Source organism: Tetrao urogallus, assembly GCF_951394365.1.
Source record: "Tetrao urogallus genome assembly, chromosome: 5".
NCBI lineage: Eukaryota > Metazoa > Chordata > Aves > Galliformes > Phasianidae > Tetrao > Tetrao urogallus.
In genome coordinates, this window is record NC_136818.1 from 44,103,012 (window position 1) to 44,229,740 (window position 126,729).

Consider the following 126,729-nt stretch of genomic DNA (forward strand, 5'->3'; position numbering starts at 1 on the left):
TACTACTTGTCAAGGGATGGGTTTTCTACCTGCTGTGGTCTGGTGCTATCGGTTGCCAACCATCCTCATGAGCATAGACATCTTCCAGTGCATTAGGTGGGCAGAAAGCATGGACTGATTCACTACGCTGTAAAGGATTGTTGTCCAGGTCATCCACCTGTCACCAATGATTTGAAAACATACAGAAGAGAAGACAGACTCTACAAACAAAAGATCAATCTGTTTTTGTTGCTTGCTTGGTAGTAGGCAAAATCTACTCTTGTGGTTATGTCCTCTGTCTTCTGAAGAACAGCAGTGTTCTGCAAGTCCCTTTTTATGAAAACAAAGCATCTAAGCCATTTAATTCCTGAATACTATAATTCACCAGTTCACTTAATGTTAAATATCAACAATGAGCTATTCACAAAAATTTACAACCAAAATAATTCACCAAATCCCTTCAGATTACTTGTTGAGAATCAACAGTTTTCAGAAGAGAAATACAAACCCTGAGAAGCACAGAACTTCAAGAAGTGAAATATTGATATTTTTCCACCAAAACATTTAGGTTGCTCACAAAAATAAATAAATAAATAAATTAGAACTTCACAGAAACCCCACCCATCATCGGAAAACTATCAGGCTGCAAAAAGCCAGCAAGGAATTATTTCCTCAGCTCTGGTGACAATTGGCTGTTACTAGAGTTATTCTGACACATTGTTTTGGAGAACATCTGTTTCCACTCTGACTCCTTTAACTTTCAGATGTGAAAAACAAAAGCTCATTTTCATGCCATGTCTCCCATCTTCAGTTGGCAACAGTTGCGTGATTATGAAGTTATTGTTATGCTGGATGATCTGTTTGTCAGTTTAGATTTTCCTATCATAACTATTTTTAGCTTCTCATTAGTAATACTTGGAGCCTCTCCTATAAATCTTAAACATTTATAGCACATCTCGACAATTCATCAAATGGAGCCAACCTCCAAGGAAAGGAAACCCAAACCACTTCCCCCCTGCTCAACTGAATGAGATTCAGATCCTCGTCTTTTAAACTTCAAACCCAACATTTTCCCATCTGCTCTTTATACACAACAGCCCTTTTGCTCTACACCAATATTTTATTCTCCATTCATAACTTTTTATTTCTCTCCAGAGGTTTCTGATGCTTTTAGTCTGCTGGACTCATAGAAGACTTGGATTTTGGAGGTTTCTCCCCCCCTTCATTGAAGGGGAAAAATAATCATTCAGCAATGAATGGCCACTTTTCATTACTCATTCACAAGAGAGACACAGCAGGATCCCAGGGCTTGCCTCTAAGACATTTTTCTTAGCCATTCTCACAAGACAGAATCAGTATTTTTAATCAGAGGCTATTGGACAATTACATTTCCTTTTTACCCTCTGTTCTATTCACTGAATTGCATTTACAATCTTCTGTCCTTGCAAATACAGCTATCAACTGGCCACATCATTTCTGTAGCAGTGACATGCCCAGTCTGTGACTTGGCCACAGGAGGAACATTTCTGAAAGGTGTGGTTTATAATGGGCAATAATAAAATGATTGCAAGAAAAAATAATGTGGCCTGGCCGAGAGGTTTTCAGGAGAACCTCTTCCCTTGTGAGGAAATGTCCTCGTTGCCAGGCAGGGCTCCTGGTGACTCTCCTCTGCCTCTCCTGGGGAACCACAGCCTTGCTAGCTCTGCACATTTGAAGGCTATGCAGTGCATTCCTCAGATGGAACTGTTAATTGCCTGCATGTAATCAGCTGATACCTGACTGGAACACTCAACTGATTGTTAATCAAGCTGACCATCTTTTTCATTTCCTGCACATTTGAATGAATCAAAGAAGACAACATGTAATAAGAAATGAAAACTGCACCAAGGAAAACAGTGCTGGCATAACAGAGCAGCTCAAATTTAAAAGATCTTCTGATGAGGCAGAGTAGCTGCCTGTGGGTTTTAAAGGAGGTAGGGAGTGTTTGGCAGAAGGCAATAGCAGAAAGGCATACTAAGAGTTTTCCAACAAAAGTTGCCTTACATCAGCTGTCACAGCTCGACAATTCACCTGATGTCTTCTCCTACTGCCATTTTTCATGGGGAAAAATAAAAATAAAATAAAGCATTGTAGTTTAGACTCAGTTCTGCTTTCATATAGTTACAACCTGGTTTTAAGATCACTACAACCACTAAATCTTCAAGCTTCTAACCCATCCTCCTTCACACTACAGACACACATTGTCAATTTACCTGCATCTCTGCTATCCCAGATCCTTTTGATCAGATGTCAAGTATCAGTGCAATAACAATCCATCTGGCCAGTCATACAAAAGCTTTTCAACAGATGAATACTAATGCATCTTTATCAGTCTGGCCATGCTGATGACAGTCATCCCAGTGCTCAGGAATGTTCGCCTGCCAACAAAGATGCTGGTTTGCTAAAAAAAAAAAAAAAAAAAAAAAAAAAAAAAAAAAAAAAAAAAAAAAAAAAAAAAAAATGAGAGAGAAAAAAAAAGTGTCTGCTTGGAAAAAATCATGTCAAGCTAAAAATTTGGTATATTCTAGTAGTTCTCCTTTTTGCACTTTTGCAGTGCTTTTGTTACACCGGCCAAACAGCGCACACTGAAATAGCAACTTTTAATATATAGCAGATATTTTGAAAAGATGGCAACTGTGCAGGCACAATGATTCACAGAGATGAGAGATTACAGCAGCAAACCCAAGCAAGCTAAAGGAAGTACCATCATAACATGAAAATTTACATTAAAGCAGATCTGGAACTTTTCCCATGGAAAATCAAAATCTTTAAATTTTTTTCTAAGTAGACCTTAAGATTAAAGATTTACACAAAATGCAAGGTTGAAGCCTTATCCAGATTTCCTTTAGCACCGGACAAGTGCAGAAATGGGATCATAAAGTTTGCTATGACAATAGGCACTTGGTTTCAGAATCACAGCTAGACTCACGCACACACACACAACTCACCCCTTTATCCACCTGAGCAAGACTTGTGCCAGCAGCAGATGTTCTGAACTCATCTGTTGTACCCATCCTTCCTCATCATAGAGCTGGCTTTGTAAAGTGTGAGATCTTTTTATTGTTATCATTTACCTTATCATTCATTGTTTTCATGATTTTCTTGACAAGAGCAGTAAACTTACATTTCTCCTCTCCTCTGCCAAGGAAAGTTGAGTTTCTGTGGTAGATTTAGCAGTATGCACCACACTGGGACATGAAAAAGCTACAAGAGCTAGAGCACTGCCACCTGGTACACCATAGACACATCCTAGGGCTAAAGCAGCTGGGAGCACACACTGTTTCATTTACTTGGCTGTGTCTTAAAGTGAGCAATGCCAAGCAAAGGTGCATCTATACATATATACTACAATATTATCAAGATCCTTGACACTGGGACATTTATCAAAGGTCTTCACTCACCAGCAGCGCAAGCACTGCTTTGCCAGCTTATGGAGCAGTGCTTTGCGAGCTGTCAGCCACACTAAGGTCACTCACACTAGGGTGATTCCCACCAGGCAAGGGAATTGTGATCAGGCCCTGTGTTATCACATATAAAGTGATGGAACAAACCTGTGTCTCAATTCGAAAGAAATAATTTACTTGCAGAGCCATAACCAATTGATTTCTTTATTTTTAACATCTGGAAAGACCAAATAATAATGTTATTTATGCAAGGCTTCAGTTTTTAGACGGAAGAGTCAACTGCATTAGCCTGCATGACGATGTGTGAATCATCCAATTCTAAGCTATCCTTCAGCAGTGTGGTACATACACACTCACAGAGGAGACTTACGCTGTAAAAGCAGGGAGAACCTTTCCCATTGCCCAAAAGTAAGGACAGTGACGTTGTCTGAAGGAACACACTTGTCACAATGAATGAACACAACGGTATTCGGTTTTGCAGCTAATAGCATCAATAATCCATGGCATCAAGAGCCATAACTCAGGAAGGATTCACAACCCAGGCCTGACACTGGCAGGGTGTGAGATGAGCCCTGTCATGCAGCCCGGTACCAGCCTGCAGCTAGGGTGGTGCTTGGCCTGATGCCACCTCACCAGTCCTCCAGGCTTTCCTCCAAACCTTCCTCTGGTGCCAAGGGATGCTTCAGCCCTGACCACAACCACTGCACTGCTGGGCAACTGAAGAGAGAGGAAATGGGGCAGGACGCAGTGGGAACCGTGAGGGACAGATGCCCCAAAGTAGCCCAGAGAGCCTCAGCTCATCATATCTGAAGGCCTGAGCTCCCACTTTGCCTGTTGCTCTTGATCATGGTGATGCTTTGTTCAGGTTGTTTTTCAGAAGCATTAATAAGGGCTTGAGGTTTTCACTGCCCTGTCATGTCTGCCTGAAGGATTTAGGGTGCAAGCTGAAGACTAGCAGTAATTTCTGCCACTGCAGTGTAGCAGGGCTCTGGAGACACTGACTGTATTTATAGCAGCCTGAAAATTGTACCTCTGCTCACCAACTGAACCAGTTCCCTGAGCTGAATGCTGCAGCTAATTGAGAGAAGACTGTCATACAGCAGCAGCTAAATTTACTGCTGGGCCTCCAGATCAGGCTGTGCTGACTGCATTGTGACAGCAGCTCTAAAGGGAGGTCATGCTCATTTCTAAATTTTCCCTCTAGGAACAAGAGTTCTTCTGCATCTGCACTGCTAGGTTTCTATTTATAGCCTTGAACCCTGTGATGTAGCCTTCCTTTTTGTTTCCAAGGAAACAATATTTGATGTATTCTACTTTCAAGATTTTCCTCCTTTTGGTTTCCCCCAATCTCTTCTCTCCCTCCTTTTTTTTAAAGAGATAAGTCAATAGGTAAAGCTGGACTTATCTGTGCTGTGCAGCATAGCTCACTTTCTCTCCCTCTCAAACTAGGCTTTTCCACATCACTGAAAAAAGTCAGAAATTCAGAAATATGCTTAGCAGTAATTTTATGTACTACTTCTACATGCTACTTTTCTAACAGTAAATGAGCTACAGTTGCAATAGACAACGCCTGCCCTAATTCCTGAAAGAATCCAGTTCTGCATCTTGAACACAAGTCCTCTTTTCCAGAAAGATTTCTCAGCCTCTCTCAGTGACCGCCCACCCAGCAACCCTGCAGTTCTGCTCCTCCTGCCTTGCCCTGCCATCCCCTGCCACTGCCCTCCTTGTGGCAGGGAGTTTCCTTCCACCCCTGCACGCTCCTCTCTGGCACAGGGCTTTTGTCTCAGGGCTGCTGTCACTCTGAGTTCATTTTCATTCACATGAGATCTTCAACATGAATGTTCTTTCATAACATTTGGATGTCACTTCGCAATCTGTAAATGGTGAGATGTATGGGATAGAGGCCATAATCCATACTGAAATCAGCATCTGCAATGGCTGGAATGAAGCTTGCTGAATGGATTCCTGGAGAAATTCCTGGAGTCTAAGTGGAGAAGCAGTGGATTATGCTGAAGGCTTTCCTAAAAACTCTCATTGCTAGCATGGTAATATGGATGGGTTGAAAGGTGCGGGAGAGCCACGCTTGCCTCACAAGAATGAGTATTTTAACACTGCATGAAAACTAAGAGTAGCAATGCTCAATGTATAAATACTGATGATTAATTCTGACTGGGAGACAGATGCACTCATTTGTTACTCTCCTGCCTCAGCTATTTAAAACAATAACTAAGCTGGACTGACGGTCTTCTGCTCTGTGTACAATGAGTTACAGACAGAAACTTTTAACACTCTCCATTCAGAGCATAAAAGGGCAGGTTAAATCCCAACCTAAATGAGATGGCGTGGACTGAGAACACGCAGTAACAGTTCCTGTGCTGAGAGGGAGAAAAAGCAATAAAGAGCATGCTGGATATGCAGTCAGCAAATTGTACAAATTTTACACTATCAAAGAAAGGTCAGAAATGAGCATGCAAGTTATCTGCAGTCAGCATCTTCCATTTCACAGAATCACAGATTGTGATTTTAGGTCATAAGGCTTGCCAACTAACACCTATCAGATCCTGTGTTTGTTCCAAAAAAAGGTCAGGATCTTTTATTTAAGGTATCTTGTCTTGATCCAGAAGCTCCAAGTCATTCCATGAAATCTCTGACTTGGCAGCAGCAAGGGACACACGATGGAAGACTTACTTGACCTACGCACCTCTGCCAACATCTCTGAATGCCTTTAAAAAATTCATCTCGTTTTTTCTTTCCTTAAAACTCTGAAAAATCAAAGGTTTTTCATGCTCTGCATTTCTGCTGTGAGCTGTTTCAGGAAGTCACTTCTCTCTTCACTAGAAATCTTTACTTTCACCTCAAAAGCATTCATAGTCAGTTGTGTTCCAGAAAGATCACAGCTGTTGTCAAGCCTTCCTATCTCTCAGTCCAACCACAGCTTAATCACCAGACAATGTTGCCGCCCTCCTAGTGGTTTCGGTCTCTTGAACATCCAAAGCAAAAATCACATTTGACAGCAAGAGAAACAGTAGCAAGCTTCAAATATTTGTCACTAGGTCCTGTTCATTTACTTCTGAAGCAAAATATTTCTGGTAGCTAAAACGCAGAGCACATTTCATGGTCTGGCAATGCAGTGCTTTAGAGATTGTGGCTCTGTAAATGAAGAGCTTTATCAAGTTTGTTTGTGTCTCAAAGATACTCCTTGGCACTGGACAGGTCCAATCGGGTCTCAGTAAATCAAATGCTTATTTGATGTCAGTGAAACTAAGATGCAACCGCTGTTTTGCTCAAGGTTGTCAGAAAGCTTTCCAGTAATCACTTTCAGCCAGAATACACGCTCAATTGTTCTCTCCTGCTGCAAGGGGGAAAAATCCAGCAGCTTGCTCTTCCTCAATAATTCCCTCATATTTCATTTCTAATCTCTTAAGCAAATTACAAGTGAAGACCTTTGATGTATGCGCCAGCCAAACTCATTCATTTCTCAGTACTTGCTGGACTAGAGAGGATCTCCCGTTCTTTTGTACGTGGCTGATAATAACAACTTCAAAGCCCCCAGGCATGTGTTAGCTTTCCCTGATTTCCTTTCTAAGTATGTGTTTTGTGGGCCAACACCAGTTAAGACTCATAAACAGCTGCACTTGAATGCCATCTATTAAGGCAGCCCTGCTATCTCTCGTAGTGTAACAACTCTGTTTCTACTTCACAGAACTACGGCAGTCTGGCTTTTGTATTTTCCCTGAAATAGAGTACCTCATTTCCAACATTTATGGTGCTCTCGTCTTAAAAGAGTCTGGAATCTGATCAAACTCAGAGTAAAAAAGCCATTAAAAGGCACTTGCCCCGAGGTGGTATGGAACATTCCCGTGGATTATGAGGCATTGTTTAGTTGTTGTGGGGTTTTACAACACAAAGTGTGCTTGGTTACTTCTATGCGGACAGTAGGCTGTAGCTGCAGTGCCATGGGACCAGATGTTTCAAGTGCCTCAGAACAACTGCACCTGAGCCTGTGGTTGGGCAAACTTCCCCCAGGCTGGCTCAGAAAATATGAAAAGGGGACATATTTCAAACCAGTTCAAGTTACAAGTTGCAGTTATTCTCATTATTTATTCTGTTTAACTCATTATCACAACACTCGGAGGCAAAGAGCACAGAAGACTTAAAGAGAACATTGGATAGTTGCATAAAAAAAAGGATAACCACCACCAGAGATAATCTACATTGTAAGAAAAGAAATATTTTTGGAAAAGACATAAAACTTCATGCTTTGGGCTTCCAGCCAAGATTTATCTGAGGAGCAAAGAGATTAAACAACTCGTCTGGGGGGCAGAAAATGCATCCTAGAAATGGGGAGCACACATTTAGCTTACATTCCTTTAAGATGTTTGTTACTGACCATGGTCAGCAGCACAGACACCAGAACAACAGCGCCAGCATGGCAGTTCTCAAGTTCCTCCATCTGCAATGCCAACGAGCCTGTACCAAGAAGACAGCAAACATCAATCCATTTTCTGGCTCTCAGCTCCATTGTAAGTCTAGACTTGGCACTGAATATACCATGAGATTACTCAGACCTGAAACCCACTCTCAGCAAGTCTGGACAAAGCTGTCTCATCAGAGTTACATACCAAGAATCCACGTTTCATTTTTTGAACATGCTACGCTTAGGGAATAGGTTGCACCACGTGCACCTGGAATCTCCGCAGCAATTTGTGACTAAGGATAGAGAGAAGAACAAAACCTCCTTACCCTAATAGAGACAGAGTAGAAAAAACTGGCACATTTCCAGCCTGTCATCAAGACAATTGACGTGCAATCCTGCATGTGACACTCTGGCATGTTAAAAACAAAAATACCTTGAATTTTGGCAATGCCACTTTCTTTGAGCTATTGGAGATACCTGATTTTTGGATCTCAGGAGCACATCAGGATGCTCTGCACTGCATGTAACTTACTCACTGTTTAATACTCTCTCTCCACAGGACTTCTCAAGCAGGTGCTCTTCTCACAGGTCTCTTTGCACTGAGAAATAAGGGAATAAGTAGTTTGGAGCCCCAGACTCTTTCTGTTCTCAGCGTTCTGCAGTAAGGGGAGGCTACAGTGAATGCTCTCATCCCTTATTTTCCCATTACAGTGCTTCGGGACTTATTCTCAACTTAAGTGCAAATCACTCAGAACACTTTTTTCTGCTGATAAGGAGAGAGAAAGCAGAGAAGAGAACAAGGTTCCTGGCAAAGCCCCTGCCCCAGGCCCTCCCCATCAACCCAGGCAGTCTAGGTCAAGACTAGGATCCTTCTCTCCTGGCACCCACGAACTTTGCAGTGCCTCTAGCCTCAAATACTGTCTTCTAAACAGAGCCATGACTGCTGGGCTATCAGCCCTGCCAGAGACACAGCAAGAAAAACACCAGTCAAAAAATTTGATTTCTACCAGGTCAAATCCAAGTTACCATTTCAATAGCACTGCCTAAGAAACTCATAAACAATATTTCTACTTGCTCTACTACTTGGACAAACAATATCAACTCTTATCTACAAGTACACATTTATCGACTGAAGAAAAACAACATAAATAGTAATGTACCATAAGCCTATCATTTCTGATAGGTCTTTCATTTCATCCCCTTCTCAGAGTTTCAGAAATGCTCTTAATGTGTTGGCTTAAATCACTCAGATGCTGAAATCCTTGCCCTGTATACCGAGTCTTCCCTTCTGATTTGATTTGCAGGATGGTCTCCTGAGTCAACATAATTTCGATTCCCTGCTGATAGAAGCTAGCAAAACCGACATCTAGCTGAAATAAAGCAATGAACACAACAGACAGCACTTATTAAAGACTCAAATATAACACTGAATACATCATCAGTCAAAAATAAACCACCGATGTTTTCTGGTAATCCTTAACAAGGAGATGAGGAAAAAAGAACAAATTCATTTCAAGCAGTGGGTTATGCACCTTCTTTGTTTTATGGTCCTATAAGACCTGCCTCAGCAGAGCCCCAGCCCCTGGCAGCGGCCCTTCAGCCATACCTCAGCAAAACGAGGGAGTAAACACCACGCTCAGCCAGGCTCTCATGCAGGGAAGGTGTTGGACAACAAGTTTTATGTAGTGCTGCATAAACACCAGTTGACTTCAGCAAGAATCAGGGGCATGCGGCATTTTGTGAGGAGGGCGCACAGCCATTTAAAACATTTCTCTCTATCTGCAGTAATCAAAACAAGTTATAGCTAGGCTACAGCTACATGTCTAGTTTGAAGACTGCTCATCTGCGCAAGAGAGAACCATCTGGATTTACTTTACAGTTAACTTTAAAACATATATATATGAAGTTTCTTAAGTTTTGCCAAACAACTGGAATTGTAATGGTTTCTGCATGCTGTTCACATCTCAGTACAGCTGCAAATGTCCATTAGGACAGTCTCATAATTATACACTTATTCTTCCCATGCAATTGTTAAAAATCTTGGTTTTCCAGCATATTCTGTAGCAAAGAGGAAATCTTCCAGTCCACCAGGTTGGAGTGGGGGGAGGGAAATCTTTTAAAGAAGAACTTCACTCAAAACTTTTACTTTCAACTAACATTTAAATTTCAAACCTTAGAAAACAGAATGTCAGATTTTTCCACCGCTCTAGTGTGGTCTGGCCAGAAATCTATCATTTCTCTCCCCTCTCCTTTTCTTTAGCCAGGGTTTGTGGAAGAAATTTAGTTCTCCTAAGATTTAAGAAAAATAATAAATTAAAAAGTAGCTTTTGCTCCCTCTCTCCTTTCCTGTCTCTTGAAGGGACTTCAATTCTCACCCTTCCCACAGCTCCATACCCTGTGCTACAAGAACTGCCACCTATGAAGCTGGTCTGTGGCTCCCTTCCAGCCAAAGTAGTGCTCATTCCACTTGGGTGTCCTTCTTTTTGCTACCTAAGTCTTTTATCTAGAATATTAGCTGTGAGAGCTAGGAGCTGCCTTTTGTTATGCATCTGAGCAGTGCCTGGCACTCTTCTTGGTTGGTCCTACGACACTTTCAGAGCACTCATGAAGAATAAAGGGACAAAGAGTTTCGCTCCAGGGCAATGCTCCGACTGGTGCTGATGCAGTTGCTTTGTTCAGCTGGAAGAGTGGGACCAGTGGGTGAGCACAAGTGAGAGCCAAGCCCCACCAGCATAGACAGCCCCAGGAAGGGGAGCAAACCAGGCATTCAAAGGGCCATCAGCTTAGCCAAGACTTTCAGAACTGACCAACAGCATGGCAAACATCTGCTTCCAAGAGCCCAAGGCAGCACTTCAACTTCTCAGAGGGCAGGTGCTTACCTCTTTCAAAATAAGAGCCTGCCTGCCACGTTTCCCAAGTGTTTGGGCTCCAAAGCAATCTAACTCGTCAGCTGTTCTAAAACATTTCAGCAGCTAGTATTTTTTACCTAACAAAAGCAAAACTAATGGAAACACACACAAATGTTCCCCAAAATAGAACACTTTTCCAGGAGGTGAATGATCCCTCCCTGCACATTCTCAGGACCCTACAGTGAGGGGCACAAGGGCTCGCATTGTTTTGACAGCCAGGCAGACAAACAAATACTTCTGTTTCAGCTTAATATTCCTGGCACTCAAAATGTCAGCCTGAAAAAACAATACCACAAGACACTGCCGTGCCATCGGCCTGACATCAGAAAGACAACCTGGTGGGGCGACAGCCGGAGGGAAGCAGGAGGCCGCTGCCATCCCCACGCAGAGCTCAGATCTGCACCTCACGCGGTCTCTCCTTGCCTGCGCTGCCATATCACTTTACCCATATTCCCCGGTATTGGGTCGCCTACAGGGATAAAAATAAAGCAACCCATGTTAGTTTCTGTTATATAGGGTCTGTATCTCCTCCTCCACCCAAGTTTCGCTGTTATCAGTATAGGATTAATTTGCACAACAACCTCCTAAGGTAACTTATAAGGCACAGCAGGTTCCTAACATCTAAGCTCTCTCGCATTTTAAGAGTGACTATCTGAATAATTGGCAGGGAGGAGCTTGGCCACTCTGTAATACAGAAACTTGGCTGGAGCGCTGCCGTTAGCATAAAACAGCAGCGGGTCCAGCGCCCAGAACTTGAACTGAAGCTGTTTGTTATTCCTTCACATCTGTACTGCAGTATTAGGCACAGCCATGACTAAGACTGGGCCTGCTCCTTCTGGAATGGACTTTTAGCTTTTAACAGACGGGATAACAGAGGTGGCTGCACTCTCATTAAAAAACCCCCAAGAGACTGGAGCTAGTGTCCCTCTGAAACTTAATGGCACCTACCTTGTGCTTGGGGTAGTTTTGGAAAAGAAATGACAAAATGCATGGGTAACCTAAGCTTTGGTTACAGGCATTGGCATGCACAGCAGCCATTTCTCTCTTACAAGAGATGAGAGAAGACCCAATATGTATTCATCAACAGCTGGTTCATTGAGGGCATGAGGCCAAGGCTGGAGGCAAAGCCCCAGAACAGGTCACCCAGCCACTGTGTAGACAGTCCCAGCAAGGCACATCCCAGCACACCTTCACGCCCCAGGGGACAACCTAAGTGGAGGTGATGTCTCCCTGTGCTGGTGGTAGGAGTGTGTTGTGCTCACCTTCCACCTGTGTACCCTCCCCTCCTCTTTCTGTAAAGTTTTGCCATATCATCAGAGCTCCACGTCACTTTCTAGGTGGAAAAAAGCATTTTAGAAGTCATATTGATACCAAGAGCAGCAGCTGGAGGAAAACAAGGCAGCAGGTAGGACAAGTGCGCAAGCAGGGTATGAAGATCTCTGCACAGCATGGAGGTCACCCCACTGCTGTGCCAGTGCCAAACCACCCATGAGCAGGGTAGCAGGAAGCAGAATTGAAATTGACATTTGCTGTGGTGAACTTGGCATTGGGCTCAACAAAGGGACAAGAAGATAAAAGGATTGTTTCTGTATTATTATAGTCAACCCACAGACATCCCATTATCAGTTTCACTGAGGCTAGGTAACTAAATTGCCAGGTTTAATGTTTCAGGTGACATCAGGGAATACTTTTACCAGCAGATGAAAAGACCGTCCCTTGGAGTGGGTAGCACTAAAGGTCAGAGTCAGCAAATCCTACTCTAAAAATAGGCTCCAGATTCAAAGTTTGTAAGACTTCTTTTGCCACCCTGCCACACTCCACAGAGCCCAGCCACCTAGAGCACCTGCCCAAGCTCACAGGTAAGTCTGACCAATACTCATTTTCTGCTGTATTTCTTGAGCCCCTTCGTTTCCTTTTATAGCTTAGTCTGGCAGGTCAGTGAGAGGAGTGAGAACTGGCAACCCTTCCAAGGCAGCCGCCTAGTATTGCTGCAGAGGGAAAAAAGCTAATACAGAAACAAAAAGTTTTAGGAAACAAAATTTATGATTTAAAATAATATAAAACAAAGTGTCTCTATTACAGAAGTTACTTGATAAACTGGGAAATAGGGTACAGCAACAGGGTTTATCTTAGAGGGAGAACTGAAATTTTAAACGATGGAACATGCAGTTTTCCGAGCATTTTGTGACACACATCCCAGAATATTTTTTTTATTCTTTGATAATCGCTCCACCCTCCTGTTGAAGCTAACTTTTCCAATCCAATAACCATTCTCTCAGATGATGCTGTGTTTTAAGTTTCTTAGGGCACTCCCAAAAATATTTAACAAAATCTCAGCTTACTCTGTTTTAAATTAACCAGTTCAGGCAACAAAGAATGAGAGCAAAAATAAGTTTTTAAAAAGTCACCAGTGCCTCAGAAATTTATTGAAATAGTTGGTGAGTTTTGAATATTCACAGCGGGGAGGTTTTTGGGAAATAATTACACAGAGGCTATGATTCTTCTAGTTCTAAATCGTTTAAAGACAAATGCATTGCAAGAACTGTTTTACAGTCTGCTTCAAGCATAAAAATGCAGGGATAAAATAAAGGAACTGAAGTGAACGACTGCTTTTGGTGAACACTGGGATAGGAACAGGAATATGGGATTATGTAATTCTTCATTTAAATACACTGCATATATCCAAGGATTTCCAGTTTGTATGTACAGCACTTAGCTTAATTCTTTTGGGGCTCTTTTTATAAAAAAGATTTTTTTGTAAAGACTTGCTCCCCTTCCAAGGAATATTTGTACAAAATTAATATTTTTTTGGTCTAGTGTTAGAAAAAAAAACATCCAAGGAACCTTTGGTTTACAGTACCTCATTCCTCTGAGGTGCAGCAAGTGCCAGGTTCATGCAGGAAAGCACACAGCCCTTTGTGGCTATTGCTGGCATTGCTAGCTATTTGCTAGCAAAATGTCACGGGGGTGGCATAACAGGGAGTACCACTTTTAAATTCATCTAGTTAAATCATCCAACAAAGCAAGCTTTTGTTGCTGCAGCTTGCTAGCTCTCAGCTCAGATGATGCACTTCTATCATGAAATACATAGAAACCAAGGCACTGTTTATATTCCTCCCGAGTGTAAACACTGCACTCCAGACAGCATGCACATTAACTTCTGCAAGAACTTTCCAGTGCATAAAACAGCCCTGTGCTTAGTCATACTCAAAAAGGGTAAGTACTTTTTTGTCCTGAGGGGAAGCATGTAGCTTGCATGCCGGCTAGAAGGGAAAGAACAAAAATTTTCTTAAGATTTCGAGAGCTTACTTGATAGATCCTCTTTTGCTCTTTTTTAAGACCTGCTGTTATTAGAGCTCATTTTTGTCCCTCTAACACTGAGGAAGTGCTTATGTGGCAAGTGGTCAGTATATGGGATTCAAGCCTTTGCACATCTTTTTGAAAGTGTAAGAGAAGTGGCATTCTCCATCCTTACCTCCTCCCAGGTACTTCCCTCTCATTATGGGTGCTGTTTCTTCATAGTCTTATCTGAGGTGGTTATTAAACTGGAAAAATAAAAGTAAATAAAAATGAAAGCATTATTTTTGGAGTTGTTGGGAACACACAAAGGAGTGTTGGACCCCTGAAAAATAGCTGTCCCCTGATTTCAGTGTTTTCCAATTTCAGCAAAGCTGAATTCCTCCTGATAAAAACATTCAAATACGTTAGCTTTCCACACAACATCAAAGGAAATGGCAAACGTTCTTCAATAACAAGCATTTCATGCACAAGAAAACATTTCTTAACCATAATTACAGAACTTTTTTCCCTTACTTTGTGGTTCATCTTCCAAGTTCAATGCTCATAGCAACAAAAAAATCCTGTCCTTCAGGTGTTCTGAGGATGCTGATGACCTTCCACTCCCAGCTAAGCCAGCTGGAGCTGCTTGGTATATTCAGCAAGAAGTACCTTTTAGCTAATGCCTGTTAGATAAGAAGCACCTGAGTGCAAAACTGAAGCCGGTACACTTATGTACACCAAATTAGATTTAATAAAGCCAGCATCAAAAAAGCCTCACAAGCAAAGCTGGCCAATGTCATATGGGCTGAGAGAGCTCCCAAGAGCAGGAAACACAGGTGGTAAAGAATGTAAACTATTCTGCCATATAAGTATGTGTTGAAGTAGGCAGCAAGGCAAGGAAGTCCTGTGGCCAATATTGGGCATTCCAGAGCAACTAATAGCATTGCAGTTGTTTATTTTGAAGGAAAGAGCAAAGCAAATCACTATCTGCCTCCATTTTCCTTCCCACTTTTTATTTCTTTAGCCTCTCTCATTGCACATTTGTACAGCATGCCACTATCATTGGGCTCTGACCTTACCTGGGATCGACAGCCTCTGGCACACAGGCACAGCTGCGAATTAGCAGCCAGAGCTCATTTGCTTGGGGCAACAGCAGATATGTTATTGTGAACTCCTCCCGGGCCAGGGAGGGGTGCAGGAAAGAAGAGCAGAAGGTGCACAGTTTCTTGCAAAGGACAAAGACAAAAGCAGTCCTTTTCTCTGCATCCCTTTGTTTTGTTTGTTTGTTTGTTTGTTTGTTTGTTTGTTTCTCTTCTATAATTTCTACAGCTCACTTGGATCTTAACAGTCAAGCACTCATAAGTCTTGCCAAACTGTTTGGCATCTTTATATACAATGCTAAGGCTTGTGCAGCACAAAGAGCCAAAAATATTAAGAAATATAGTATTTTGTGATGTACATAATGACTTATGGCTTTCAGTTTCATAGTACTCAGAAACTGCCACATCTGGAAAACCAGCATTAGAAATGCACACGCTGTCACTGAAACTATGACACGCACATCCAAACATGAACCTCAGTCCCTCCACAGACTGTGGGATTACCAACCAGTACTGCTTATGGCTTGTGCCTCCCAAAACCCTTCTGCAGCTTTGGGGTGGCAGGGCACATCCTTCCAGTTGCCCAAATTTGGAACAAGGCCCCTACATTCTGCAACTTCCCAGATCTTTCCTGGAAATGTAAATTTAATCTGAGTAGCTCAAGGGACCAAGAAGAAGGGGCAGAAAGGAAACCTTTAATGGCTGTGTCTGTTTCAGCTACCAGACTGTGCTCTCTGTGAATTAACAGCAGACAGACTGGCAGATTTTCTTTCCTCCCTCCTCATTTTGTTAAAAATAAAATAAGCTAAAAAGCACTAAGCAATTCCATTTGGCAGCTGTAGAGTGGATAGTGAGCATAAAGAAGAGATTCCTTTGCTGTGCCTAATAGATGCTGCTTATCCAAATTAGCCACACAATTACTTCTATCAATGCAAAAATAGTTTAATTTTTTTTTTTCTAGTGCACAGCACTCAAGAACAACTTAAAATGCAGTGTAATTTGCCACAGTGTACATCCTGAAGTGGCTCGCTAATGAAAAGAGGATTAACTCTCCATTATTCTGAATTACCATTTTGTGAAATCACTAACAATATTTTCACTTATACACATATAAGCCAAGGAGGGGAAATATTTCAACCATCCAAATGATTAACAAATAAAATCCATTAGATAACATGCGCTTTAGTCTTATTTATGAAGAAAAAGATTGGGGTATAAAAATGCAGATGACTGAATTTTTATCATCCTTGTTCTGATTTTACACTTAAGTCCATGACAGCATAATTGGTGAGCAGCAGTGGTGCAGCATTACTTTCAGGATCGAGAAGCAGAACCTGCAAAATGAGACAGGCAAATTGCACTGGCTTAAGAAGGTGCCCTGGTCCCAGAGAGGCATCCCTGGCACACAGCTGAGGACCAGCATTGTGAGGAGGGAGCCGGGAATCCCTCACACAACAGGGCCATCCTCACCCCAAAGAGCTTTCACTCCCGAAAGTATGTCTCCAGCACCAGGTGGGGCCTTCCAGCCCACAGAGAGCACAGACTGTGGTTGGGACCTGCTTCAGGCAGCCCTGGAACCCCTTCACACCAGCTGAACACCTGTGGGGACCCAGTGCCCTGCAAAAGGCACTCGAGGCTTTGCTGCCAGGGCTTGTGTTGGGCCAGCGGTCACATTTATATCCACCACAGTGCCAGAAATCCTGACACTGCCCTTCTTTTTAGTCTAAGAGGGCTGGCCTACAGAATAGTCTCCTCTCAGCTCTGTTTGGTCTACACAGAGCAGTCAATAAGAATGAAGTGTTATAACTGATTTCTGGAAAGATGCAAACCTTTCTGTCCTCCCCAACCAAATGCTTCACAGTAATTCATTCCAGAGCTCAAGCAGCACATCAGCCCCTTTCCCCCTCTTCCCCTCCTGTGAAATTCCACTACTTTACACTTAGTCTACAGTTAGATCTGAAATATTTATTTTATCAGAGGAATTTTCAACTGATGCTCGTGCTTTAATTCAATTTAAAAATCCCTGCAGAAGATAACATTGGCAAGGAATAAAGAACATAAAATTCAGGGAGCTTATGGCTTCCCAGGACACAGAGATGAGGATTTCTCAGCAGAGCTCTAACTTGCAAAGCATTGACAGACCTATAGACTGAGTCGGTTTCACATAGTCACAAAACAAACGTTTGCAGTGTAGCTGTCACATTTTGAGGTCTGCAACGTAAGAGCAGGGCTACATACAGGGTGTAATGAACACTGGACATAATTACTAATCTCATTTATTTCTCTTCTTCCCCTTACTTTATGGAGTTCTGAATAAAATGCTCTCAGTCCCTCAGCATCAAGGCTCTCATGCTGGGATCACTTCTTACGAGACAAACAGTCTCTCTTATCATGTTCTAGATAGCAGTCCTTCCACTCTCAAAGCCCAGCATTCTGCCAGTCCATTATTACTTACTTCACTGAGTCTGCATACAGAGTCAGCATGATCTGAAGGAAGGAGGGCTTTCCTAGGGAATGGCTCCTGGAGGCACAGGAATGGGACCTCACATTGCTCGAAGGCATACAGGACCGAGTACAAGGCAATAAGCTAGGAATTAATCCTCAGAGCCCCTTATGCATCTCAGAGGACCACTTAGCTAAACATCATCACATTTTAGGAAGCTCAGCTGAAAGATAGATCCCCTTGCCAGTGAAAGTAAGCCAGTTTTTGAACAAAGGTGTACATATGCCAGACAAAAACTGACTCCACAATCTTGCCTAGCTCTGGAGTTGAAAAATGGGGATTATTTGGCTTTAGCAAGTTCTGCTGAGAAACAGAATATGACAGGCACAGAAGAGTCTAAGCCAAGGAACAAAACCCTCTGGGAATGTGGGATGTCAGTGAAAAATGGTCCTCTTGCTTGCAGAAATGCTCTACGAATAGCCAGATTGTGCCTTGTCTGGAAACAGACACAAACAGCACCAGTGAACAACACACAAAAATATGTGGGAGTCGCTACTCTCCCTGCAAATTTTTCTTCAAGATGTCAAAAACTTAGAAACAAATTACTGGAGAACCTCTTGACCTAAAGGCACCCAACACATTGTATGGGGATGCCATCTGCCTTCCCTGTCTCCTGCAGCAGCACTGCACCTGTATGGATCCAGGTTAAAAAAGGAAAAAAAAAAATGAAAGTAGTGAGCCTGGAGAAGATGAAGTCCTTGAGCCCACCCTCGTTAAGGAATCATTTGTCAATCAGTGGTTGCAGGAGAAGTGCTGCTAATAGGCAAAGCCTTGCTCCCAGAAATAGCCTACAAGGTTCACTGTGCAGGGCTGCATTAAGATCTTGAAAAAGAAGAACTGGTGTGCTGAGCAACCACCTGATACCTGCTTACAATGTGCCCCAATGCATCTGGCCAGTGCTGCTCCGAGCGCCGAGTAGAACTCACAGGCTTTGTGCTTCCTCATCTTAGCGTTCTGTTTGCATTGTGTTCCAGCCTCCTGCAGGGCCCAAGCTCCATGGAGAAGAAGTCATCAACAGGTTTGAATGCCGGGAAGAAAAATGCATACACAGCAATCAAAGTGGATCCTGATGGGGATTACTGTACCCCAGGTGCATTTGAACTGGAGCGGCTCTTCTGGAAAGGATGCCCAAAGTACACTCATGTCAACGAAGTCTGGCCCAACCTCTACATAGGAGATGAGTAAGTGTTATCGGTACCTCTGCACAGATGATGAGTAAGCTCACGAAGTACATCTCTATATAGGAGATGAGTAAGCTGCGCTAAGTGCAGTCCGTAAACAGCTGAGCAGTTTCAATTCTCCTCCTACCCTTTAGCAAGTCTTTATCAGTAATGCCTGTTTTGATGTGCTACTGACAGCTGCCAGAGTTGGCAGAGCACCCTGCTGCCACAGTCCTTCCTGAACACCGGCACACAGCTCGGGATGCTGCTGCTTCAAGGAAGCACTGGTCAGGTGCAGAGGGGCCCACAGCTAAAATGGGGCCACAGAGCTGTCCTGGAACTGGTATGGTCTTCTCAAGTTAAAGTCAGTCATAAATCATTTCAGAATCGCTCAGTAACCTGCCATTTATCTCAATATGAAAGTCTCTTCATAGTTACTCTGACTGAAGGGCACTGTCTAGACCTGCTGTACCACAGCTTCAGTTGGTTTGAGACTAAAATGTAGTTTTTGAAAAGCCACTGAAGAGTCAGCTGAACCTGCTGCAGTGTTTCTGTGCTTCCAAGCCTGTTCTTGTGTACACAGAGTGCTCTGCATCTCCAAATTGCTCCAGAGATTAAAACAGATGGTAGCCTGTGGAAGGGCAAAGCTGCAGAGTTGTGTCTCACTGATCACACCAAATACAACTTTGGGGAGAAAAAAAACAACACAAAAAACAAAAAACCCCAAACACCCAAGCCTGCAAGATGGACTTAGCACTGCAGAACACAGGACTAAGCTGAAACAGGCTATTCTGACACAGAGCCAACTGCTGCAGCAGGCAGGCCATCAAAAAAACCCCAAACCAAACCCTGAGCAGAGCAAGAGAGCTTTTCTTACCCCTTAGGCACTATTGGTACACTTCCCATTTTCCTCAACACCCTTCCCAAACATGACATCTACTTTACATCATCACCGTAAGGCACAAGCAGCAGTCCCACTGACTCCAAAGCTCTCAATAATTTTTTAAAAGTCCTAAAATTCATCTGTTGCCAGCTTATAAAACGAAAGATATACAATCTTGGAAGTTACGAGGCTCCTAATATCATCGACCAATTACTTCTGTGGCGCCAGAGGCAATAGAAAGACACACGAGATCTGGGCTTGAACCAAGTAATGGGCTGTCACTTGAAGGGAAAAAAAAAATCTTATGCTTGCTCAAGAAAAGGGAAAATGGGCTTGAGTTGTCTTCCTCCTATCCTACACTGCCACTCATTAGATGTTTCTATTCAGTGATTACAGCATTTTCTTCTGGCATTAATTCCCTACTTGGTCATTCAATCATCAGCATTATTCTGAATGAAGGGGTTAGAAGAATTTGCTTTGTACCTCTGTGATGAAGCTACAACTCTGCCCTCTGAGCAAAGAGGAACAACAGTTCTCTGCACAGTCTCCAAGTTCAGACTCTGCCCACCAACTGTCTTTCCTGCAGCTGTTCCTGTAACAGGGACTTGTTACACCTTGCAATGGCATCAACTCTAAGAGGTGTTGCTGAATAAAATACACACCTTCACTCGGTGCAAACTAACCAGAGAAAGCAAGCGTCTAGTGCCAACAGAAATGAAAAAAAAAATTGGGAAATAGATGATAAGGAGAAATAGAAGTAAGGCTTTGCAGGAAATGGGGTTTCCAGCGAGAGGATGACTATCATCAGCCAGGGCTGATGAAAATAATGCTGAGGACAAATGTGATGTCCAGTATCAGAAAATCTGAGACGAGAGCTGGTCTGCAGGCAAGATGCAGCTCTCACGACCAGAACACGCATTTGATTTTAAGCAGGCAGCATCCAGACACCATTACTATCTTTCCTCAGCTAGCTCCAGATCTTACTCCTGATCAGCAGCTTTTCCTTCAGAATGGCAGGGGTTTTGCATTATTTTTAAGATCTCATTGTAGCACTGGTCGCTGAAGAGCTGCCACGGAGACGTGAACAGATGTTGAGTGTATTTGCATCCTTAGCCATGCTAAATTAAGGTTGATCTTAAAAGAATTTAGTGGAACTCATCAACAAAATCAAGTGAATACACACAGAGTTTATCCACAGAGCCTCTACATCTGTGCTTCATTCCTGTCTCCTGCATTTACAAGGTTAACAGGACTTGCGATGCTTATGGAAATGCTAATTAATTACCCTGACTACATAACCACATCTTCCATCTAATGCAACACAGACTATCGAGGAGCCCTGTGAGGCCACTCAGTGCCTTTGTTACAAGACTTCACTGCAGATGTTGCCCAGAGGCAATGAAATCTCCACGAGCCTGTCAGGCCCAGAATAATCAAAGCCTCAAAATATAACATGCTGTGTTCAGCTCCAATTGAAATTTTCCTCCAGCAAGTTCCAAGGACTTTTAAAGACCACGCACTGGAACTTGCAGGAGACAGCCCAGTGATAGGAATAAAGCATGCTTTGCCAAGATTTTGATTTACTTGCTACCAAGATTAGTGCTTGCCTGTGTCTTCCTTGCGTCCAGACGCCTTCTGAAGAGACAGAAAAGCATCTCTTGTCTTGCTTCCTTCTCTCAGTGGTCACTAGGTTGCATGGGCAGTTTTACTGACTAATCTCAAGCCTGCTTGGTTCACCACAATCTCATGGAAAGTCTCTCCCAGAAACGCAGCTTCTAGTTTCTCCCTTGTGGCTTTTCTGCAACTGCGTTTTTGCCCAAGATGATGTTTGTGATTCCATATTTCTTAATTTGAAAGAATGTGTTAGCCAAAGGCCTCCTATGACTGTGATTTCCTCTTAGCCACCCTCTAGCTCTCATTAGGATTTTAGGTGTGATCACAATTTCAAGTCTTACTGTGCTCCCAAATTACTCCTAGGAAGCGTTCTGAAGACTAATTCCTCATAGGTTAAATATGAAAGACCAATTTTTCGTCAAATAGCTGAACTGCGCTCACACTTCAAGAGAGTGAATGTCTGTGCTTCTTTCTGGAGAGGCTTTTGATTTTGAGAAGTAATGCAGGTGAAGTTCAATAAAACACGCAGGTAGCTCACACCTACAGACTGAAGCCTATGATAACTGAAATACGTAACTAAAATTTAAATACTGGCTTCCCCCATGCTCTCCCCTCTTTCCCCAGAAAAAGAAAAGAAAGATTTCCAAGTGACTAAGTACAAAGACAATTTATGCTGATCTAGAAGAAAACAGATGGGGCTCACTCAGAGTAACAAATAGTTACCTCCCACTAGTTAGCACCATGAACTTCTAGGACTTATAAGATATTAATCATACAAAAAACAGGAGTGCATGTACATTTTATAACAATACTCACAAGGACACAGTTTCAACTCTGTTAGAATGGGAATCTGCCAATTTTACCAGCAGTTAAAATCCAAATCAGATCTGTAACACTGGACAAAAAAACCTCTTAAAGCACCATTTCCAAGACAAGTAACACTTGTCATCTACCCTTCTGGTCTTCCCAAGGCAATATCCCAGGCTGCAGATAATTTCTAGCACTTGATGTGGCACAGAAGTGACCGAAGCCAACTTCAGTCTAGGAGCTGGCTTGATGCTTTTGCTATATAGAAAGCTGAGAGGAATTTCCTTTATCTGTGTTGCATCACTTGCAAAAAAACACATATGCAATAAAAATAAAAAAATAAAAAAATCCACCATTTGGAAATAGAGGAAAATGAACTGCTAAATCTTTTCCTTTACAAGTTATGAAGATCTTGTTCAGTACTTTCAGTGGTAACAAAATTCTTCTAATTCACACTGAACAGGAGGTATCCACAGAAACAGAGCAACACCTCAGAAGGAAAAGGGGATACAACGCTCCACCATCGCTAGATTCCTTCTAGTGCTAGAGTTACCAAAGGAAATTGGGTCAGTATTATTAGAAATTCTCAACATCTCTCCTCAGCAGGGAGAACTGCCAGATTTTCTTTAAAAAAGAAAAAAAAAGTGTCAGTGTTGCCTGTATTCAGGAAGCTTCTTTCTGACACTGACCATCTGGTACGATATCATCCTGCATCAAGCATTTTAAAAACACGGGAAAGTTTGAGAAGGACGATTCCTCTTCTAGTAACGTGTTGCCTCAGATTTCCTTCTGTTTTGTCAATCTGGGTCACGTCAATCTATGGGCTTTCACAGCCTATACTGAAACATGTTTGCAATGCTCAACCTTCACATGAAGATTAAGAGACTTGGCTCTACTTGCAACTCACAAACACACACACCAGTTGTAGTCAGCCAGCACCAGCTATGAAGAGCTGACTTACCTGTGGAGTGAGCTGCTCTGCCCACTTTGCTCATGAGGAGTCTTGCAGGATTCCTTCCCTTCTTTTAGATACAGCTGGGTTTTCATCCTGAGCCACCTTCTCTTCTCTTTGTTAGCTGCTGATAAATACTTCATACTTCAGATGAAGGTGCCTGAAAGTTGTTTTTCCCTTTCTTCCAACTCTGATGGTTTGAGCATCTTCCTGATGGAAGCAGCCAGGCTCCAGCTTGTTAATGGCAGTATTTGAAAAAGACAGGAAAGGGATTTGGTACGCTGGAGACGATAAATTAAAAGGAAGAATTTTCTTTTACATTATAGCTAGTTAGGTTGTTGCTTCCAGAATGCTAAATTTACTATGGTGCTTGCTCACATGAAAAACTTGTGACAATCTTCGCTTTAAAACTGACAGTGGGCACAGTTATGCCTCGGGCAGACCTTTACCTGCCCTTGCACAGCCTAAAAGATGTAAATATTCCTTTGGGAGCCGTCTCCAAGTAGATGACATTTTTGTTTGGGCCAGTCGCTCCCTCTTGGTGACAGTCTAATATTACGAATATTTCCCCATGTGAAAGTTACTTTCTCTCTCATTTTCTTTATTTAGGTGGCGTTCCCATATTGAAGCACTCCCCCTTGCCTCAGAACTTTAAAAACATCTTTATGAGTCCATCTGTCCTACAGTAAATGCAGGGTCTGATTCAGCAAAGCACTGAGCTTTTGCTCACCCCGCTTTGCTATCCAGAGGGAGACTTATGGGTGTGTTTAACTTTTAGCATATGTTTATGTGCTCTGAATTAAAGAGCTAATGAGTTTTTATATGGGACCAATCTGCCCGGTTCATCTCTTACTAAACTGAATTATACTGAAACTTTAACTGTTATCTCTCAGTGCCACACTTCACCTCCTCTGCGTAGAAACACATTCAGGGCAAACACTGGAGACTGCAACTCCACAGTGTAAGAGGAAATCAAGTGCCAGCAGCACAGATGGTGACAATGGACAAAATGAAAGCAATTGAAAGAATATTCAAATGTTATGGCTTCACCCACACTGACAACTGTAGCAGCAAACTTCTTTGCAATGTCTACTTTAAATTCAACTACTATCACTAAAATGGAAATATTAGTTGTATTTTATTAGGAAATAGCAGCAACTAAAGTGGAGAAAAGAATAGTCTTAGCTTGACCATTGAAGTCTGGTACTGAGCAAGGGAAAAACCTCCACCATTTTCAGCTGAAAGTGAATTAGAAATCCCTCCAAAAGGTATTACAGTTCATACAACAGTCTCTGAGTGATCCCATGCTATTAGTTACCTCAGCTAACTGAACACCTGTAGATATCAAAGCTTGAGCTATTCCTTCTGTTCATCTAAAATAATGCCTCAGGCATTGTGAAATCTGCAAGGAAGATCAGAAGCATTCCTTCCCATCCATGTTGGATGTAAACAAGAGTATTAGGCAAAATGAAACAACAGCAACAATGGCTGTGGTCAGAATAAACAGGCAGTTAAGTCTACTTCCAGAATGGTACTACACAACAGATTTGGCTGAGGTTGGAAAGCAAAACCATACTACACACAAGGTCAGAGATCACTGAAGGGCTAAAGCCAGTACAATCAAACACATCAAGAGGCACAACCACATCTGCATTTACAAGTGCATGGGCCTCCCTACAACTTGCCAGCCATTTTCTAGCTCTCTGTTAAGTGGCAGTCAACATGCAGCAGACACAGCAAGACCTCAAGTTTAACAGCCTATATAATGGTTGTGTCAGCCACAGTACGTGTTTCCCCTACCCCACAGCTCTTATTTTCACTGTACCATAGCTGACTGCCTAGGCAGTTAGCAAAGGACAGTATCCCTCATTGTGAACACCTTTTAAAACAGTGGAGGATACCGAACTCTTAAAAATAAGATTCTGAGCCACAGAACAAGACTAAGTAAGCCTGTCAGAAACAAATGCATTAATTGCACTTACTATAACAAAAGGCAATCTCCAAAGAACCTAATCAAAGCAAGAAAATTGGACTCCAGATCAATGTAGTGGTGTCAAACTTAAATATGATTGCCATGCAACCTACTCTTTGACATTGCCCTTGATCAGTACCACTTCATCATTTAATTCAAATCCTACATATTAGTCTAAGAAGTGCTTGCAGAAGCCAAGTTTGGTAGTATCTACAGCCTATCAAAAACTTCATCCACTTTTTCATTGGCCTTAACTAGGATGCAATCCTACTCTACATTCAATATTTAAGATCTCACTTGCAGCTGTTCCAGTGGGGCACGGTTCTCACCTGGGAACATCAGTCTTTCACTGTTGAATTCATGCTTTCAGCTAAATATGGTCCATGGAAAGCATTTTCTCTACCCAAGTATCAGGTGGAGTCAACTTAAAGCCATTCTGAGCTGTCACCTCCAGAATTACGAAACACAACAGGTAGCACACGACATCTTGTGTGACAGAAGCCACACTTACACATTGAAATGCTCACAAAACATTCACAGAGAGAAGTATTTTTGGTTGGAAAAAGCAGTTTTTCATTATGTACTAATTCATCTATGGCAGCAGTAGTTAAGTGAAAATATATTAACAAAATAAAGCATATACCTTTTATATTTTTTATTTTTTTCAAGTTTAGTAGCCCTTCTATACGCTAATAAAACTTGACAGCTTTTACCAAAGAAAACCTTCCAAAATTAGAAGCTTTCTCTAACAGAATTTTCCAAACAAAATTAATTTTACATAAGCAATGTAATTTTTGAGAAATTCCAGGCTGCCAACAAGCATATACATTGGGTACCGAGCAAACAAAAACATTGGATTCTCTCTCCTGCCTCACATCCCTTATCCAAGGGAAGAGAGGACAAAAATAAAGTGTGATATTAAGCCAAACGTATGATGCTCAGCTTTCACTGAACACCGATGTCTGATTTCATATCTTCTTTTTGCTTTAGATCTCTGATTTAACCCAACAAGACAGTAAACGAATCTGACAGGGTGTTGTGGCCATAGGTAGGGTGTTTCTTTCTGCTGTTTGTTCTTATGTATAAATTGAGGGGAAAAAGCTTGGTAACTTCTCTTAGAAAAGAGCAACTTCTTTTTGAATCCCAGATGATCTTACTACTCACTTATTATTGACTCTTTCATTAGCTCTGCAATATCAAATGATGGGAGAGAAGGGGAAAGCAGCATTCAAGAAGTCCTATTTCAAGTTCTGCCACTGATTTGCTTTTACAACTTAAAATAATTCATTCTACTTCTTTCTGTATCTCGAGTTTCTTCTTGTATAAGATGGACAGAAGCTGGTATTGCACGCATTACAAGGGTGCCAGGAAAACATTCGTTTTTAAGGTGTTCTGAGGGTCAGGCAAAGATAAGTATGGACTACAGAGGGATCATTCTCCAGAAGTGACAATATTTGACAGCCTTTACAATGACAAATGATGCATTTTCAAACATCATGAGTTTCAATACCGTATGCCAAATCATAATTTTTGTTGTTGCTTTTCTTGTCATTTACAAGACTGCTGTTTTTTGTTGGTTTTTTTTTTTTTAAACAGGAAAACAGCGTTAGATCGCTACAGCCTTGAGAAGGCAGGCTTCACTCACATCCTCAATGCAGCTCATGGTCAGCGCAACGTGGATACGGGACCAGAATATTACCAAGACATGACTGTGGAGTACCATGGAGTGGAAGCAGACGATCTTCCCACTTTCAATCTCAGCCAGTTCTTTTATTCTGCTTCTAAATTCATTGATAATGCACTTCAGGATGAAAGAAGTAAGGAGGGTGCTGAAAATGGTTAAAAACAGGACACTGTTTGCCTCATCTAATATAAGCGTAGCTCACAGCATCCAACTCTGTGAGAATGAAACAAGTCCAATACAGGATAACAAGGAATACCAAATCAGTAGCATGGAACTAGTTGTTTAAGAGAAGATAGTGATTGTAACTGCACATGGAATGTTTCTCAGTGCAGAGCTAGCAGCAGCTGAACAACACCTACACTGATCAATTTGACAGAAGTTCACATAACAGGCTGCATTAAGGTTTCCTGTCAGAGAGGTGTTCTGTTGTTTTTCTTTTTTGTTGTTGTTGATTTTTTTTTCCCTCATAAACAGCTCAGACACAGAGATTAAATAGGTTCCTTGAATTAGCTGTCTTTTTTCTTAAATTAGTCCCCACTAAGAAAGGGGGTGTTCTGCAGAGGCTCCAAGCTGCCACTCCACTGCTTCATTTTCTACAAATACAAAACCCACCTTCCTACCTGGCCACCACATCCACCCCAAGCTGCAGCAGACTTGTCATATACGCAGCAGCTGGGGATGGAAAAAACTCTTGACAGCAGAGATGTCGAAATATTTCATTAAAGCCTTTGTAATTTCTCAGCTTGATTACCAGAATCCATTATTTGCTGACCTGCAGCAGAGCTCTATCAGAAGGTTTTATTGTGCTGAAGGGCTACAAAAGCCTAGGCCTCACTAGCTTTCAAGGTCACTTCCACCCCTTTGCCTCTTGCTCTCCCCCTGGGCCCAAAACTTTTTAAAACATTCTCAACAGGCTATTTTACCAAAAAACAGCAGAATAACTTTAGATTTCCAGCTACAAAGACCTTAATACCAGAGGGTCACATATCAAGTTTCCAGTCTCCTGTCAGCTTCTGTTCCTGGCTGTTAAGCTCAGGTGCAGCAAGCTGTTACCTGGCTCGCCTCTAAGAACCAGCCAAGACTTTACAACTTTAGCCATTCAGCAAGTACAGTCTAAAGCAACAGTCTCTTCTCTTGTTCAAGAGAAAGTCTTGAAAGCAGATGTTTTAAAATCAAAGTCCAAATAGCTGGAGAAAGTGCTTCAGGAGCTGACTTGACTTGAGAAGAAAGGTAGCTGGCATTTCAAACGGTCTGTCTAAAGCAGTGCCTTTGGGAAGGACTGGGTAACTGTATCACATCTGTGTCTAGCCATGGCCGGAGGCCAGAGGTCACCATCAGACTGCAGTAGCTGAAATAAGAAATGCAGACTTCCTCACACCTGTACCTCTCCTATTCCTGTAACATCATTGCCTGCCACACTGAGGGAAAGAAGCAAGAACGAGGCAAGGCTGCAAAACCTACAAAATACTTGAAACTCAATATGTAGGACTTGGGTTCAGTATTAGGTGCTAAACACTTCTGATCAGTAACAATTACATCCATTAAAGTCATTTGTTACTTTGCATCAGAGATCAAGAAATGCAAACAGAGAGGAAAAGGAAGAAAGATTTTCTCCAACAGGACAGAAAATCTGGTGACTTTCCTGCTGCCACAATAATTCTAATGTAATAATTCTGGCTAACTTCAAAATCTTTGTGATGGTGAAAGGCTCCTTCATCAGAGCAGTATTAGCAGACTTTGAGCATGGGCAGATGGATTTAAGATGAAAACAGGTGAGGAAGATGATTCTGCCCCTATACTCTGCTCTCATGAAAGCCCACCTGGAGTACTCCATCCAGTTCTGGGGTCATTGAACTGCTAGAATGGGTCCAGAGGAGGACCCACTCCAGGGCCATGAAGATGATCAGAAGGCTGGAGCACCTCCCCTCTGAGGATGAGCTGTTAGTGTTGGGACTCCTCAGACTGGAGAAGAGAAGGCACTGGGGGGGACTTTATAGCAGCCTTCCAGTACCTGATGGGGGCCTACAGGAAAGCTAGAGAGGGACTTTTTATAAAGGCATGTAGTGATAGGACAAGGGGAAACTGTTTTAAACTGAAAGAGGGTAGATTTAGACTAGACATTGGGAAGAAATTCTTTACAGTGGGAGTGGTGAGATACTGGAACAGATTGCTCAGTGAGGTTGTGGATGCCCCCTCCCTGGAAGCATTCAAGGCCAGGCTGGATGGGGCTTTGAGCAAACTGGCTTAGAGGGAGGTGTTCCTGCCTATAGCGGGGGGGTTGGAAATAGATGATAAACATTCCTTCCAACCATTCTATGATTCTGGATTCTATGAAAACACCTTCTGTTTGCAATCATGCAAGCTATCCTTCAGCTGTGCTTAAGGATTTACCAAAATACAGAATTCAGACCTTAGGACATCTTACAATTTTATACCAGGGAGACCTGGTTACCATAACGGAAGGCACTATTTTAAGATTTCTATAGTATTCATTCTCTTGGTGTCACAGTTTCTCAAAAAGTAAACTGGACAAGAACACCATTTTTTTTTTCTTTCTTGCAAAGAACATCATGGGAAAAACAAGAACAACACATTACACATGGAGATTTAAAAACGGCAATGGAGAAGAATTAGACATAGATAGAAAGACCCAAAGCATTTGACCACAGAAATCTCAGCATTTACTACTCCATCTGGCTCTGGAAAGTGAAAGCTGCATCTAGACAAGTTTTTGAAGAAGCACAAGCCCAAACTCCGAGCAAAGCAACCAGAGTAATTCGGAGACTTGACTCCACTCAGCAGAACTCTGGCTCCATGGGGTTCCATAACCCTCAAGGTGCCACTAAGTATAACTGGCCAAAATCAGACAGACTACAAGAGTGGATTCCCTCTTTAATAAAGAGGACTTGCGTATTTTTTTTTTTTACATCAAAACTAAAGAGACTACACAATAGCACAGAAGACACACAGCTCTGCAGAATTACATCATTTTGCTGTAAGAGGAAGTCAGATTTTGAACATACACAGGAAAGCAACATCTTAACTTTCCTACAACTAGAAGGCATTTCAGAAAATTCTATGGCCATTTGTTTGCCTTAGTTAATACATGAAAATGCACATTTTCTCCGAGATCCCATTTCCCACCCACACAAAAGCAAAGCGTCCTTGTTCTATCTCAACAACCATTTACAAGGTAGAAAGTTCTAAAGATAAGCGTGAGGAGCTGAACAAGTGATAGTTTTCATCCGTTTCAAATATTTGGAGTAATAATAGAAGGGATTATCATTTTCCAAGAGAGGGAGAGGCACTTACAGTTATCAGAGAGACAGGAACTTTGCCAAGATGCTTCTAAGACTATCTGCTGGGATTAGGATGCAGACTGTAACCATTAATCCTTTAGTGTTGGCAGTTCTTGTTGCATCCATTACACAGCAATGCTATTTGTGCCAACATGTTGTCTCGTGCCTGGAAGCAAAGGAGTTAATCGGCAGGAGTCACGGCTTTGCACCCAACACTTCTTACAAGGCAGAACTGACAGAGAAACTATTATTGGCCCTGACAAGTTTTTTGTTGCTATTTTTTGTTTGTTTGTTTGTTTTGTTTTTTAGTTCATTTTATTTTCCTGTGGCAATTCAGCTTAACAGAGTGTTAGAGACACCATTCCAAATCTACCTCCTTCAGCAGTTCAGCCCTTTGTGTGACCCCCTAAGGGCTTTGAATCATTTCTGGAAATTTTTTGAAGAGTTTCCAAGCCCGTTAATCAGATCCGAACCCACTTTCTACTTGCTTTCTCCACCTCCCTAAACATGGCAAATGAGGAAGGCTGTATCCCTGCCAGCACCTGGAAACAGACTTTTGCCACTAGAAGCCTGAAGTTAAAACCAAGCATAGTCATAAAGCTAAAACAACTCTCCACAGATAAAAGACTATTAGCAGAGACTGCATTTACAGTACAGGCCACTGCTGCAAGGACACAATTCTATAAAAGAGGGAGTTACACAGTGGGTTGACAAAAACATGACTTGAATTCCATTCAGGAGTGACTAGCCAGAGAAGATTTCTAAATAAGCTTTTCTAGAGTTTAAGAAGTGGTTTTCTTCTATCCACATGGTAGTCTAGTAATGCCTTCCACTCTCAAAATAGCACTAACCCCTGTCAGCAATGTTTTACACATCAAATACTTGGGCCAAAGTAATGCGACTCAGATCTTGAAGGAAAATGGTGTAAGACAAAAAGAATATTTTTTTGTCAGTTTCTATCTCTAGCTCATAGTAACAAGAAATGCACCTCCCTGTATTCCATTTATCCTCATGAAAGGATGGTTTGATGGCACAACAAACCCTCCCACACCTCTGTGATAAATACAAGGCACAGCTGGGCTTGCTTTGTTATTTGAAGCAAGGTCCCTAGAGCTTCTCTGCAGCAATTGTTTACAAATAAAAGCAAAGATAACTGGTTTAGGATTAAACAGGCAATTTTCCACAAAGATTGTGTTCTGTGTTGATGTACTACAGAAATACTTACCATAGAAAGACTTAAGCTCAGTTTCCCAACCTGTAAAAAAATAGATCTTACGAAAGATATCAGTAAGTGTAGTCAAGCCTCCAAATGGAGCAGGGGCACTACAGAAAACTTCACTGTAAGAAAAAGAAATCTGCCACAGTCTTCTCTGCATCATATTTCTTTATTTCCACAGACAAGGTCCTCGTGCACTGTGCTATGGGTCGCAGCCGGTCAGCCACATTGGTCTTGGCTTACCTGATGATTTACAAGAACATGACAGTGGTGGATGCCATTGAGCAAGTATCACGGCACCGATGCATTCTGCCAAACAGAGGCTTCTTGAAGCAGCTGAGAGAACTGGACATAGCGTTGGCACTGCAGAGGAGAAATACCAAAAACAGCCTACCGTCCAACGACGATGAGAACAGCACGACAATCTAGTACTGCCCCTGGCAGGGTTGTGCTACTGGAAAATAAACTCTATAAAAGGACGGGAGGAAAAGCTGTAGTTAATCACACAGTCACAAGGCTTGTTTGTTATCTAGAAGGAAGAATATTGAAATCACTTCAAATGCTGTCAGGATGGGAAAAAAAGCAGTCAAATTTAAAACCTATCACCTTAAGATATTCTAACTTTAACAGAAATCTCAACAGTAACAAATCTTCCCTCTATAAAATGTATCCAGCACAAAACCAGGCATAACTTAAATGAAAACATCTGAGTACCCCTAAAATCCTGATCCTAGTCCAAGTATATGACCTTTAAAAGAGAGAAACTAGCAATTCCTGAAGAGCTTTTGCAGGAAAAATGTTGAGATAGTTGCAACACAGACAAATTGTTTAGTCCCATAGTCCTGAAGAACTTCCCAGAAGTTTGTCTTTTATGTTCTTTCCTGGCACTGCCATTTCTTCACATAATCTAAGAGCAGCACAGTGTTTAGAGAGCCTCCAAACAAGTCTTCACAACAGACTTTGCAGCAGAATATGCATACTAGAAACAAAGCAAAATCCTTGATAAGATCAGATGCATGAACAAACACAATGGTTCAGGCAGATACACACACGTCATCTTAGCAGCTTCATTTCCAACTTGCCTTTCCTAAAACTCAGGTGGCTGAACCCTGTAAGTCCAACACACACATTACCCAACTCAATTTATTAGGTCACACACAACCCCCTCCTCTCAAAGAGAAGACCCACCACACTCACTGAGAAAATTATGTTTTGTGACTTGTTTTCTTCTGCTTCTGACAATACACAAGAAATACACCGTGTCCTTGATATTGCTACAGAGAAGTTCCCATGGAACTCCCAAAGTCCTCTAAAAAATCATCAATTATAACCAGTTCTCATTAGATTTTAGTTACGCTTAATAAGACAAAAGATACAAATGAAGCCTTTAAAAAGCTATCTCTGTGTACTAACAAGTAGAAAGCTGCTGCTGTACCTCCAGACACTACTAACAAATATTTACTTACAAGTTAGCTTCAATCATCCTAGTACATTACTGTGCTCAAAAGCAATTGCTAATGTTATTTATTGACAATAGTCCAACTATGCAAATGGAGATGCCAGATCTACTTTTCCACCTGAAGTTATTGAATTTAATACATCAGTAATTGTGTTCAGACACAATAGGCGTTTTGTCACCTCAACAATACTACACCTGAAAACATACTATAGAGAGGGATCAAAATTGAACCACATTTACCTTTCTTCCAGCCATGAAAAGATTGTTATCACTCTCCCCATTGGAATTTTGTTTAATTCAGTGTATCGGCTACAAGTTATTCTCTCTCTTCTACCCTGCATGGTAGCTTGATGACTACTGTAACTGGAAGAGAATCTGTACCTGATTTGCATGCACAACTGCACACTAACAGGGTTTTCTGGAGCCTGGAGATAGGACATTCTTCTGCAAAATTGTGAAAACAGATGAGGAAAATTTTGATTTCCTGGCGGCTCTGCTGCTTTAAGGGGAAACTAACAGATCCTTTGAAGAGCAGTCCCCATCTACTGACTGGAAACAAAATACAAGAAAGCCATAAGTAGTTCCCAGTCATTTATCCTACACACAAGATTAGGAAATAGGCAAATAGCAACACTGATGTAGCAACAGAAAAATATTGCTATAATTTCCAAAGGATGGGATTCCAAGCTACTCATAAATCAGGAGCCGTCATTCTAGCATGGAAATGAAAAGCAGCATGTGAAGGGGAAACAAAAAAAAAAAGAAGATCAATAGCACCCCATATTCCATTATTTCTACAAGTACTGTGTAAAGGTGTTAAGCGTGATTTCCCAGAATGGCTGAGGTTGGCAAGAACCTCTGGGTCCATCTGATCCAACCCCTGTTCAAGCAGGGACAGTCATCACCTCTCTGATCAACCTGCACCAATGATTAAAGTCACCCACCCACTGAAGAAGTGCTTCATGATGCTCAGAGAGACCCTCCTGTATTACAGATTGTGCACACTGCATCTTGCCGTGGCATAGGCACAACTGTAAGGACCCTGGCTCTGCCCTGTTTGCACCCTCTCTTCAGGTATTTATGGATACTGATGAGATCCCTCTGAGCCTCTTCTCCAGGCTGAACAGGCCCAGCTTTCTCAGCCTCTCCTCACAGGAGGGGTGCTCCAGGTCCTTCATCATTTTGGTGGCAGTCTGTTGAACTTTTTCCAGCATGCCCAGGTCTCTCTTGTACTGAGGGCCCCAGAACTGGACACGGCACTTCGGCTGTGGCCTTCCCAGCACTAAGCAGAGAGGACGCATCAGCTCCCAGGACCCACTGGCAATACGTCGTCCAGTGCAGACCAATGAGCTTAATACTTAAGCTCATTTAATCATAGTAAGTAGACTGGGGGAAAAAATGACTGAAGTCGTTCGCTTTGCATATTCTTATAAATCCTCTGCCATCTCACAAAGCCCAAAGCAACAACTTTTGATCATGCATATCTCAGAGTTTCACTACAGAAGAGCTAACCTGTACTACTATAAAGGACACAAACAACCCTGGGTATAGTTTTAATACAGAGAATGACGCTCAATAACTGGAAAAGAAAAACTGTCATGGCTCTTTACTCCCCTTGGTTGATTTACTTGCTCCTAAGTCTCAGTCTCCACAGAAGAGATTGTAATAGGACAATCCTAAGCAATATAGGTAGTGTCATCAGGCCCATTCTTTCTTAATTTACCTCCCTGTATGCTATTATTTGTTTCTATCAAACTACCATTAGTCTGTTTGACGGTCATAATAAGCATCCAATAAAACTGAAACACTGAAAGCAGGCTAATGCCAGAATTTTGCACTTTTACAAGTCCTCTGTTTCTGCTCACATTACACAGCTTCTTACAAAATAAGTAAAAAACTGGTTGTGTTTTGCACACTGCTATGAGAACAGGTAGCAAGAACATCACAACACTTACCACTCCTGTCTTTCCAAAAGTGCTAGAGTGCAGTTTCCAGGAATATTGTGATCCACCCGCTTCCATATGAAGTAGGTTCTGCTCCAATGGCAAGAATCTTCCTTAGAACCACGTCTTGCCTTAAGCATTCTGCTGGTATAGCTATGCCAATTACAATTCTAAAGTAAACATACTTCATTATTTACTTCTCAGGTTCTTTCCCTTCAGCTTCTGATTCTCCCAGAATCAATTAGACTACATCAGAAAAAGCAAAGTTCTGGAACATGTACCTTCCACAACGTATGCAACTCTTGCAGCTCAGCCACATCGAATCACCAGTCAACCTCACTCAACACAATCTACAGCAGTAAGTGACCACATCACAAATGTCACATAAATGTTGAGTCTGAAAGCAGGTCTGCAATGCAGAATGAGGCACATTTATTTCCTTATTTTATGACACTACGGAAATAAAGCATTTTGGTTTTAGTGTCAAACCACGACTTTTGTTTATGGGAAGACTGTGACTGCACAGGCAAGGAAACATCCTGCATTTCACAAGAATCATCTACTACAACTTTGTGAAGAATTCTTTTGAGGCACTAGAAGAAAACTAATTCTCATCTGGAATGGTGCTAAAGCACACAATTGAGATTGATACTCTGATGGGCAGACAATACATAGAACAGCTAGATCTGTCGAGGATGAGAGTTCTTATTAAGAAGAAATTTCAGTGCAGTAATGCAATTTCCAGCTGAATAGTCACTATGGGAAAAGATTCACAAAAGTCATTTGTCCCTCTGAAAGGAATTCGGTTCTCAAAAAGTAGTACTGGAAACTCGCCTGTTGTGCAACACACAATACATCATTCTCCACCCAAATTTTAATCCATGCATTGCAAATACAGAATTTCAGAAATATGCTGGAGTCATGATACTCTGTTTCAGGTTACCACATACGGAAATGGCATGAAGGTCTGTTTGCCTCTTTGCTTGGGAATCTGAAACTCCACAGCAGTAGATAAAAATCCAAGAGTCTTTCATTTACTACAAAACCATGTAAGTAAAACATTGCAAGACACAGTGCTACTTTGATATACAATAATTCAATAAAGATGAGCAGTCCTAGTTATACACAAAGGCTGCACACTGTGTTTTCACCTTTTCTTTCCCCAAGCATAACAAAATGTGACAGTGAATTCATGAAGACGAACACACACATAGTCTAAGTACTATGAATTCTCTTTGCCTTCATAAAACAAATGTGAAAAAAGTATTAGTTATATTGTTCTCTCCCATATATCTAGCATTCTAAAAAAAAAAAAAAAAAAAGTTATTCCAAATTACCATTACACAGGATACTTCATCTCTCATCCAGATCCACTTTTTAGACTACTGTGCCCACTATATAAAACTGAACAGATTATGTGCCCGGATCTGTAGAATCCATTTCTTGATTTGGAAACACCACACACTTAAAGGGTTTAACCAAATACACATTTTCTCTGATTTCTCAGTGTACAGAATCAAACCTGTAAAGCTCTTTTACAGACTAGAATAGGGAAACAGTGTTCTTGCAGTGTCAGAGTGGGGTTGACAGAGATTCAGTGCTCACCTTTTAAAAGCATTTTGAAAAGCACTTAGATTTTTTTTTTTTTAATACGTTCACACACACTTGATTTAAAAACTTATTGCATTCAGGAGCTCCTTGGGACAGATGTCCTTCTTGATTTTTATATGCACCTTCTATTGCTAGATGAGAAGTGTTCATAACTGTGTATGTTGTATGTGCAGGTATATATGTATATACGCAGAACACAGAGGTTCTACACAAGGTTTGTATTTTCTTATAATCCAGCAATGCAGAAAGGAAGAGATTAGTTCTATTACTAAGACACATCCCAAGCATCGTGTTGCCATATACCCTTTCACATATATATTAACACTGTCTATAGGGAGAAAAAAAAAAAAAATTCATACATTAAATATTGACAACCTTGTAACGTATTAAATACATATTTATTCAATATTTTAATAAGATTATTAAAAAAAATAATCTTAGATACTCTTTATTTTCACAAGGTGTATGCAATTATGATGAGTAACCTACACTTAGGCTCTAACAGCCTAATCCAAACCCCATCAACTTTAATGGGCTTTAGATCAAGCATGTGAAAGCACTGTAACAAACACTGTTTCAGGAAGTAATTCCCATGCAACATCAAACTATGACAAGACACAAGAGGCTAAAAATGGCTCATCATAATTTATTTTATGTTAAAATGTACAGCTGGGGGGTGTTTTTTGCAGTTTGTTTCTTGAGTGTTTCTTTGCAGGTTTTTTTTTTCTTGGTTTTTTTTTTTGTTTTGTTTTGTTTGTTTGTTTTCTTTTGTTGTTTTAAGTGACTGACTAAAAAGATAACAGATAAATACAAGAGTGTCACTGGGTCCTATTTTTACATGTATCAAGCCTCTTCTGTTCGGCCCTTACAGTCACTCTGTACAGGTACAAAGGCTACAAAAAAGGAAGCAATATAAACAGACACAAATAACTTTTGCCTTTTTACATGCGATCTGTAAGCTTAGTTTGAGCTATTCACACGCTACTGCTCTATTTTTTCCCTTAAAAAATAACTCCAATATTTTATAAAGATAGAAAAATCTACAGATGGAATGAAAATGTAAAGTTAGAGGCATTTCCATAAAATAGCAACTTTACACCAAATTCACTATTTTTTTTTTTTTAAATCCTGCCAAGTATTTGGACATATATGAAAGTGTTTCAAAACTTGACAAATAAACACTGAGATGTTTCAATCAACAAAAACCCAAAACAGTATTTATAAAACAGAAAGCTGCCTTTTCCCCTACCCCAGCCCCAAAGAAACCGGTCACTAAAATGGAAAAGAGTCTCAACTTTACACTAAACATACAGCAATAAAACCTTTTGAACTAACCAAAATTTGAATAGCTTTTGCAGCTTTTTTTTTATTATTATTTTTTTTACAAGTTTTATAATTAACAAAAATATAGTTCTGTGTTTTGTTTTGTTTTTGTTTTTTTTTTACCCTCAAACTAGGGTAACCTAATCAAGGCAAAAAAATTAAGAAATGGCTTACTGTTAAGCACAACACTTGTACAGTACTACAAAATGCACTGTCACTAACAAAGACATTAGCGGCATGCGGAAGTGTCACCTTCAGAAACAAAATAATACAATAAAAGAACTGCTAAAAGGCATTTACACGTGGGGAAAGGAGAAAGAAAAGCTCAAGATTCAGTACTGTCTGATAGTTTTGGAGTCTATTTATCCACATTTTTTAATGGGAGCAGGCACATAAAATGGCTCTGAACCATCAGCTGCTGTGTAATTGCAGTTCATAGAAAGAGTTCTTCCTTTCCAGAGAACTTCAAGCTCAGTGAAATAAACGGAAAAATGGAAAATCACCTAGTCCCCCCCCAAAAGAAAAGAAATCCCGAAATGATAAAGCAAAACAAACAAACAAAAAGAAGAAAAAAGAAAAAAGAAAAACTTGTATAAGGCTTTCTGCTGCATACAGCTTTTAAATGGTGCCAACAAATGTTTTTGCGTTCACACCAATTGCTGGTTTTGAAATCGTACTCTCCAAAAGATACTTGTGCAGATCAATCCAATACGCCAGTTTGGTAGTTTGCTACTCCAAAGGGCCTACCTTCTCATGTAGGAGCCATTAAGAGACTGTTTAGACATGCCTGTGTTCATGTAGCCATGATGCCCCGGAGGACTGTACATCATGTTACTGTGGGGTGCTGTCTGCATTGGCTGCTGTGCATATGGCTGGGTTCCCATCATCCCCATCTGCATCTGCATAGGGTACTGGGGAGATTGATTCATATACCCATGATTACTGTGATATCCACTATTCATCATTGGCTGGGACATACTATAACCATTCATAGCATTAAGGGTATTCATATTCATGTTCACTGAATTGACATTATAAGCTGGGGCTGGCATCAAATTTACACTCATGTTCATACCACGCTGCATTGTTAAGGTCCGTGTGGGCCCTTGCATGGCCACAGTTTGTGAAGCACGGCCGTAAATCTGGGGCTGATGGGCCGCTGCAGCAGGTGGCAGAGGTGTAGATTTGGTTCTCACAGATACATGACCTTTGCTGGCCATCTGAGTCTGCAGTCTTTGGGTGTGGGATATTCCAATATTCGATGAAGTCATGTTACGCTGCAAAAGGGGAGGTGGCAAATTCATGGGAGGAGGAGTAAGGTTGGGGGGAGGAGTCATGGTAGCCTGTGCTTGTGGTCCTCCAGGAACAGCATGTGGAGACTGAGAAAGCTGAACAAGCCCTGTATTACTTAGGGGGGTGGACAAAGAGGCACTGTTTGCATAGGAAGTTACAGCAGCTGAATGGCTGTAAGGCAAAGAATGATCCATAAGCGTGTTAGTTAACTGCTGCAGTTTGGCAAGGCTGAAGGTGGCCGATGGCTGCGAGTAGTGTCCTGGTCCGAATTCGTTCTGACCCATTCTTTCATATAAACCAATGTTGGCATTGCCAGCTTCAGGGATTTCAGTTAACTGCATAGGTGGTGTAAAATTAGCGGCCATGCTGCACTGAGATAACTGCTGGTTGCTGCTTGGAGGCCTTTCAACAACACAACCTTGGGGAGATTTCACGTTGCAAGTGGGAGGAGAACTGATGTTTGTTTGCTGCATCATACTACAGCTTCCGTTAATATTAGACATCTGCTGTGTCACTGCACAGCTACTCTGTGTTAGGTTGCTAGATGTAAGGCTACTGTACGAGCAACTATTTTGCGAAGAGTTGTTTCCGCAGATACTACTACCCATTGTAGAGTCATAACTGCTTGGGTTTTCATAGTTTTCTGTTGTGCTCTCAATGCTTCCTAAATCACTAAAGCCACTATCCACAACTTGTTGTGAATGATCAGAAACTGAGGGAACATCCATCATTGGGCTAGTCTCCATGTTCTGTAGAGATGGCACAGAAATGGCACTTTGATCTGGGCTGATCTGAGCATAGTTATTCTCTAACGGAGCAACATTTGGACTATTAACAGAACGAACTGACTGGCTGGGATGAGAGTGCACAGAGGAAACTGGGCTGCTGTGGTCAGACTGCTGACAATCATCCAATGTGGTCATTTGGGGGCTTTGGTCTGTATGGGCATAGTTTTGCAAACTTCTACAGGCCTCCTGAGTCTCTGCACAATCCTGAAAGGTATCTTCCTGTTCACTTGCTTCTTGAGTTAGAGACTGTACTGCTTGAACTGTCTCAGAATCAATCTCCATAGTCTCATTACTCTCTCCCTTGAAATCGGAATGTAATTCTTCACCAGCTTTTTGGTCCTGATTGTTTTCGGTATGATCATCATCAGATTCCGGCACTGGGTCTGAATCTGTAGCTACTTCTTTCTGGTCACTTTCACACTCATCGGCTGCAAGGTCCACACCACAATCCATCAAGTCCTCCTGATTTGAATTACCACTCTGAACATTTACGTCTAAAAAAGACTGCTGCGTTTCCAGCATTTCTTTGAAAGCTTCGGCAGGCAAATCCTCCTTCTCCACTTCCGCTGAACCCATGTGGCTATCATCTTCATCATCTGCATCATGATCTTCATTGTGAGAAGGTTCTTCATCATCTTCCTCTTCCTCATCATGATCATCCAAGTGCATGGACTCCTCTTTTTGCAGAAAAACTTCTTCTGGTTTGTCTTTTTCAGCATCTTTTGAATTTATTTCACTGTCTTCTACATTCCTTTCTTCTTCCCCAGCTTTCACTGCATCATTTTCTTGTTTTTCATAGGGTTCACCAGGTGGATGCAGAGGTTCAGGTTCTCTCTCTTTTTCCTCATCATCCAGCGGTGGTAATACTTCAACAGGCTCTTTAATCTCTTCCTCTGTAACAGCTGGAACTGGACAGGGCTTATCTTCAGCTACTTCCTTTTGTTCTTCCACCAGCATCTGATAGTCAGGCTCCATAGGAGTCTCAGGTGGAGTGTATAAATTAAGCTTAAAGCCAGGTTTTCTTTCTTTGTTTTGCCGCCATTTAGATGGACCGCGCTTAACTCCTTTGGGCCAACCTTGCTTACTCTTTAAAGGTTCAAGATTGTCTTTAGTGCCTTCTTCCAATACAGCTACGTCCTCTGTATTATCTTTGGGAGGCAATAAATAGAGACAAAACAAAAGTCTTAGCTTGCACGAAGTACTAAATCAACACTTGCAAACATAAATCCAAAGTAATTTATAAATTCAAAATGCACCAAGAAACTCTAGAACAGGAGTTACAAACAGGTGGTACAAATCCTAACACACTACAAAAAACAAAAGATAATTGAAATTAAGCAACATAAATCACATCAGAACACTAAATTAATCCTCTGACTATAAAAAAATAAACCTTCCCAAACACATTCATTCTTCTCTCTCCCCAGCTACTAGAATTCTCATTTGGGAGTGTAAAGGCTTCAGTGATATTCCTCTGCCAGTTTCTACCTCTCAGTGTAGTGTTATAACACTCTTACAGTCAATTAATGCAATGACATGGTCTGTGGACTAATACACAGTATCAGTCTTGTCTTGTTAATGGAGTACAAACCTGACCACTGGGCTGTAGCTAAAACATTGAATTTGCTTCTATCAGTTTAATTCATTTTCTATCAAGAAGAACAAAAAAGCAGTAATATTCTAATGTACCTGTGGACCGGTTTGTAACAGTATCAACACTCATAAGCATGGCTTTTCTGGTTGAACAAAAGCTGTTTTAAGACAAATCAGTGGATGGTCTCCCAACTAAGGATCACAAAGATTAAGCCTCCCAAGCAATTATTAAGTACTAAAGTACTACCAACTGGTTTCTTAAAGAAAATTTGTAAACCTGAAGATCCAGCAATGTATTCTGGAATTAGAACTTAAGAAAGTAGTTTGAAAGCCAGGAGGTCAGGGAATTAATATACATCTAGAGTAGATCATCGGCAGCTTCACCATTAGCTTTTCTGCTCCGTGAAATCAAATTAGATAAACAGCTTTGAAGGAACATAGTTAAAATTTTCTCTCTGTTCTGTGGGGAAAAACAGGTACTGCTCCCCCAGAAACTGCACACATTGAATTATCAACAATCCTGAATAGAAAGGTATGTATAATTCAAATCTTACTTTTTCTTTATATCCATAACCAAGATACAAGAACAATATTAAACAATATTCTAATGGATACACTTGCTCTGTGGAGTATGAAGTGCCCTGTTGCAGAAACATAAGTTATTTTTGGCAACATGGCATGGCCTGCAGTATTTCAGATGGAAAACTTTTTTTTCCTGAGCAAAAAAGAGATTATATTACTATGAGTCAGGGATAACAAAAAAAAAAAATGTAAACACTACAGAAACAAAGCAAAACAAAAAAACCTGCAGCCATCATTGAATTCTAATAAATAATGTGAGATCACTGGCTTGCAGTACCACCTCTGAGATGAAAGCATAATGAAGAATGCTATCTTCTAAGAAAATGGTAAAACTTTCCTATTTATGACATAAAAAGTTTCCTTTGAAATTCACATGATAAATTCAATTTATTAAGATAAAAACATTTTCAGCTTACCTGTACAATGGTCATCACTCCTGTAGCAATGAATGTCTTTCTCCTCTTTTTTCTGCTCTTCCTCCTTCTCCTGTTTCTGCTGCCCTGACTGATACTCAAAAGCTTTTCTAATCACAGGCTTCAAGTCATCATCTTCCCCATCCATCTCACAGGTAGGCTCCAGCTGTGGCATGGGACGTTCTTCATCTGAGTTATCAAATGGCTCATTCAACACCTCCGTAGTTTCAGAAATAGTCTCTGTTGTAACACTGCTATTAATCCTTCTGCGTTTACGACCTCTTTTCTTTTTCAGTAGGAAAGGTCTCTGAAAAACAATTCCACAAGTATAACTCTTTCTACATTCCTGTGTTTTGTTGACTCAGTGCACAAATAAGTGAGTTCACATCAATCAATTTACTTACTCAAAAAAAGATAGCTTATATTGCATCAACTTCAAATATAGACAACCTACCAGTAAAAGTCTGAAGCATAAACAGTTAAAATAGGTATGAATGCATGCATGGACACAAACCTTTCTGTAAGTGATAAATGAAGACTAGAAGTTTCTTTATATAGTAGTAATTTCTACCTTCTATTTTTGTTGAATAACATTCACAGCAGTACTGCACAAACTGTATTTACAAGTTTTTCCTCTGTAAATTTAGAATTCCCCAACAACATTTACAAAGATCAGACAATTTTTCTTTCTACATTTCTAGCTTCTGATATTTTAGAAATAAATACTTAGGTTTAAATAAATAAATAAATAAAAGCAAAATAAAATGCACCTGAAGCTTTCTATTGATCTTAGCAGTACATTAAAGAATCACACAGTCAACTGCTATAAAAAAAACTGTCTAACAGTTTTTATTTCTATTGTTGTGCTTTAATTTTTCTCTAGGATTCACAGTTTCTTTGAAGTTTTTCTAAAATTCCCTAGTTCTCAGAGGCACTTAAATACATGTTCCAAGCCAAATGCTTTAAAATTTTGGGGTACCGTAATTCAGTAATTTAAACAAGTCAAAGTGAAATTGCCTGGAAAAGAGAAGAATAAGGGTTTAACTGCATTCTTATTTGAAAAATAAAGTACTCCCTTTACAGACCTTCAATATTAACAAATTATAAATACAAACACTACAAGCTGGAGTCCATCTTATTAAGAAAAAAAGTTACAATGTCGAACCAATACCGATCCCAAACAGCAGAGGGCAGTCACTAGTTTAAAAATCAACATGAAATTGTGGTTCTGGTTTGTTGGGGTTTTTTTGTTTGTTTGTTTGCTTTTTGTGTGTTTGTCTCTACATGAGAAAGATTTGTAAGACAGAAAAAAAAAAACCAAAAGATAAAGAGTAGACTAGTAGAGGGAAAAAATAAATAGAGGAGGGCACTGAGAGCTCTAATAATACAGAAAAGAACAGTCCAATAAATACCCGAGAACAAAATACGTTGTTACTGTGATCACAATGACTCGACTGAAATCAGAACTGAATGACTTTAATCAGGTCACTGAAGTAACGCACCTTTCTTTTCATGGCCAGCGACTGTGGCTTTGTCAGCCGGGGAGGCGAACTCTGCTGACTGTCATCCCCACCATCCTCCTCACTGCTCTCCTTAGATTGCTCTGTGGATTGCCCTCGTTCCCCCACCACTGCCACATTTTCTGGAGATCGCAAATATTTATTTTTAGATTGTACTTTTGCAGGTGATTGCCTACTGTTAGATCTTGTGGAGAATATTTCTTGCTCTTCCTTTTCCCAGCAGCTAGCTTGCTCCATCAGACGCTCAGCCTGAAGGGTTGAGGGTTAAAATAATGGGTCACTAAAACAGCATTTACTTAGCCATATCCTTTACATTGTGCTAAAGAGTTACCATAAGTCAACCCTGATTAGCACTGCTGGCTAACCTAGCAACAACATTTCAGCTGAATCATCTACTAGCTCCTTTACAACAGTTAGGATAACAAACCAAAGAAGATTGCATTTCATGGGATATTTAGCACTATTAATGATGCAGCGAATTGATTTAAGTCCTTTAGCACTACATTACATGCCCACTGACATGGATCACTTTGAGCAAGTTCATAACAAAGAATCGATTGACACTGCAGCCCCTGAGCTCTGCACCAAATTTGATCTGATTACATGCTCCTCGACTACCTCAGGAGTGATAAATACAACTTCATAACAACTGCTGCAGGTTTAAAGTTTTCATACACATCCCACAAAATTTACTACATCTTACTCCAAAAAATGCACATTACAATAATACCAGTGTCCTCCATCATTAAATAAAGGTGAAAATTACAAGTATAATTTATTTAAGGCAGCCTATTGCTGAATTTTAGGAGTTGACAAAATGAAAAGAAAACTCAGAAGAAAAGTTGCTGCTATTACCTCTTTTTCTGCTTCTCTCTCTTCTTCAGAAACTGCAGCATTAGAAACTAACAGAGGAGTCCATCTCAAGCTTTCAGGATCTACTTCATTAATACGTGGGTTTGCTTTTAGTTTCTCCATATGACTTGAAATCAGCTTTTCCCTTCTAATAATTACAAATCTACAATTGAATAAATAACATTTTATTTTAGAAAGTTACCATCTAAAACACTCTTCCTACAGTTTAAGTCCTTTTACACAATAACCTGTGAAAATAGATGGGTAAAGAACAAGACCTCAGCTGACATACACAGATGACACAGACTGCTGACTTATGAGAAAGTGAGGAAGTCACAGTTCATGAAAGGAAAGCTCAGTGCTAAACATTACTAGAACAGAGAGGAAAGTTAAGTTGTAATAATCAATCACTCTAAATCCATTCAATAGGTTTAGTGAACCTTCAGTCAGTCTGGCAGAGCAGCTTCCACTTTTAATATGACATACAAATAAAATCAGGAAACACTGGGGATCAAGAAATAAGGAGTGAGGAACATGTTAATACTGAATCTGAATATGGCAGCTAAGTGGACAAGAAAGCAATTTATAAATATAGGTCTTCTAACAAAACAGAAATGTACCTCATTTCTTTATTTCTTTCTTAAGAAGTCTTTATGAAGGACCTCATTAAAAAGAAGTCCAGCCTGACTGACTTCCTCAGTAAGGTGGATATTTTACAGTCAGAATTTAACAGAGTCATTTATTGTAACAAGTGTTTTGTATGCAGAGAAAGTAAATGTTTTGTCTCATCACTTTAAAAATTTATATAATATTTACTGACCTATCTTCCCTTTTATCTATCATGCTATGCTGCTGCAGAGTTGTGGCAATATCATGTGGACACATTCCAGTAGCTCGACTCATTCCTTTGATGCTGATTTGCTTTTCATGGTGGCAGTTAAGATATTCTAATATTACACTTTTCCAGTAAGCCAAATAAGAGAGACGACCCAGATCAGATAATGGCTTTTCAGGGGATCCTGCTTGACCCTCTCTTCTAGAAAGTAAATAGCCTAGAATGAAGAGAAATAAAACACCTTAGTGAGAGAACAAAATTGAACATTTAAATTACAGTTTAAAAAATGGTATTAATAGAGAGCTCAGCATAACTGATTACTTCATTAGTAGCTCTTGTAATTAAGGAAATCCTATCCACAGAAGACATTTTTTTCCATTACTACAGCTACATTAAAAAGATTAATTTCTTCTAAGAGATTCAGATAATACATCATGAGAATCGAACAAATCAACAAGCTAACAAGTTTCTGCAGGTCTCATCATACATGTTCTCATTTAGAACTACAGCTGTCTGACCTTTTGAGAAACTTTTACACAACTGAAGCCAAGAATTTTCAGAAGAATCTCAAGAGGAACTGTCATGCATAACACCACTATGGTTTGTTTCCTTCATGAAGCCTCAAGTGACAGAAGTTTTTGATCAAGCACTTGGTTATTATATTTGAGGTGATACATAATTGACAAACTGAATTACCAGAATTACTTAGAAACAAAAAAAAAACCCAAAAATCTCCCTCAGTTCACATTCAAGAACATTCACATAATTCCAGATCTGATCAGCTATGATAAAATTTGTTTTCCCACATATAACACAATGCTATTTTATATCCTACATATGTATTAAGTCCTTTAAAACTAATTAAGGAAAAGGAAAAAAAAAAAATAATAAGATGCGTCCTTCCAGTGTAATTCATCCCTCCACAGTAAGATTCCGTGCTGTGCCTTTACAATTGCTACCAAAAACAGGTGCCTTGAAACATGAGGTTTAAAAAATGCTGATTCCATCATAAACCAGGACCATCACACTTACAGAACTGCAGTACTCCAAGTCACCTGGAAACCACCAGCATACATGGTTTTTGCCTATTAATATTCTTCTGAAATACTTCACTTAAAAAGTTGGAACCCTCCTTTAATAGACTGCTTTAAGACATATGCAGTACATCCATGCCACGTGTGCTGAGCAAATCCTCATGAACTTCTTCCTCACAAAGTTTCTCATAGCCTACTTCGATAAAGATCTAAGTATCTCACTGGGTGAAGTAGTGGCTGTTTTGCTACATATTCTACTATATTCAAATTGTACACACACATATAAATTAAGTATAAAATGCACACATACAGACATGTATTTTCACTCGGCCTTAAACAAGGGTCTTCACTTTTTTGGCGGGACAACACACAAGAATTTGGGAAACACATACACACTGGTCATCGAAATGTAATCTGCAGTGTGAATTAAAATGTTTGAACAGAAAAGCAAACATACCACTACTTTCCAAGTGATCAGCAACAACACAGATAATGAACTAAGCAGTATCATCTTCATATTCACTAGCATGATATACAATGCCTGAGTTTCCAAGAGGAATGCTGTCCCACATTCACCTACTTCTAACATGGCACATAGATGGCTACATAAAGTCTGCCTATATTTGCAAGGTATCACTGGAAACTCAGTAAGTAAATTTATTCTATCTTACAGAATCAGTGCTACCACAGAAGGGCAGTTTTTCTAGTTTAAGAAAAGGAAGGTCGTTTTGAACATCTGAAGTTGTCTCACATTAAAACTCCGTAGTCAGATGATGCATCTTAGTACTGCATGTAACTTGTTGGTAGAAATTTAGATATTCAAAAGAGCAGACTGCATCTTGACTAGTATAAAGAGGAAGAATTATTTTATTTCCAAATGCACAAACGAAGACTTAGACTATGTATTGTCCATTTTGCATAATTTCAGACAAAACTCTATTTGAATCAATTTTGCATCAGCTTGTTCATAACGTATAAAATCAAGTTCTATACTAAGATGTCAATTGCCGTAGAAAAATCTGCAGAAGTACAAGTAGTAGCAGGAGTTACAATACAGAAAAGAAAAAAAGCAAATCTGGATTTTAAGATAATTCCATAAAGAGAACTTACAATTGACCTCAAGTAACTGTACAATTTAAACTATTAACTTAATATTCAAAAAAATCTCTGATACAGCAAGTGTCTGTAAGCTTCCTCAGCTTCCATTTCGCTCATAAACGAAACCGTTGCAACTACAACTCCTTGGTAAACATTTTAAAAGACTTCATAAGAAACCACTACGAAGAGTTTGGCAATATTAATTAGGCAATTGCAAATAGTTTTAGTACCTTACTAGTATATCCTTGCATATCAGTTTCTTCCAATGGTTGAGGACTCTGAGGTTAGATCTTAGTGGTCATTTCAACATTTTGTTCTATACTGAAATACTAAAACTTCAAGAGAACAGTAATAACTTGTTAATATTTTTCTCATACCTTTCTATAATATAATTTATGCTTAATCAAGATGCTCACATTCTATAATATCAGGACCACAGATGTGAGCTAACAGTCTTAGTTGCACCTGAGAAATGCTGAATAAGTTTCTTTTTTAAGATTCTGTGATTTGAATATCTATTAAACTTACCAAAGAGATGCCAAATAATTGATCTAAGTTTCAGATACATTTAAAAAACCAGTGGTCTTGATAGCTCATGTATCTATCCTGAAGCATCTGAAATGAGCACAATATGCCCCTGCTAAACATATACTCCCAGTGTCATTATGTCTACCTAACCTTAATAATGGAAAGCCTCAAAGTGAAAACCTGAAGGAATTCTCAAACTATGACCCCTGATTTGAGATTATGAACAATGGCAAAATTCAGAGGACAAAATATAGCTCTTCTTCATCCCCAAGTGTAAAACTGTACGCTACAAAAAGATAAGAACTTAAAAAATTTAAGACCTAACCTAGGAGAACAAAGAGCTGTCTGTCTCATCATATGAGCACAGAAGTGATGCTACTGCAAATTTAAAAAGACAAAATACCATTAAAGATTTTTATTTCCTGTCTATCTTCAGCTTTCAGTGTGAAGCAACATGCCACATGCTATTAGAACCTTTTAATTTCTGTCATGCAAACCTCTGCTGAGTCACTAAGATTTTATCTTCCTCAACATTTTAAACAACTAAAAAAAAAAAAAAAATCAAGCTGAGAAAGGGAAAATTAGTGCAGGATGCATATATTTTAAGCCTTCATCACAGATGTAGGAGATAGTCAGACATTAAAACATATAAATGAAGAAATTAACCTGAGTAGTTATCTTGTACTTTCAATCTGCTGCATTTTTAGTATGTAACTCCCCTGAAATAAATAGCTACAGCAAAGTTCGCAGAATGCTTATGCAAAAACAGTAACATTAATACAACTGTGCACACCTCCAAAAACCTTAGTTATCTACTGCTTCCTTCATTACACTCAGTCTGGTTTCTTGAAACAGGTAAAACTGTGAGCTTGAAAGTTCAACTGCCAGTACCCTGCTCTGACAGTAGCCAACAGAAAAAAACAACCACAGAACAGACCAACCATCTTGTGAAGCTCATAAACAATTAGCTTGGATTTCACTGAACAAAAAGAACCCATCAGATCTGTTTCAACTCCTTGCTTCTTGACACCTCCTCAGTGCTTGCTAAGATTTGTTAAGTACAAATGCTTTTGCAAAGAGCAGAGTCCATTCCTTTTCTCCATGCACTGCATTTACCTATGGGATTACTAGTACTGTTCTTCAATGTACTTTCTACTAATTTGCACAATACTGATGTGAGGTGAGCTGACTCATATCTCCCTTTCTCAAAACTTGGGGTCAGATCATCTGCCTTTCAGTCCTACGGCACTGAAGCATGCAGCTTTAGGTGCACTTCAAGTTTATTTATTTGTATCAACTTTTTACACAAGTAGATTGTGATAGAACAAGGGGGAATGGTTTTCAACTAAAAGAAGGGAGACTCAGATTTGATGTCAGGGGGGTGCTTTTTACTGAGAGATTGGTGAGGTGCTGGAACAGGCTGCCAAGAGAAGCTGTGGAAATACGAGTATCTAAAATGAAGATACTCTTCAAAACAGTATTTGAAGTTATCCTAAGAGACTTCCTTTTATCTTACAGAAACCAAACAATTGGTTTTAAATTTATATGAAGCTGAGGATAGGTTCAAAAGGATAGTTGGAAAAATCGTAACAGACAGGACAGTTCAGTTAGGTCAGCTCAGCACTCCTTGTACAGAGGAGTGACCAAAAGTAGAAGGCAGATATGGGTAAGGTGAAAGTGTGAGCTTATTAAGACTTATGATCACTAAAACTGTAACTCACGTTACCATTTTCTCCATAGCTATTGTGTGCTTCTGGACAGTTCTCATCTATGTCAATGGAAGGTCAAGGATAGAGGACCTTAAATAGGTGTCAGTACTCTCTTTGAAAGCGCTTTTAAGGCAGCTTCAAAGGACTCCAACCCCAAGATCCACACAAACATTACAAGAAAGAAAAGACTAGATGTAACTTGAGATGCTCAGATCATGGAACAACTTGCTATATTCTCTTTTCTTCTTTGTACGACTGAAGAAAAGCCTTCTTCATAAACAGAGTAAGCCAAAGATTCTCTCATTATTGTTACAAGAAATAATGCCAGCTCTTATTCCTTTCCATATCCCCAAGTAAGCTCTACACAGGGGGCCCAAAACCTTTAGATCCTTTATAGAAAGGTTCACAGAAGAGGTTAGGGCTAAACAAATTCCCTTCATGAAGTGAAGGAAAGGTAAAGATGACTGCATTACAGTCAGACCAACAAAAGGCATCCTTTGAGCAAACTAATTAGCTAACACTTATTTTATCTGAGCCAGATGCCAGTAAACCCCTTGAGTGAAGGTTCTGTTTACAAAGTAGACTACTTACAAGTGGAGTGAAAGCAGGAACAAGAGAAAAGAAACTGAAGTACCCTTAAAGGAGAGGCTTGCATGCGTAGGGGGCATCAGTCCTGACCATAAATTTGATGAATAAATTTGCCAGTGACTGAAGCATTTTATAAGATAATTAACATGACCAGAGTGTTCTCAATTTTAAATACAATATTTTACTAAATCACTCAATCATTTAAATTTACATCTTAAAATTAACTAATAAGTGATACCAAACACTAAGCAGTTTCTGCAACTGTAAAACGAATATCTTTTAAAAATTGCCATTACCTTCATAAATACTACTAAAGAAATAAAGCAAGCTTGCTCATTTGAAAAATCTGTATGATTGCCATTTTATAGGATCTACATACTCACAGAATAAGATTCCAATGGACAAGACAGGAAGACTGACTGTAGGACTGACTACGCCTAACCTAACAAATAAACTGAACATACCCACAACCTTTCCAAGGCCCTGAGGACAATAAGTCGGACAGCAAGCATGCCTTTCATATCCAACTCACCAGAAGAGAGCAAATGTCTTATCTAGCTGTTAACGTTACTCTCCTAGACTTTTTCCAAGCTCAGGAAAATTGCTGCCACTTGGAGAGCAACTGATATCTGGGAACTGTACCAGAGATAGTTTTAGCAATTTTAGAGCAAATAACCAAGATTCTGAGGCCACAGTCTCTTCCTATCAATCTTTTACTCCTACCTGCAAGAGAGAGCTTTGTAATACTGAAGAGCATAAGCAAAAAAATAAAATGGGGAGTCAGAACTGAAAAGCTAAAAGACACACCTTGATAAACAAACACACCACTACAAATGCTGTTTTCGCTAAGCTAAGCGGTCATGACACCAACACTCTTTAAAGTAAAAGATAACTGCATTTTTGTCTTACACAGGCTGCAAAATCATCATTGCTGTTCGTTACACTAAAGCACATTGTAGAGCAAGAAATTAACCAAGTAAGATTTTGAAAAAAGATCCAGCAGATAAAGGAGGTTGTTACAGAAACAAACCACGATACTTCAGTCAGTAGATACAGAAATTGTGATTTAAAAAGCATGTATTATCAACCCAAATGAAAAAATCAGTTTATAACAGTAGACATCAAAAAGCTAAGTTCAAGACAAGGCAATCTTCTAAACATCTACTGTTACTCAAAACAGCAGTAAGCAAAAAAGTCATTTTTTTTTTACAAGCAAGTAGAACTGCCTGATAAGTAATGGCATGAGCAATGGAAGACATCTGTTAAGAAAGCCACAAGGTTATCTCATTGAACTGAGACATCTTGCTGTGATGTTAGAGGTGCCTCAATAAATGGAGCAACAAGCTACACATCTCAAACAAATACCTGCTTTGTCCATTGACTTGCTGTAGTAGAAGACCTCTATGCAGTCAAAAGCAGAAATTTTTGACCATTGAAGATGCAATACTTAATTAAAATCTGTTTTCAATCACCAATCTCAAGCAGATGGCTTCTCCTGTTTACTCATGCCCTATAAGCACAGCTTTGTTCAAGAAAAATTTGTTTTTATTGCTACTATGTTTCACCTTGCCTTTTAGGTGCTTTAAATTCCAGCTGAAATAAAGATGCTCTTCAGTTAGAACACTCTCAGCTTTTTTTATGTGAAGTGACATGCCCGATTTCTTTTGCAGCTCTGATAAATGCACAGTGTCTTGAAGCCATACAAAAGTGATGCCAAGAAATCCCAAGAGGATGATTTTCTTGGAATAATCTTAGGTCAACAAAGCTTGATTCAAAATCCATCTTTATTCCACCCTCATCTAAATCTCAGCTTGACAGAATGTTCCTTATTAGTTATTTAGGAGAGGCCAAACTCATGCCTTGAGGTCAGCAACATAATCAACTGTCAAGAAAAGAACATAAAATAAGCAGCAGCATTCAAGTTCCCTCACAAATTTACAGCTCTCACAGACCTTCAGCCCCCTTTTAAAGGAAAAGAGGGAAAAAGGCAGATAGTTCTGCCTTTCATTCGGCCACAATACACCTGTAAACAAAAATCAACAAAAACAACCATAAGATTGACACAGTACTCTGTATTGCAATACACAAGCAAGTTAGTAATTTAAAAATAGAAAAAAGAGAAAGATTCAATATTGGTCATCACAGGAAATAGCAGACTCGCCTGTTTTATTCAAATTGTTACTTTAGCAGTGCTGATTTCTTAAGTGTAGTTTAAGTATGCATTTTTGCAGAGAGGTCCATAAGAAAAAAAATAATCCTGTTCCTCTCTACCCTCAACCTTTCCTTCTCACTCTGTGCTGCTGTTTGCCATACCCTCAACAGTACTGAAACAGTTCAGGATTGCAATGTTTGAAAGGGAACATCAAAATGCTCCCGGTTATGAGATAAATGATTTCACTTCATTCCACTCTCTTTTAGCCATTTAGAACACCTGTTAATAGTCCTGCACAGTTTATTTTTAAGCATACTCAAAAGAAGAAACAACACCATTTCCATACCATGGTAACTTCTCTATTTTGTCTCATTCCAGTTTCCTAGTGAAAAATGAAAACTCACTTGGAAGGGACTTCTTTTTTTTTTTGTCCTATTCACTAGCCTATTTATTTTCTAATCCGTCCCCTAATTTTCAATGAAAGCATATAGGATCAGTAAACAATCTGGGTTTAACAAGAATCTTCAAGGACATCTGTCCTTTCTCTTCACTTTATTTTAGCCCAGAATATTTTTTTGATTCAGTACATACATAAAAAAGCCCTCAAACCATTGAATGTTCACAAATGATTGCAGGAATTCACAGTAGAGAAGATAGGACCAGAAGAGAGATCAAAGAAATAGGCTGTAGGTTCCAGATCTACAGCCAAGTTCTTCAAAGCTGTCAGTGACAAATGAATCCACCACCACAACAAATCTCATACACAGCCTTTTGCTTAGTTACCTCCTAGTGAGAAGCAGTATAGCCTAATGAATGTTGACAGAAATCTAAGTGGCTTTGAGCCAAAGAGCAGACCTCTCCCTCACAGCTAACAATGTACAAACAAGAGTTACGGTACCAACCTCTTATATGAATTGTTCTGATGCTTGCTCGTGAAAAGCATTTAAGAAAATAGACATAATTACTTTCTTTACATTAAGAGATTATTTTCTCTTTATTTGTTGCACCAAATTTTTGTTTCTCTCCTACTTTGGAAATGTGCCTTGCTTAGTGACATGCATTAACTGTTGCACAAGCGCTGCTGTTGTTGGTACTCTGTTGCTTCTGCAAATGAGGACTTCAGATTTACTCAACTATTTGAAAGAAGCAAGAACAAAATTACTTGACCAATAAAGAGACATCAGATACAGGGAAATGAGCAAACAAGGACATTAATACTTTCCTCATACAAGAAGAGAACTCCTCAAGTCATATAAAATATACGGAGTGGTTTTTGTTGCTGTTAATTTTTCTTCTCTTTCATCACTAGCCATATCTTCAGAACAGAAGCAGTAGCTAGCTTGAACTAATGAAAAAAACAGCTCTATTTAAAGGTATTACAGTTATATGCAGTAAGTGGTACAAAAGGTTGAAGAGTCAGCACCTATATTCCCAAATATACAGAAAAACAAAACAGAAAACACACACAAAACAAAGAATTTAAACAGAATCCCAGAAACATTTAAACAAGTTTCTTTCGTCACACAAAAATAATCACTTCACAAGGAACAGATAAACAATGAAAAGAGAAGGAATTCTGATGGGGAAGAAGAAACTGGTACAAATCAGTTGGACCAGAAACACCCTCAGAATAAATAACAAAAGACTATCATGGACTTTGCCCCTGGGCATTGAACCCAATCATTACCGAGATGCAAACAAACTGGCAATGTGCTATCTAGCAAAGGTTTAACCTCGTATTGTTGCATGCGTTTGTTTTTCTCCTCCAACTGATCCTGTAGTAAATGCACTGGGACCTCTAGCATGGAATTTGTAATCTAGCAAACAAAATTAAGGACCTATCACGTGATGACTTTTGTTAAGAAGCATCCATTCAAAGAGTGCTTTGAACTTGCGGAATAAAAAGTCCATTAACAACTATGAAACACCGCAGTATTCTGTTCTAGCAATACAGAACACTTTGTATTAGATATGGAAAATAAAGAAATAATAAGATTTTTTTGAATTGAAGCTAAATGTAGAGAAACAACAAGTATATGAAGGATTTTAGACTGTTGAGATCTCGAGACAATTAAGTAAAGAAAAACCACCTTGAAAGGAGAAGCTGCTGAAATAAAAGAAATGTGCAAGGAGGGGTGCAGCCACAAGATAGGAGCTTCAGTGCCTGCACTGTCAAAACTTGAACAGTAACACAGGCTGAATTTCTGCAAGACAAAGACTCACATATATATACATAATTCCCATGATAGGAACAATAGCTTTGTGGTGTCATACACAGATACAAAGTGGGGAAAAAAAAAATCCAGATGGGGATCTTATACAATAGAAGCCTGCTGTTTGGTTTACTTCTGGATCAACTTAAGTTCTAGGCAAGTTCTAGCTTAATTTATAGCATGTACAAAAGATTCATGTGGAAGTCCATACATAATTTTGGTGGAACACTGCAATTACAATTCAGTCAGCCTTACAGAATACAAAAAAGAATAAGTGGAAACAAAATAAGCTTGGCAACAATTACTGTCCTGTAAAAAAAGGAAGGTATTAAATATACTAAAGTAAATTAAGGTTCCTCATTTCAAAAATCTAGCTGTTAGAAGAAGACACTTAATAAAGCATACACAGTGGAAATAAAATCATGACCTCATGAAAACAACTTTGTCTTCAAATGAGACATGCTTCTAGAAAAAATGAAACAGGTCAAACTAGTTTTATCTTACAGTAAAGAGAGTATCAAATCTGCAGTACTACAAATCAATAGCTTAATTATTTGAACAATTCAGTTGCTTTTTTCTGGTTTTCTTTGTTACTCCCCAGCTTCTAAAAACCCAGACAGAAAGTTCTTATCATAGTCAAAACAACTTCCCTTCAAGCAGAAAGGTCTTGTCATGCTTTAAAAACAGAACATACATAAATGCATATATTGCATTTAAAAAAAAATTATACTAAAATATAGATGGAAAGCCATACATTGAGTTTTGCTGAAGGCTATCAGGGTAGACTACTCAGATTTTTACAGCATATTTCCTTTACACAATGTACTCTTTTAAAATTGTTCTTTTCCCCTGCAAGATGTGACAGATAGACCTTAAAAAAGTTTTATGTTCGTGTATACAGAGTAAAAAAACAATAGCATTATCTCAGTTTCTATTTGAAATACAGATTAGTTAAAATGCAGTTAGCAAAAAAATTCATGAAGTTGAAAAACTGAGTGGCAGACAACAAATACCTGCTTCTTTTTGCAAAACAGAATAATTGATTTTCCCTCTCAAGTAACAGGAGGACCACACTGACTCATCTGTAAAGATGAGATTAGTTCAAGACAAAAGAAAGCATCACAAACTGAACAAACTCATTTCACTTACCAAAAAAGTAGGTAATTTTGTACTACAAACTACATTTTCAGCAGATCGCTGACAAAGCAGAAGCTATGTAGCGGTTTAAGGCTGTGCTCTTCCCAGCCTTTCCAACTGTCAAGTGTCTAGACAAATAAGAAGTAATGCAAGCAGTCAACTGCCTGCACAAAGGATTTGAGATCTTTCCCTCTGTGGTTTGTAAATGTCATTTTCCGAACATTACTCGCTCAACAGTTAGGCCTTTTTTTCACTTCAGTTCATGAACAGTTTTAGTCACTGTTATTAAAAAAGTCAACAAGTTTCAGTGACTGCCTCAAAGAACTCAAAACAAGCATGATAAGTGGAGATTTAACACTCAGAGCATAAAATTATCTTCTGGTAAATTTGTGAAAATATGACAGTCTCAATAAGTTTACTGACAATTTTTTAACTAATTTAAACATGATTTGTGCGAATTTCAAATGACAACTGGGCTTCAGCAATACCCCAAATTCTCAGCCTTGTTAAAGTGATTATTTGCAGTACGCTAGAATTGGGCAGAAAGGGCAAAGTACAAAAGACATCAGTCAGACATCAGCTACAAAGAAGAGAGGGAAGCACAAATAAAATCCCAGGGGGAAAAAAATAATTGATTTGGTGCGATTTTTATTTTTGTGGAGGTATATTTTGGGCTGACTAATCTGGATGAAGCAATGGTTTCCCCATCTAATGACATTTAGCCTCCAACCTGCAAAAGGATATAAATACAACTGAAGAAAACAACATTTGCATCTTCTTTATACCTAGGAACAAACAGCCACTAGCAGTTCTCTCATGTATGTCCCATTTATTTTGGACCCCATTCTCGCTAGAGAGATAAACTTCTTCAGTCACTTTTCAGTCCTTCATTCTATAGCAAACTGGGACAGTCTGCTTTCTAGTCTTTTAAGGGAGCCCCTTGTCTAGAAAAGGAATGAAAGGCACTGTGGAGAAGTGCTGAAGAACTGGCTGCTTGCTCACATATGTTTAGTCTCTTAGCCACAGCAGAAGCCAATACTGTTCTCTGGACTGTGCCCAGCAGGTGTTCAGCTGTAGCTTGTACCTGCGATGTGATCATGCCTGCAAAGAGGAAAGGCATAAAGATAGCACCAGGAAGGTTCAAGCTAACAGTACCATTATGTGACACTGAAAATCACCACAGGAACACTAACGATTCAAATAATCTGATGTGTCTTCAGGTTTTACAGAAGGGTAGGGGCAACAGAACACACTACCAATTTTTACAGATGAAGCAGCACACGGCACAATAACATAAAAAGTAAAGATCCAGAAGGATGCAGCATATTCAAATACAGACCTGTGGAACCCACAGGTTTCATAGCTGTACCATTAGCTTTGTAGACATGAAACTCTAGTGCTATGTCAGCATTCAAGCAGAGAAATGTTTGCAGAAAGTGGTGGCTTTTTGTTTTTAATTTTTATTTTTGGAAGGGCACCACAGTAGAAAAAAATCAAAAAGCCTAGAAGTACTTACCAGTTTGCCTAGTATCTCTATCTCATTTAGCAAGACATGCTAATCCTCAGGTAAGGGTCAATTTCTAAGTAACAAGTTTAAACTCACACTCTGCAGCTCTGGAATACACGGTATTTCTCACCATCTCTGCTAAAACAGTGCAGAATGCACACGATAGAACAGCTGCTGCGTTCCACACCAGTGACGGCTGCATTTCAATGGTGGATTAAGTGGTCCAAGACCAGCCTTACCCAACTCACAAGGGTACGGTGAAGACTGTTTAAAAAGCCATGGAATTAAGAAACATACTAAGTATCTTCATTAACACTAGCATAGTCAAGCTGGATAGCATACTTAAGACCCAGAACTTGAAAACTACAGTTAGAAATTATCCTCTGTCCTGCTGTTATACTGCAATGTATTTTAATTTGCATTTTATTGTACTAGCACACACCGTTTGGGCAGGAATCTTATTTTCTTAAATTTTTCTGTTGTCACATAATCCTGTGGTGCCTTAAAAAATCCTAAATAATGGTGAAAACCAGATTCACCACTCTTCTCACTACATACAGAATACATCATCCTCCCTTTAAATTACAATAGGAAGTTGTAATCAGTAGCATTGAGGACATTTAGCTGAGAAGATTCCTTAGACAATTTTGTTTAGAGTTTCATTGCTGCTTTAAGATTAGAGGGATAACAAATCTATATTTCAACAACTGTTCCTCAAACTTTCAAACTGATCAAAAAACACAGCAAAACAAAGCTGCAGAACACCTATGAACACCTAAACTTCTTTCTAACTATTTCCACTAAGAAATACTGTATTTTAAGACAGAAACCAAAACACATTCCTTCCATGTAGCAATTCTTCAGCTGAAACAGTTCTCTTAGCTAAAGAACATAAAAACCAGAAATATTAAAATGTAGAAAATGCCTTGGACTAACATCTTCTTAAGCTTTAATCACAAATAATTACCTCTTCTTCTACTAATGAGCAAGGCAAAATGGAAAGTAATTTAGACAATTCATTCAGGGTAATAGCTTTGAGAGCTAATATTACTGCTGAGAGATCCATTCTCAATCTCCCGGAGTACAATAACAGAGCAGCACTAAGTTTTTCACTTCAGGGAGCTTTCCTATCCTATGCAAATATAAACACAAATCACATTATCTATTGATAAAAACAACAAAGCATGTTAAATAAAGTTTTACGTATTACAGTTTCTTATAACAATCAACAGCTCCTTGGATCACAAATGTAAATAAAACACTTCACTTACTGAAATCAATGAGAAACCTTCCAAATCCTTGCCTTTGGTATTGGGGCATGATCATTATGCAGGAGACATTGTACTTCTGCTGGCAAAGCTTTTCCTGAGGGAAGGAGAAACAGATCAAGTATGTCAAAGCACTGCTGAAGTGGGCAATTGCCTGCACCTGCCACTATCCTTTCAAAATATCCCAATAAGGTGAACAGATGCTTGAGGTCAGTACCAAAGTCGAGAAATTCAATGTTAATATTTAATTATAAGAAGGAAGTATCAATCAAACATACCCTTCAAAATATTTATTTTTACTGGTTAGCTACTCAGCACCTTGAAAATTAGATACGTTGTCTAAACAGCATAATGAAGGTTAAGCACTGTAAAGGAGGAGGATGGGAAAGAGGAAAATATTTTCATGCATCACTGACCTCTCTCTCAAGGATATAAAAGGGGAAAATAATATCCATATGCAAGGCGAAGTTATATTTCCTGCAATGACTACACTAACTGCTTGCTGGTTTCCATCTTTTTGTTGTCTTTGAGTGAAAAGTGGCAGGGAACACACCCTATTATCCACAGAACCAAGCTGTACTAACTTTTTCAGGGCTAAAAGCTTCTCACCTGAACCCAAATGAAGGCAGAATGCTCAAAATTCAAAGCTCTTTCAGACAAAATGAAGTCACATGACATTAAGACAATGCAGGCAAGTATTACACCAACTGCTAAACACAATGGAAGGAAGAATTATAACCAGGAAGTTCTTCTAACAATATAGTTTTTAGGTTTTATGTTCTTTAGACTCTATTGATTAAGAGTCTTAAATCCTTGTTGCCTTTAAGAGATTACAGAGAAAACAAGAAATCAGCACTTAGTAGCTTTAGGGAAGACCAATTCAAGACAATGAGATACAAGAAATCGGGGCAAGCACACAGATAGCTCAAAATACCACCTATTATTTCAGCCTCCACACAAAAGACGACACCAGATAAGTGATCACACTGACAAAACCACATTCCAGCAATGTTGGTTTCCAAACATTTCTTCAGGTGTGAAATTAGATACAAATGCTTTATTTTAGAAGCTTTCTTATTTTCTATGGTAACATGAATCTGAAAGTATTATTTTCTCTGAACAAGCTTATAAACTCTGTTCAGGATCCTAAACTCTCAAGACTGTTGATAGTACTAAGAACACATCCAGCCAATACATTTGGACTCAGGGAAGAAAAGCAGCACTGTTTTTCCCAGCAGGTACACACACACAAACACATGCTTTAAGAAGAAGAGGGGGCACATGCAAATGATTTCAGTATTGAAGAGGAATTCAAGATGGCAGAGTTTTGTCTTGAATTATGGTAGCAAAAACATTTGCAGTCACCAAAACCAACAAATGAACTAGTGAACCCTCTACAAAGGTAGAGCTGGAGAACAAAATGCATTCTTGCTGAATGTTTGAAGAAATATCAGGAGAGATCCATCTGGACATATGCCATATCTATGCCTACTAGGAAATATCTTACAGTATCAGAGTTGACTTGTTTGGATGTCACAAGAATGTACAGCTAACATAAGAGAGTGCACTAGAAATTGTTACTTCAATCAGCAATTTTGAAAAACAGCAAAACATCCCAAGAGATAACCACATGGCATGCAGGTACTCTGATGCCATTTTTAGACTTCTTAAAAAAAAAAATTCAAATCTATTCCTAAAGAAAGTAAATAATACACTGGTGGTGATACTAGAGACAAGAAGTACGGATTTTTAACTATATACCAAGTAATCAAATTTCTTACAGTCAGATTGTCAATTAGATGCTTTCCTTGTTGCAAGCATATCTAATTATCTTTCACCACTATTTTTGTTATCATTTGTCAAGAGAGGCCACAGGAGTACTATTTTTGTTTATAGCAGCGAATATTCCCTTAAAATTCAAAGTGATGTCACAAGAAAAGCCATCCAATCTGAGGAAGATATCCACAATCAAGTTAGGCGTTGTGTTCTTACGTTCTGTGTGCTAAGTAACTGTATTAGATTGGTCTACATAAGAGAGAAACAAAGATGAACACAGCTGGGCCATTCATGTTTAACTAGGCAAGCTGAACTGCTAGCAGCATAGCCATTAAAACACATGGAAATCAACATAATTCCAAACATCCAGCATTTTCTGAACTTAGATTTAGTAGGCAATGGCAAATCTGATAGGGGAAAAAATAGATCTAATTTCCAGCTGCACAAGTACAAATCACAACGCATTCTGAAAAAAAATGTACATGGCTGAATGTACATAGAATTTCTCAGTTTGCAGCAGTCTTTGAGAAAAGACAGTACTAGTACATTTGAGATCAATCACATTTCATTTCAGATTTACAGAGAGGATTTTAAGTTTCTGAATCAATTTCTTCTTTGCTGTTAACACAATATTAAGGTAGTGAGAAATTAGAAATGTTTTAAAATACAAATGTTTATATTTTACCTTAGAGAAATATCCAACTAAATGGCATCCTTTCTCATCATTTTTTGTAAGAACATAGAAGAGGAATGGTTCAACATCATAATACAAGGTTTTGTGGTCCAGAAAGAGCTTAGCTAACAAACAAAGGTTCTGACAATAAATTTTGCTCACGTTTCCATCAACCTAGAAAGCAAGACAGAGGCAGTTACTTCCAAAGCCATCAACATGTTATGACAAAATAGCTTCTTGAATCACTCGTGCTAGGTGGAAACATGGAAAAGATTACAAGAGGAAAAAAAAAAAAAAAAAAGGTTCAGGAGAGATGTCCCCACTTCTTGTTAAATAAGAATTTTCCAACTAGTCCTGATTACTTTACATGTATCAGTATTATCTCAGGATCTGGCCTTGCTAAACAAAGTTACTTCACTTTTTAAGTCAGATTTATCTCTTTAACTTACTTCCAGGAACTGAGTGAACAAGACTGGCAAACAAAAGTGTATTACTGAAAACTACACTGAACTGTGATTTGGTAAAAGGCTATGGTATCCAACACACACACAATAAAAAACAATGAAGTGCATTATGTTGAATCGCTTAGGCGTTAGGCCAGTGAACGAGCTGCCAATTTGTTATCAATCATAGCCATGTTTCGGATAAATTAAACAAGGCAAAAACTCTATGCTAGACTAAAACCCTATTGAGCATGAGAAGTAAAATTTGAGACTAAGTACTACAATTAGTCTAGGTATGTTATAAGTGTAAAGAGTCAAGCTGTGATGCAGACAGCTATAGAAAAGCTAGACATACATACAGATCTCCTAGATCAATTAGTTACTCTGAAAAGGAAGGTTCAAAGGCAAATCTTTTTGAAATAATGTTAATGGAAGTGTTTGCTTGTACTGATGTTCTTTGATAAAGTCACTATTTATATTTCAGTCACAGAGCCAGCCACGCAGTATGCACACAGTACTAAAAAGGAACCACATTTTATTCTGTTTCTAGTAAGAAACCTAGTTATAAATGAGTAAATCTCAACCTTTTGTATATTTTTCAAAGTGACTTCAGTAACATACTTGTGTTATCAGAATTAAAAAGAAAAAAAAATGCCAACACATTTAATACACAACTACAACTAATGTAGGCATTAGAATATACTTGCATATAGCACTTGAGAACATTATCAACTAGATTAAGCTCTCACACAACTCACTCCATTGTCCAAAGGTTTTCTTTCTTTTTCCCCCTTTTTTTTTCCACCCTTAGTAGCAAGTTTGAAAAGGAGAACATCAAGTAAAAATCATCTGTGGGTAAGCCACAAGTTTGAAAATACAATTATATAAGCTATCTTTTTCAGAAAGAACATTTGTACAAAAAAATAAAAGTACTCTTTAAATTCCAGGCAACTACAGCTTGTTCATCAGCTTTAAATACAAATGGGAAGAAAAACAAAACCAAAACTTCAAAAGGAAGCATCTGTCAAAGTTTCTTGGCTAAAACATAGTAGTAAACTATGTCAAAGCCTTCTCTCAAATCTGGCAAAGTCATGCTCTTAGCAGAGGTACGTAAGTCTTAAATGCCAAACTCATTTATCTCTCTCTAGAAAACAGAGCACAAGGGAACCACAAACTCTTCATTCTGTCAAATACAAAATGGGTGCAGAGTTCCTAAAGTACCTATGAGAAAGGACATCAGCTGATGATTAAGTTTCTACAGAATAATAATTTTCTTCAGAATAATAATTTAAGCTAACCTTCAAAATAAGAAAGACTATTTCATATGTGTTTATTGAAGGACCTGAATCTGAGAAAGGGGATAAAGGGAGTAAAGAAAGTCTGAACATTTCTTTCACATGCACTTTGTTTTCCATGTGTTTTTTAGATGAACAGTTTCCTCCACCCTGAGAGATGTATTTACATTATGTTCTAAACAAGTTTTTACTCACAGCTTACCAGTAGTTTATTAATGAAAAAAAACCTGAAAAGCAGAATTTGCCTATGGTTGTATGCTGCACAGGTCTTAACAGCTGCTAACAGAGCAAAGGCTAATTATTTGGAGCTGACAGAACAAGTCTGGTTTTTAATAGAAAAAGAATTAAGCTTGTTATAACTTAAGCTTTCTGCTGGCACATCTACAGTCCTCTGAACAATTACTCAACTCAGGAAGGAAACAATCCTGATGCAGATTGCTATTTTCTTTAATAGCACAAAACCAAACAAGTTAATTACACAAATATTAAGATTTTTTTTTTTTAAGTTAAGAATTCCAAAACTGCATTTCACATTGTTTCATTAGACAATGGCAATCACCTAGCACGACAGACATTTACACATCATGAAAACATAAAATTAAAGTAGAATCTATAATACTTGCAATTAAAAAGGATTCAGCATAACATACACACCCAGATATACAGCTGTTTAGAAAAACTCTCAAAAGAAGTCAGAGCACTGTTGACAGTCTGTTCTGTTAGCACCACTGGTAATGATTACTGAGAAACAGCCAAGAGGAGAATGTGTAGCTTTAGTAACTGCAGGCATGCTATCTCATATACAAGGTTCCTGTTGTCTAGGATACTCTTAAAACTCAAATACATTTACAGTAGAAGTCTCCCAGTAAAATATTTAGATTATAGAAGACCATGCACTCATAAGCTCAATTCTGTAATTTCTAAATTAAAGGCAGTTTGTTGTGGCTGATGTTGGACTAAACCTCTGTCACTCAACCAGGACATTTAATTCTCAAACATCCAGAAGGAAGGCAAAAGAACTTAAGTAGCTAGTATTTGTAATTCAAGAACAGTACATAATAAACATCACTGCATACAGAAATATCTACATTATGTTTAGTACTCTACAATCAAAATGCTCAAATAGCCAGAAATGAAAGGGTGAAAGGCACTTCTGCTGAGATGGAAAGGTAATCCAGTATATGGCTTCCACTGCAGTTTCCATCTAAAATACATGCTACACAAACATCTTAAAAGGTAGAGTAATTCATGAAGTACAAGTAAAGAAAATTAGCCATGACTGAATATGGCAGGGTGAAATAGGACAGGGAAGATAGACTTGTTTTTACAGTGTGATAGGAAACTCCAAGGAAGTGTTCAAGTATGCTGAAGTTTCCACAACCACCACTCTAGAACCAGTCTGTAATGTCTGCTGATCAGTTAACTTCAGAAATTTAGATTTCGATGTACCTACCTCAAACACTGACAGGTCATTTCTTCTGTAGATTTCATTGGCTGGAGGATGAAACCAGCCACACTTCTTTGAATGCCTTAACAAAATGTTTTTACTTTTCATGTATTTAAGACAGAATTCACACAGGTAAAGCTTTGGTAGTCTGTATAAAAATTAGAAAGATATTTTATAAAAAATAATGAAATCCTGTACACAGAAAAGTTACCTCAAAGTGACAAGCCCCTCCCCATTTTAATATAAAGTACCTCAAGCAAATACTGCAGAAGTTTAAGTAAACAAAATAATAAGAAGAAAAACATCACATTACAGGGAATGATTAACTATTTACATCAGCTATTAGAAAAGAAAGATGAGAGATCAACCACGGTAAAACTGATTCAACAGAGTTGGACTATGGTCAACTGTTTTATTGTACAGATCCCTATTACTTCCCCTTTCCCAGATTCCACAGAAGTTTTGGCTGTGATCTCCATCAAGTCTCCCATCAGGCAGACCGGAGTCATGTCTCCAGTTTCACCCTTTCCCTTCCAATAAACACAGAAGGGACACGCAGCACAACATAAAGCAATGTCCCTCACTTCGATTTTCCTTACTTTGGATATGGGAAAATCTTAAAGATTATTTTTGTCCCCACGCTACTCCTAATATTTAGATGGGATAGCAACTTGTGGTAGGATTTTACTCTCCCATCCCTTGCCTACCTTATCATTTTGTTGACCAAAGAAGCCTATCCAAACAATCCACATATAGATGAAAAGTCTCCCTTTCATCCATCTCCATGAGACAATGCATACTAGGTGACTATTCTTCCACAGAGGATTCATTTGGGTGAGAAACAACTAACTCACATGTTAGCACTGGTCACATGACCAGTGTTAGACAATGCTGATAAGTGTTCTGCATACTAGAAACCACCCCTTACAGAGAGTTTTATGGCTTCAAACGTATGTTTAAAAAATAAGTAGAGCACTGGAAGACTGCTGCAAAAATTAGTCTACAAAGTTTTAGAATAGAGCAGAGACTCTGCTCAGAAGCTACCAGCACATCCTGGGATCATAGCCATGGTTTATACTAAGAAAGCTTATCAACACAAAAATAGTTTGAACTATTTGTTCCATTATGTAATTCCACTGTGCTTACGGCCAAGAACCACACTGTCTCCTACAAATGCTACCCCATCGTTGTCTATTGCTAATGACTAACCATTTTGATGCCTCTATTTGTGATTAATTTACTTAACAAAGCAGGTATCTCACACACCACATGATACAAATTGAGAGATTAAAAGAAGAACTAAAATAAAAAAGATAAAATAATAAATAACACTATAAAACCACTGGTAATAAGAACAAAAAAACGTACTTTAAACTTTTTTTTAGGCCATGTTTTTTGTATTATCAATTGAAAATATGTCCCTCGTTTCCATTAGGGAAAGAGGGCAACATCAAGGAATGAGAGGAAGAAGAGAAAAGGCAGCTTACATCAATCTCATGCAAAAGCTTTTTGGAACAGAGCAGATAGCTTGGTTTCCTACTGCAGTAAACTACTTGATGAGTACACAGTTCTGTAAATTTCCACATGTGCCACAATGAATTAATAAAAAATGTATTTTCAGCACATGCAAAAATCAACAGGAATCTACCAAACACACATACTAGTTCATGCTTTCATCTGACTCTAAGGCATCCTGTGCCAGGCAGTCACTGATGCCACACTTTGACTTATTTATCTAATATTTACAGACTTTCACAGGCCTCAAAAATGAAGAAATAAAAAATAAATGAACAAAAAGGAAGTTAACAGCTTCTAGATAGCAAACAAAAGTAATTGCTTTAAGTGGCTACAGGCTGGACATACCTGGTTGCAAATTGTTTTAAAAGAAATACCAATATGTGTTGCAAAGCTAAAGTCTATGCAAAACTGGGAAGAAAATAAAATCAGTACTTCTAATGTAACCTTGAATAGAACTAGAAAAAGACAATGCAACTTCTTAGCCTCTCTTGTAATTACAAAAGAATATTTGCTCTTAAGAGTTATACAAATAAATTACAAACAATTACAGAAGAGTAAGAAAGTAAATTATATCATTAAAAACAGTAATACATGACAATCTTGACAACTCACTACCTTGCATATTCCTGTGGGTAAGGTGAAGAGTACCATGTCTGGATCTCATATTTTCCAAACTCTATCACCGAAGGGTATCGCCCACTTGTATCAGCAGTGTTTTTACACCCAATTTTCTGTCAGGTGCAACAAAAGCAAAATACTAGTTATAGAGAAAGTAAACAGAAACTTGTTATCAATTTCACCCAGTGAAAGTGTGACAATATTCAGACATTATTTAAATTCTTCCAGCCCACACGGACAGAGATGAAAGTTTGCCAACAGCTAGATATAAGAGATGATAATTCTTTTCAGTGTGCCAAACATGAAGCAAAATCAGTAGATAATAAATGGCCCAGAAGAGGCACAACTGCCTGAATCCCCTTTTCCTGCAGCACCTAGTGAGATGACTTTTCTACCATCCTAATTCAAACTAAACAGTCATCATGACAAAGAAGAAAGGAGAGTGGATCAGCAAAACCTTTCTGGAGACCATGGAACTTGATCTTACAGTATCAATGGTACACTGAAACAGATTTCAGGTAACATACTAAAGTTGAGCTGACTGGAATATGATCAGCAAGACTCTAAAGCAACAGCTAAATACAAAAATAGAATAAAGATGAAAAAATAAGTAATTTAATTTTAGAAATCTTAACATATCACATCTTTTAATCAAATCTGAAAGCTAGAAATGAGGAAGAAGTGGGAACCATTTCTGTGAGCAAATGGAAACAAACTAATCACGAAGCTGAATTTTCAAATTTGGTTCAAGTTTGTTGACTAACACACTCTGAATTCAGTCTATGATAAATTAATTGCACTGACCTACATTCAGTAATACTAGTTCTTTTGTTTTTAACCTGAAAACAATTGACATCCATTAGAAGTCACTATATGTAATGAATGGTTTATGATGCAATTTTATAAGAAGCAGCAGTTGAAGCATTACATGCACCTCCCTTCTGACTCATGTTCTCAACAAACACATGCTGCTTGAAGGGCAAAATCACCTCACAATTGACTTATGAAGAGCTTCTTGCTCTACTAGCCTACTAGGCTTGCTCATTTCACTGACAAATACATTTAAAAGACTCTTTTGCAAAAAAAAATTAAAATTAAAAAAATCAGCAGCCTTGGCCAGATTCCATGGTAAAGAAAACCAGCTCAATCTCAATAAGCTTAAATCACCAGCACATACCTTAGAGAAGAACACCACCACCAGTTGATACGAACAGCTTTACTCCAATTCAGCTCAAGCATTTTTGCTACTACAAGTCAGTTATGTTATTTAAACCCAAAGTGTGATAAATGGTGGGTCAAAATAAAGTTATAAAGTTGGTAAGGCCACTCTCCTTCTACTAAACAGCACTTCCTGGGACAGATTTCACTTTTCATTGTGACTCTTTTCACAGGAAAATCAAAGCACATTCTCACTGACCATAATCTTCTCAGTCCAGATCAGGATTTCAGCTATGCCGAATCTCTGAGCTTAATCAGTGGTAGTCCTGTACCCAAAATGCCCAAAGATATCTTTCAAAATCTATCAAAAGTGTACTCAACTGACCAATTCCAGTGCCTTGCCTCCAGTCTAGGAGACCAACTATATACAGTGTCTCCCAAATTCAATTTACAAGCATGACATAGCAGGTAAAAAAGGAATTCACTGACAATTAAGATGAATTATGAATATAAAAGTGAATCAGGTTTTAATTTATATATATAATTTCATGAAACAGTCTGAACAGTCTTACCTCTAGGGAAAGTTCCCGAGCCTGTTTAAATACGTCCAAATCCTCCTGCGTAACCGTGTCCTTGCTTCCCACCAGATATACATCTGTATTTTCTTGTTTGATGCTTAGTTTGATTTCAGTATCTGTTATTTAAAACCAGCAAAAAGTTTATTCACAGACATGAAAATTAAACATGCCTTACCGAAGTGATGCCCCTAAATAGGGATGTAGCAGTTACAGCTATTGAACTAAATCTGAGATTCTGAATAACAGAAATGAATGCTTCTCCCCATTCTGGTTTCATAGCTTGCTGTTGCATGAGCTATTTTTGGTACTCGCTTGCCTTTCTTCTTGCCTATCTAAGCCTTTACAGCCTAGTTCTATTAAATTCATTTTGAATCACATGAAAAGGAATTTCTGTCATTAGAGCTGATAAATTCTAGGACATTCTACAAGGTAATTATAAAAATAAGAGGGAAAAAGTTGCCCTTAAAAGTTGGAGACCAGTGCTAAGCCGAATGTACATTCAAAAGTTATCAGTATATTTTTTCTTAAACAAAATTATAAAAAAAGGTAGTTCACAGCAGTACAGATCAAGTGTTGTGGAGACCATAACAGGATGGAATTGCTCATGAAAAAGCAATGGAGCAGAAGGAAATGAATTGAAATGCCCATCATCATAAGCACTGACAGCACACAATCATAATGACAGCACTCCTGCCAGAGAAAGGGCAGATGAAGAACAAGGAAGTAGCATGAAAAGTGGCTATTCATGCGGTACTAAACAGCCATAAGCAACATTATGAAGGCATTTGGAGCTCCTAATGTCACTACAGATGCAAAAAATAATAAAAAGGTGGTGTGGTATTAGTCAGAAAAAATACTTTGGAGGTTTAGTCAAAGTTTCGTCACTTCTGTATGAAAGTGAAGTAAGAACAGGAGAAATAGCTAAGACCTATGAGACAAAATAGGAATTTTGATTTTGGATGGGACACAGGTTTGGTTGGTGCTTTGACCTTTGCTTACCATCATCCTGATCAGGTTTAATTCTTCCGTCTGCCAAGCTCCCCTTCCCTGTTGAGGGGGTCCCCATCTGAGGGGTCACTTTATACTTTAATCTGCCTAGAATCCTGTGCTTTTTAAGTAAAGTTGTTCTCTTGAGGTGAGCAATTGCTTTAAAAGCAAGCCCTCTAGACAAACCCCATCCAGAGGAACAGACATAAGGAATAAATCTATTTCTAACCTCTTTCCTTCTATAAAAACATCTATTAGATTTTGAAGTAGAAGATAATTCTGGTTTACAACGCATACGCTTGGGTTGTGCATAGCCTGGATGTCCCTTTTTTCGAGACTGTTCCTGAGTAGCATAGATACGAGAGAGTCCATCAAAGAGTCCCTTTAGCTGACTATTACTAGGAAGACTACTAAAGGAGGGAGCACTTGACTGTCTGGAAGAACTTTGAGGAGAATTAGAAGAAGTGGAAGTGCTAGATTTTTGCAAAGTGGGGCTCTGACCAGAGATGGGGGTTCGGGGTAGAAGTGAAGAAGGTGGAGGTTTTAGCTTTTGTGTGGTACCTGTAGCCAACACAAGAGAAGTGCATGACTGTTTCTGAGAGACCTTTTTCCTTGGACGATAGTGCTTTGAAAAGTCTATTATTTCACCTCGTGATCTGCGACCATCAGGTGATGGGGTAAAAAACTTAGTAAGGCCATCAATAAGCCCTTTGGTTTTCTTGTTAACTTTAAGTGTAGAGGCAGATATGTAGGTGGAGGTGGTGGTGATTTTGGTGGTGGCACCAGGCCGAGTGGGGTCTGTAACAGGCAATCTGCTGCTTGAATCCTTCACAGATGCAGCATGACCAGATGAAGGTGTGGTACAGACTTTAGTCTTTTGACCCCTACCAGGTGACCCCCTTCCTGTGAATGCATTCACGGATCCTTCATCACTGGTTACAGACCTATGTAAAAATTTGGAAAACAAAAAATATCAGCATTAAGAAATAACAACTACTGCCAAATAGTAGTACAATTTATACATATTACTTGTGTAATTGTACTTAATCTGTAAGAAGTTGAGGGATATTTACACTTTGGAAAAATCACACTGTGTTGCAATATCCAACTTTTTTTTTCTTTTTTCTCTCAGAGGCAGTTCACAGTACATATAAATAGAAGCAACTGAGACAGTAAGATCTCAAGAATACAGCCTCTGCACCTCCTTTTTACAAATGGAATAAACACATATCTTTAAAGAAGTGTTAAAGCATCATGCCTAAGCACAGCAATTACTTCATCACAACTGAATTTTTTGTACACGCAAAGATGCATGTGTTCAATGTAAGCTGCATATTAAAACATTCAATTCCATCAGAACATTAGCTTAAACCATAGAAGTCTATTAGTTAGCAATGCATTTAACTTTCAAACTACTGTTTTTACCCTCATTTGATAACATAAGTCAACACTAGCATTAAAAAGTACTGCCTATGACATAAAAGAAAATAGAGGTTATTTACAGAGAACATTACAACAAACTTGTGCAGAAAAAAAATTACCACAAAGAGAGAAGAGCAAAACCATAAGACTAAGTCATGTTTGTAGAAAAACCACAAACGAATCAAGCCTAACATGGAAGACGTTTAGAAAGAGTAGTGAATGCTACGAAGAAAAAGGGCATGTTTAAAGCCAACATTTATGAGAGAAGTACAGGTTTAGCACTGCTTGCTAACAATGGAATGGAGGAACACCATTGAAGAGAATGCTGTAGAATAGTATACTGTAAGCATACAGAAACTGGAAGTTTAAAAATATTTGGAGTAAGAGAAGTAGGTATTCACAAGGTATGACCAAATGGCAAATCCAAACAAAGCTATATAGCTGCATCAAATGCTTCTATTTCCGCTTTCCATCCTGCTCTTTGAAGTTAGCTCATTTTGCAGAGGAAAGTTTTCTTCCCCAGATTTTTGCCTTCTTAATTGAGATGCTGAAGTAATTAATTCCAACAGGTTACTTCTAATTAGAGATTGAACAGCCTAGGGCTACCATCTGGTGTGCTGAACTCCAAGGGCCCACCACTTAAAAAAACAGCCCCTTTTCCACTCACACATCCTTAAGTTTGGGTAGCTCCTAAGAAGGAACAAAACCAAAAAACTTCTAAGTCCTTTGAATCCTTTGCTCCCACAAGCTTATGTCCATAACAAGACTTACTCTCACTACCAGATGTGCTAATCACCGTCAATGCCAGAGGCTAACACACACCTGGTTTTAGTTAATCCTATATAGTAATGCCTGTGAAAGGTTTCCTACAGTCAATAAGCAGAAAGTAATTCCAGGACTGGAAAGCTTTAGTTTATATTATACAAAAAGTGGCTAATTTTACCACATTTTATGCAACCACTCACTTTTATTTATGACATTGCTGCCTTCCATATCCTACTATCTCTTTTAAGCAGGATTCCTTAAGATTTACTGCTCTTATCTCCTAACCATTATTTTTCCAGTTAAATTACTTTATATATATTAGATGTTGCAGTAATAGAAACGTGTTCACAGTATGGTAAATATTTATTATTAAAAAAAAAAAAATAAAATCCCCTCCCAAAGTACTAAACTAATACGCTCAAATAACTCGCATGCTAAAAAAGAAAATCTTTTCATTCATAATCATCATCCAACATTAAACATAACATTTATGTTAAAAGTCACAGTTCAAAACTCCATTATCAAAAGTTAGCAATAAAACCCACATGACCTTTCCAACTTTTCTTTCAGGTGTATAAGGGAAGAGGGGAAGTAGAATTACTGTATCCCTGCTAGACCTACTGTGGGATGCATAAAATCAGGGAAATGCTTTTTGAATTCACAAATGGATAAAAACAAAGGTGTTGCTAGCAATAGAGGGAGATGCAGACACAAAGAAACACAGCAACTGTCATGTGTTAAAGCATATTACTTACTTTCAACAACTTTCAAATACCTAGAAGTTATTTTGTCAAGAGAAGGAAGAAAAAAAAAATTCCCTCCCACATTCATCCTTTAAAAGCATGTTCTCATGAGCCACTGCTACTACATTTTCCACTTTCATGTAGTGGCACTCCTCCTTCTTGTCCTGCACTACTTCCCTAGAGCAGTGAGTGTATCTTGAACTTTTAAATGTGAGTCAAAAAGACAAAATAAGATCCTGATAATAGGAAAATAGGTATATAGCAAGCTGCAATGCTGACCACATCAATCTGACTACTGTGCTGCACCCTAGTGATGCTAGTATTCATGTATTTTCTACTTTTATGCATTTGCTGCACAAGTTATCATCTTATGAAATGCAAAGTTGTACAGCAGCTAACATGCAATTCAGAAGAATAACACGGGTTTAGACTGTAGAGAAAAATGGTTGGACATAGCCATATCACAGAATGAGGAGTAGATAGAGCTAGAAAGTCCTTCAGCTGCTAGGAGCACACAATGAAACAGATACTAAAATAGGAGAAGGAAGGCATATGTGGGTAAGAACATGGGATGGAGGGCAACATGCTACTAAAGATAACAAAGAATCTGTTCCTTGTAAACACTGAGTGTAAAGTCAACTCAGCTTTCTTAACTTCAAAATTCTCCAAAGCAAGGCTTAAGAAGTTCAGTTACAGGGTTCCCTGGAAAGACGGATTCCACAGGAATTACAGCATTCTCTTCTCTTAGATAAACACATTCCTGATAAGTAAAAAGAACTGCAGCCTCTTTCCTTGGGAACCAGCGGCAGCTTAACAACATAACTCAAACAATCATTTTTTCCAGAGTCCCTCTGAAATTAGAACTTCGATACTGTTTACTTAGTGGGCTTTTTGGAATGGATCTTATGAGCTGATATTAACAGCTCAATGATGAGCTATGACAATAAAGTCATTTCTACACTCATTTGAACAAGCCTTTGAACAGAACAATCCCCTGAAGTTAGATTTACATAATTTACTATCTATTATCCACTCAGTATGAACTCTGTATGAACATAAATTATTTTACATTACGTATAAAGGTTGTTATGTCATGTATCATTGTATAGACCTAACTGTACTTGCTCTGGTTGCAAATTCTATTAAAAAAATTATGGGATGTAGAAAAGTAATACACAGAAAGTTTTTTCCCCCATTGTGTTCTGACATGCTGAAAAAATAACCACTATAATTGAGAACTTATTAGCCATTGGGCTAGAAAGTCTATACTAGTACATTCATCACTTACTTTCCCCAGTTTGAAACATACACAAAAAAAACTGCAACTGAAATTAGATAACTCTAGGTACAGTAAAATTTTTAAAAAAACAAACAAACAATTGAGAGAAACCTACAACATTCGTTGCTTTAGTTTATTTTTCGGTCGTCCGATAGGTTTTGCATATCGTCGCCTTATTTGGGCAGCTTTCTCATGAAGTAGCTTTCTCCCTTTCTTCTTTGGTCTACAGACCTGGCAAATCCACATCCCTACATAAAGGAAAAAAGATTTAATTGTACACAGTTTATTTAGTCTGTACTGGAGATGTCTACCAGGATGTATGACACATATGTAATTATAATATTTTCTTTTAAGCATGACACAGAATAGAAAACTAGACAAATAAAGGTGATACTTTTCTATTTCTGCCTTGAAATTTTTGAAAGCAAAGTATTCACGGAAAGGGGGAAAAATGATAGGAAGGATCACAAAAGATCACAAAAGCATTCTTAGAATAATGTTTGTCTGCCCTTCCTTACGGTATAGCTAGATCTTTCTTGAAACAAAATTAAGATGGAAAAAAATTGCATGTTCATTACAAAGCAATCTAGGTGAAAGCGTGCTAAATGAAATATCAGATTGCATCTAGATACGTTTGTTTTAGTATACAACTTGAATTTGTCAGCCTTTTAATGTTGCATATAATAATGCTACAAGACTTAAGTGGAAAAATACTTGAAAAACTTGTCAGAGTAATTTAGCATAAATAAGTAAAGCCATAAAGATGTGGGAGTAGAAACAAGAGGTACTATGTATGAGAAATCTAGAGACTGGAGATCCTGGAGACACAGGTACTTTAAGTTACCTTTACAAGTCATGTGAAGCAGGAGGCCCTTTCACCTATTGTAAGGATTTCTGTGCTGATCTATACACTCCAAACACTTTCAACAGCCTTTACAAAACTTCACTTCCAAAAATAGGCAAACAACTCAATTCATGGCAAACCAACCACAAGCCTTTACTATTCTGCACAGAAATCTCAAAAATAATGCATTGGCTTTAACATAACTGAAATTACATCGTTCACCAATGTAAAAATAATTAGCATGCTCAAGAGCTTTTGGTCATTTAATAGGAGAAAAGACTGTGAATGAAAGTATTTTCATTGAAAGGATTTTCATTATCACCTTTTGGCATTCGGGAAAGTGGTGGGTCACAGCACTCCATGTGGAACCCTCTATCACAGGAGTCGCAAAAAAGCATGTTATCCTGAAGGGGATGGGGGAAGGAAGAGGAAGAGGAAAAAAAGACTTAATATAGCATTGCTAGAGGTTGCACAACAGTGATTTGTATTTGCACATGTGCTATGTATAGAGCTACAGTAAACACAAGTCAGTAACATCGAACAGTAAACTTACTGCATTTTTGCCTTGGATCCTACATGCACTACATGTCTTGCATTCAATACACTGCCATCTTAAGGCCTTCACATTTGATGTTAACTCGGGACAGAATTTCAAACATGATGGATGTCCTAAAAAAAAAAAAAAAAACACACACAAAAAACCAAGGAATTAAAGCTTAAGATTTAAGAATTATTGATTCTTATGCTTAACAGAATGTAGCCAGAACCATCAATAAGTATTGGTGGTTTTTAGAACCTTGACATTATTCTCATTTCTTGAAAGGAGATACGAGAAAACTACCATAAAAAAAGAGAAACAGTTGATTTCTCCATTAACTGACACCTGTAAATAGCCTTTACAGGCACTTTTTTCTTTTCACTAAGTTATTTCCATCATATGTTTAATAGTTGACATTTGTGCTGGGAAAAAAACAACAACAACAACAACAACACATTTCTGTGTACTTGAACTCACTCCTTTCATAGCAGTGCAAAAAAACCAGGACATCTTCATGTAAGAATGAACTAGTACTTCATTCTAGATATTCTAACTTCTTTCTAAAAAAATTTAATATTCAATCTGCACATTTTTTTCCTTCAAGCTTATTACTTAGTCATATATAAAGAACAATTTTAGAGCAGTTAAAAGGGGGAAAAAAAATGAAGTAGGCAAATAACAAAAACCTTACTACCACAGAAGGTTTAAAATGAGAGGCATGGAGGAAGAGGGAGGGAGAAAAGAGTAGCTTAAGTTCCATTTCACATGAAACTATGTTTTATTCATTAAGTATGATCATTAACTTTTCCATGGCAGCCTAGCTGTTCTTCCAATTAATACAAGATACCAGACACTTGTACACATACAACATGTCAGGCAGCATCTTCTCATGTCTTCAACCATCTCAGCAGAGCGCACCCTCAACCCAGAAAAGATAAAAGTATTGTTAAAAAGGAAAGGATGAACCTTCCCCAGAAAGTACTTTTTAACAGTGTTACATTCAGAGATAATCGAGGACATCAGGTTGTAAGAAAGACACTCTTTGCCGAGTAAAGAACTGGCTGAATGGCTGGGCCCAGAGAGCAGAGGTAAATGGAGTTACAGCCAGCTGGCGACTGGTCATGAGTGGTGTTCCCTGGGGACAGGTACTGGGGCCTGTTCTGTTCAATATCTCTACTGATAACCTGGATGACAGTTTGAGAGCACACTTAGTAAGTTTGCAGATGAAACCAAGCTGGCAGGAAGTATCAATTTGTCCAGGGCAAGGAAGGCCCTACAGAAGGATCTGGACAGGCTGGATTGCTGGGCTAAGGCCAATGGGATGAAGTTCAACAAGACCAAGTGCTGGGTCCTGCACTTTGGTCACAACAACCCCAGGCAATGCTACAGACTTGTGGCATAGTGGCCGGAAGACTCTGTAAACAGACCTGGGGGTACTGGTCAACGCCCAGCTGAACATGAGCCAGCAATGGGCTCAGGTGGCCAAGAAGGCCAACAGCATCCTGGCTTGTATTCAGAAATAGCATTGGCAGCAAGAGCAGGGAAGTGATCATCCCTCTGTACTCAGCTCGGACGAGGTCATACCTCAAGCACTGTGTTCAGTTTTGGGCCCCTCACTACAAGAAAGACAGTGAGGCCCTGGAGCACATTCAGAGAAGGGCAACGAAGCTGGTGAGGGGTCTGGAGCACAAGTCTTACAAGGAGTGACTTAGAGAGCTGTGATTGTTCAGTCTGGAGAAGAGGAGGCTCAGGGGTGACCTTATCACTTTCTACAATTACTTGAAGAGAGGTTAGGTGAAGTGTGGGTTGGCCTCTTCTCCTGTATCACTAAATAAGACTAGAGAGAATGATCTCAAGTTGCAACAGAGGAGATTCAGGTTGGATGTTCAGAAGTACTTCTTCCCTAAGAGAGCAAGATGCTGGAAACAGTGCCCAGGGAAGTGGTGGAGTCACCGTCCCTAGAGGTGTTCAAGAAATGTTTAGGTGTGCTGAGGGGCATGGTTTAGTGGGAAATATTGGTGATAGGTGGACTGTTGGATTGGATGTTCTCAGAAGTCTTTTCCAACATTGATGATTTCGTGATTCTATGATGCAATGCTGCACTAATGTCATATGAATGCAAAATGCTTTCTTCTCGTTGTCAGAGGCTGGATAAATACTTTCTTCCAGGTAATGGGCTGCTGGTGGTGATTCAGACTTTCTCTATCCTCTATTTATTTCTCATTTAAAACACCATAGCTAAAACACAGCAAACAAGGACACAGGGTAATCCTCAAGTATGTCCTATTTTCATTTTCTAATAAACCGAGGCATGAATGATGGAATGCAGAAGCCACTTAAGAATCTGAAGTTGGCACTGAAATTGGCCCTTTTTACAGCGTGTATGCAAGGCTAATCTACTTTTTGTTAAACTTTAAAAGATAAATAGTGTAAAAATATCACATTCTGAAAATAAAGTGCAGTGATATAATCTATTGGTAAAGGACAATCAAGAATAAATTCCAGGAAAGTTTGAAAAAAAAACAAAAACAAAACACTGCCATTTATTCTCACCACACAGTTTAACAGAAATAAACAATTTCTTTGTTTTTAGAACTGATTGTACACTACAGTAACAATTTATAAATTATTGATTTTTCAAAACCAAAGGTCAGTGGGAGGAAAGGAAAAAAAAGTCATGTTTGCTTTTGTTTTCTCATATGATATTCCTCATCTTATTCCTTTAGAAAACACCCTGTGCAGAATGACATAGCAAGCATTTCATTTTCACTACTCAAATGTATTATTCTCCCAAATACCACAAAATACAAATGATGTTAGAGAGGATGTGCATACACCCACATAGTTTCTGCATTCAGAATACAGAAGTGTTACCTGATGAAACAAACAACTGAAGCGAAAAACCTGAGGCAAAGCAGACATGCCAATAGTGGGCACTGCAATTTAATCTCTGATCAACTGAACACCAACATGATTGCTGTGCATGATACAGTTTCTTTTAAATTTCATACACAGTAAGCTTTGAAACATGCCGCGATGTGTAAACTTGTAAATCCAATTACAATAAGCCTACACTTGAATGAAGTTTTGGTATTTATATATTGCACTGAAATTGAGTTTTATTTTAGTTAGGCACCAGTAGCTACAGTTTAACCATCCAGCAATCTGATTGGCAGTTTCAGTATTTCATTCTTTATATGTAATGCATCTAAGGAGATAATTAAAGATAATTTAGTCTTAATGAGGCAGAGAGAATGTATCAGTGTTAATTCAAATGGAAGCTGATCCATGAAAGTCAAGACTTCCGCAGTTCCACAGTTCTTAGACCTAGAGAGGATTACTACATAACAGAATAGGAACTGATATCTGAAGTCATCTGATCAATGTAAACTCTGCATACTAGTCTAACCAACCACAAATCTCTATTACATCTATAAATACTAGAAAACAGATTTGAAAGTGCAGGAATCCTGCAAGCCATATATAAGATGGTTTAAATAAGTCTGTAGGGTTTGGTGTGAAGCCACTTCCTCATTCATTTGCTTTAATATACCAGAAAACAAATTGGTTCTGTTAGAAGGAATCTGTCACAGAATCATAGAATAGCTTAGGTGGGAGGGACCATTAAAGATTATCGTGTTCTAACCCCCCCCGCCACAGGTAGGGTTGCTACTTACTAGATCAGGCTTCCCAGAGTCCCGTTCAACATGGCGTTGAATGCCTCCATGGATGAGGCATCTATAACCTCTAGGGACAGCCTGTTGCAGTGCCTTTTTCTAAGTAATTTTCTAAGTAAACAATTTCTTCACAACATCTAATCTAAATCTCCCTTCTTTTTGTTTCAATCCTTGTCCTACCACTGTCAGATCCCCCCCCAAAAGCCAGTCCTCCAAGTCTTCCCAGGTAACAGATTCAGAAGCACACAATGAAAAGTGCGTCCAGTTCTGGGCTCCCCAGTACAAAAAAGACAAGGATCTCTTGGAAAGAGTCCAGCAGAGGGCCACGAAGATGGTGAAGGGCCTGGAGCATCTCTCCTATGAGGAAAGGCTGAGTGAACTGGGTCTGTTCAGCCTTGAGAAAAGAAGACTGAGAGGGGACCCGATCCAGGTCTATAAATAACTAAGGTGTGGGGGGCAGAGTGGCGAGGCCAGACTGTTTTCAGTGGCAAGTGGAGACAGGACAAGGGGAAACGGCTGGAAACTGCAGCATAGGAAGTTCCGCACAAATGTGCGCAAGAACTTCTTTACAGTGAGGTGACGGAGCACTGGAACAGGCTGCCCAGGGAGGTGGTGGAGTCTCCTTCTCTGGAGATGTTCAAGACCTGCCTGTGCGACCTGCTGTAGGGAACCTGCTTTGGCAGGGGCTTGGACTCAATGATCTCTGGAGGTCCCTTCCAACCCCTATAATTCTGTGATTCTGTGATCTGATTGACTGAAACTGTATTTTTAATCCACAGTTTTGTTTTTACTTGAGTACTTATGTACTTTGAGTACTTTGGTAGCAGTACGAAAAGATTGGCCATCTTCAGCTACCCACCTACAAAATCATCATAGGTACACACTCTAAATTTTAAGAAATTGAAACTGAAAATTTCCAGCCTTTTCAAAAGCAGCGATGGCTTCAGAGGATCATACTGACTCCCCTCCCAAGCACCTCTCTCATTTTCATCTTAGCACAGAAGGTTGTGTGGCTGTGCACTGAACTGGACGAGGGAACTGATCTAACTTGTCACCTTTCAGATACAATTGTTCCTCAGTCCACTTTATGCACAACCATGTACACCAGACCGGAACAAGAGAGCACCAAACAGTCAGATACTGTAGATACACTCTTTCAGGAACAGTACTGCTGGTGTGTATTTCAGCTGTATTGCAAAAAGCTTTTCCCTATGCAGCTTACTCAGCTTCTTAGATTTTGCAAATCAGTGCAGGCAAAATTTCTGATGATCAGTTAGTGGCACAGTGCAAAACTGAGCCCTCAGATCAAGTGTACATCCCAAACAATAAAACAAATCCAGCATTTTGCAAGTATGGCTTCCCTACAAATTTACTCATCACGTGGGCCTACAAACTCAAACATCTCATTGGTTGTTATCCATATGATAAAATTTTAGCCAAAGAGAAACCTCTGTTTCTTCCACCTGTTCCTACATACTTTGTCCTAGCTCTCAATCCCTGTTTGAAGAGAAGATGACAATCAAATGTTAAAAAAATATTTTAATACCTTAAAAACAGACTTATATATGCGCATTTATAGTATTTGTAAATTCAGCCAACTTACCACTGCTGCCACAGTCTGCACAAGACAACAGCTCTTCTGGTTTCTTTTCACGATTTGATTCTTTTGTTCCCAAACAAAAGCTACATATGGGGATGGGATCAGCACGGGGCTAGATTTAAAAAAAACAAACAGGCATAGTTAGCTTTATTAAGCAAAAAATAGTTTTTTCTCAAACTATGAGCACATACAAACCACTCTCAGCAGCCTTTTCTCTCTCATTAACTTGAATTGGTTTTAACTGACACTTTGATGTACTACATGCTCATTACCAAGATGAACATCCGTTTCACTCGAGAATAACAAAGTTTATCATCTTAAAAAAAGTTAACCCATAATTAACATCCTTGCAGACTAACCCACATAAACCTCTTCAGTGCAAACAAGTATTAAGGAAAGAAATCCAGGAAGAAGTTCAGGACATCATTCTTAAACACACCATTTAAACTTTAGAATGCAGAGAAATTGCTTGTTCAGCTGTAACAGTACTCAAAAGATTAAGATACAAATTGGGTTTTATTACAGTTGAATAAAGTTCCTTTCCAGAGGGAGATGGAGAAAAAAAAATGCAATAAAGCATCTCAAAACTGACATTTCCAACCAACTGATAACTTCCTGGCATTCCTCTCTGAAACCACCAGTTTAGGTTGATGACACCTGTTTCACTGATTTCTTCCAGTCTGATGAGTCCCATCAAATATCGCATGCAGCCAGAATAACACAAACATGCAAATCTTCCAATATCTGCAAGTAATACACACAACTTCTTCCCTTAAAAACAATAAAAAACCTTTGCAAATTTATTTCCCCATCTTCCTTAGGTGGTATATGACAAATTATCAGAGATTTAAAACTCAAAACATTTTCTGCATTAAATTTCAGTGTTTGTGAAACTAGTTACCTGCATCATCCAAATATTAAAGAGTCTACATAGAGTATCTGTAAACAGATTTGTAACAAGTACAACTAGGTGCACCTATTTCTTCAGCAGATCATGTACAGTAAAAGAAGAGTACCTTCCCAGATTGACTTCTAGTAGCCGGTACCAAAAACTGAAGAAGTCAAAATAGTTGCATAGTTTCCTTTACATATCCATAGTTTCTGGGTTTAAATGGGCAGCAGTGTGTTACATATTGAATTGATGACACCTTGTTTTCAACTCCGCTGTTTTCTTTTCCAGTAGATGCCACAATATTTCTACAATATGGCAGACCAGCTCTACTTGACCTACAAATCTGTGCACTGCTGCTGTTCTGGGAAGAGCGGAATGGTTGTTCTGAGGGGTATTCTTCAGAATCATCTCAGAGGGGAAAGGGACTTTTTCTGAAAGTTGTCAGTTGGGGCAAGATAGCATCAGGCAATATCACTAATTCTATAGATGAGAGAGCACCATAGCACTTTTCAGCTGTAACTTTAAAATAATACATCTACTGATAAACGAGAATTAGTTACAAATCTCACCAGTAAGAGATCATAATTCTACAATCTGTTCTATCATTATAGATTTAACATACTCGTATTTACTGGAAAATGGTACTGACCTAAAAAAATACAAATGATGAAAAATAAGCTATTTGTTTAATCACTCAGATATCAATAATGATAGTAATAGAAAAATGGTCTGGATGTATGCGAATTAAACTGTTCAGTTTGCAGTGTCTTGTGAAATTCAATTTCTGCTTGAGATTTAGTATAAATAATTTTAAAGATATTTTTTTTTAATTGAAATCTAGTAGAAGTCTAATTTTGGCAACCATGCTATTCCCTTTTTCTTTGATAGGACAGAATTTCTGCCATTTCAGAAATGCTTGCGCTGATAAATTATTTATAAAACATCAAATACAATTCATATAATGAAACAAATCTAGGTCCACAATCTCATTTATCTTTCCAAGATTTTTTTTTCTTTTTGCTCTAGGAGAGACACGTCCATTAGCCAACATTCATGTACTTCCCTATTTCAATCCCCTACCCCCCTCTCCCCCCCCTCCTCTTTTTTTTCCTCCTTTTTGAACTGAAGGTAAAATAAAGGACAAAGGTTGTTGGCAGTTCAGGGCTACAGAGACTGATGTTCCCACATCAAACCTAATAATAGAGAGCTTGCAAATCCTATCACTTCACACATAGGTTTTCAAGAAACTTACAGGCTCCAGTATATACTTAGGAGCCATTTACATTAATAACTGTGATTATTACTGGGTCTGATCTCCAAACTACTGACAAAAGAATACACATGCTACCAGCAGCAAGTACATAAAACTTCATTTCATGTTGTTTTAACTTGTATAGTTAAAGCAGAATTACACTGGTAGTATTATTTCTGTCTCATAACTGGCTCAATTAGGATAAAAAATAATTTTTAACAGTCAGCATATAATCCAAAGAAACTCTTCTCATACCTGTATCATTTTTTCAAGTCTAATCTTTAGCTTCCCATCTAAAAGATAGCCATCAAGTACCATTATCCACTAAAAAATAATTGTCGGCCAACATAAAGGTTAATTCCATTTCATCTCTTACAGAAACTAGCCTGGACAGTTACTCAATGACATAGCAGACATAAAGCAACCCATGTGTGAGAACTGACACAGAAGAATACTGCCTAGACTGGGAACCCTGAGCATCCCTGACAAGCACAGCTGGGAGCCCAAGATATCCTTGATGGGTACAGAACAACAACAACAAAAAAAAAACGGTGAAACAAACTGATGATACTGGGATCTGGGATACTGATGGCCCAGGACAGCCCTCCCGCAGAGCAAGGCCTGCCCATGTCCACCAGTCCTGGGAGCAGTGCGGGGAAAACAACTCTTCAAAACACACAGACAGGTACGCGCATAAGTAAATAATCATAAGTACAGACTTGCTTTACAGCACTGATCTGTAGTATTTGGCAACCAAGAAACTCAAGAAACAAAAGCCTTTGCGTCCTTGGTATTACAGAATCCCACAAACCCGCTGTCGCAATCCTCACACACCCATGGGTCAGGTAACCCTTACAGGCGGCCATGACATTAATTGGCATCAGAAGTGGCTATCTGTAAACACACAGCTCATGGAGGCTTAGGAGAAAGAAGGTTGCAAAGCAGTGTCAGGGGCAAGAGGACAAGGGATGAGGCCAGGCAGTGTGCTGACAATGCCTGGGGCCTGAGAGGCCTTGCAACCAGAGCTTCACAAGTGGCAGGAAGCTTCCAAAAACAGAGCAAATGAAGGTCAGAGAGTCCTCACAAGGCATTATTTTAAAATACATCACAGCCATCATTGGGAAAGCTTGATCGCTTCTCAGAATGTATACAATTAATCCTTGGTTAAAAATTCTGCTGGATTTCAGTTACCTTATGCCAGAATAGTTGGTTTCAAAAGTCTGTTCCAAAATAACTTTTTTTTTTTTCCTATTCTAGTTTCTCTACTGATGGAACTTGTTTGTTCTTCTCACTACATTTATAATTCCCATGGAAGTTTTAAAGCATTCAGCATTCTAATGTTCTGCTGCCGCAGAAGTCACATCTTAAGTCCTGAAAAGTCGTCTTATTGAGGATGCAAAATTACCCACAGCTAGAATCCCATTGAAAGCAAAGAAATTATTCTTTGCATTGCTATTGTACTCTGAAGATTTAAACAGATTGTCTTAAAACTGCCAGGCATTATCTGTGTACACACAATTATGGTTGTAAGCCCTACTCTCATTAAATGTTACGCATATTAAGAGAACTGAAAAGTTTCACAAACGCTTCTAAGAAATTGAATTTCAACCAATAATTCAAAAATCTCAGATGTTCACTCACATTTGCTACTGTATCTCACAACACCTTTTCAGAAAGCCCTCAACGTGATACCCCAATTTTAGGTTTCCATTATCTCATGAATAGAAACAGCAGAGAAGAGATTTTGACGTTAACAGGAGAGAGGCTGTTGAAAATGGGAACTGCTGTGACCTTTATAAGGATCCACGTCTTGTCTCAATCTCTATCTACAAGGGCTGTCTACATTTTTTTATGGAGTTATGTTGTTGGGTTTTTGTTTTTACCATATCCTGGGTTCAAGAAAAGAAGTTCTTGGACAAGAACTCCTATGAGTGTCTTCACTGAACACTTCATTATTAGTATAGGAAAACAAAAACTGAATGAGACACAGATACTCGTTTCCACTCTCAAGTACTGAAGCAGGTGCTCTGGATCATAAGCAAGGCAAGGTATTACCAGTACTTTCAGCTCAAATTCTCTTACTACATCCATTCTGTGAGGGGGGGGGAAAAACGAGTTGCTTTCCGTACCTGAAACAAACACATGCTGTGTTTCAGAAACAGTTTCAGTTATTACAAGAAATGCGAGAGTTTGATTTTTAAAATAACTTCCTGACGACCTCTGCACACAAAATCCCATGTTTAGTTCTAGAGTAGCACATAAATACAGGCATCATGTAGTAAAAACACACCCATGCTCAAGTGATGGTAGAAACGTGCACACAGGCTACTAGCACTGCAGAAGCGTGAAAACATTAGACATTGTGCAAACATTAGAGGAGGGCCTACACATTCAGAAAGCAAAAAGGAAAAAGTCATCTCAAGAGCAGCTGCAAGACAGAAGAACTTGACTAGTTTTATACCACATATTAATGGCAATAAACAACATAACGTATGGAGGAAAAGCTGTAGTTTGAAGCTTCTCCCTCCAAATGAGCATCTTCACTTCTAGTGTACATAATCATTTTCTCTTCTGCTTTATATCTCTAATTTCCCTACTACACAGGTGCTTCCACTGCTCACATCCTCCCCTCCTTAATAATTTTCAATTATTACATACGTACGGAAATTAGGATATGTATGTGTGAAACTATTTGTGTCTTCTTGGCTTTGCACCACCGAAGACACATAACTGCAACAGTGATATTAAAACTCAAGAGTTGAAAGCAGGTCCCTGATCTTCTGTTCATGTACACACATGGAGCAACTGGCATATGACTGGTGAAGAAGATTGTGAGCACACAAGACTGTCACTCACATCACGTTTCTAATGAAAACACGATGACGTCTTGAAAACTGGAAATCTGACTTCTGGCCAGCACTCCTAATGATGTGGGAAGCTCCTGAAAGTACATACAAATTGACCTGCTTCTACAGGTGGCTGCAAGCAGAGAAGCACTCCCCCACTTCTCAGATCCCTGCTTTTGCCTCTAAGAAAGCTACAGCTCTTAAACAGGCAAAGGCTCTACTTGAACACACTGGTTACTTTACAAACCTGAGATTAAATTATGCATAGAAAACATGTGCACAACACATGCTATGTTACTGATAGCTTCTTTGTTGTTCTTCAACTAACAATTCTGTGTATTATCCTTATAATAACTTTTCTTTTCTTTTCTTTTCTTTTCTTTTCTTTTCTTTTCTTTTCTTTTCTTTTCCTTTTTTTTTTTTTTTTTTTCTTTTTTAAAGCCAGGAGTGTAAAAAAAAACACAACACTCACCTGCTCCTTCCCACTCTGAAAAATATGAACAATTTTTTATTATTGATTTTTTTTTTTCCTCCCAGAGTCCCGGTCATCTTAATTAACTTGATACAAGCTAAACTGCATTAATCTTCCGTTAACAACGTATACACTGAAACAAAATTTTTGGTATATAGAAAGTCACTTGGTTATAAAACCAACACCCAAACCACAGGACACACCTCCTGGAGAAAGGTGCTTAGAAGTACAGATAAACGCCCCGGTTCTCTAGAGGCTCAACTTTCATTTTTAACAGAATCAATTTAAAGCCCCTGTGCTTGCAGAGGAAAGGCTTTCAACCCATAATCCAAGCTTAATAGACATGGAAGACTATTGTTGGCAATCTAAAAACACTTTTGGTACGTGTATACCCTGCTATCATTTCAACAGTTACAGAACCCAGATACTTAAAGCAGCAATACAGCAGAGAGAAGGCTCTTCCCTTATTAATGGAAAAGAACTTATTTCGCATGGGGGTCTTTCTTGCTTGGGTTCTGCACCTATAACAAAATAACTGAAATTCAAAATGTACTTATAAATTACTTCATATAGAAAACTAGACAAAAGTAACTCAGATCCAAAAACTCGGTATGTTCAGACTCATCTTACAAGATACTGGATATTTAAATACCAGTTTAAAGATACAAATTGAAAGAAAAAAAAAAATCAGAAATGCTCCACAACCTATTTTTTTCTTTCCTTCTCCAACTCCAAACTTCATTCTTTCTGTTCCCTTAATTGCATACATCAAAATCAGCAACCGGATCCAAAACCTATACAGTTTGCACAGCTTCAGTTTCTTGCTAAAAGCTTTTCAGGCTTTTCTGGGGAGACTTTACTGTGTTTTGCTTTATTTCTTCTTTCTTCTTTAATTTGACACACAAAATATCTTCAAGTATACCAACAACTGACTTCTTTTCCTACATGCACTTTCTGACGGAGTCCATTGACTCCCACAGCAAAATCACTGCTGCTAATCCAGCCATGCAGACTACACAGTTGCATTACACCTTACATAGCCGTCATTAGTCAAAGCACTGGGCCATATTCCAGGTGATATCTTTTTATGCAGCTTAAGTTCTTCCTTCAAAGTTAGAAGAGATTTAGCTCTTCACACCCCCAAAAAACTCAATCCTTTAAATCCAATCTAGATTCCTTAAGAGCAACGTACATTTCCATTATTCCTTGTGCACTCCCTATCTGCCACAAAAAGGATACATTAGAGCCTTAAAACATTGATCTATCATGATTTCACCTTCTACGTCATCAACCACAATGCCACATGATCAGTATGCAGCCCTCCAAGGAATCTCACCTTTAAGTCCACCTTGAGTTATTAATTCAGAGGTAACTTAACGCTGGGCAAGTATCCAGCTTGCTAAAATCCTGCTTATCATTTCTTTCTTCGCATGCCTATGAGATTTCCAGCCTTTCTGTCATAAAACCCATTGGTGTATATTCGTTCTGTTAGTTTGATATTTGTTTTGAGGGACTTGCTTTTGGTCACAAATACATACAGTTGTTAGAATGAGCTTGTATTATTTCCTAACTCCAAACTCTACCCCTTAACACAGTGCAACTGGGAATTGTTACATAGGTAACCACAAGCAGGTAAGCAGGGTTGTGGTTCATAAGCCTGATCCAATAGGAATGCCAATTCTGACACTCATTGGAGAAAGTATTGCCTTTAGGTAGATTAAAAAAACTCCAGCATCATATACTTGGTTGACACAAACCTATGTTTACTTAGATGTTTGTATATATGCACATTTTTATTCATAACTTATTACCAAAGTCATCCTTCATAAATGTGTCTAATATGTTTGCATTGTGACATAGGATAATTATTAGGTATCTTGATGCTAATTACTCAGGGAAGATATTTAATTGCATATTAAGTTGCTCATATGCATATATTATTTAGTTTACTCTTTGCGCTAGTTTACTGTCAGGACTATGCAAAATTGAGCACCACTACACCAAATTCAGAAGCTGGGGCTTCACAGGACTGGGATGCTCTGAAATGCAGACTTCTTTTTGTTGTTGTTTTGGGGGTTTTTTTCTTTGTTTGTTTTTGTTCGTTTGTTTTTTAAGAAAAGGATTTTATTATAATTTATCTACAATTTGCCATTCTTTCTCACAAATCATTTATTTTAAGGACATAATACAAATAACATCACTGTTAAGACAGTCACCTTTCCTATAGAGTCCCTGGTATTAAAGATTTACCATGACTAACACCCTATATTCCCATGGGCAACAAGGAACATGCCATTGCTACATCACTGGTTTTTATTTGCTGAAAAGAATGGTGCTAAAATATTACTCAACCAGGTGAGCTATGGAGAATACAAATCTACTGTTTAAGTACTTAAAAATAAGCTCATTCCTGATCTGCTTTCTGAAAAGGGTGAAAGCTGGTCAAATAACTGAATTAAATGGGAACAGCTTATTTTTCCACCATGTGAACCAAATTCTATTCCTGGGAGAGAAATGCAATTTATTCAAACAGCCAAAACTTTCAAGTTACTCACAGACTTCTAAATTTACATGACTCAGTGTCACTGAAAGTCTGCTAGATCTGTAAAGTACATACAGTGCATTTTATACAAGAGCAAAGAGAATAGCAGTTTTTCACTTGATTAGCTGCTGAAACCCCCGGCAGAGGGATAATAAAAATGAAGAAGTAAAGGCGTCCTACATCCCAAAAAATTATTGAAGGGGCTGGCATTCCAAATAAAATAAAACAGATTGCTCTACTGGTCCCTGTTTCTTTACGTGTATAGGAAATATGCAACATGGAAGACCTTCTCCCCTCACCTCAAGTTAAAACAATCTTGAAATTACAAAAAAAAAAATAAAATCCTGTATTTATAAAATGAAAATTACCTCTACGTGAATACAATAAAACACTACTCTGTAAACTGGAACAGAAAAACATAACCAGCCCTGATATGTAAACTGGAACATGAACAGCTCAGAACAAAACCAATGTTTCACAGGAGGCCAAACTTTTCTTAGAAAGGTTTCCAAATTCTATTAAATAAAATTATATAAAAGCCTCTTCAAGAGTACAGATTTGAGACTTTGCTTCAATCATCATATTTAAGCAGAGGGATGGGTGAATAAAAAAGAAAAGATAGCAGTAATTTGTATTGCATGACACTTGGAAATGAACCAGGCTGTCTCTCAAACCCTAGTTTTCATTTACCTACTGCACAGTATCAAGCAAAAGCCATGAAGTCCAAGAGGTAATCTCTATCCTACCAATAGCATTGATGTTCCATCCTACTAAGGGAGTGCATGCAAGCTACAGCATCAGAATGAGCACAGGAGAAATAAAAGAGAAACACAATAGCAAAGCAGCCAATAACTAGCCTGCTATAGTTTTGCAAGGGATTTATAAGCCATCCTTCAAGAAGGTTATGTTCTCTGTCAACAACAGCAATGATGACCTACAGATGATGGCAAGAAACACTCCATCAAATGGCTTAACTGAAGGAAAGAACATAAAAAGCCTAACAGGTCAATCTAACAATGCTGTTGTTGCTGGCCCAATTTTGAAAAGGAAGTCTTGCAGCATTCAGAAGCAAAGCAACACCAAGAGGATTACTTCAGCATAACAAGGAGCTGATGCTGTTAGCAGAATTAAGCAATGGAATAACTTGCACCTACGAACTCATTCACAATTGAGGGACACTGCCTTCTACAACAAAGAGGCCTTCCCTGTCAGACTCTACCTCCAACACAATAGCTCAACACTTTGATTTAATTTCAGAGCACGGTTGGGACAAGAGCACATTGACACACAAACATACTGCAGGATTCCACTGTAAGAGTGGATCTTCTAGATTTCCCCTCGCCTCTTACTTCACACAGAGGTCATGTGCAATCCAATGGAAAGAGAAGAAAGAGAAGCAGCAGCAGGAAGAAAACTACCCTGCCTAGATCACCAAATACCCTGCAAAACCGGATTAACCTGTAAGGCCAAGGTTTTTGCTGAGGTTTTTTTTTAAATGATCTTAAAGTGCTAAAAATCTGATCTCTACAGACTCTCTACACACATCAGGCTCCTTTATAAGTCGGTGTGAGAAAAATATTTCCCTTAACAACTCACAACAAGGAGACAGTGGATCCCAAGGCACAAGCAAGAAGATGAGCCTATTTCTAAGCATAAAGGTTGTTTTGTGCCTCATGTCCTTCAGTGGCTTAATTTGCTTGTTTTTAATATAATCTATTTATACTAAATGCTTACAGTAGGTTCCCTAAGCACACAGAAGGCGGCCCTCAAATGAGCAAAAACTGGAAGAACACCACATGTAATTTAACAGCAATGCTAATTTAAATAAGTATTATTTAGGATGAATACAGCATCTCCCTCAGTTTTGCAAGAGCAAGAGTTTGGGAAATATCAGTTAAATGACTCAAAAGTGATGCTTGATTTTTGAGGAGTGTAGAAAAGTTTTTGAACACTACTTGTCTAAAATCCAGACCGCTTAATTGCTGAAGAATAAAGAATTGCAGAACAGATCTTGCTTCCTCTCTTCAATTTGATGCTTAGATTGCAACCTAAAAGCCTCCATCATTCACAGAAGTCTTGTTAACCAAGTCAACAACTGCAGGATCTGATATCCGCATGTTAGTATTTCTGAACAGATCTCTTGAAAGACAAGGAGAAAAAAGGTAAAACCGCAGTATAAGTTAGAGAGAAAGTCTTCCCCAGACTTAAAACCCTGGATGAGATACTGATTCTGCTTCAGTCTGAGAATTGTGCCACTGATGTCAGTGTAGTTCAGATATAACATATAATTCCCCCCCCCCCTTTTTTTTTTTAAAGCTTCATGTAAAAACTTTTTGAACATGCCATTTAAAAGTTGCTCAGCATTAAGCAAACAAGTATAAATTACTAAGAAATAAGACACACTTGCAGTCAAGGCTAGTTTCTTTTAAAGTTTATTTGAACCTGAACGCAAGGTTTGTATTAATCAACCAGTAAGAAAAAGTATACTTCATCTCCCAAATATTAATCAGGTAATGTATATAGCAGTTAATAGAAAGCACTCTGAAGTACTTGATCTGACCGAGTGCCAAATAAATAAAAAGTATGATCTAGTTATTCCACACACACCAAAATCATTTTATGATAGGCTAATTAATCATGAACATAACTTTTCAGACATTATGTAATTTCACACAGACTTGCTTGTAGCTCCTGCCAAAGAAAACAAGAATTTGTATGAGAAATAAATCTATACTTGAAGAGAGATGACAGTGACAAAACACGATGAGAGGAAGATGAAGAGGAGGGGGAGGAAGGAGAAAAGTATTAATATTGCACATATAAAAATAATTTTATTACTCAAAACACAGCAAATCTTAAACTTTAAAAGCCAGAATACATGAATCAAGCAAACCTGGCAAATGAACCCAGCATCAGAAGATAATTTCTCATTCTAATCTCTCATAGTTCGTAATGACAGACTGTTTAAATGATGTTTGACAGAAGCAGAACTTCAGAAACACATACCTGGATCACAGAACTTATTCATTGATATTCCTATTTGAGATTACAATAAGAACAATGACTTCTCATCTGGGATGGATCTAGTACTAATTACATCACGTAAGAACCACATACCTTCGCAGAGTAGACTCAGATTTTACATTTCTAACTTGCCAAACAGTTGATATATAATTAATTCAAATTAGCAGTTCAAAACATACTCTAAGAAAAGCAGACATGAAGAAAAAAATATTTCCCAGTTGCACATATTTTTTTATTCTCCCTGTAGACCTCCCAGATACTGCATTCAAATCCAAAATGGCCAATGTGCTCAAACTAGTAACTCATGACCACAAAGACAGGCAGAAGAACTGATTCGGGGGCAGGGATGAATTAAACTGGTACTCCAGAAGTCTTCTTTTCAACACCCACAAGGCTTTAAAGCAGCTACCTAAGTCCCAACACAGACAGACAAGCATGTGGCTTCACAGTACGATACAGAAAGAAAAACCAACACAGATCTCTGAAACAACTATTTATACTGTGGCAATTCACTTTCTTCCACTACAGCTGGGTGCAGCAGGGAGGTGTCAGTTGTTGAAGACATCTGTGAAGGTTCTACATTTTTCCCAGTCATGTATTCTGCCTCTTATAATAAGTCCTGGTGCTGCTGGGGGGAACAAATACTTGCACACATCTTCCTGGATCCTTCTGTATTGCAGCTGGAGTGCCACAATTTGTTCCTCATGAGAATAGAGAGCAGGCAAAAAGGAGCAGTACTTTTCTATCACAACAAATAATCTCTTCTTCACAGACAGATGATGAACTTCTACTGCCCATTCAGTACAGATCTCAATTTAGGTAGATTTTGTTTAGCAAGAACCACAGCGCGCACGCTAAGGAACGTAGTAGTGCATCCTGAAGATCTTCCTCGTGACACAAGTTGAGAGTGGTATACAGATGGGCTTAAAAAGTCCATTCCTCTTAAAGTACTTTTAATATTTCATTACACATAAGAAAATACATTTGCCCTTTTAAGAAATCAATAAGGCAACTTATACTTGCTGCAGTTTGGCAAAATTAATGAGCTTATAATAATTAACAGAGGTTTAGTACCATTATTTATAAGTACCCAAGGACAGCAGTTCTTCCTTTCTTTCCGCTAGAAAAGTTCATGGGCGAGAGTTCTAATGCTACTGATCACTAAACACAGCTCTCCTAATTTCTCTTCCCTCCTGTCCAGCAAAGAATCAATAAATTTCAAATGCACTCAGGAAGAATACCGCCTCTGCAGTCTCTCTAGCTTCCATTTTCATAGCAGAAGCCAGAGGCCATTGGTCAGGAACTAATGCCAATCTAATAGCAAAAAGACGTTTTCATATTGAATTGTATGATTAAGGAGAGGTTTGAATGGGGTGGGGGGTGGGGAGGGCAGGCACTTGTCTAATCAAAAAAACATACAGCCTTTGTACAACACAAAGATACATGATTTCAAATGTGAAAATACAGGACAAAGTTAATACATATCCTCAATCTGCACACCAGCACTGTAAAAGAATTAACAACTTTTCATAATTATCAAGTGTCCACAAATTTAAGAGTAACTGTAAACTAACTGTTAAGCATCTTTACAGGAAAAATGTTCTAAGAACCCAAGAAAATGCATAGACTGTTGTACAAGGCTACTTTGATTTATCTCTTTTCTAGACCTAAGTTGTTTGTTTTGTTTTTTGCCTTTCTTTTAAAATGTTTACTTCATTTTTAAAAATGAGGAACATATTTTTCACAATGAGCAATAAAAAAGTGAATTTAAGCTTTGCAATATTAATTCTATTAGGGAGCACAATAGATATTTGAGCAATTATGTCACTGTTAGCTACATTCATACAACAAGGTAAAAGGAGCAGTGATGCACAGATAAAGACTACAATCATCCCGTGCATTGAAAGCACATAAGTTCTCACCCCTATACTACTCAACTCCAGCAAGTACTGGAGCTGATGCAGCAGCTTCCTGTGGTAGTTCAGCTGATGGAATTCAAGTTCCTTCTTCCAGCTGCTAATAGGGACGGATGTGGTCAACACCTGCTTTAGTAACCTACTGAATGACAGTTTTGCACGCTGATGTTGATGCAGTTTCTCAGTCATTCATTGTCATTCCCCAGCATGCTCACAAGTCCTCTTTCCATCCATAAGAGAAGGTTAGGTTTTGGTTTACATTTGCTTTTACTATGCTAACATCTGGAATAACTCTTCAGGGAGATAGGATGCAAATTAAGTGACAATGGCTACAACAAAACTACCACCAAGACACTGGAGTACTGGAAGAGTCTGCTGTAACCCAAGCATTACTTACAGCACCCACGCTGGAGAGATGCACACAAAACACAACCGCTCCAGGAACTGGAGGAGGCATATGTCATTTTGCCACAATTTACACGTGTTATACAGAAAGATCTGTTTCACATTTATTAGTTGCATTTAATTTAGTGCAGATTTGTATAATAAAACATGTATTTTTAAAGTATCATTAGCCTGTTATTGGCTACATCCACAGGAAAAAAAAACAAAACAATAGTATTGGATTTCCTCCATGCCACCTCCCTCCAGCAATACCTCACTTGATACTCATTCATCTCCAGGATTATCATATAACTACCAGTTTAAAGCTGGATCAATGTCTTTTCACTTCACTGAACAACCCAATCAATAGCAACAAGGACATTCTGCTGTCAAAAGCAAACTGCTGCTCATGCTGTTAGTCCCCCCTGGGCTTAGTGTTACAGAGCCATGTTAGATGGATCCTAGCATGCAGCACTCAATGTGACACCGATCACTCTGTATGCACAGCACAGGGTATTGATACCAAGTGCACAGCTAAATCAACAGGGTAATTGCTTGCACCTTCAGAAAACAAAGCTGTAGTCATGACAAGCTGTAAAACTATTTGCACCCCTGACTGAGGAAAACAACCTAGGCTGATTCCTGTTTTAATTATATATGCATGCATTTACTTTCCAGAAAGCCAAAACAAATGGAAAAGCTTACAACAGCAACAAAACGCAAGTGAGTGCACTTCACTACTAAGTAATACAAAAATAAACGTTCAACTTTTTCATCCCAATCACTGGAAAACACTTTGCTCCCCTCCCCCAATTTCTGGAGGGCTTTGCAGATCAAGAATATCTGTACCATTTTCAGACAAGAATCATGCTTTGTACTAAAAGGACTGGGAGTGGAGGAATTGTATACACAAGAAATTCCAGGGGTAATCTCTTAAGAACACATGCCAAAAAATGTAACCAAAGCAAGATCTGGGCTGTCTACTTGATATTCCATCTGTCTGTAGCCAAAAAAAGAAGAGCTTACACAACTCCTGAACCATGTTATTCTCTTTAAATAAAATAAAGCCATTTCCAGCATTGTTGCATCTTCCATTAAGGTACACAAATAAGAGAAATGCATTTTCTTGAAACTGTTTTTTGTATAATGGGAACGGGATAGGAGAGAAGAGGACAGAAAGGGCAGAGAAATCACATCGAACGGCTCAGTGGCCTCCTTACAGTGCACAGCTATGCTGGCTGGCTTATTCCATTGCCTATGCACTCAAGGGACAGAACATCCAAATCCTTCACCTAAACAATACAAAAGCTGCCTTTGTTGCTATGAAGAAAAAACATGCACATGAGGGGAACTTATTTTATAGATATCTATAGATATTTTTATATCCCTTAAACCTGTGAGATTTTTAAGGTATTTAATTTTATAACAAAGCTTAACCTACAACCTCGAACATGTATGAGTCGTTTATTTCCCAAAATGACACAGCTACTGAAAGTTCATTTCTCACTTCATTACTTATCTCCTCATCTCCAAATTCTCAAGCTATATCCCTTGTGCTCACATCCACAACCCCAACCCCAACCCTCCTCCTTTCTCAGCGTACCCACAGTCTTTAACTCACCTAGAATAACATACAAACATCTAGTTCAATAACATATATGAATTCAGCTCTACCGCCTCTACCACTATCCAAAAGGTCAGATTTGGAGATAAAGCTGCCCCTCCATCAGCAATAATGTTTCCAAAGGCCTCTCTTCACCACCAGTTTCCATAAAACTTAGATATTATTTTTGGTTTAGTACAAAGTAAGTCCGAAAGTGAAATATGGCCACAGGGAGAAGTTCAGAATACAGCTGACTGACATTGACTAGAGTTGTAATTTAGCTACAATTTTAAGTGTGGGAGAGCAGAAATAATAACAGCCAGACATCAACCACTAGCCTTGCCAAATACGCCATGTTTCCCCGCAAGAATATTTTTGCTCCAATATTTCCTTTTCTTGTACACTGGGCCAATCTCATCTTAAACACCTCTGCTGAGTCCAGTGCTATATAATTCATGAGAAAGCAGCACTGCTGAATGTCTAGAAGCTAGGAACTTCCCATGCAAACAAAATCTGACAGTCTGTTGCAAAGCCTCAGTTGTATTTTTTTTTTCCTGTCCAACATTACTGCCCTGCATTTTAAAACAACCTTACAGAAGTCAAAACTTTGGCCCTCTCCTGAGGCACAGTTCCTCCCAATAGGAAATTGTTGGTTTTAAACATAACCGATCTAGCTTTCAATAAGTAAACAACAAAGGAAGTACACAGTGAGTGCTGACACTGACAGGGACACAGGCATGTACAGAAGCAGCCCAGAAGCTTCTGGGATTTTGAGAGGAACCCAGCCTTCACACACACATAAGTGGGCCCCAGAAAAAGGGCTGTATTTTCAGTGAACAAGTACAGCACAGGAAGTTTCCTCAAATATGTTTATCAGCTGGCTACAGATGCATTCCAAGAAACCAAAACATGAATGACTGCATTGAAGCACAATAATTCCACATATTCCCTGCATCTGCATTACAGGAGTTATTAATCAATAGACCAGACTCACTGTTTACACACCTCAGAATGTGAAGTTATCAAGTTTTAAAAAGGCACCTGTTCATGAAGAACTGGATGGAGATACTTTGTTGTTTACACAAGCCTGCAAATAGCCAAGATAATCTCCTGGAGTAAAGGACCGTATTGCAAGTATCACAGCTGGAGGTGAAGATCACTGCGAACCATCGCCTGCCTCGAGCAAAACAAACAGCAATAAACCCCCCAAGTGCTATCAGCCAGAGCTTCAACAGAAAAAGCACAATCTGAATACCATCCTCAACATTATACTTCATACAGACAAACTGAACCCAAAGCCTTGCCTCAGGTTCCCAACACATGCAGAGTTGACAGCTGCTTCCTAGCACTGGTGTCCTTGAGTGTATACTGGAGCTATGGTAGAAACACAAACTTCAGCTGAAGCAAGCTACTATACAGAACATGGGTGATGAGAGATCAGAGAAGCAAACTCGGAATTGACAGAGCTCTCAAACCACAGAAGCAGTTTAAATCCCTAAACACAAGGTGTCAATAAAGTAAGTAGTTAACAGATGAAAGAACATTTATTTTAAAATGTGTTTTCCTTTCTTCACCCACATAAATCAAAGGCCACCCACGACGAGCTATGCTTCAGTGAAATTGAGGAGAATTCTGCTCGACTATTTCCCCATTGCTTATAATGCCTTTGAAAAAAAAAAAAAAACCCCGATGATTGAGGAAGAAATGATAGTGTGCTGATCTGCTCTTGGGCATCAATCAGAACAAGCAGAGTTCCTTACAATGCATGGCCAAGCACATCTTACTGTTTCACTAGATCCTAGAACAGAAGTGCAGAGTGCCTGCATCCACGTCATGTTTATCAATCACATCTGAGGAATATGAAGAAAGGTGTAACGTAGTATCCTACATCAATGTAATGATTTCCATTATATTAAAATTAGAATTACCTTACTGAGTTTAAATATAAAATACATGCTTTGCTAAAGCAAGAAAAAGGGCTTTTAGGGGAATGATTATTTTGTTTGGCATTGTGAGGCACATTCATTATAGTATGTGGTAGCTTTTCAGTGAATATATGTAGTCCTTGCTAGTATGTACTTTTGAATTCTATCAACGACCACATGACGTTTTGTAGTAACAATGATGTAAGTGTAGCACAACTCTATTTTGGAATAAAAATTATTTTAAGTCAAGAATAGAAGAAATAGAGCGAGGTGTCAGGCTCTGCTCCTGGGAATGGCACAAAGTTGCACCCAGGAACGCTCAGACTCAGCATTAGGGAAAACTGTTTCACCACCAGGGCAGTCAAACACAGGAATGGCTTCTGCCCAAGGGGGTGATGCCCCAGTGCCTGTCAGTGTTCAGGATGCATTTGGACAACGTCCTCAATAACACACTTGAACTTTTTGTCAGCTCTGAAGCAGTCAGGCAGTTGGACTTGAACTATTCTGTTCTAAATCTATCTAGTCTTTGGGTATAGAAATACATATACACAGAGTTACAAAGACATTGAACCTGATTATGTAACTTGCCTAACATTATGTACACCAACCTTCACTACTTCTCATGGTAATTCTTTGTCATTTAATCCCTTCTTCCTTCTCTATCCAAACCTTACATTCCCTATACGGAATGCTCCCCCTAAACCTCTCCTCTACCTTCAGTTTTACATTCATATCCCTGCCCATAGACTAACTTTTTTTTTTTTTTTTTTTTTTTTTTAAAGTCATCTGAGAAGACAATTATGTATACCTTAAGGAAGAGCTTTGTAAGCAAAGCAGAAGACATAAGGGGGAAAAAAAACACAATACAAAAAAGCAACATATGTGCATGCTATGAAATATTTTCTCATGTTTGACTTAAGTGTTTCTGTAAATTTAGGACTGAAGCATAGGTCAAACTGCTCTGGAAAAAATAAGAACAGAGGAATAAAAGAGTTTTGATTTTGTTTTTTTAAATAGTAAATATTGCCATTATGTTTAGATTAACAAAATGGATAATTTCACATCTCTCCTTTCATTCCCAGCTCGATGATTAAATTTTGTGACTGAGAACAACTCTTCTGCCCTAGGACCTTTTCTACCTTGAATACCAATATTGGTGATGATTGTTTTTCTTTCTCCCCATCTCTGCCTCTTCTCATCAAAGATTACCTTAGAGGAACATTTGTCCACAAACATTTAAGCACTTGTATCCAGGGTCCAACTGGAAACATTGTAAAATTCAGATATGTTTTTGCAGGCACAAGCAGAAGGAAGCCTTTCATTTGCATTAATTTAATTCAAGCTCTAGTGACTTTATTGACACTACACAAACACACACCACTTGAGGACTAGCTTCTGTGCCCTTACGCTATGGAAAGTTCTGGTATGAGATGAGCTATGGCACAGTAATTGCCATAGGAGAGAACACTGCTGACACTTGATGCAAGTCAGGATTATCTGGCACCCCTAACCTACTATCCAGGATTAGCAACTATCATAATGAAAGCTCTTCAGCTACTTTTTTTTTTTTTTTTCCCCCCTCCTCATTTTTATCACTTTATCTGAATAAAGTATTTTTAAGAGTAGGTAGATTTCCCCACAGCAATAAAAAAGCAGCCCTGGCCAAGAAAGGATTTGCCCATTAGCTACACTATTTCCACAAAGACAGCAGCCTTATTAAATTACAACTGTTTGAACAAGGTCAAGCACTCAGGGTTTAATTCAAAATGTTTCCAGGTATAATGCTGTCAGGTCAACTTAAACAAGCCAACAGAGGCTTTGAGCTTGATTAAATATTAAAACGGAATCTTTCACATCTGTTTTTACCGAAGGATGAAATTACTGTACATCACTTCAACCAGCTCATTAATACACTAAACACATATCTTGCCTCAAAAGGTTACAGGAATATCAATGCTTTCACAGTGCCTGCAGCGAAACCTACACAACTCAGCCACAAGTGAGGTCATTGCATACTTCAGCAGGATGTCAATATTTCTTTATAAATGTGAGAAGTAATCAGTTAGACATAGATACATTTTAAATTAAAAGATGGGAGCCTCCAGTGAAGCTAAATCAGTTGCCTTTGATCTGAACCTTTTAATCACTCATCTCATTTTCTTTGATAGATAACTTGATAGCAGACATCGAACACAAAGTTTGATCCAACAGTAATTATTTTTCAAACTAGAGGGCTGTCATGTCCAACTGGAAATCTGATTTTTTATTTAATTTTTAATTTGCACAGCACAATTTTTAATTGAAACATAAAAAGGTCTAGCAGAATCATCTGTTTCAACACCTATCACTTCTAATTATACTTTAACACTATGCTACAGGAGGGGAGAAGAGAACACATTTGAGAATACAACTTTGACAGTGACACACAGTTTTCACTATTCTACATGGCATTTTCTGCTCTTTGAAATATAAGGAAAAAACTAGAGATATTCCTCCAGTTATCTTCACATGAGAGACATTAACCAAATCACGCTTCCTGACACAAATGCACACAGACCAAGGCGCCTATTTAGAGTAACAGATCACATCACATCACAGAATTGTAGGGGTTGGAAGGGACCTCCAGAGATCATCGAGTCCAACCCCCCTGCCAAAGCAGGTTCCCTACAGATGTATACGATAGGACTTGGAAGGGAAGAAATGAGAAGTCACTTTTGTCTAAGCCACTGTTATGATTGAAGACAAAATGGCCTGTAAATTAGCATAAACTGAATTCGAACTTACACAGCTCATAGCATGCTAAAAAAAAAAATAAAAATGAAAATAAAAAAAAAATCAACAAAAACAACACACACAAACCACACAGCACTAGTCAATTTGCCACAGAATATTCACACTTACAATGGCAGGCAAGCCAGGCTGCAGAGGGAGAGCATTGCTTGAATACTGATGCTCTTATATAATGAATAGGAGAAACACACAAGAAAACACTTCTGAATACCCGAGCACCTACTTAGAGAGTCAGAACTCTACATTTAAAACACCAGTAGTTAATAAGGCATGAGACAATTTGCTTGAGACAAAATAAAATCCCAATACAACGCAGTCTTCTACCACCCACTAATTTACACTTGAATAATATAATCAACTAGACCAAACTATGCTTAATGTAAAGTCAATAAATTCCTTTTTGGCTGTTGACACAAAAACCTACTGGGAATTAAACACTTGAGGAAATTAATCATTATAACACTCTGGCTCAATGCACATCTATATTGAAATAATTTGGTCTTTAATTCACTTTATTTGCAGTTGGGTTTAAAGCAGTAAATTTGATGGAAGCGGGTCTCATTAAACCAGATCCAGCTCACACTGCCTTTCATTAGGCTTGGTATATTTGAACAAACTCAAAAAGAAAAAAAAAAAGAAAAAGATTCCTTTTCTTGAAAACTATTGTGCGTTACAAAGTAACCCAAACAAACCCAGACCAATAATACATGGTACATTGAAAGCATTTACATTTGATCTAAGCACAAGTCAACAATAACGATCATTTGGTTTCAATTAGTTTTCCTGATGCACAATATTTTAACTGACCACAGAAAGTCACAGATAGCAGTAAGACCACTAGAATAAAACATTTAGAGACTCAAGCTGTTACACCAACCTCACAGCTTCCTGTTTTAAAGGTTGTGTTCAGCTCCTCTAACAAAGATGTGGCACAGCATCATGGTTCCCAGACTCAGTTGGCTTGGAAATTACAGCAACAGCAGGTGGCTTCTGCAGAGCCAGTTTGATAGATGGGCCAGGGAACCCTACACAAGGCACTTGGCTGCACGAAAGTGACAGAATCAGCCAAAAAGAATTACACCAACACTGCTCTCCATGTGAAGCCAGAAGCAGCAGCAGCACTAGAAAAGGTGGCAGCAGTCACAGCTCCAGCTGAAGATGCCAGGACAGAATGAACAGTTCAGCGGTCAGGTAAAGACTGCAGCTTGGAATCTGCCCCATCTCTTCAGAGGGAGCATGGTAGTCACTACCCATCACATGAGCTCTAATGCCTGAACAGTGCTGACTGAAAACCTCTGACAAAACAAAGAATTAAAAGCGTACTTAGAAACACATGCTGTAACTCAAGGCATTATCTTAATCACTTCCATGCATTTACTTTCCTGTTCTCTTCTGGTTTGAAAAGAGACAGGGAGGATATTTTGTGCAGGAGGACTGCTTGCTCGCATGTATGCATCCAAGAGAAATCTTTCATGACATAAATAGACTGCTATGCTCAAGGCTTAAGACTCTTTAAGTCCACGTACAATATCTACTTCAAATAGAATAAACCTCTGGCCTGATTTTAAGAGGTGGAGAATTTCACAAGTTTGGATTTTATCTTCATAAGACAATGCTGTGTCCCATCTCTTTGCTTTCACTCCACAAGTTTATGCCTCTACAGCCTCTGTTTTGCAGAGAGAAAAATACATCCACATAATTTCTTACTATAACATACAACACGGTATCTACATGGCAACTGAATCATAAATCAATTAGATTGGAGTAGTAAAGAAAAGAGGGATAACCTATAATGAATCAGTGTTCTTAGCAGCTTAAAGGAAAAGAAAAAAAAAACACCACCTTGAGCCCTTGTGAAAATATTTTCCCATTCCACAAAAGAAACAACTGTGACCACACAAAGCCATTCAGTGATGTTAATGTTACACTCAAACCAATACCAATGACAGCTACGCACAAGCAATGAAACTATGGTGGGGAAAAACAACAACAACAAAACACCAAACTAAACACCAGGAGAAGATACAGGACACAAGTAACACAGGCACTGTAACACATGACAGAGTAGACACGCTTTAAAAAAAAAAAAAAAAAACAAAAAACCACATCCTGATCCTCACACCTTTACAGTAATTCTTTCAAAAATAATCTGAAAACTGCCTTCTCAGTAGCAAACTGCTCCTTTACAGTTTGAAAGCATACACCACCACCTTCAGGTCTTAGTCTCCCCTTTTCTTGCAGTAATAACTAGAATTGAATGGGGCAAGGAGGCGGGAATCATTTCACTTTCCCTTCTAGATGTCCTTTGCTGTCCATAAACAGGCTAACAGGGTTATGTTCAGATGACTCATTATATTCCACAAGCGAGTGCTGACGCAGTGTGACAGTGAAGAGACCATTCCTTAAGCTCGTGTGCCATAAGACAGAATCCAGAATTATTTAGGAGGCTGTCCTACTGAGTTTCTCCCACTGCCGAGTTTTCCTTAAGATTGTCTCGCAGGCAAGGAATACACTGATCGTACAGAGATTCCACAAAAAACGTGTTAGTTTTTTCAGGACACCAGCAAACAACATTTCAGTAAGAGAAGCCTGGTTTAATGAAGCGAGGCATGGTGTCATGGCAGTTGTTGGAACAACTCCGCATCTTTTGGTCCAAGCATCTGCAGCTGCCTGCAGTCAGCACTAAGTTAGTCAGCCAGTATGGTAAGACCAGAAAAACACCAGTTCTGCTGCAGGGTTGCCAGTACCTGCAGAAAGGAAGCTGCTCTCAACTGCAGGAGTCGCTGTTATGACGTTAACAGCACACAGTATTTCCTTCTTTCATCTTTCATTCACTGGTTTTCTCCCTCCATCCTCAATAGATCCTGCACGCACTGATATTTTTAAAATAAAAATTTGTCAGCTCTCATAGGACAACAAGGTTGGTAAATCACTTTATATATAATAGTAATGCAAATAAAGCATTTATGTACAAATATACATCTTAGATTCATGCACAAATGCATATATGGAAAGATGAACTGATATTTTGTGGGCACTTCATCATAAAGGACTAAAAAATTCTCCTCCTTAGAAGTTGTTTATAACAGTTATTTGCATCAACTCCTGAATCGCTACTGCTAACCAGCATTACAATGCAAAAATCATACTCCTACAGTTTTCTCCTCTTCAGATTTACAGTTAGACTATATGAGAAATACTTCCTGGTTAAATTGGACAGATAATGCAATACAGCTTTTATCACACCAATAAATACACTCTAATACGCAAGCCTCGGGCCCTGAGAGACTTTCTTCTACAGGTGCTGGCAGTTATAAATTCACTCATTTGTAGCACAAAAAAAGCTTCATAATTAGTACCTAGTTTATCATTAAAACCTTGCATTTACTCTATGCCATCACAGACTAATGATTTGGGCTCTCATTTCCACACACAATTATTTTCTGCCATCTCAGTACAGTCAGTCCCATTACTTCCTATATAATTGACCAACATCAACAGCCATAACTCTTATCCTGTAAATACAGAACATACTACATAAGAAGGAATCACAGTTATCAGTCTTAAAATGATTCCACATAATGTACAGTTTAAGTTTGACGACGCTTAAGATGCTTTGCCCTGCAGCCAGTAGAAATTTCATTTAAAAAGTACTGTACAGTAATTAGATTTAACCAACAGAATTACTTAAAGTACCACACTCATCCACTAGTAGGGCTTTTACTGCAGTAGATTAGACTCATTACTTAGTGACTGAAAAGCAGCTTAAGATTCATTTACCTCTGGTACTAGAAATTCATATATTTAGTTCTTATTATGGCAGTAAATGAAATACAAAGATAGAAATTCTGCAGGTCCAGTCATGACAGACACCAGTCTGGATTAACAGGGACCAAGAAGTCCTAGCTGACACAAATCTCAATTAGAGCTCAATTTGCTAAATCATCTTGCAAAAACCTGGAATGCACCTTCTTGGAATTTTTTCGACCCAAACAGCTTGAAATGGCAGTGCTTCAACAGGACAGAACAATTCAGTAAGAATTTATCATGGCTATTTGAAATTAAATACTAAGGTACTTTCATTTACTGCAAAAATCTATCCTCAAGAACATGCAAATCTGCAAAAATAATTGGTATCCTGTTTATCATAAAGGCTGAAATTCTGAAAGCCAGGAAGCACTTTCTTATTGGTCCTCAACAGATGTCATGAACAGTCTTCAGCAGATCACAAAAGAGAGCAGCAGCAGAAAGGAAAGACTGGATTCAACTGCCTCCAACCATGCTGTATTTTACCATAGCCTTTATCCCTAGAAACAAGAAAGCAGTGAGGAAGTCATGCTTTTAGAAATCTAGCAGTTAACACTCTGCAGAGGGAAGGGGAAGACAACTTTCACTGAACTTACAGTCCTCCTCCCCTCGCCTTCCCCCCCAACACACACACATACACACAAACACACACTTCCACCCTTAGTTTACAGCAGGAAAGTAAATAAGACTCTTTATGGTTTCTTTGCTTCTCTCCATAAATCTAAAGGACAACACCTGTTAACTGAATAATAGTTTTTTGTTATGGGGATTTCGGGGCTTTGTTGATATGTTGATAGGCACATTCTTGATGGCTTGGAATTTCAGGACACTGAAGTACATTTTTTTTTTGCATCACCAGGAACAACAACAGAAAAAAAAAAAAAAGAGTTAAAAAAAGCAGCTTCCTGCTAGGAGGTGAAAGGCTCTGCCTTGTACTTGTTGCAGTGATAACAGGTGTCAATTGTCAGCTCTGACAGGCAGCACAGAAAGACTTGCTAACACTCAGCACACACTCCTCCAGAGAGGATGAATTTTCTCAAGGAATAATACACTAGCCAACCGTCTCCATAAGTTTCCACAGGCGGGTATCCATCAACAGTGGAGACAGCTAAAAAGCACCACCAGCTTCAAAACCAAGGCCAACGCTTTGGGCAGCTCTACAGAACAGCCACCATGATGCAAAAGTGCCACAGCTACACAGAATGCCACAGCAGCATTTTTTCTTAGTGATTCACATAAAACCAGAGTTTCCTTAAGGAAACTTATCCTCCTTGTCCTTATCCTTATAACTCTTATCCTTAAGGATAATTATGACACAATTATGTGAATTTGCTAAAGAGCAAGAGCAAATCTGCAGACCATCTATAAATCTGCAAATCTGTACACCAAAAGAACAGCATTTCAAGTACCTAGCATTACAAGGTCAGTATGCTCTGCCTCGTGAGGAAGGAACTGGCCTTGATGGTGGAACGCTGGGCACAATATAGGATTCACTTAGCGGTTCACTGAAAAGTTTTAAACATCTGTGTTTGCAAAGCTTCCAAACAAGACAACTGTAAAGATTAATTATTTTTCAGACACAAGTTGAAAGGCTAGTCTACAGATCTAAAGATTCCTCTGTAATCCAAGACTCTCAAATGAATTCCAAATAGTTATTAATTTACAGTAGTTAAGATCATATATGGATGAAGTTGAGAAGAACTGCCGGATCCTCATTAAGGACGTACTTACAGGACCCACTTTACTTCACAACATACTACATTCTGGACAAGAATTAGGACCTTTCTCAAATCAGGCAAATTATTTCAGATGATACCAACAGCACTACAGAAAGTGCTTGTGTGGGATAAATCAGGCTACTCAATTCTGAGTTACATTCTATTAACAGAAATTCAATCCTGTTGTTTTCATGTGTTTTCAGAACAGCCCTAACCTTTCCACCCTCAGACAGAACATCTACAGGACATCTCTAACAGAATCTTCTCCCAAGTCAGAATTAAGCATTAGGCTCTAAAAACTACTTCCATACTTTCATTGCTTTCATCTGGTCTTTTGATTCTACTCTAATGGATTACCCACATAAGTCAGTCACAATTTAATTCACTGCTATAACTCACAGTCAAATAAAGATCATTTTAATCTGACTATAAAAGTCCATGCTCTTGAGCTAACTAGCATACAAGAAAGCCTCATTCTAAATCTTCACCTAAGTCACTATCACCACAGACCCCACAGCACAGCTGGGACCCAGCAGCATTTTCCCAAGACTTAGGAAACTTGAGTATTGCCTTCAGCCTGTGTTCTCTGATCAGGAAATGCACATATTGATGTCAAGCTCTCAAGGTTGCTGGTTTTAAAGCTATGTGAACTGATGATGGAAGGCACACAGATGGGTGCAAGAATCTACAGGCAGTGAGAAAAGCAGGCATTCCCTCCTGTAGCAGAGGAGCAGATCAACAGCCACCATTTAAGTTTCATTTTTCTCATTTCCTCAGATTATTTTCAGTTTAATATGAAAATTTTTAATACTGTGTTCAGAAATGGTTGTACAAGTCAACACTGGTCAACTTGAAATACTTGAATTAGTCACAAACTTAGAAAAGAAGGAATGAAATCTTTGAGCCCTGTCTATCACTTGTGCTCCTGTATTACTGACTGCTCAATTAAAGGCTCTATACTGTTATCAGCGATACCAACAGCACCCCAGAAGTACACAGTCTGAACACAAACTGATAATTAGGGCAAAAAGAATCCCAAGAATTTAGCTAAGCTGTACATAGCATGAAAAGGCTTTATATACACACACATTATATATTACTTTCACTCACTTTCATAACAGGACACTAAATATCTCCTCAGAGTCACTACTTGAGGATTTGCTACAGCTTTTCACCTCAAGCTTTACTCCACACAGCTCAAAAACATCTTCAAAGCAGTTCTACTGAACCAGTAGAAAAAGCTGGTTTTTTCAGAGGGAGAAAAAAAACTTGTTTTGCTGCTGTTTTCATTAAGTGGGTTCTAGATTATGCTAGTCCTTGAAAAGCACTTGCAACCTCATACCTAGGAAACAGAGGCATGCATAGAGAATAACCCCATAGTCTCTATCCTCTGCAGTAATATACATGGAGAGAATTGATGCTGAGGCACATGTAAGCTGAATCAAACAGATCCGTGATGGGATTTTAAAAGGTTTAAAGAAAAATACTTTTGGAAATGAATTATTAACTGCTTGATGAATGCACATTAGTTAAATCTGCATCAAAATTAACTTCCTAGAATTTGAACCATATGGTTTCATCAGAAATAGTCCAACAGTATTTCTTGAAGTTGCACAGAAAATAAGCAGCAACTTACTAGTAAAAATCTGATCAGTATCTATGATGTGAATTAAAGGTTAGAGAAAGAACCCATTAAAACACCATATACTTGATTAAAAGAACATGACACTTAAGAACGAAGGCAGAACGAAGTTGCAATTAAGCAGAAAGACAAGATGAACCCGGCCTCAGAATCACCTTTTTTTCTAAGGTGTGTTATGCAACATTTTAAACACAGCTCATTAAAACTTTACCCTTCTCTTCACGTGTTATACTGAAAGAGGTAACACAGTGACTTGTAATCTATCTTAAACTTGACTGAAGGGACCATTAGACCTCAAGAAAGCTGTTCTCTAGAAGACCCCTCACGCACTTAACTCATTACTACGTTACAGAAGAAAGTATCCTTACCAGAGCCGGACTAAGTCTACCTGAAAGGCATCCCATTCCTCAGGTGCATCCACTGCATTGCACAGCTTGGAGTCATCCACAAACTTGCTGTGGGTGCACTCAATTACTGGTGATGTTAAAGAGTGCTGGTCCCAGTACTGACCTGAGGGACACCACTCATCACTGATCTCCATCCCCATCAGTCTCTGGGCACGATCTCATAACAAGTTCCTTGTCCATCAAACAAGTCCAGCCATCAAATCCACACTGTACCAATTTGGAGAGAAGGACATTATGGAAGGACCATGCCAAAGGCCTTACTGTAGTCCAGATACATGACATCAGTGTCACTTCCGTTGTCCACTGATGCAGCTATGCCACCATACAAAGCAACAAAATTGTACAGGCAGGACCTGTCCTTGGTGAAGTCACGCTGGCTATCCCACATCAGCTCCCTCTCTTCCACATGACTTAGCATAGCTCCCAGGAGGGCCTGCTCTGTGACCTTCCCCAGCACTGAGGTGAGGCTAACAGGTCAGTAGTTCCCTGGGCTTTCCTTTGTACCCTTCTTAAAATTTGTGCAACACTGTCTTTTTTCCAGTCACCAGGGACTTCACCTGATCACCATGACTTTTCAGATATCATCGACAGTGGCTTGGCAACTATGTCAGCCAATTCCCTCAAGACCCTGGGATTCATCTCATCAGAACCCACAGACTTATGGATGCTCAGCTTCCTCAGGAGGTTGCAAACCTGATCTTCGTTTACAGAAGGGGTATCTCCCCTCCAGTTCTTCTCTTCCAAACCATCAGCTCAAGTGCTGTGCGTAGAGCAGTCCCTAGTGAAGACTGAGGCAAAAAAGTTGCGTAATATCTCAGCCTTCCCCTTGTCTGTTGTTACCAGCCGGGCTGCATTTCTCACTAGGAAGGGTACACACTGCTGGACTTTCCAGTTGATGTACCTATAGAAGCCCATCTTATCTTTTTTTACACCTCTTGCCGAGTCCAGTTTCAGTTGGGCCTTGCTCTTCTCAACCCCATCCTTGCACAGCCTAGCACCATCTCTATACTCCTCCCTGGTTACCTGCCCCTACTTCCACTGCCTGTGCTTTTCATTCTTCCTTTTAGATCTATACAGAACAGGATTTTCTTGGATAAAACTGTATCAGCCTAAGGACTCATTTTTGAAACTTTGTTAACATTGTAAAATGATCCAGGCTCATTGCCACTTCCTGCAATCCAAATAGTTTTCACTTTACCTGGGGAATATTATATTAAAATTCTGAAAAATGGTCTTTAACAAGAGCAGTCTGTTTGAAAGCCTCATTGTGCCTACTAGACAGTCTTCAGAAGGGTGGGGAGACCTTTACAAGCAAGTCACAGCATGATACTTAGCTACCTACAACCTTTAAGTACACTTTCTCAGTAGATCAAATGCACTTAAATGTAATCCAGAACAGATAAATAGATTTGAGAACCTTATAATATGGATTAAATGCTTCTTTAAGACAAATTTCATAAATAAACTAGAAACTGGTTTTAACTGATATTTGATGTGTGAGCTAACATCAAATCAGTCTTCCTGCATTGAAAATAAAAACCAAAAAGAAAAAGAATTTTTATAGCTCAAGAAGCAGGAAGACTTTGCTTTGTAGCACTTTCAGAGACAGGGAAGAAAGAAAGGAGAGCAGGAGGAAGAGGAGAGAAAAAAAAAAAAAAAAAAAAAAAAAAGCAATATCACCAACAGCTCTTTGCAATCTCTTTTCCTGATCTACTTCCAAAGCTTTAAAACACCACTGACAAAAAAGTTGGTCAAAATGCTGACAGTTGCCCCGATTATTAAAATATTGAAGGCAGTATCAAACAAGCAAAATTCTTACAGTGGTCCAATATTTAGTACCTGGAACTAGACTAAATAGTCTTTAGCATAATCTTTGTACTCACCAAATCCAGAATTCAACAACAGTGGAGCAGCTGCTCACTGCCTGCTCTGCAGAATTCAATGAATGACAAAAGGTTACCTTAATTCAATGAGATAATCAGCACACATTTACCCACTACCAAGAGTTTTCCAACCATCTGCAAGGCGGCAGAGCTAAGTGCCTATAAAACAACTGGTAGCATGCTGATATGTCCTCACATCCCTTGTGTCAATGGAAATTTATCTCTTAGCAACAGCTAAAAAGAAGCTGAACTTACAGAATTATTTTAGAGACATCATGAGCCAACAATTTCTTCGTACACGATTTTGATTGCTTGTGATCTCTAAACAGATGTCTACTTTAATTGGTAAGATCTACTAAACATATATTTTAGAAAAAAAAGTTGTTGTGGCTTAACAAAGCAAAAAGACAGTGAGTCATATCTGTGCATGTAAAAGATCAAAGTTAATCTCACTTTTAGGTGGAAAAATATTGCTATTAAGGCTGTCACCAGCAATTGAAAGTTAAACACAAGTCAGTTAAAAACCATGATCAATATTTTCAAATGGAAAAGCAAAATCAGAGATTCAAGGTCTAAATCACTTTACCTACTAACATTATTTTAGGATTCCCTTTCCTGACACCCCCTCCTTTCACACTGGGGTAAGAGAGTTACTTTTGTTCTCACACCAAGCACACTAAGACATTTACATTTTAAGTAACTCTAAGTTAAAATCCAAAACTGTAAAGCATCATGCTTTAATTGACTTCATACAAGATTTCTTCACAAAAATTTAGAATACCACTTCTGTCTTCGCTAAGTTCACTTGTGATAAATACAACTTATCCTCTGATCTCTGCATGGTAGTAAAGGGAAAAAGCTTACTCTCAGACGCACTTAACTTGAGCAGCTCTACTCTAGGAATTAAATCCTTCAGAGGTCTCTTCAAGATACATCCAGAGACAATATTAAGAAAGAAACAACACAATTAAGATTCAGTTTCACGTTAGCAGACAGACTGTAGGCAATTCTGTTTGGAACAGCATCAAGAAAATCAAACATGGCATGCTCATAGATTGAGGTTTGAACACCCTGCTATTTTTCCCTTAAAAAGAACCAAGCTACCAGCTGCCAGTCAAAGATACTTTCCTCAAATAAAATCAACCAGAACAGGTTTATTAACAAAATCACTACTACTTTCTTAGAGGCATAAAACAAGACCCAGTCAACCCTGGGCAGAATAGCAGCTGCAACAGTTTCTGTAAGCACATAGCTCAGAATTAAGGTACATCTCTAATTCAGAGCTGTATAGGAAGCTGGACATGCAGAGCAAGATTTCCCCAGTGGTTTATTATCCCAAATAAAAGACTATCATCTTACATGTTCAGATCTCAGTAGAATTCTGAAACTCCCTACTGTAAATCTGAAAACATGCCAGTAAGACAAGCAGCTAATCATTCCTTGTTGAACAGAAAAAAACACACACAAGCATGAAATCAAAAGAACTGTCCATCATTACAGGAATTGCAGGGGCAAAGTCTAGAACAGAGCTCATTTTGATCAGACTTTTTTTTTTTTTTTTAAATGGATTTTCAGAGGACATGAAGTAACAGGATTAGCTGAAGCCAAGACTTTTCTTAAAAGCTATTCTATTTCATGTTTTATCCAGGATAGCGCATCTTTGACTTTTAATCAGAAGAGAGTAAAACTAAATACAGAGACAGCAAGAGAAGGAATTACTAGGCTACAATGGTCAGTGCCACCTTTAAAAATGTAGTCAATGCTCCTAAAGCTTTTAAAGTAAGTTTTCAGTAAGAGGCATGTATCAGCAGTTTTCTTCTCCCTGGAATTTATGGCAGACAAGCAGGCTGATAAACCCAACAAGAGCAATTCTTCAAGATGGCTACAAAAGAACAAGTTCCTAAAACAGCGTGAGCTCTACTACTTCCTAGTGTAATTAAAAGTATGCATTCACCTGCACAGCAACAGACCACTCCACAAGCACGTAGCACGTGCTGCTATCTCACTTGGCAATCAACCTTGACCGTTCTCCATTCACTTCTTGAATTTATCTGTATTTTCCAAACTTCAGAAAGCATCCATAGCATCTTTGTGAAAAATTGCCTTGCTGCAGAATGTGTTGTCAAACACAACAAAATGCACGGGAATTATTTTTAACATGCAATGCTTCATTACGAAAGCAGCATTAATATTTGTCAAATGGTATTAGTTTCTGTGACATTCAGTTTTCATCACTGATAATGAGGCAAGTGAAGAAAGCAGAGATCAAAAAATACCTTAGTTATGTACAACTATGTTGTGCATCACGTAATGCTCCATGTGTGTCCAACCCTCAACATGTATCCATTAACTGATAACAAGATTCTCTGTTTTAATAACCAATATGCTGACCTCCCCTTTTTCACTAGCAGTAGCACATTATTAACCTGACTCCTACAGGTTTACTACACTTCACAGGACAAAACAAAAGTACCAAAGTAGAAAAACACAGCTGAGAATCTTTTCAAATTTGAGACAAGAAGGATACAGTTACCTTTGTGAGCTACGAACTTGATCAAATAGCTCTTACTATGTTCAGATATTAGAGTTCACTTTAGTCTTAAGAATTTTGTTATGCTTGTCAAACACTGCCTTTTTCATCATCTTTTAACTGTATTTCTGTGTAAACCACTTGGCGAACTACTGTTCATTAACCAAAAATCCTAAACACTTCAGAGAATTCCACAGTGCCTGCAACTTAAATTTTACTCACATTCTTACACAAGAACAGCACTTCAAGCAGCACTAGCTATCAGCACAACATAATGGGATAAAATCAAGTGCTGGACAGCACGTGCAAAGCGTGTACAAACCTATCACAGCCTATACGAGGCTCTACTTCTATTACAGATTCTTCCTAGATGAGAAAAGATCAGCAATGACTCTCAGACAACTTCACTGAGATCACACACAGCTCTTCTGTGCTGGAGTCCTGTGTATAATTCAGAACAGAAGCCTTGAGCCTCATCCTGGCAGCACAGTACTTGGTATCCGATGGGCTGCACTGCCTCAGTGGAGGGAGACAGACGACAGCCCCTCTGCCCCTCTACAGCCAAAACACAGGAGAAAGCAGAAATTCCCATATGTTCTCATTTCTTACTGCCGAGACAAGAGTTAAGACTTGGAGTCTGCATTTTTTCCTTCAAGGTCTTTTTCCTTATGTAACATCTTCTCTACAGCACAGCTTCAGGTCACAACAACCTGCAGAAACAAAATGACTCACCTGAAGCCAAGTACAGCAGCCCTGGGGTTGCTACACAGCCATCACTAACAGTTCACATTACTCTAAGTGCTTAAGGACTGCCTGTACTTGTAAATAAGAAACCTCAAGCTCTTCTATGAGAACACGGAAAGGAAAGAAAAATAACCCTGAAAACCTACATGACACCAGTTATAATTTCCCTCGATAAACAGTCACATAATCTGACAGGAAAAAACATGAAAGCAATTTTGCTTCAAATTTACTTCGAGCCAAATTCTATTAAGAGCAACATCACTACAAACACATTTAAGTAATATTAAATTGCTCTAAGACTCTGGGTGCATTACAGCAACAACCATTGGAACTGCAAGTCTGAGTTTGAGGAAGAACAAGGGAGATAGGGAAAAATACAGAATTTATTGCTAGATTCCATTATCAAGAAGATGTAAGCACCGACCCTCCAGAAAACAGATCCAGAAAGGCCTTTTTCACCACACTAACAGCGCTCACTGGAGCTCTTAAACAGCAGTCTTGTTTCTGTATTTCTAAGAAAGAAAATGGTTGCAAAGAGCTGCCATATATCTTCACTTAGCTTCTGTTAATTGACACTGGGACAACTCAGGATTTTTTTTTTTTTCCCAAAACAAATCCACTAGCCCTATCAAGAAAATGAGGCCAACAGTGCCCATCCCCCAGTCAGTTTACCAGTACTGAGTTACATGGGCACAGACTTGCATCAATGTATCAGTGCATCTTCCTCTGACTGGTTACTACTCTGCAATACCACATGCAGCATCTCCTCAAGGGAAGAAAAATTGCACCATCGCCACACAGCCCCATGCCAGATTCCTGAGTTGTTCTCAACTTTTTGTTCACCAGTAATGAGAAGAAAGGAGAAAAAAAGCACATGCATAAATTCATTAAACACATTAACAGTACTCCAGAAATAAGAACAAATCTGCATTTTGGAAGTGAATGTGTCCAGTCACTGCCTAAATTTAACTGTAAAATGCACCATACAAAACTCTAGTTTAATTCTTATTTTTAGTTTACATTCCTTGTCAGGTTTTGTACTCCTAGAAATAGATTTAAATTCTCATTTGCATTCACACTTAACAATCTTATTGATACAAAATGAGAAGCCAGTCACCACAGGCATCCTTAACAGAGCCTTAAGTGAACAAACCAAAATTCACTATTTCCTACTGCATCATCAATGGTACTCACTTCCCAGTTTCCTTAACCTCGAAGAGCCAGAGATGTGAAGCATGTTCTCCATCCTGCCCATCTCCAACAGCTTAAGATGGTGAGGGAAACTGACAAAACCAAATTTCCAAAGAAGCCTGATACGAGACTACATAAGTGTTGCCCAGGTTTATGAATTTCAGTTAAGACTCACTCACTAGTCAATTAGATACTGGAGAATTTCACCAAAATTCCATGTTCCTGATAGCAATTCAGTGTAAGTTCAACAGATGTCAGTAGTGGCACCATTACCACAGTACATTCACAGTTTTTCAGATCAAGAAGCTTTCCACTGAACTTTCAACTTTTCATGCTAAGTTATTTAAGCACTCTAGGTCATTTAATGAAGTTGCAGTCAAGTCATCTACAATGCCTGTCATTTTCCTAATTGCCAGAAGAAGGAAGTCACTTAGCAAGACAGTATAGAACAGTCTCATAGCAGCTCATTAGCATACAGAGGAAATCATTCTAGTTAACAAATTGGTCTGTCTCTCATCGGGTAGCCATGAGTGACAGCATTAGAGCTGCCAGCTATATGGGGCTTGATTTGACACAATTCATCCTCAGAAGGATGCAGATAGTCTGAGCCTTAAGAGTGTTCTTCCACTACACAAAAGGACGCAACATTTCCCCATTTTATTCCAGAAATGGAATGTCCCACCCAAAACAGGGCTTAACAATCAAAGGAGGGAGCCATGGGTCTGTCCTTAAACCCAGACAGATACAGTCCTGAAAAAGAAGAGATTGCCTTTTGAACTAAGACACTTGCAGGACCACTGTTTAGTCATTTCCAACTACCAAACTGGAAAATGATTGTTGACTGGCAGTTGATCCATACTCAGAGAACTTTAAGGACTTTAAGTGTCAAGAAGTAGACTATCAGAACTGAAAGTTGGCAAGGTTTTCTGTCACCTGTTTTACAGTCAAGTTTCTGCAACACCAAGAAACTGCATGGAATGGTTACAATGTTCCAGCTGGCACAGAACAAAGACCCAGGAGTCAGAACTCCCAGCCAACAGGGGAGAGGAGAGGCACTTGGAAAAAGTGAGGACACAGCACTGAGAACACATCCAAGGCAGTTCTCCCCAATTCTGAGGAAGACTTCTGACATTTGTGAATTCTAAAAGGAATAGTGAGAAAGGACATATTCACATACTGAGTACTAAAAGAAAAATTCACCTTGGAGGGAAGGAAAAAAATACAAAGGAGCAGAACATTTTAGTTTAAGAATCAAATGTCACTCCCAGTTAAAACGGAAGTGTTCACAGAAAAAGAAGTTGATGAATGAACACAACTGCTGAACTATGCAGGTTGTCTTTAACTTACTGCTGTCAGCTTCAATGCAAGCCTCTCTTGGCAGTACAGCCCAATAATTAACTTCGAAGATCAGCTAAAAAGAGAATCAAGTTTCAGCAGTCCTGAGGAATAACCAGCTTGCAGTATAAGGCTTGGAATGGCTCATCATGATCAACAAGAATCATATGCACATTGTGTTCAACCACATTCCTAGGCTAAACATTCAGCCTGGGAAAAGAGGACAAGTGAGGTCTTCCCTGATAGTTCCCTGTAGAGCTACAGGCCCTGAGATACAGGCCACTCTCCCAAGAAATTAAGGCAAGTATCTTGCAGACTGAGAAGGGATGCACCAACACGGTAGTGTTTGTCAAGTACCACTAACATTGCTTAGTCTTGTCACCACAAAGATGTTATAAAGACAGAAACACAGGCTACCTCTGAAAATAAAAATCTCCTCAACTGTAGCACTGCAGAGAGTCTCTCGTAAACTTACCTAGCACTGAATTTATGGGCACAGAATTATCGTCAGGGCAGAAAAACTACCTCCAAAGTAAGGCACTGAATACTCATGTGTGTAAACCAGTGAGATAGATTGAGCAGCACTTTCCTTCTTAATTTTTCTGTTTCTACTCAGTGACAAGCATAGAGGCCAGAGGGAACAAGGCAGATCTAGCAGAGAAACCTCAGCCAACTGCCACTTGTTGCCTGCCCACAGAAAAGCAGGAAGCTGATGAGCAGAGCAGGGAGGAGCCTGGGTGCCAAAAAAGCTTCTCTATAGATTGGACCTTTGCCTAAAAGACAGAAGGAGGAACACCCAGTGTCTGCACTGGCACAAGCTGCGTATCAGAAAACAGAAATTCAGCCCATGCCAAGTTGCACTTTGAAAAGTGAAACGCACCTAAGCCAGCAAAAACAAAGTTTGATAGGAGTTGAGAGCATTAAAACAAAAACAAACAAACAAAAAACCCACAAAGACAATGGTTTTCCATGAAGGTCACCTTAGAAATACAAACTAAAAGAGAAGAGAGGAAGGTAAGAAAATTTTTTCATGCTAACAATCCAATGGAAACAATTACTAATACAGTTGTTGAGCTGCATAAAAAGAATGTTCAGGACCACCACCAACATGCAGTCCAATCAAATGAGCCACATGTGACTGCCTTTGAAAGTACACTTTAAGTAGCAGCTGTACTGAACACAGCAAATATGTTGCTACTGAGATATACCCCATATTCCATTGCCTCTTCATCTTTTTATATCAATGTTTTCTGTTTCAGTTTCATTCAAAAGTGTTAAGATGTATTTGAAGCCTTGTCTGCAGGCTTCTTCAGATTCACGTCTACATAACACATGTGCTCAGGAGATGGACACCTCTTAAGACCTAGCATGCTCCATACAGTTTCCATATGGCAGAACATTCCTACTGCTTGTTTAAGTGGCAAGAACAAGGAACACAGCACACACCCAGGAAACACCATCAGTATGGCTGCTCTCCAACTGACTCCATCTAAGACAAAATTAAGCATCCATTTAAGGATTTTAACCAGAACTTTTAAAATTCCATTTTACTGCTGCATTTCCAGAAGCCTATTTTCATGTAGCACAGAATGGCCAGGGTTGGAAGGGACCCCAAGGATCGTTAATCTCCAATCCCCTGCCACATGCAGGGCCACCAACCTCCTGTTTTAATACTCAACCAGGCTGCCCAAGGCCCCATCCAATCTGGCCTTGAATGCCTCCAAGGATGGGGCATCCACAGCCTCGCTGAGCAGCCTGTTCCAGCACCTCACCACTCTCTCTGTAAAGAATTTCCCCCTGACATCCAGCCTAAACCTTCCCTCCCTCAACTTAAAACAATTTCCCCTTGTCCTGCAGTTATCTACCCTTTCAAAGAGTTGATTCCCCTCCTGTTTGTAGACTCTCTAGGTACCACTTAGCATATTCAGGCTCGTGTCCCCCTCTGTTCACATCACTTCCTACCACGTTCTCAACTTTTACACTGCATTTTCTGATTAACATACTTATACAGCCGTTTTCAAAGTTGCTGCGTGAGAGAAGGTGTGAAGCATGGCAGAAAAGATCTCTATGTAAGGCTCTGAACATAAGGAAGAATGCACGAGAGCAGTTAAACTTAAAACTAACTAAGCACTGCAATACAGCAAAGTGCTAAAGAGCAAACTACTGAACAACGAAGTTTTCTTTTTCTGCTTTCCTGTGTGTGTTGACTGGTGTTTGTTTCATTTTGTGGCTTTTTTTTTAGTTTTTATTTATAGGAAAGAAAAAAGCATTCAAAGTCTCTATCCTAAAGGATATCACTGTTTTCAGTTTCCTTTTGTTGTTACGAATTGTCCACTCCTGGCTGGAGGCTGCTCCTTTAACATAAATGTAATGCTTTAAAACAGACATCTATTCAAGTGCTTTGCTTCAAGTTATCCATCCACATCAAGCAAGTGGCTGCCTTAATGTAACCACCAGAATTCCGGAGGTAACTGCAATGTCACCTCAAAATTTATGCTACTCTTTACGTTTTATGCCATGTATCAACCATACAGCAGAGACCATGCAGCACCTGACAGCAGTCTGCCCCTCCTTGAGCTTTGTGCTTGCAAGCTTTCATACAGAAGGGAAAGGCAACCCCCAGAGACACAATGGAACAGCACAAAATCCCAACAGATGCACCATGTTTCCACTTCCAGTACCTGGGAGTCCACACACCACTGCCCCGACCCCAGAGCTAATATGACACTTGAAGGAAACAGAGCTTCAAAACAAGCCCTCCTCTCCAGGCCAGCGGTAACAGGATAAAACATGGTAAAAAGATAAAACATGGTAACACAGGCTAATGCTTCTGTAACCAACTACAGTTACTTCTACCTCAACTTAAAGGACAAGATGGTATCTACTTGCACTGAATCGCTCGCTCAGTACAGAGGCAAGGAAAGCAGCTCTGTACCACCAACCAGAGGAAAATTTGGCACTTCTAGCTCCCCATTCCACATAAGCATTCCACACCATACACTGAACACCCCCACAATATGGCCAAGGCTCCAAGTCCACAGAACTAACTTCAGTGACAATGCACTACAGCAGTACTTTACCTTCTCAACGTACCAGGCACCCTAATGCCTTGGAGGGGGAGGGATCTCCAACACAAAACACCACCCCACCAGTACTGGTTCACCTGTTACTCAGAAAGAAAGCTGAGAAGTCTGCAATTGGTACTACAAGTGTGAAAGTTTAGACTGTCAAAGAGGGAGCTCTGAATAGAGACAGACTTTGAACGCAGCAAGTCTTAAGAATTCATCAGCAGGAGAGAGTTATCTATGCACCTGCACTACAGTCCCATTCAAGAAGCTTCAACAGACATCTAAGCAGATTTCTACAACTTCTCCTGTTCTTTTCATCCTTGAAATTAAGTTAAAGATAGAATAATTGAACTTCACCTCTAATGTTTAAAAAAAAATAAAAGAGAGAACACTAGCTTTTATTAGAGTTAGCTACATGACCAGTCAGACAAAGAAACTCTAAAATACACTCATCTCCCCAAAGTCTAACAATTCCTGAGAGACATCACTTGGCTATGTTTTTAGTAGGAAATTAGATAAATAATCTTGACATTCTTCATACAGCCACCTAAATACTTACAATTAAAGTAGCTGGACAGCTCTCCTGCAGCGTTGTTCTGCTCATTCATAAATTGTCATTAACATCAAAGGATCATGCAACCACATCCCAGTAATAAACAGACATCTGTTTACAGTCAGATGCAGAACTACCATTTCTGAAGTATATTTAAAGCCATACAGCTGGAAGACTAGGAAACCTACCATACTTAAAGAAAGCCTACAGGTATCTGCACAGTAACAGAGTATCACAACTAGGCACTGCACTTGAGGACATGCACTACATCAACACACAGCAGCATATTTATCAACCTTACATCAGCAGTAGTTATGTATCAGGAAGAAATGCATGTAAAAGAAAAAAATTCAGCATACAAATCACACTGCTAATTTTAAGGCACACAAATCAAAGCTTTTTTTTTTTTCTTCCTTTTTTTTTTTTCTCCTTGCTAAAGCAGTAGTTAGATAGCAGATTTGTTGGGCTAACTTCTTAAAGACAGATTTACCCTTATACCAGCACCTTGCTATGGTAATAATGGCTTCTTCAGCACCATGACCCAACTAACATTGCTAGCAATGGATGCCATTCCCTGTAGGTAGTCTAAGAGAGAACACGTTCATTCCCATAGAATTCACATGAAGCATCACAGCATTAAATTATCTCGGTTGCTCAGTATTCCAGTCACCACATTTTTCATGTCATCTCAGACTCAAAATTACAGAAGAATCTCTGAATACTTAAACAATAGACAGAACAATAGACAGCTTTATCACTACAAATAATTAACTTCCTTACAGTGTATGGCTACAGCAGTAATTGCACAGTAAGCAACACTTCTGAATTCCCATTCTGATTACTGAGCATCACTCCCCATGCACCCTTCAGACACCCAAGATGTCCAATCTGACAGAAATCAGAAGAAATTCATGTAACAGCAACCATACTTAAAGAAACACACATACACACACAAAAAATAATCAACCTATAGGTAACTGTTTCCTGTCACCTCTGACAGCTCCATAAACAACTCTTCTTCAAAATGTGCCTGCTTCTTATACAAGCACTTTCTTCTCTATGCACTTTAGCATCTCAAGATCAGCTCAAGGAAAATAACAACTGAGAACCATTCAAAAAAATTTTTAAAAAGCCCAACAAACAAAACAAACAAGCATATTACAGTATCTCGAAAGAGATGCTAATGGCATCTCCACAACAACACTAGCTGGGATATTCCATGCCAAAAAGAATTTTGCCATCAAGTATTTAAAAAAAAAAAAAAAAAAAAAAAATAACACCACAAATTACTCAGGCTAAAATAAATCAACTCAAGTTGAACAGGTTGCATCTTTCCAAGTACAATGAAAAAAAATACAGTTCACCACACTCAATGAACGATCAAAATGCCTGCAAGCTTGTCTTTGATGCTAGCCCTTCATTAAGGAAAATTGACACATACACCTCCCCCACCTTCTTTCTCAAAGCTGTGAATAAGAAACCTGAAAACAAGAGCCAAGTACTCAAAACAAACAAACAAAAAAATCACTACACACAAGTCCAAGGAAACCAAAAATAAGAAGAGGATTCTCAAGTATATCACAAATAACAAATATCTCCCATAATAGTTACATTAGCTTTAAAACTACAGTTAATATGGAGCCAAGTACCTACGTACACGTATCTTCAGGAAAGAAAATTAAAAACACTCTAAGAGTCTTAAGCATCAAGAGGTCTATGGTAGCACTTCAGCTGGTATCAAAACCACAAGAAAAATCCAATACATCCACACACAAAAAGAAGAATGCCACAACCAAATCAGATAGCAGATCTCAGCAACACCAGTCCACCAAACAGAACAGTCTGACACTCAGAAGAGAGCATACAGCTGTACTCTTCCTTGCTGCTCTCCTGTTTAACTATCAAAAATCCAAAAAACATGCTGTCCAACACAGAATCCAGGGATCTAAGTGAACACGCCTTATCAGAACCGATTCTGCATGGGTCTTTGACACACATCCTCACTTACATACACGTGAATGGCTAAATAAAGAACAGAAAGAATCATTACTTCTGCATTATCACAGTTCACTTCCATTTTTTCAGCCTTACCTGATCTTTTTCATGGGGTAGAAGGCTGACAGGTGGAAGAGAAGCTGGGAAACCACTGGAATATTTAGGAGCTCCTTTGCTTTCCAAACCACCATAATTCACTCTATACTGAGGTCCATCCTTCAGTAATCTGCCATTGTTCACAGCACGTTTGGCCCCCAGACGCAATCTCTGCTGAAAGGCAGGATTGTTGAAAATACTTGCTAGGTCATTTTGACTTCTCAAATACTTCTCTATGTTTTTCAGTGAGGAGCCACTTGGTTCTTGAAGCCCTTCAATTGCTCTTCTCAACAGTTTATTCCAATCCACATTACGAAGCTCATTACAAGCTCCTCTAGATCCTTTAACAGATTTCGGAATAGTGCCAGGTTTAACAGACGAAAACCGTCCAGGATTATCTGGGTCCTTGTAGGACGCAAGGCCTTTGTTGGTAACTTTAAGAATAGAACCATCTTGAACACTAAGTTGCAGCTGTTCCGAAACAGTCTTCTTATCTAATCCATGGGAAGCACAAACAGCATGACATATTCTCTCTTCAGATGGCCGTTGCTTTTGCTTTTTAACTTTTTGTATAGCTTCAAGAATCCACTCGGTATAAAGTGGGTTGGCAAGTTTTACCATGGTTGACCAGTAACGGTTTACCCATAGAGGTTCCTCCTTATCCTTTCAGCAGATCTTTCGGAGGCTGTTCGCACCTCAAACACAAATCAAAGGATTCCACACACCGCTGGGATTCATCTCAAAAATATCCATCCTGAGGAGTCAGAAAAGGCAAGGAAATATCTGCTGGCTGAAGCTTCCAATTACTGACCAAAATGGAAACATAGAAAGGATTCATTCATGATGACAGGGGTACATCCTCACAGAAAAAAAGGTACAACCCTGAAAGAGAAAAAGGAAGAGGCAGGTGAGAATGCTTCATGTTGATGTAGTGAAAACCAGGATGCATGCAGACACTCATTCATTGGGTAGATAGATACTGCAGTATGCAAAAATGTTTGTGAGGTTATCCAAAACATTTGATTAATTCCTCCCCACATCAAGCAAGCTATCATAAAATCCTTACATTTTTTACATCATTCAACAGGTTTAGCTCTCCTAAATTCCATCACCCCAACATTTAAGCTACTGCTGATTCAACAGGAAGTTCCTATTCAAGCTACACATCTGAAAACATTCTCAAAAATACTAGCTGCCTACAAAACACTCTGAGATCCATCAGTATAAGAGTATGACCACATATACAGATTATACATAGACTGTATAAGTCTCTAAACTGGTGAAAGTCAAATTATTAACCATTGCCACTTCTTAGTGTGCTATGGCACGTTGTGATTACACAACTGAGAAGAATCAGTCATTGAGTATCAGAATGGTGTCAGCAGTACTAAGTCCTGCATTAATGCCTAGCTATCCTGTAACATAGATGGTAATTACAAAGGCACATCTCACACCAAAGTGTGCAGTTAACAGGCACCTGTTTTTGATATAGAGTCTGAGGAACAGAAATGAAAACAAAGCAACAGCACATTTTCACATAAATACATGCATATTAGCATGAAAACATACACAGGAGATCATATCAACAAAACATGTTTCAGTGATCCAGCTTACCATGATCCATAATAAGTAAAGAAAAATCATTCTTAAATTGAAAATTCAGGGGCTACAGAAACTTACTAAAGAAAACCTTAAGAACCATTTTGATTGGAAGTTTATTGCTTTCATGGTTTGGAAAAAAGACAAAAACCTCACAAATAACACAGCAGTCATCTAACGACTAAATGTGAGCTGACAGCTTTTTTTCCTGCCATGAAATACAAGCAAAAACTTTTGAAGACACAAACAGGACTGCACTGTATGAGCTTTAAAGTAAAATAAATATCACAAGTGGGAAATCATCATTGTCAATAGATGAGCTGTCTTGTAAAGCAGAAGATTCAGCAGTCTCTTAGCAAAATTCCAAACTGAAGCAATCTGAAACTACATTTCTTAAGCTCTGGCAAACAGCCTACAACAAGCAGTAATATCTATGATTACATAACTCTTGGCACTCATTTATATTCATTTATTCAAGTCATCTTGCATTTCAATCATGTTTAAAACTTGAGCGAATTTTAAGTTGGGGAAAAAAATGAATTGATACAGTAATACTGTTAAAAAAAGATTGCACTGTAACTCCAAAGAGAACAACTACAGAAAAAACCCAACAAGTTTGTTCTTATATCGCTGCTCTCCCTTGAACCTCCCAAGAGCCTGTTTAAATATAAGCTACTGATCATGCTTCACAAATTATTATTATCTACACAATGGAATTAATAACAAAGAAACTGATGCTACTGGTGAGCGTGAAACTCTTCTGCACCTCAACAGTAAAAACAATAATCAATGAATTTGTCATCCTTAAGACCTGACTGCAGCATAAGCATTTCCAGATTCAGAAAAGTTAAACTGACTGCCAGGATGAAGAAACATTCCTGACACAAATTCAGAGCCTGAAGAATTACCCTGCTCTCGTACTAAACTCCGCTACACAGACTGGATGATGATGCTTGCTTCCAGTCTCTACTCACACAAATTAATTTGGTAACAGTTTTTCGAGTATCTGTAATACAACTATCTTCATCCGTAAACATGCATTTTAATTCCATCCCCCTGACAGCATTGCTCAGATTCACCAGTTTCTCATGATACCAAAATAACTTTGTAGTTGCAAAATGCAAACAAATGCAGGGATTTCAAAAAGAAAGGTTCCAAAGAATTACGAACCCTATGAACCAGAGTCACAAATCAGACAGTGAAAATACAGTCATACAACAAACAAAGCAGAACTCCATACATAAAGGAGCTGACATTTGCTCAAATTGAGACCTTTTATGCTTTGCCCTTCATTCTGGAAGGTCTTTGTACCTGCACGTAACACTGCAGTTTCCTAGAAAGTCAGCTGTCAGTGCAGGAGTGGTTTAATTAGGCTGTTCTACCAGGAGTCTTCACAAAGATGGTCAGTACTCAATTAAATGCTGAAAACTGCTGCATTTGCTGAGTCAGACATACTTTTCTCATCTTGAAACCTACTGCAGCACTGTGATATTACATTTCATACAAGCAACCACATCACTTCCATTAAATTCCAGAACACACAGAGCAGGGTCTGTTCCAGGCGCCCGGATACCAATGAACATTTCAGTGTAAATGCTGCAGCTTGTGGATTACAGGAATTTTTATTGGCCAGTGACTGTGGCAAAAGGTGAGCATAAGTCTATAGCTTCACGTAAAGCCTGCTCCTTGGTATGGGAATTTCACTGCAATATACATTCAGAACTACAATTTTATTTATTTAGTTAAAATTCCCCATGCGTAATGCCACCTCCTACAAGCTAGAGCCTACTGAATCAACACTGGTCAAGTCTATCAGCATGAGCATAGAGCTTCCAAAGCATGGGAAAGGGTATTTCAAGAGAAAAGTCCAGATATTTCACATTCACTCCTTCCAGCAGGAACCAAGTTGCTCTGCTTTAGGAAACCACATACAATTCACCCAATCCAACTTTGGATTTGTTTTCCCACAACCAGCAGTTTCAAGTTTCAGCTGTTCTGCCACTCCAACTGCACATGTTCTTGAGGTGTAGTTCCCTGACCTCAACAAGCGATATGACAAGGTCTACCATGCATAAGATTCTGAACAACCTCTTAATAACAAATATCCCTGCCAGCAACGTAATCCAGCTTGGTGACCCCAGAGCTTGAAGATAAAGAGGTCTTTCACAAACCAGGTTCTGCTGTGGCAGTTACTGATCCAAGATTAACCATCTATAGATGTATACATACATGCTCACTCAGTACATTTAAATAGAAGACAATCTGCTTTAGAAACAAGTTTTTCAGATTCATCAGAAAGAGGAAACAGGCAACTTCAAAACTCTAAGTTCAGAAATTCATTGTCCAGAGATCTTGAGGAAATGCCAATTTTTAAAGAGAGATTATAAACTATTTACTCATTTCCCCTGTCTTATAATTAAACAAGTTTTAATGAAGCCCTCAGCAGCATCCATCCAGTCACAGATCGGGTTCTGCAGATCTTAATGCACAGGACCACTTTTAGTTTTACTGCAGCAATCATTAAGCCCTATGTCACATGTCCTGTTGCAGCTTCCACACTCCGTAATATCTTATTTGAAAGCAGTAACATCTCAGAAACTTTTGATTATGTTATGGTACCAATCACATCTGTTAACAAGTCTACTTGAAGAGCTGCAGAACACAAGCACTGAGGAGGAGGTGTGTACAATACATTACTTTTAAAAAACAGGAAAAGCCATCTCTAGTCAAGGCTTGTCCCTCTACTTAAGTCATAAATTATCAGATAAATACAAAGAAGTTGCAAAATTGCAGCTAGGGATTTAGAATGAATGCAAGTATGTCCTTAATAAAATGCACAGCTATTGTACAGTTGGTTCTAATTAAAGAATGCAATGACTGAACCTGTCACTCCTAAGTGTCATCAGTAATCCTTAATCTCATGATGAGGTATTTTTTAGACTGAGCGGGTATCTGGCATCATTTCCAAGTGATCTAGATTTTAAAAACAAGCTACCTGTGAGAAAGAAGAATGTAAAAAAAAAAAAATATAGTTTAGTTTTGTTCTGAGGGAGGAAACATAACAAGTTCCTAGACAAGTATCTAAAAGTATTTTGTAAAACATCCTACCAAGTCTTTTTCGGAGGTATTAATGACAAATTCACAGCAGTTGTCTTAGATGTAAACGTAGGTGAACTTTGTAAAACAGACGTTAACACGGCGGCTACCAAGAAAAGAGAAGGAGAAAAACAACAACAACAACAAAAAACAGCAACAAAAACACAAAAGAAGAAGAACAACTTGTGCAACCTGCTGGTGACCTGAGAGTTACAATTCCATTCTGCCCCTCCTGCCTGCTCCTCACATGCCAGGAACAGCAGCAGCAGGCCAGCTCTCTGCTGCAGCATCAGGGTCAGGTAAGGATTGCAGCAGAGAAGGAAGAAGACTGCCATTGCATCCAGCGAGCTCTTTTCCATTTTTTCCCCCCCCAAACTATTCTTTAAAATGATACAGCTAATCAGCTCCATCCTAACACTTCCATCCCAACTACTGATGCAAGAGGCAAGGTATTTGATTCCCCGACAAAACAGCGGCACCTAAATAAAACGCAGAGAGAAAGGAGATCCTGACAAGGACTACCAGTACATGATTCCTTCAGTATTATGTCCATCATGAAGCCATCTACTGTATTATTTTCAGTACAACACGTACTGTTTAACAAGGAACAGGACTGACACTTGCCTTAAACACAGCCACACGACAGCGCCTTCAGAACTACCCCAACAGAGTCAGGGGCACCGAGAGCAGCACACGTGAGCCAGGAGCCGAGGCAGTGCTCGCACCCCGTGAGCCCCACGAGCCGATTTAGGATGACACGTTAAGAAGCAGCTAGCAACACGACAGCAACCAGCACCGCCGGCATCACCCAGATGTACCCCTCCCGTCCTCTATCGGGGAAGTTCGGAGCACTTTAAGACATCGCGGCTCCCTTCCCCAGCAGCCGTTCTATCAGTCAGGGGCCGAGCCCTACCGCGGGACGCCCATCCCCACAGCGGTACCCGGCCCGCTGGCTGCACCCCGCGGGACAGCGACGGGCCCTGGGCCGGGTAGCGCGCACCTGCACCCCCCAATGGCGGGGCCCGGGCCACGCCGCGCCCGCCAGGCTGCGCCCCCCGGTACCACTCACCTCGCGGGGCCGGGGCGCGGGGGGAGGAGCCTCCTCCAGGCGCCGCAGCGGCTCCCCCTGCTGCCGGCTCGTCGTCCCCTGCTCCCGCCGCCGGGCTGCGCCGAGGCGGCTGCCCCCGCTGCTGCGCTGCCCCCCTGCCGGCAGCCGCCGCTACTCCCCCTACCGCCGCGGCTCGCCTCGCCTCGCCTCACCTACGCCGCCATTTTGTTTCGCCCTGTTGTACTTAACGTGAATCCGACATGACACTGATTACAGCCCAATGGAGTCCCATTAAAACCTTACCTACCCCCACGCCCCGCCCACCGGCGCCCGCCATTGGGTCGCCC

The 126,729-nt window shown here is 39.1% G+C and overlaps 2 protein-coding genes across 7 annotated transcripts; one reads left to right on the forward strand and one right to left on the reverse strand.

The window, feature by feature from the left end:
* Nucleotides 1-18,626: 18,626 nt before the first annotated feature.
* DUSP29 (dual specificity phosphatase 29) lies at nucleotides 18,627-31,646 on the forward strand (the record flags this gene model as incomplete). The annotated part of the gene is made up of 3 exons (XM_079535301.1): nucleotides 18,627-18,811; nucleotides 26,615-26,835; nucleotides 31,399-31,646. 3 exons carry the CDS (start codon nucleotides 18,627-18,629, stop codon nucleotides 31,644-31,646), a joined length of 654 nt encoding a protein of 217 aa, XP_079391427.1.
* Nucleotides 31,647-38,296: 6,650 nt separating this feature from the next.
* Nucleotides 38,297-121,260, reverse strand: KAT6B (lysine acetyltransferase 6B; the record flags this gene model as incomplete). Of its 6 annotated transcripts, none has more annotated exons than XM_079536232.1 (16): nucleotides 38,297-40,782; nucleotides 42,226-42,529; nucleotides 43,725-43,991; nucleotides 44,598-44,757; nucleotides 45,415-45,646; nucleotides 58,667-58,760; nucleotides 61,125-61,286; nucleotides 64,304-64,445; nucleotides 66,431-66,546; nucleotides 68,164-68,285; nucleotides 70,045-70,100; nucleotides 73,481-73,613; nucleotides 74,532-74,613; nucleotides 74,763-74,878; nucleotides 80,028-80,136; nucleotides 120,640-121,260. In XM_079536232.1, the coding sequence occupies 16 exons, from the start codon at nucleotides 121,258-121,260 to the stop codon at nucleotides 38,297-38,299; spliced, it is 5,202 nt and encodes a 1,733-aa protein (XP_079392358.1). The 6 variants fall into 6 exon arrangements, with proteins under 6 accessions (XP_079392358.1, XP_079392357.1, XP_079392356.1 ...); XM_079536231.1 differs by having other exon boundaries at nucleotides 69,718-70,100; XM_079536230.1 differs by having other exon boundaries at nucleotides 69,169-70,100.
* Between the last annotated feature and the right edge of the window lie 5,469 nt (nucleotides 121,261-126,729).